The sequence below is a fragment of the Hippopotamus amphibius genome, chromosome 3 (genome assembly GCF_030028045.1).
Source record: "Hippopotamus amphibius kiboko isolate mHipAmp2 chromosome 3, mHipAmp2.hap2, whole genome shotgun sequence".
NCBI lineage: Eukaryota > Metazoa > Chordata > Mammalia > Artiodactyla > Hippopotamidae > Hippopotamus > Hippopotamus amphibius.
The window spans coordinates 75254922-75389811 of NC_080188.1; the positions used below are offsets into that span (position 1 = coordinate 75254922).

Below are 134890 nucleotides of genomic sequence, written 5' to 3' on the forward strand. Positions count from 1 at the left end.
CCCAGTTCACAACTGAGGAATAGGAAACCTTAAACAGGTGGAATGAATGGTCCCTGAAGCCAGGCTACAAGAGGCTTGGTGTTTACATAGGTGACTAGGGTCACAGTCAATTGTTATTCAGAATATTTCATTTAATAGAGTAAGGCTCTCTATATTATTTTGTTGGGAAGATTATATTCGATTGGGGAAATATCCAGGTAAAACTAATTTATACATCCAGTCTGTCTCAAGATGAGGTGTCTTTCCTGGTGCTTCTGCACACAGCCTGCTGAGTTGAGTCTGCTCCATCATTTTGCGTCAGGAACACTGTTCTGAGGTGTGGGGTGCGGGGCCTCTGCGTGGGCACCCTGTGAGCCCGTGAAACTACACTAAATACAAAGGAAAAGAAAACAAAAAGGAAATGCATCATTAAGAACCATTTCATGGCCTGGAAGAAAGATGGTGGCGAAGTAGAAGGACGTGGAAAGCATCCCTCTCCACAGATGCATCAGCAATACACCAAAAGATGCAATAATTCCCACAGAGAACCAGCTGAACACCAGCAAACAACCTTGGATACCAGAAAGGACTGCAAAGATCCCAATATAACTGGGTAGGATGGGAAAAAAAAAAGAAGAAATGAAAGGGACAGGTCCCACACCCTGGGGCAGGGGAATCTGAAACAGAGGGGAGATTGCTGAATTTGGGGAAACATCCCTTATCTGACAGGGAAACCTCTTCAATGGGGAATTTCCCTGGGTCAGAAGGGAGGCATTTGGGACTGTTCAAAGAGGGTGAAGCGGCTGAGCTATGGCAGATGGGAAAGAGAAACACACGGAGGTTCTGCACCACGGCTCAGCATGTCTGGACTGAGATATCAGTTCAAAGCTGAACAGGGAGTCTGGGAGCTGGAACATGGGAACCAGAGAACTGGTTCAGGGTGAGAAACGTTGTTGGCAGTGGGGTGACGGACTAAGAGGACAGGAGGGAAGAAATCTGCAGCTGAGAGTGCCTACCGTGGAAAGCTGGGTGGCCGTAGTGGCAGCAGCTTGATACTGCTGACTCCACAAGCAGGGGAGAGGAGCCGCAGGTGTAGCCCCTCTTGGCACCTGCGACGGACAAAGGAAGGACCCCTCTGGGCCTGGCTAATGCACTCAGGGATAAACAAGGCCCCCTAGAAGGGCTGGCCTAGAGTGCCTGCAGCCGAGAGCCAAAAACCCGCAGAGTGGCCCAGCTCTGGAGACATTCTGTTTACACCTGAGCCACCAGTGTGCCTCTGCAACCGGCATCTCCACAGCCAACTGAGCCACTGTGACCCAAGCAGGGTGCCTCGGCCGAGTCATAGCAGGGTGGAGGAGCCATGGTTGAAGTCACTCTCTCGGCCTGAGCCACTGGTGTCCCTCTGCAACAGGCACCACCTGAGCCGCTGCGACCCAGGCAGGGTGCCACTGTTCACTCACCCCCAGGGGAAAGAGCCATTATTGTACCCTCTCTCTCCCCACACACCAGCGCTTACAGATGAACAATAAAGGAAGCTCTGCTGGTTGCAGGGTAATACAAAAAACCCAAGGCGGGTAGAAGGTCACTTACAGCTGAGACCCCAAGGAAACAGAAATATTATTATTAATTCTATTGATCTGGTCCATTCTGTGGTCAGTTCTAGTTTTTTATTATTATTTTATTTTATTTTATTTTATTAGTTACAATCTTAGTGCTAAGGGATCTACATGTTTTATAACATTTTTTATTCTATTTTTTATTCTATTTTTATTTTTAGCCTTTTTATATATTTCTATTTCTAGCTAAGTTTTTTGTAGTGCTGACTGTATCTCTCCTAGCTTTTCATCTCTATCTTTTATACATTTCTATTTTTTCTTTTTCTTTTCATATTTCCAGTCACACTACGCTATTCTGTTGCCCTGTCTTCTATCCTTTTTTAGTTTATTTTATCTTAATATACTTATAAGCAATATTATCACTCTGCTCTGTTTCATTGATTTATTCTCCAGATGACACACTGCTTTGGTTTTTATTATTAGGTTTTGTCCTTATCTTAGTTCTGATTATAATTGTCTGATTTTGTTTTGGAAATCTTCAGTCTGTCATTGTACTCTTGCTCTTTATTATATTTGATCCTAGCTTTCAAAATTTCCCTGGATATGTGTTTGTGTGTGTGTAGTTTTTTCTTTTTTTTTTAAATTATGATCTTAGTCCTAAAGGATCTACACATATTATAACATATTTTTTTATTCTTTTCTATTTTTATTTTTAGACTTTATACATATTTCTGTTTTTGTAGTGCTAACTTTATCTCTTCTAACCCTCTTTCCTTCTCTTTTATACATTTCTATTTTTTCTCTTTTCTTTTTCTTTTCATGTTTCCAGTCACACTACACTCTTCTATTGCCCTGTCTTCTATCCTTTTTTAGTTTATTTTATCTTAATATACTTATAAGCAATATTATCACTCAGCTCTGTTTCATTGCTTTATTCTCCAGATGACACACTGCTTTGGTTTTTATTATTAGGTTTGGTCTTTATCTTAGTTCTAAGTATAATTGTCTGATTTCGTTCTGAGAATCTTCAGTCTGTCTGGTGGTACTCTTGCTCTTTATTATATTTGATCCTAGCTTTCAGAATCTCCCTGGATTTGTGTTTGTCTGTGTGTTGTTTTTTTTCCTTTTTTTTGGTTTTGAATTTCTGTTGGTTTTCTCTTTGATTGATTGCATACTGGGGTTCTTCTGTCAGGTCTTTCTAGTGCCTTATGTTCTGTTGGATTCAGTATTTGTGTGTCTTATACATGTATGTGTTTCCTTGACTTAGTATTTGTTTGACTCAACACTCTGCCATTACTCTGGGGCTTGAACAGTTTTCTTTAAACCCCTTTATTGCCAGGACAAGCAACCTCTGAAGTCTGGACTACTCCATCAGAAGTCAAGTAGGAGGCTCTGGGGAGGGAGCACCGAATCCAGGATGCTAGACTACTGGGGAGTCCTCAGACACAGGGAAGATTAACTGCAGAGAACTCTCACAGAGCCTTGTATCAGAGTCTAAGACTCGGCTTCATCTGACTGTCTGCAACTGCCAGTGCTGGACACCTCACACCAAACTACAAACAAGACAGGAACACAAACCCACCCAGCAGCACACAGACTATCTAAAGCCATATTAACCTCACAGATACCCCAAAACAAACCACCTGACACAGCCCTGCTCATCAGAGAGAAAAGACACAGAGCCACACACTGGAAAGCAGACACCAGAACCCCCCCACCCAGGAAACCTACTCAAGACCCTGGACAAACACCACCACAGGGGGCAAAGGGCAGAAACAAGAGGAATTACTACTAGGCAGCATAGGGAAAGGAGACAGCAAATCCTATAAATTTGACAAAATGAGAAAACAAACACCATTCAGACAAAGGAGCAGGAAAAAAACCCACAAGACCAAATCAATGAAAAGGAAATAGGAAAAATGCCTGAAAAAGAATTCAGAGGAATGATAGCAAATATGATCCAAAATCTCAATAAGAAAATACAGAAAATACAAGAAACAGTTAATAAGGACTGAGAAGAACTAAAGAGCAAACAAACAGTAATGGACAAGATAACCAAAATTTAAAATACTCTAGATGGTATAAACAGCAGAATAACTGAGGCAGAAGAATGAATAAGTGAGTTGGAAGATAGAATGGGGGAAATAACTGCCACAGAGCAGGAAAGAAAAAAAGAATAAAAAGAATGGAAGAGAGTCTCAGAGACACTGGTGACAACATTAAGTGCACTAACATTTGAATCATAGGCATTCCAGAAGAAGAAGAAGAAAAGAAAGGGTCTGAGAAAATATTTGAAGAGGTTATAGTGGAAAACTTCCCCAACATGGGAAAGGAAATAAAGTCCAAGAAGCGCAGAGAGTCCAATACAGAATAAACCCAGGGAGAAATACACTAAGGCACATATTAATCAAGCAAATGAAAATTAAACAAAAGAAAAAATATTAAAAGCAGCAAGAGAAAAGCAACAAATAACATATAAGGGAAAACCCATAAGGATAACAGCTGATCTTTCTGCAGAAACTCTGCAGGCCAGAAGGGAATGGCAGGATATACTGAACGTCCTCAAAGAGAAAAACCTACAGCCAAGATTACTCTACCCAGCAAGAATCTCATTCAGATTTGATGTAGAAATCAAAAGCTTTCCAGACAAGCAAAAGTTAAGAGAATTCAGCACCACCAAACCAGCCTTACAACAATTGCTAAAGGAACTTTTCTAAGCAGGAAACACAAGAGAAGGAAAAGACCTACCAAAACAAACCCAAAGCAATTAAGAAAATGGTAATCGGAACACACATGTCAATAATCACCTCATATGTAAATGGATTAAGTGCTCCAACCAAAAGATACAGACTGGCTGAATGGATACAAAAACAAGACCCTTCTATATGCTGCCTACAAGAAACCCACTTCAGCCCAAGGGACACATATAGACTGAAAGTAAAGGGATGGAAAAAGATATTCCATGCAAGTGGAAGTCAAAAGAAAGCTGGAGTAGCAATACTCATATCAGACAAATTAGACTTGAAAGTAAAGACTATTAAAAGAGACAAGGAAGGACACCACATAATGATCAAGGGATCAATCCAAGAAGAACATATCACAACGGTAAATATCTATGCCCCCAACATAGGAGCACCTCAACACATGAGGCAAATGCTAACAGCCATAAAAGGGGACATCGACAGGAACACAATAATAGTGGGAGACATGAACACCCCACTTACATCAATGGACAGATCATCCAAACAGAAAATAAATAAGGGCACACAAGCTTTAAATGACACATTAGACAATCTCGACTTAATTGATATTTATGGGACATTCCATCCAAAAATGACAGAATAGACTTTCTTCTCAAGTGCACATGGAACATTTTCCAGGATAGATCACATCTTGGGTCACAAATCAATCCTCGGTAAATTCAAGAAAATTGAAATCATATCAAGCATCTTCTCAGACCACAACGCCATGAGACTAGATATCAATTACAGGAAAAAAACTGCAAAAAATACAAACACCTGGAGGCTAAACATTTCACTATTAAACAACCAAGAAATCACTAAAGAAATCAAAGAGGAAATCAAAAAATATGTAGAAACAAATGACAATGAAAACACAACAACCCAAAACCTATAGGACACAGCAAAAGCAGTTCTAAGAGAGAAGTTTATAGCAATACAGTCCTACCTTAAGAAACAAGAAAAACATCAAACAACTTAACCTTACACCTAAAACAATTAGGAAAAGAAGAACAAAGAAACCCCAAAGTGAGCAGGAGGAAAGAAATCATAAATATCAGATCAGAAATAAATGAAAAAGAAATCAAGGAAACAACAGCAAAGATGAATGAAACTAAAAGCTGGTTCATTGAGAAGATAAACAAAATTGATAAACCATTAGCCAGACTCATCAGGAAAAAAGGGAGAAGATGCAAATCAACAGAATTAGAAATGAAAAAGAAGTAACAATGGACCACCACAGAAATACAAAAGATCATGAGAGACTACTACAAGCAACTATATGCCAATCAATTGGATAACCTGGAAGAAATGGATACATTCTTAGAAAAATACAATCTTCCAAGACTAAATCAGGAAGAAATAGAAAATATAAACGGACCAATCACAAGTACGGAAATTGAGACTATGATTAAAAATCTCCCAACACACAAAAGCCCAGGGCCAGATGGATTCACAGGCAAATTTTGTCAAACATTTATAGAAAAGCTAACACCTATCCTTCTCAAACTCTTCCAAAATATAGCAGAAGGAGGAACACTCCCAAACTCATTCTATGAGGCCACCATCACCTGATACCAAAACCAGGCAAAGATGTCACAAAAAAAGAAAATTACAGACCAATATCACTGATGAATATAGATGCAAAAATCCTCAACAAAATACTAGCTAACAGAATCCAATAGCACATTCAAAAGATCATACACCATGATCAAGTGCAGTTTATCCCTGGGATGCAAGGATTCTTTAATATATGCAAATCAATCAATGTGAAACATCATATCAAAAAATTGAAGGATAAAAACCATCTGATAATCTCAATAGATGCAGAAAAAGCTTTTGACAAAATTCAACATCCATTTATGATACTCTCCGGAAAATGGGCATAGAAGGAAATTACCTCAACATAATAAAAGCCATACATGAGAAACCAAAAGCCAACATCATTCTAAATGGTGAAAAACTGAAAGAACTCCCTCTAAGAACAGGAACAGGACAAGGGTGCCAACTCTCACCATTATCATTCAACACAGTTTTGGAAGATTTAGCCACAGCAATCAGAGAAGAAAAAGAAATAAAAGGGATCCAAATTGGAAAGGAAGAAGTAAAGTTGTCACTCTTTGCAGATGACATGCATAGAAAACCCTAAAGACTCTACCAGAAAACTGCTAGCACTAATTGATGAGTTTAGTAAAGTAGCAGGATATAAAATTAATGCACAGAAATCTCTTTCATGCCTATACACTAACAACGGAAGAGCAGAAAGAGAAATTAAGGAAACTCTCCCATTCACCACTGCAACAAAAAGAATAAAATACCTAGGAATAAACCTGCCTAAGGAGGCAAAAGATCTGTATACAGAAAACTTTAAGACACTGATGAAAGAAATCAAAGATGATACAAACAGATGGAGGGACATACCATGTTCTTGGATTGGAAGAATCAACACTGTGAAAATGACTGTACTACCCAAAGCAATTTACAGATTCAACACAATCCCTATGAAATTACCATGGGCATTTTCCACAGAACTAGAACAAGAAATCTTACGATTTGTATGGAAACGCAAAAGACCCCGAATTGCCAAAGAAATCTTGAGAGGGAAAGACAGAGCTGGTGGAATCAGGCTCCCTGACTTCAAACTATACTACAAGGCCATAGTGATCAAGACAGTATGGTACTGGCACAAAAATAGAAAGGAAGATCAATGGAACAGAATAGAGATCTCAGAGGTAAGCCCAAACACATATGGGCACCTTATCTTTGGAAAAGCAGGCAAGAATATACAATGGAAAAAAGACAGCCTCTTCAATAAGTGGTGCTGGGAAAATTGGACAGCTACATGTAAAAGAATGAAATTAGAACACTTCTTAGCACCATACACAAAAATAAACTCCAAATGGATTAAAGACCTACATGTAAGGCCAGACACTATAAAACTCCTAGAGGAAAACATAGGCAGAACACTCTTTGAAATAAATCAAAGCAAGTTCCTTTTTGAACCACCTCCTAGAATAATGGAAATAAAATCAAGAATAAACAAATGGGACCTAATGAAACCTAAAGGCTTTTGTTTGCACAGTGAAAGAAACCTTAAACAAGAGAAGAAGACAACCCTCAGAATGGGAGAAAATACTTGCCAACGAAGCAACAAAGGATTAATCTCCAAAATATACAAGCAGCTCATGCAGCTCAATATCAAAAAAGCAAATAACCCAATCCACAGATGGATGGAAGAACTAAATAGACATTTCTCCAAAGAAGACATACAGATGGCTAACAAACACATGAAGAGATGCTCAACATCACTAATCATTAGAGAAATGCAAGTCAAAGCCGCAATGAGGTATCACCTCACACCAGTCAGAATAGCCATTATCAAAAAATCTGGAGACAATAAATTTTGGAGAGGGTGTGGAGAAAAGGGAACTCTTTTGCACTGTTGGTGGGAATGTAAGTTGGTACAGCCACTATGGAAAACAGTATGGAGATTCCTTCAAAAACTAAAAATAGAAGTACCATGTGATCCAGTAATCCCACTCCTGGGCATATACCCAGAGAAAACCATAATCCAAAAAGAAACATGTACCATAATGTTCATTGCAGCACTATTTACAATAGCCAGGACATGGAAGCAACCTAAATGCCTATCAACAAATGAATGAATAAAGAAGATGTGGCATATATACACAATGGAATATTACTCAGCTATGAAAAGCAATGAAATGGAGCTATGTGTAATGAGGTGGATAAGACCTAGAGTCTGTCATACAGAGGGAAGTAAGCCAGAAAGAGAAAAACAAATACTCTATGCTAACTCTTATATATGGAATCTTAAAAAAAAAAAAAAAAAAAATGGTACTGAGGAATCCAGGGACAGGGCAAGAATCAGGATGCAGATGCAGAGAATGGACTGGAGGACACGGGGTTGAGGGGGCAGGGGGCAAAGGGGAAGCTGGGAGAAGTGAGAGAGTAGCATAGATATATTTACACTACCAACTGTAAAATAGATAGCTGGGGGAAGTTGCTGTATAACAAAGGGAGATCAACTTGATGATGGGTAATGCCTTAGAGGGCCTGGACAGGGAGAGCGGGAGGGAGTCGCGGGAGGGAGGGGATATGGGGATATATGTATAAATACAGCTGATTCACTTTGGTGTACCTCAAAAGCTGCTACAAGAGTGTAAAGCAATTATATTCCAAGAAAGAGCTTAAAAAAGAAATAAATCCAGTTATGAGACTTAAAAAGGAAGCAGACTGAGTGCCTGGGTCATTAAACGAATCATGTCAGAGTCATCTCATTTTTATAGTGAAGGCAAAGCATTCATTGGTACAGCTATATAAGCCACTTCTCCTTACAGGGATGATGTGCAAATGGTGGTTAAAGAGCCAGACTTGGTGACAATGATTTTGAGTGATTGTGTCATTTCTTTCACAGGAAGGTCCATTTTTAAAGTTTATTTTATATTGGAATATAGCCGATTAAGAATGTTGTGATAGTTCAGATGCACAGCAAAAGGACTCAGCCATACATATACATGTATCCATTCTCCCCCAGACTCCCTTCCCATCCAGGCTGCCACATAACATGGGGCACAGTTCCCTGTGCTATACAGTAGGTCCTTGTTTCTTATCCATTTTAATCATAGCAGTGTGCACATGTTGATCTCAAACTCCCTAATTATCCCTTCCCCCCACATTTCCCCCTTGTCCCCCGTAACCATAAGTTCATTCTCTAGGTCTGTGAGTCTGTTTCTGTTTTTAAATAATTTCATTTGTATTTTTTCTTTTTGGATAGGAAGGATCATTTTTAACATCAAAAGTTATTCTCAGCACATTTGTCCTGCTGTATATTGTCACTTTCGAGGCATGGTTGATCTGGTTTGAAGTCAGAAACTTATGTCCCCCTGTTGATGCAGGCGACAATATCTGCTGCTAGGGATGGTCAAGGTCAACTTGAAGAGAAGGCCCTTCACACTGCGTCATAGTGTAGACTTCTGAGGACTCACCATATAACTACCGAGTAGAGTAACTGTCTGGTTGCTGTTAAAGTAGCTTACAGATTGGTCATTTTTCTCACCTGCGGCAGCAACCTTATGTCTAAGTGGAAGGGAAGTCAGTAACGTGAGGCCGCTCAGGAACAGGAAGCCAGTGCGCCCCCCAGATGCTGCTTGGAGGATCCACACCTACAGTTTCTAGTCCCATCTGCATATGAGCCGGGCCACCTGGGAACAAGTCGGAAAGGAAGCTGGCTTTTTTAAACGGTACATGGCGATATCCGAATATGAGTGCCCTTGTTTTTATTAGCACCTATATCTGGAGAGAAAGTCGGGAACTTGCGGTTGACTCTTCTGCGTTTGAAGGCTTTGCCCCCAGCAAAGGAGAGTACAGACTGATATTCCAGACTCTTCTTTCCAAACGCTCTGTTGGCACTCTTCTTGTTTGGACGGTATAAATTATATGTATATACCACTCTCTTTCATTTGTCACCTTGGGAAAAAGAAATCTGCTTTGAGGAAGTTTACACAGTACAAGAGATGATATGCGGGGGTGGGGGAGTGGGGGGGGGGTGGTTTGGAAGCTATTGTTAAAGGTGTTGGTGGGGCTGCACTCCTTCCAGAGGCTCTAGAGGAGAATTCATTGCTTGCTTCTGCCAACTGTCTGTAGCTTGTCACTCCAGTCTCTGCCTTTACGGTCCCATCACCTTCTCTTCTATGTGTCATCTCCACCAAATCCCTCATGTAAGGGATAGTTTTAGGTGCACAACAAACTTGCCAATACAGTTAGGGCTCGCCAGGGATGGTCTTCCCACCTCAGAATCCTTAACTTAATCCTATCTACAAAGATGCTTTTCCCATATAAGGTAGAGCTCACAGGTTCCATGGATTAGGACCTGAACTCTTCGGGGGCCGTTATTCAGCCTACTACACCTGTCAAATTCTGTTTGTTTCGTTTCCTTTGTTTTACCTCCTGATGTTTAGAGACACATTCAGTGAAGCCCCGTTACTGAACTCCATTTACCTTTTCTTTTTCTTTTCACTTCTATTGCACTTAGTTTTGGTGTCTGGCTCATTTTTCTCAAGTCAGAGCTAATGTTCCCAAAGGGACCCCATGAGACTCTGTCCCAAGTTGTAATAATACAGTAGAGGGAGGTCATTACAACCTGTTTAATTTCCTTAATTTCATAAATAGCAACAACTTGCTATTGATTTACTAATATAACTATAGAGTAAGTTTGGAAAAAAATGACTGATAATCTCATTACCCTAACACAAAGTTCTTATTTCTTCAAGGTATGTCCTTTTGGTCTTTTCCATATTTTTTAAGGCTTGCAATAACAACATGATCACCAATAGCCTAGAATTCATTATGCTATCAAGTAGATATCTCATGATTCAATGAACTGCTTCCCACGTATTGGACATTTAGGTTGTTTATCATTATTTATTATTATAAATAAAGTTAGCAGGAGCAATATTGGGGTGACTAGTGGCAAATCAAATTTAGAATACTTACCTGGCAGAAAACTAATTGTGGGGTCATCCTCCATCATCACCTGAGCCCTGGTGGGTGTAGTAGCACATTGAGGACCTGTGGCTGGTGTCTCCAGTAAGTGACTGCCCTTAGCTGCCTATCTTTTTCATTCACCCTATACATGGGCTCCTTACATTGGGCCCTGGGTACTGGAATGAAATGTACAACATCTTTCCATTCAGAGTTTACACAGTAACAGCGACCTCATGGGGCATCTGGTATATTTCCATTATGCCTTTCAAGTCCCTAAGAAAACTTAAATATTAAATGAGGAAAAATGTATATGCTTTTTTCTCCATAAAACTGTTATCACTGGGGAAGAATATGTGAAGAATGAAGACGAGCCTAATTTCCCATAGTGTGTAGTTCCATTCTTGGTAGGAAATGAGGCATTTTTCACTTTTGTAAGCCATTAGATCGCTTTCACTACCAAATACACCATAGATTGTATTTACAATATACCAGGTTTTATGTGAGAAGCCTAAAAAACTTAGTTTTGCTTCCCTGGTGTGTCTTACTGGGAGGAAACTGGGAATGGAACAGACTGACTTCATGGAAAACACCGTGGGTAATATCACCCAGAAAAAAAGATGTGTATATAAATACTGCATTCACCTGAATGTAATTCCTTAACAAAAGATAGAATAAGAAAGAGAAAGAGAGTGATTTTCTGCAAAACCTTGAAAGACTAGGATTAATTTCAGGTGAAAAATAGAATCCTCCATGGCTTTTTTTTTTTTTTTAATTTTTAACAAGTCTGACAATGTGAATTTCTCCTGGGCACAGAAGGACTCAGTGGGAAGGTCAAGATGTTTGCTTCATTTGGGGACTAAGTCAGGGTATCATTAGGACCTGCCGGGTGTATCTGAGTTATCCTGGCCAAGATGTAGTTTTCTCATTGGTGTTTTAAAAAACATTTATGAAGGATCCATATCTCTCTGACATGTTGGAGAAGCCCAATAAATGTTTATTGAATTTAATTGAGTTTAAAAGATTTTTGATTGTGGTGGTTGGGCAAATTGCAAGATGAGGGAGGGTGACTTTCTGTTGGTAGATATTTACTCAGAAAGGAATTAGAACTGGAAGGCATCTTAACAGAAACAGAGTGCAAACTTCTCGTTTTACAGAGGGAGAAGTGAGGTGAAGAGCTGTGAAGTAATTTGGAAAAATCTTCTTTCTGGTTGGGTAAGTTGATGTTGTCTAGCAATGAAGCAAAACCTGGGCTGATGGGAGAGCAGGATTTCTCTACCTGTATGTGCAGACCCCAGGGCAGTCAAGAGCCTTCATATCCCTTGCTTAATATTTTGGAAGATGGCTTCTGCTGCTGCTTCTTTTCTTGCATGCAGTTTTTTAAATTCATTTTTTATTGAATATTACAATGTTGTATTAGTTTCCAGTGTACAGTGAAGTGATTCACTTATACATATACACGTATGTGTATATATATATATATATACACATACACACATATACATATATATATTCTTTTTCAAATTCTTTTCCATTATGGTTTATTACAACATATTGAATATAGTTCCCTGGGCTATACAGTAGGACTTTGTTGTTTATCCACTCTATGTATAATAGTTTGCACCTGCTAATCCAAAACTCCCAATCTACCCTTCCCCCTCCAACCCTCCCCCTTGGTAACCACAGGTCTGTTCTCTATGTCTGTGAGTTTGTTTCTGTTTCACAAATAAGTTCATTTGTGTCGCATTTTAGATTCCACATATGAGATATCATATGGTATTTGTCTTTTTCTTACTTCACTTAGCATAATAATCTCTAGGTCCACCTATGTTGCTGCAAGTGGCATTATTTCATTCTTTTTTATGGCTGAGTAATATTCCATTATATATACCTGGAATATATATGGATATATATAGATAAAGAATCCATTCATCTGTCAAGGGACATTTAGGTTGTTTCCATTTCTGGCTATTGTATCTAGTGCTGTTATGAACACAGGGTTGCATGTATCTTTTCGAATTATAGTTTTGTCTGGGTATATGCCCAGGAGTGGGATTACTGGATCATATGGCAACTCTGTTTTTAGTTTTTTGAGGAACCTCCATACTGTTTTCCATAGTGGCTGCACCAATTTACATTCCCACCAACAGTGTAGGAGGGTTCTCTTTTCTCCACACCCTCTCCAGCATTTGTTATTTCTACACTTTTTAATGATGACCATTCTGACTGGTGTGAGGTGGTACCAGGAGATGGTTTCTTGAAATGGCTTCTATCATGTGCCATGTTGGCTTGAGAATAGGTTAAGTCATGTCTGAAATACAAATTTTAAAAAAGTTTTTACAAGAAATACCCAAAAGATAAAGATGTGGTTTTCAAAATACTTTGGGAACTCTATCTAATTTATGTAATATTAGCTGAGGCACAATAATGGTGATTTATATTGTCAGCTTAAAATGAGTGAAGAACTAATTGGACCGTTTGGGGATTATGCACCTCTTCTTCTCTCTTGTGACACTTTCATTTTTACTTTACTGTTTATTATCTTCTTTTATAAAGGAGTTTGCAAAAGAAGGGAGAGCTGATGAAAGGATTTTCCTTCTAAGTGGCTCTGATAAAGACTTAGGGAGGAAAACCGAGCAATCGGCAAAAAGAAAGTTTAGGCTTATCTGCAAATTTCAGTAAGGGCACCCTTAGTGCTACAACCTGAAAAACTGAAAGAGGATGAGGGTATCTCTGTAGTTGAAAAGTGCTTCCTGTCCAGAATCCATTGGCAAAGAAAGGTCGACCCTTTTGTTCTTAACTGTTGATTTAATTGATGACAATGGGTTTCACTGGCCTTGATAACAAAGTAAAAGAAAACAGAAGAAAACAAAGAGCACAGTCTAATAATCCTTTGTGGGCTCGATCCTCTTCTGCGTCATATATTCATGAAGTTACATAAACTACATTTGTACATATCACCAGAATATCTAAAACACCAGTGACAATATAATACCATTGATATCCCAGAGTTGCTGAGATCTGGAAAACTGCCTTGTTAGGAGACATGGTTTGGCTGTTTCCTCTCCCTTAAAGTCTTTCAATCAAAAGAAAGACAAGTACTCTGCTTAGAGTCAGTGATGGTGTCATTGATGAAAATGGTGGTTTTATTGGGTTCTCCAAGCACTGCACCCAGAGGCATCTGGAGAAGTAATTCAAACCTCTCTGGACCCTCGGAGATGGGCTGTCCCAGGTCATCAAGGATTGTCACTTGGAACATCTGAACATGCGCTCCTGGAGCAAAGTCCAGTTTTCGGCTGATGCCAATACAATCTATTCCAGCTAGTGGGAAAGGAAAAGCCAAGAGTGAGACTGTAGGATTCACTGCCAGAATTTCTCCTTCGGAGAAAAATGGGAGGTCTATAGCATTTTCCTATGTATACAGCACATTCAGACTCATATTTTTTTTGGCTTGATCCTCAGAAAGGGGAAATTTCCATGTTCTACCACATGCCACAATAGGCACTCACCAGTGACCATATGCCATCCTCACCAGTGCTCTCCATCACCTTCCAAGCACTCCCACAAAAATCTCACCGATAGACCGAAGGCTCTCTGAAGACAACTTCAATTCATAACCAAAGGACTTCTCTTTTCTATTTGGAAGTGTTAAGATGACGATTGTGACTTCACACTAGGCGTCACTCATTCACCTTTGCCAGACGTCTGATTTAAGCTTACAACATTCCACTCAGTTTTACTCAGCCATGAAGTTTCTGCCATTTTCTCAGTTATTAAACGTTTTTCAAGCTGGCTCACCTGATCGTATTGCTTCTTAGCTACTTATTTAAAAAGTCATCCAATGTCATGACAAATTACAATCAAGAGAATAAAATAGCAAATCCGGAGTGATATAAATACATAAATAAATGGAGGAATAGAATATTTACATTATCTCAAAGTATCTCTCCATAAAAGACTTCTTAACTGCAAAGGAAGAAAAGTCACTTTATAGTAAAGAAACCTGGCAGGGACCACCTTAACCAAGTGATCACAGTTAATACCCCCAATAGTGGGGTAAACTGAAATTGTGTGCCGTTGGGTAGAATGCAATGAGAATGCGGTACCATCTCTGTGATATTCCTGCTGGAGATGCTTAGCCTGAATCTGATCATGAGGAAACACAAGACAAGCCCAAACTGGGGGATATTTTACAAAACTGGTTTGTAATCTTTTTTTTTAATTTTAATTTTATATTGGAGTATAGTTTATGTACAATGTTGTGTTAGTTTCAGGTGTACAGCAAAGTGATTCAGTTATACATATACATATATCTATTCTTTGTCAGATTTTTTTCCCATATAGGTTACTACAGAATACTGAGTAGAGTTTCCTGTGCTATACAGTAGGTCTTTGTTGGTTATCTATTTTATATATACTGGTGTGTATATGTTAATTCCAAACTCCCAATTTATCCTTCCCCACTGGTTTGCAATCTTGAAAAATATCAAAGTCATAAAATCAAGGAAGGTTGAGGAACCGTCCAGATGGAAGAAAACTGAACGACACGATGACTAAATACAATGTGTGATTCTGCTATTTTTGCTATAAAGAATGATTTGGGGGACAACTGGTGGAACTTGAATGAGGTCTGAAGATGAGACTGTAGTAACGTATCAGTTAATTTCCTGATTTTATGTTTGTATTGTGAGTATAGAGGAGAATGTCTTTGAGGAGTTGTATTCTAAGTTTTTGAAGAGATAGGTCCAGATTTACTGGCAACCTATGGTTCAGGAAAGAAAAGTGTTTCTGTTGTACTTGTCACTTTTCTGTAAGTTTGAAATTGTATAAAAAATTTAAAGCCATTAAATATTAAGAAAAAAAATTAAGAAAAAAACAAAACAAAACAAAAGAAAAAGCTAAAGAGGTTACAGTGAAAAATACCAAGGCAGGAAAGTAAGGGAAAGGATTTGGGATCTTATACACTTTGATTCAAATCTTAATTCCACTGCTTACTTGTACAACTATTTCATTTGACTCTAAATTCCTTTAACTGCAAAATGGGGATAATTACTGCCACTTTACAAGGTTGTTGTGAAGATTAGAGATAATACAGCAAAACTACTAGCACAGAGTCTGGCAAATAGTAGGTACCCAGTACATAGAGTTTATAATTATTATTTGTGGGAAGACATTCAGAAGTCTTTCTGAAACCTTGTAAATGTTACTAAAAGTAATTAAAGTATGTGGGCCAAGTGACTGGTTGCAGAATGTCCTGCTTGAGCAGTGGAGGAGCTAAGGGTGCTGGGCTTGGAGACCATGGGGGTATAGGCTACCGTGGAAACAGAATATTGACCCTCTCTGGGGGCGCAGCCCCTTTCTCACTTGCACACCTCATATCACCCTGTTTGGCCCTGGAGGATGGCTGGTTAGCCAGAGATGGGTAAGATTCCTCAGGGGAGGAACAACCTAAGACAGGCACAGTCGCAGAGGGGCCAACAGGGGTGGGGCACAGACCCCTAATCCTTCTGAGAGAGGTCTCCTGCCCCCAGGGCTGCTTTGCTCTCCACGCCCAGCTCAGATCTGCACCCTGCTCAGATCCACACCTGCTCAAATCGAACCCAGGAGGCAAAGATCATTGCCCCAGTCATGTGAGGCCTTTGTGTGTTTATTTCAAAGATAGCCTTGTTTATGGAACTAAACTGGAAGTGTTAGACCCTTAGGCTATGCCAAGAACTCAATAAAAGCAACGTGGGATCAATCAGCAAGGCTCTTGATCCTAGAGGTCTTGAGTCCCCTGGTCCCATCTTTCTCTTAAATCTGTGTCTGTGTTTTCTTTAAGCTTGCGGCACCCGTCACTCACCTTGAGTCGCCGAGCTGGTCTCGGCAATTATTTATATAATAAATAATAATGGTATAAATATACATGCATAATTATTACTGTTAATTAAGCAACCTGAGCAGACATCAGGTATTTACTAGACTCTACAGTTTTATCAAGTCTAAACTGCTACCTCTGCATATCTCCTGTTTAAACCCATGTCACCACCTCAAGCACAGATTACTCCTATTAGTCCATCCCTACCTGAGAGCTAGCAGAAGGGTCATTATTTGTATGCAAAGAGATTCATCTAAATGAATTTTAGTTTCTTTTCCCAACCGTAAACCAAAAAGTCCAAGGAGCCAATTGGTCTACTCACTTTTGATTTCACAAGGACATACAGAGTGAGAAATAGCTCTGACTGGAAATTAAAAGGAAAGAAAGGAAAAAGAAAGGAAAGCAAAAAAAAGAAGAAAAAAGAAGCAAAACAACACCACCACCACAACAAAAGAACTTTAATGATCATCACTGGTGTCATGTACAGTATGATGTGATATATTCACTGAAGTGTTATAACGTTAATTCTTCCAAGAGCAAGCTCTGGGCTGTAAACCTAACTAGCTGTCTTTAGTTTCCTTAACTGTTTCTTGAGTACATGCTGACACTGAGTTCACATTTTCATAGATACATTTTCTCTTTATGTCTTGTCAGTTCGTGTAGGTTTTTAGATTGTTGGGTTTTATTTGCAGGATTTGTGCTTTTACTTAGTTTTTATCTTAACATATTCTCATGCACCTTGAAAGTATACGATGCAAATCCTGAACTGTGCTGCCTGTCCACATCCCAGGAGACTAAAAGGTCCCTGCTAGCAAATGAAAAAATGTGGGTATCAATGTAGGTGGAAAATTCCCTTTCTTACCTCCTAAATCCTACTGTGTTTTTTTTTTTTTTTTTTTTTTTATCCGCCTGGTAAAGTAGTGGCGGGCTCACCACAATAACTGGTGTTCAGAACCATTCAGCCTCACTGCCAGCCAGGCTTTGATTGTCCACATCAAGAAAGGCAAAAGGGAGTGGGACAGGAGGACATGCTGCTTGAAGCCAAGGAAAATGCCCGAGAATTGGAAGTGAGATTCCACCCTCCTACCCTCTCTGGGGGCTAATAGGTGCCTGGAATCTCCCAGGAGTTGGGACCCGCTCAGCCATCACAGGTATGCCTTGATTTGAAATAGTGTTTATGAGCAGCTTATAGTAGCTACAAATATTCTCAACTTTGGAAAATTAATTTGGTCCCAGGCAAGTGGTTAATGAATGAATCATAAGGCTGCCATTTAAATATTCTATTTATTCTGTAAACAGCAGATGTCATTCTACGTGCTCAGTAGGAGAAACTGTAAGTTAGAGCCCATCCACAAAGAGTGGCGTGCCACACTGACAGACGAGACCTTGCCCTATACCCATGTCATGATAACGATACATTTTAAGATGGTCCGCTCACCTTCTGCTGATTCCGGCTCTGTCTTCCTGGAGCGTATGGTGACGGAGGACGTTTGGGAAAGGTCAGTGCCTGTCCTCTGGACACAAACCTCCACGGAGCCAGCACTTTGATCAGCGTGATACTCAGCATCACCAAAGTGCAGGGCAGGCTCTAGGGAGGCAGGAAAGGAGACACTAAGAATGCTTTAGCCTCCCAGGCCTCCTGTCTCCTCTGGCCCTGCGGGAGCCTGGGTATTTGTCACAATCATCAGACTTGACAGGTCCCACAGACTCGAGGAGAAACAAACAAAGCACACAAAAGGCCACGCCAAGGAGTCGCATGACATGGCTTTGATTCTAGGAAGTGTGCAGTGAGAGAAAATCAGTTAGGATTCTACCCATTTTTCTGCTTTAAGAGGGAGCTGTCCCACAAAGCAATCTCCTGACTGGGGAAAGCTGCCCAACGAGCTTGTAACCAAGGTAAAGTCAGCTATTGTTTGGGAAAAGATGGTGGGGCATTTTGGAGGCTTTTTCTCAGAGGAGAAATGCCCTTCATGTTGAGGCGCAGTCCAGCCAGCAGTCTGAATTCGGGGGCTGCTGTTGTGCCTTTTCCCATGACATTTGCTTCTCACAAAGATAGACAGAAATTCTGGGGCTCCTGTTCGCTGAGATGTCAGATATGCTATCCCCAGAGGCAAAGAAGGGGCCCCCTAGAAAGAAAAGGCTGAAAGCAGCAGGGGTAGACATCAGACCCTGAGGGCAGGTGGAAGAGAACAGCACATCTAATGGAAGGAAAAATTTGACAATGAGAAAGTCAGGACTTGGCCAAGCAGACATAACCTTCCACCTCCAGTTCACTCAGTTCTAAAAAGCAGCCCATGAACTTAGCTGACTCTTCAAAGCTTACACAAGGTTTAGCTACACCAGATAGACTGTCACGAAAAAGTTTGGAAATGAATGTTTTTCTTTGGACTGTGAAATCCGGAGGCGAACAAATGTAAACACCAGGCAGCAGCAGCCTCACCGCAGAGGAATGACCCTTGAGTCAGTAAATGGAAAATCAACATTACAGAGGTGACACATTGGCAAACACAGTGCAACACAGAAGCATATTGGAATGAAATTTAAATTTTGGAAGGTAGAAATCCACTGTAGTAAGTTATTTGCTCAGGATGTATTTTAGTTGATCTCTTCATGCTGTGGAAAGTTTTACTATAGGTTTGATCATGGTATATAAGAGCTCTCATAATCTGACTTGAGTCAGTTCCTTTTTGGAGTCATCAGGTACCACACCTGACCCTGTGCCTTGTGTTCCAGTTACACTAAACAGCTCTCCACGCAGTCAGCAGAGCACGTGGTCGTGGCCTCTGTCTTCGCTGGTGATGTTCTCTGAGCTGAAACTCCCTTCCCAACATGTTAATTTCACACACTTCTTCTGTAAGACTTTGATTGAGTTACCTGCTCTGGGAGGCCATATATGCCCTTACCAGGTTAGTCATTCTTTACCTTGTGCTCCCCTGACACTTTGCAAAGCTCTATAACTGCAGGGATGGGTCACACTTGCTAGTTGCTGTCCTCAGGTGCACTGCAGGTCTGGGGGGGGGGGGGGGACCTGCACTCAGAGAAGGGTGGGGAGTCATCGTCTCTTTTGACCTGGAAGTTTCACTCCATCTCCCCATTGTTGCTGATCGATGTCCCTGATACTGCTGAGTTTGAGACAGGAAGGAGGGAGGAGAGGCAAGAGGAGCAGGAAAGGGTTTTCTTGATGGGTTTTATCATGATGAGCACACTCTCGGGTCTTAGAAGATGGAAGATAGCGGATTTTGTTTCTTGTGGGCCCTCTTTTTTTATCATGGGCACTTTTGTGTGTTCTTTGGAGATCTCTCACTCCCATAGTTGGGAATTTCTCATCTGCAATCCCTTTGATGAGGATGACTGCATCTCTATCCTGGCTGGTCACTTAATCCTTCCTTAACCATTAGCATTCGGCAGTGCTTCTGCTGGGGATTGTTCATCCCTCTAGATGGCGCTTTTGGACAAGACCTAAGACAGGTCCTTTCTGGCTCTCTATTGTGTGCGTGGCTCACATCTGGTCCATGGCATTTTTGCCTTGATAAACCCTAGGAACACTGCCTAATCCTAAATGCATTCCCTTTTTTTTTTGTTCATCCATCAAAGCAGCCAATCAGCTTATCACCTACATTAAGATTTTCCAGGTAAAGCCAGTTCCCAGGTCACTGTATCCTCCACACTGCAGGTGACACACATTACCTTTCCCAAGTGGTCTTGTGACTTGGCACCTCTTTGAAAAGCTGAAATGTTAAAGCCATCATTCTAACACACTGTCCTGTGTTTTTATCAGAGCCCTACAAACATCTCAAGATCAGAGCCCACATTCCACATATCTTTGAACCCTTAGAAACATCTTGGCTGATGTATTATAAGTACCCAAGAATTTGTTGAGTAGATAGTTTTAACTCACTTCTGATATACTTTGAACTTATTACAAAAGTTTTTTTTTTCAAGTTGGGACCAAGGGATCTACTTTTTTTTTAGCAGAGAAATCATTCTGTGTCATATTGGGGAAGGGAGAAAAATAAGAAAGATAAAAAAATATTTGGGTTATGTCACTGTTTAGAGAAAAAAAATGTAAGAATCAAGCCTCTCTGAATACAGTGATACACGATGTAAGAGGAGGACAGTGTCACTTAGAAGAAAAATCATGAAGCTCTTCTGAGATGCTTTACATACTGAGCATCAGGAGATTTGTTGAAATTGAGAAAAGAGCAGCATCTCCAAGTCATCTTTACCCTAGCTCTGTCTAAACAAACTGAGGTACTGGCAATAATTCTTAAGGGCAGGCAATTATGAGAGTATGATGTTTTGACCACATCATACTTATGCTAAATGGATTCCACAGCCACAGATATGTTTTTATATCTTTTAAAAGAGATTGTTCTTTAAATAGAAGTAAGGAAAAGAAATACGACAAGGTGGGAAGTAAAGCTTTCAAAAGAGATACGACCATCATTTAAAACTAAGTTCAATTCCAGATTCAGAGAAATTTCATGCCAAGGTCCAAAGAGGGCTTGCAGGTGAAGTGACAGGAATACTGTTGGTAAACTTTGACAAATTACTGGAACAGGATAGATGCCAAAAGATGGAAGACGAGAAAATGTTTTTTCAGTTGCCTCAGAAGAGAAAATAGATTCTAGAAACAAACTGGTAAGCTTAATCTTTAGAAAAATTCTAGTACAGCTTATTTAAACAGTTTCTGAAATTTTGAAGAAGAAAGAGGTAATGCCTATGAGTTAATATCAGTTCTTTAACATCTGGTTTCATGAAGTCAAATTTAATTTTTCTTTAGTTTAGTTAAACAGACATCTATTGGGCATCCTCTATGTATTCAAACTGTGCTAGTTACTGGGGATGTAAAGAGGTGTGTGTTCTGCTGTTGAGGTATTTCTGGTATAATAGGGCAGCCACACCTATGCCTGAGTGCTTTGACAAAAGAAGAAGCCAACCTCAAGGCTCAGGAGAAGGAGTCTTGGGAGAAATAGCACTGCACTAGACTCAAAGAATGAATGACAACTGATCCATAAGAAAGGTGGGAAGAATGTTCCCACCAAAGTGGCTAATATGAAAAAAGGCACAGAAGCATGACAAAGCCTAGTGTTTGGGGAGGAATACAAGAGTGTGTTTCTTAGAAATGTGTGAAGAGAGAGTAGATGAACGAGGGAATGAGTTGAGAGAGGAAGGGAGAAACCATATCCTGCAGAAACTTGGATTCCATTTTAAATAGATGGGACTTCACTGTCTAGACTCTCCATAGACCGCGGGGACCAATTTTAAGCAGTGGAAAAGTTGGTTGGATTTTTTTGTTTTCTGTACATCTGTCCAACTTTGGTGTGGGCCACAGATTGAAGGAAGAGTTAGGGCTACTGATTAGAAAGCTAGTGCAATTATCCAGGTGAGGCATGAGGACTGTTTAAACTATGCACTGATACTAGGGACGGAGTGGAAGAAATGGATGTAATAAGTGCCCAGTGATTGGATGTAGGTGGCTTCTAGGATGCCCTGCAGGTGTAGGGGTGGGACCGTCATTAACTCATTTGGGAAGATACCCCCAGTCTTGGCTGGGGGTGGAAAGGCTTTGATGTGTGAATCTGGAGTTCAAGAACCAGGTTAGGGCTGGAGATAAGACTCAGGAGTCCTGAGCACACAAGCTGAGGACCATCCCATATTAAGGGTATGATCATCCAATGTGAACGAGTACCGAGAACTGCTATAGGCGGCACCAACCTTCAGGGAGACTGGAAGAGGGGAAGGAGCTCAAAAAAGAAATAGAAAAAGATGGATGGAGAGAGGAGTGGATCCAGGAAAATCAAGAGAGTGGAGAAAATTGAGAAATATAAGTGACCACAAAGTCAAATACAGCAAGCATGTGCAGGAAGCTGATACATGCAAGCCAACAGCAGCAGCCAGTGGCAAAACAACCAAAATACATCTGATAAAACTTTCAATTGTATAAGGTGAACTATATAATGCCCAAGTTTAAAAATAAGAAATGAGATAAAAATTTTTCTAGGTTTAAAGCCTGTGACAATTGCATGACTAGCCTTTGAAAGCATGGGGATACACTTTCTTCTGAATGGTTTCCTGGGTTTTACAGTACAGCAGCATGTCTTTCAAGTTTTAAAAACATTTATGTGTTGAAGTTTATCTTGGTTCACAGCAACAGGATTAACCGCATTGAAAAAAAGTTGGATGTGATTTCACCAAAATAACACTTAGTTTCTGTGCAATTTTTCCATACAGTGTTTTCTTAAATCCATCATCATTCTGTTAAATGCCCCTTTAATGATAAAGATACTAATCTAGCTGGCAATCTTTATAGGCAAATTTTATGCATGTTATGCAAATCTTACTGCCTCAGGACAAAACTAACAGCCCTCCGAAACTGGACATCAATTGTTTTCTGTGGTAGATTGTAAGAGTTTTCAAATCACATAGTAAAAATGCAAAGAAATGTCTTCAGCAGAAAAGAAGAGCCCTGCTGTAAATTGTTCATATATAGAAGAGACACACTGTGCTAATTAACAAGTTTCCTTAGTTTCATCTTGCCCCTGGTACAGGGCAAGTGGAAGCTAGGGTCTTAAGCCAGACGAATGCATATGAAGCTCGTTATGCATTCATTCAGTTAACATTTACTGGCCATATTCTGTGGTCTCTGCCTGCATGGAGTTGATGTGTTTTATAATGGTTTTCGTGGCAGTGCAGGGCCAGGGTCTTGGGTTGTTAGGTTACCTCTGCCCTTGTACAATTTCTTTTCTTAGCATCGCCCCATGGTAGTTGCCTTTACAAAGACATTCCTTCAGGTGACCTATTTGACAAGGGGATAGTTGATCTCTATTTAAGGAAGCAAAACATTGCACAGAGGCTAGCTAAATAGAATAAAAACATTTCATCTCAATGCTAACTCTTGAGCTACTTGGCTACAACTTTAAATTGCTAGATATAGTGTCATCACTTGGCCTAAAGGAAAACATGATTTGCAACAAGATTTAATACTTTGAACAAAGGAAACATTATTGGTATTTAACAAGTGCTCAGACTGTGGCAAATTGCACATAAAATCCTAACCCTGGAAAATGAGTGTGTATTTTCCCCAATTTTTTTTCAAGTAGTCAATTTCATAGGACACATGTTTTTATTCCTGGCTGAAAGGGCAATAGAACTACTTCCTGATATACACCATGCCTTAGCATTTGACCAACGTTTAAGTCTTAAAAACTGAATTAAGGGAATTGTCATTTCACATCGGTCAGTATTCCAAAAGATTATAATCATATAGTAGGTGTGCTAATAATCACTGTGGTTGTTTCCTCAAAGCCAAAATATAATGGCACCATTCAAAGGAACCATTAGCATCATGAATGGCAAAATCTGTGACTATCTTTAGAGACTAATGTAGCAGTGGCACCCATAGAAGTCATTCAAGGACAGCAGCTAAATGAGCGCCCCTGTGGGGTACTTGAACCAGAGGATGTCACACCTTCGTAGTTTACATAGCTAATACCTGGTCCGAAATAGCATGACTTCTGACCATGGAGACTGAGACGTTATAGGACAGTAACTCAGTAGAGTCATGCTGGGCTTAATGGGATGTGACCTCGCTGCTTCAGGAGAGTGGGGCTAGGTTAGTATGGTCACATCTATAGCATAACCAACTGTTTCAGCTCAAGTTCACTCTGCATGGAACTGAGGGAAGATAAAGCAGCCAAAAGAATTTAAAAAAAGGGCTGCCTGTTTTCAGCCATGTTAAAGGAAAGAATATTTTAACCATGGACCCTTGAGGGTCTAGGACCCTCGGCAATTATTTTTGGCCAAGCTGGAGGTGGTTCTGCTGTCTTGATGGCGTTGCTAGGATCCCATGCTCATCAGACAATATCCTGGTTGTGAAGTCACCATCCATATGAAGTCTCCTTTATGGAGAGGATGCTGGTTTTTCCTAAGCTCAGCAAAGTGCTCTATCCTCAATAAATGTTACTGAATCTGAATGCAAGCTGCCTGGATCCAATAATTATTAACAGTGACTTGCTCAGAAAAGTATGTAGCAATTAAGATTGTTTACACTGAACAAAGATTCTTTCATCACTACTTTTGTACATGACTTTTTTTTTTTCTCTCACTCAAAAGCCTCCATGAGTTTGAAAATAATCTAATTAAGGATCAAGTCAGATGTAATAGAGGCAGGGAAAAGAGCTTATTTGACTTTGGGGTCCTATACTAAGCCCACAGTAGGACACTATGAATGTTTTTTGAATTGCATGTTAAAAACCTACTGATTCCATTTCAAACAATATTGGAAGTAAACAATTGTGTTGTACACTGAATTTTGTGTTAATTTTCTTCCTTTATTTTCTATATTTTTTTCATTTTCTATCTGGCATTGGAAATGTTTACAATTTCTGAACGTAGGAAGATTTAAAACAACTATGGTTTTAAATAAAAAAGTAAGTGGCGACATGGCAGGGCTCAAGGAGAAAATATGTCCTCAAGAGATAGATATTCAGACTTCTACTTATCTTGTACATTCCTGCATTTAGCTATTCCTACAGGTTAGTTCAGTTTAGCTCATCTTATTTTGTTTTTCACATAATGACTTAGCAATTCATATGATGCTGTGGCACTAACAGAATGCATTTCAGGTGTTTCTGGCTTTAGGTTTTTTAAAAAAATTTATTTTATTCAAGTATAGTTGATTTACAACATTGTGTTAATTTTGGCTGTACAGCAAAGTGACTCAGTCATACATATATGTATTCTTTTTCATATTCTTTTCCATTATGGTTTATTACAGGATACTGAATGTAGTTCCTTGTGCTATACAGTAGGACCTTGTTGTTTATCCACACTATTTGTAGTAGTTTGCATCTGCTAATCCCAAACTCCTAATCCATCTCTCTGCTACTCCCTCCTCCAGCAACCACAAGTCTGTTCTCTCTTTTTTTTTTTTAATTAATTTTTATTGGAGTATAGTTGATTTACAATCTTGTGTTAGCCTTGTTTTATGGACTGGGAAACTGAGTCCCAATAGCGCCACCTGCCTGAGGTTACCCTGGGAAGGTAGTGGTACCCTAGGGTCAGAGGCCAAGTCTTCAAGCCCCCAGTCCAAGCTTTTCTCACTCTATCATTTCACTTCCCCATTCTTGTCTTTTTTTCCCTCCCATTTCTTTCCTTGGGTACTTTGATCGATAACTAGGTCCAGCAGAGAAGGAGTGCAGATATTGTACTGGCATCATTCTTTGGTTTCAGGAAAAGGTATGACCAGGAAGGAAAAGGAATTTGAAGCTATATAGATAACCGATTTCAACTTTTTCATGTTAATTCCTCATCACCCTAGAGAACTGAGAACTGGTTATAAAAGGAAAGAGCTACTATGAAGAAGAGTATATAGAACAATGTAAAAAAAGTCGCTACCTCCCTAACTTTGCTTCTTTCTCCTCTCAGTTTGCTTGGCAAACAATTTCTGGGTCTCTAGAACTTGGTTCAGTGAAACCTGTCCCAACCTCTCAGTTAAGATGTAGGGGCTCTAGCTAACATCCTAATTAGAACCCTGATATTAACAAAAAACTAATTTTTCAATTAGGCTTTAAGAACGACATAACTCCAGAGTCATTCTTTTCTTTCAGAGTGTTTCTAGTCCTCTGTTTGCTCCTCGTATTTATCAAGCAGACTTGACTAGGCAGTGATTTTTCAGAATCTCAAACAGTTAAATTTACTCAGATTCTCCTTTTCTTCTGTGGAGAAAACAGCACATAATTTACATGCAAGACTTGAGTAACCTTTCTCTTTCCCAAAAAACTAGATAATCAAGATTAGTATTCTTAGTAGATACTCCCTAATATCTCTTTGGTTTCACAGAGAATATAATACAAATTCTAAATTTCTATGTAGTATACTGAAAATTCATACACATTATTATTTTTGAATTGAACTCTTATGGGTTATTACAAAATATTGAGTAGAGTTCCCTGTGCTATACAGTAGGTCCCTGTTGGTTATCTACTTTACATATAGTAGTGTGTATATGTTAATCCCAAACTCCTAACTTATCCCTCCTCCTGCTCCTTTTGCCTCTGAGAGCCATAAATTTGTTATCTATGTCTGTGGGTCTATTTCTGTTTTGGAAATAAGTTCATTTGTGTCATTTTTCTAGATTCCACATATAAGTGATATCATATGATATTTGTCTTTCTCTATCTTACTTCACTCAGTATGATAATCTCTAGGTCCATCCATGTTGTTGCAAATGGCATTATTTCATTTTTCTTATGACTGAGTAGTATTCCACTGTGTATATATATATATACCATATCTTTTTAAACTATTCATCTGTTGATGGACATTTAGGTTGCTTCCATGTCTTGGCTGTAGTAAATAGCGCTGCAATGAACGTTGGGGTGTTATGTATCTTTTCAAATTATAGTTTTATCCTGAATATATGCCCAGGAGTGGGATTGCTGGACCATATGGCAACTGTATTTTTAGTTTTTTAAGGAATCTCCATATTGTTCTCCACAGAGGCTGTACCAACTTACATACCACCAACAGTGTAGGAGGGTTCCTTTTTCTCCACACCCTCTCCAGCATTTATTAACTGTAGACCTTTTAATGATGGTCATTCTGACCAGAGTGAGGTGACACTTCATTGTAGTTTTGATTTGCATTTCTCTAATAATTAACAATGTTGAGCATTTTTTCACCTGCCTGTTGGTCATCTGGATGTCTTCTTTGGAGGAATATCTATTTAGGTCTTCTGCCTGTTTTTTGATTGGGTTGTTTGTTTTTTTAATATTGAGGTATCATACACATTAAGAAAAACAAGAGTTATCTTAATTCTAACGGGGCAATTTTCGAAAAAAAGTACACAATGAAGAACATACAAACATACAGACTTTAGGATCTATACTTATTCTGAGCCCTTGAGACTTGTAAAAATATATTTTGGAACTGAACTTAGTCCTTGACAATTTTTTTTTTTGTGGAGCAAAACTGGCCTATTGTACCATTCTCAGATCTTGTCCACAGGATGGGATATCAACAAACAAACCCATTTAGGAGACCAAACAAACTAACAAAAACCAAACCAACTTTAATTTCATTCATATTTTCCTTTGTTCTAGAACAGTATAATACGTGATAAATTTGCCATTCCCAACTAAAGAGCATGTACACTCTTCAACCTCTGTTCCATCTGGTTTATCACTTGACATAGCTCACAGTTTCATGGAAGCTCTGTGCTGTTTCTATAAATCCACACAAATTTTGGGTCTGTAATAGCAGTCCAGTCTAATCTTGTCTAGATCTGAACACAGCAACTCACAGTCCCTCAAATCCTGACAGAGGTGTATTTGAGAGATGAAGTGGTCAACCTAATTTGAGACTGGTAATAAAATAGTCTGATCCTGTCCCTGTTTTTATCAACATTTCCTCTTAAAAGTGCCTCATGTAGAAAGGGCAATTGAGACCTAAGAAAGTCATACTGGGCTTGATGCTTATTGAGTCTGGGGGTGGAAGGAGTTGGTTTTGAGGGGTGAGGAGTCCAGTATTCTTTTCTGGCTCTGAGTTTCAGCTGGCACTAGAGCCAAACTCCCTGCCAGATGGGGCTAGAAGGAGAGACCTGGATCACTGGATCACTACACATGGGAGATCCTTGTACCCTTGTATCATTTGTAGACTCATGTACTTGTTGTTGGGAGAGAGGCTCCTTGGGATGCTAAGATGAGTGTCCTTGTGGGGCAGTCCTGGTTGGGTGATCAGACATTTAACCTAGGTCCTCTTCTCAGCTTCCTTATAAATCTTAGGTCACTTCCTTGGGATATGCTTTAAAAACTTTTTTTAAAAATAAACTCATACACAAATAGTTAATCTTCCTGCATTGCTGCCTTGTCCTTGGTGCTGGTGATACCTACGTATTTGAAAAGCCACTCAGATCCTTTGGAGAAGAAGCAACATCAACAATTCCTTTAATAGATCATTTCAGCCTGATTTGTCTTTCAACTGTTGAGGGAAAATACAAGAAGAAGGCAGTTATTTCGAAGAGTGGAAAGCAGGAAATGGACTTACCATCATCACGATCAGCCAAGATAATCACCTTGGCGGTGGGGAATTTGGCCCCGAGTTGCCCTCCCATTGGCAGGCTCAGTGAAACGCTGAAGGATTCCTCCTCTTCGTAAAGAGAGTCACTGATGATGAGGACCCGGCAGGTGTTCTCAGCCTCATCCTTATCAAAGCGGAGGATGCTGGTGTGGTCTTTTGGACGTGAGATGTAGTCAGAGAAAGATAATGCTGTGGAAGAAATGGTGCCTGTGGCAGAACCTACAGAAATAGGAGATGGAACAGAGGTGAGAAGAAATGGAATTCTAAACAGGAAACCTGTTCCCCACTGGGTCTTCTTCAAATTATTTTTGGATAATAGCTATCAGAATTATAAGGCTTATCACTTATCTCATAGTCACAAATACTATTATTGTAATTAGAAGGCTTTTAGAACAAACCCTGGTATTTTTTTTAAGCTCTTTATTGGAATATAATTGCTTTACACTCTTGTACCAGCTTTTGAGGTACACCAAAGTGAATCAGCTGTATACATATACATATATACGTATACATATATCCCCATCTCCCCTCCCTCCCGCGACTCCCTCCCACCGTCCCTCTCCTGGCCCTCTAAGTCATCACTCATCATCAAGTTGATCTCCCTTTGTCATACAGCAACTTCCCACTAGATATCTATTTTATAGTTGGTAGTGTAAATATGTCTATGCTACTCTCTCACTTTGTTCCAGCTTCCCCTTCGCCCCCCCGGCCCCCAACCCCGTGTCCTCCAGTCCATTCTCTGCATCTGCATCCTTATTCTTGCCCTGTCACTGGATTCATGAGTACCATTTTTTTTTTAATTCCATATATATGAGTTAGCATACAGTATTTGTTTTTCTCTTTCTGGCTTACTTCACTCTGTGTGACAGACTCTAGGTCTATCCACCTCATGACATATAGCTCCATTTCATTCCTTTTTATAGCTGAGGAATATTCCATTGTATATATGTGCCACATCTTCTTTATCCATTCATCTGTTGATGGACATTTAGGTTGCTTCCATGTCCTGGCTATTTTAAATAATGCTGCAATAAACATTTGGTACATGTTTCTTTTTGGATTATGGTTTTCTCTGGGTATATGCCCAGGAATGGGGTTACTGGGTCATATGGTAGTTCTATTTGTAGTTTTTTAAGGAACCTCCGAACTGTTTTCCATAGCAGCTGTACCAGCTTACATTCCCACCAACAGTGCAAAAGAGTTCCCTTTTCTCCACACCCCCTCCAATGTTAATTGGTCCTAGATTTTTTGATGATGGCCATTCTGACTGGTGTGAGGTGATACCTCATTGTGGCTTTGACTTGCATTTCTCTAATGATTAGTGATCAAACCCTGGTAATTTTGACATGTTCCACAGTTAATGGAAATAGGGACTATAGTGAATAAGATTTGTTTAGGTTAGGGGCTAAATGAACTGAAAAATCCATCATAGGATGGTGGGTCTGATTTAGCTTAATTTGTTCATATTATAGATTGGAAAACTGAGGTATGGATAAATTATGACCAAACATAATCATGGTCTGGATTTGCTCCTGCCCCTGCCCTTCCTGTAGCGGCAGAGTTGTAAGTAGCATCTTGGTAGTCTGGCCCTCCCACCGTGACTAGAGTTCTTTGCATGACACCAAAATACAGCCACGAAATTACTTGTTATTTTAAAAGGAGTACAGGATTGATTGCAAGATTTCAGTTTAGAGGCAGTGTCTTTAAAATTGTATTATAATAATTTACATACATGAAGATTCCCCAATTTAAAAGCACTATTTGATATGTTTTGACAAATACATACAATCATGTAACCATTACCATAAGCATAACACAGAACATTTTTATCCACCCACACATATACCCCTTGTAATCCATCTCCTTCCCTGTCTCCCAGCCCTGGAAATCACTCATCCATTTTCTGTCACTATAGATTTATTTGTCGCTGTAGATTTATTTGCCTTTATGAGAATTTCATGTAAATGAAATCATGCAGTTTTTAGTCTTTTGCATCTGATTTGTTTCACTTAGCACAAATCGTTTAAGATTCATTGATATATCAGGATTTTATTCCTTTTTATTCCTCAGTAGTGTTCCCATTGTGTGGCTACACCACGATTTGTTTTTCCATTTACCAGTTGATAATTTAGGTTGTTCCCAGTTTTTAGCTATGCTGAATAATGCTGCCATGCATATTCAAGTTCAGGTCTTTGAGTTCGTATGTAATTTTATTTCTCTTGAGTAAATACTTAGGAGGGGGTTTCTGGGATCTAGTGCATGGTTTTTAGTGTGTAAAATAAACATAACCTAAAATTTACCATCTTAACTATTTTTAAATGTACAGTTCAGTAGGATTATCTACTCACATTATGAAGCAGATCTTCAGGACTTTTCCATCTTGCAAAACTGAATCTCTGTACCCATTAAACAACTCCCCACTTCTTCCTTCCCTCAGTCTCTGGCAACCACCATCTTACTTTCTGTCTTTATGAATCTGTTCACTCTGGGTACTTCAGGTAAGTGGAATCATACAGTATTCATCTTTTTGTGACTGGCTTATTTCACTTAGAGTAATGTCCTCAAGATTTATCCATGTGTCAGAATTTCCTTCTTTTTTAAGGCTGAATAATACTTCATTGTATGGACATACCACTTTTTTTTTTTTTTTTTGCCATTCCTCACGGCATGTGGGATCTTCGTTCCCTGACCAGGGATCGAACCCGGGTCCCCTGCAGTAGAAGTGCAGAGTCTTAACCACTGGACCACCAGGGAAGTCCCTGGACAAACCACATTTTGTTTATCCATTCAACCAGACATGGATACTTGGGTTGTTTCCCCTCTTGGCTATAATAGAATAATGTTGCTATGAACATGGGTGTCCAAATATCTCTTTGAGACCTTGCTTTCAATTCTTTTAGAGATATACACAGATGTGGGATTGCTGGACCATATGGTGGTTCTATTTTTAATTTTTTGAGGACCCTCTATACTGTTTTTCCACAGCGGTTGTACCATCTTACAATCCCACTGACAATGCAATTCAGTACATTTTTTTTTCAGTGTTAAAAACATAGCAACACACAGGTTTAGAGCTGAAAGAGTAAAGACTAGTCACGGTAATTGAAATGATTTAGACAGACCAGGTTTAGGAGACAAAGACTGTATAAAATAACTCAATACACCAAATAAGTAATTTTTGTAAAGCATGAACATTTCCTACCATGCTTCTCCTTAGTAAGAAGCAATGGGGCAGGGTGGGGGTGGGTGGGGGGTGGGGTGGGTGGGGCGGGGAATTCCCTAGTGGCCTAGTAGTGGTTGGGATTCCAGACTTTCACTGCTGTGGCCTGCATTCAATTCCCGGTTGTGCGGCAAAAAAAAAAAAAAAAAAAAAATGAGGATATGACAGTGAGCTTCTGGATGGGACACTCTAGGTCCAGCAAGGGTCTCTCTTGCTTATAGTTAAGGTATACGCACATATGCATGCTGACACCAATGTCCACCTTCTTCTTGCTAATGTGAATCAACAGAAATACAAATTGACGTCTATGAGTGTGTGCTGTACATATAAATATAGCTTGTTAAAAAATGAGAATTGTTTCCAAATTGACTTCAGAGGATTTGCTCAGAAGGGCACCAACTCACAAAGTGTTTCAGAATAATTTTTCAATAGAACAAGTTTTAGAATTATTAGGAAACAATAAGTTGACTGTTTTGTCATTCCAAGAACCTAAAAAAAAGTTAGAGCTGGAGAAACTGATGCGCATAAAACATGTTGACTAGGGTAGAGAGAGAAACTGCTAGAAATGGATGGCTTAGACGGGGGATTATCACTTGGTGGGGAAGCCAGCCAAGTTCCAGTGCCAGCCTGTGCTTTGAAACTTTATTCCTCCATGACGTTCCCTCCCTGTTAAGTCCTGGGAAATCTACTCATGAAAGAGCTCTCTGAGCTCAAGTCAGGAAGGAGAGGCTGGTTCTTAGGATGTCAGAGGCAAGAGCTATCAAGTGCTAGAGTCAGGCAGTCCTGAAGTAGATGAGGAGAGAAGTGGTTAGCAATCTAGGAAGCCCACAGGAAGAGATAAGAAACTCTGTCAAGGAGACTTTTTATGCTGCAAGAGACACACACAAAAAGGAAAAATGGTCATAAATTCTTAAGACAATCTGATTAAGTAATAAGCAATCATTGGGAAGTTTTGTTTGTTTGTTTGTTTGTTTTTAAGAGCCTGAGGTTTAAAAAGAATTATACAGTGGAGAATACACTTTTTTATTTTCCCCTAGTCATCTAGAATGCAGAAAGTTGGTAACACAGGTGGTGTAAAAAAAAAAAGAAACCCTTGTCAGAAACTACACATTTAACCCCTCTGAATAAATATCAAAAGCAGATAAACACTAGACTTGCAGAATAAGTACATAATACTATCTTTCTAAATCTTTATTAAATATCTTTCTCAACATATTTCACCTAATGAACAGTCAAATATTGATTTATCACAGTCCATGAAACAAAAGTGATTGGTATTTTCCGCTTTTCTATTTTTTTTTTTCAACTAACTTCTCCACTGGTTGAAATAGACATGCATTTGAATACATAGATTTTGGTTAAATAAAAGACTGAAAGAAACTCTTATTGAAAATCATTTGGCTGTGGAACTCTACTAGAACAGAAAGGAAAACAATACATTTTAGCAAGCTTTTATTAACAATGAGAGTTGATGGGGGAAAAAAAAGATGGTTTAATTACATCTCACATAATCAAAAAATTCAGTGTACCTAAATGGCCTCTTCCTCCTAGGAGTCTGGAAATTTTACTTTGGGAAACCATTTGATTAGTTATATGCAACAGTCAAGACCACGGAATACTGGTATTTATTTTAGTTTAAGAAGCTCTATTTTATTAAAAGCAAGTTAAGAATCCCCAAGAGTTAGAGGGAAGGGTCTGTTCCGAAAACATCAAATATAACTTGAGATATAAGCTGAGGTCTCTGGTGATGGTCTGGACAAACCCCTTATTTAATAGTGAAGAGTCTCCAAGGAGTACTGATGTGTGGTTTCCAGGAAGCTTTCATAAAGATGTTTTAGCAGTTGGGCGTCAAGCCTTATTAGGACAGCTTACCCAGAAATTGTGCTAGATCATCTTTATGAGGAACATAAGAGGTAGATTATGGGGCAGGATGGACTGTCTTACTGAGTATGGGTATAATTCTCCAAAATTAAGGTTAGAACCAAAGGATTCATTTCAGACTAACCAAGCATGATGTTGTGTTGGTAAAGGCTTAACAAACAAAACAAAACACCCAAAAGCCCTGATTTGTAGCCTTGGCTGATTTTTGTCACGTAAATATTCCCACCACGGCCAGTTTCGCTATCAATGTGAAGTCACTGAACCTAAAGTTGAGAAGAGACGCACCCAGTTGGTTCTCAGGAGCAGTTATTGGCTGGATCCAGCAAGCCACTCCATCCACACTGTCAGTGGCATAGATTTCCCCTTGCCCATGCCCATCTCAGACATCACTGAATCCTGAGAATCTCTGAAGTTATTTTAAAAATTAATTGTTTCTTGGACTTTCCTGGTGGTACAGTGGTTAAGAATCCACCTGACAATGCAGGGGACATGGGTTCAACCCCTGGTCCAGGAAGATCCCACATGCCGCGGAGCAACTAAGCTCGTGCACTACAACTACTGAGCCTGTGCTCTAGAGCCTGTGAGCCACAACTGTTGAGCCCATGCACCACAATTACTGGAGCCGTGCACCTAAAGCCTGTGCTCTGCAACAATAGAAGCCACCACAATGAGAAGCCCATGCACTGCAACAAAGAGTAGCCCCCACTTGCCACAACTAAAGTCCACGCAGCAACGAAGACCCAATGCAGCCAATAAATAAATAAATAATAAATTTATTTAAAAATTTGTTTCTTTACAAAGGGTATATATATGGCTCAGTTTCTGTGGCTATATAGTACATTTGCTTTATAAAAATCATAAAATGATGCTTAAAGTCAGAAAGTTCTATCAAGAAACTACATTAAAGGATAATTGAATTAGTATGTTATGGTAGTTGATAACTTTATGAGGTGGCTAGGGTACTTTATCAATGAGGAAATTGAGGCAGAGAATACCCCATTGTCTTGCCCAGGAGTCAAAGTCCCATCTCCTGATAGAGCATTTTTTAACTTCTCCACTTTGTTTTTAGTTATTATATCACTTGATTATATATTCTTTTTAGCATATAAATATCCTTTAATATATATTTTTAATAGGGCAGCAAGACAAGAAATCGCCTTTCTTTAAAAGTACAGCATCTAATTCCTGATTGAAGCAGATGGAGTTAGAAGACCCAGGTCCAGTTCATTTCATGCCCAAGAGGGTTCATGACCGGGGGGTAGATGGGCTAGCAAGTGGAGAGAAGGGGAGAAGGGGACAGGGCTGGAGCAGCATGGGAGCATCTGTTTAGAGGAGTCTTTGGGACTTCTGTTCCCAGCAATTTGGCTGGCTAGATATTCTGGGATACTCTCCTACTACAAAATATCTAGAAGAAATAATTATTCTGCCTTTTCTGTGCTGACAGGAAGTAAGGGAAATCATCAAGGGGCAAAACAAAACAAAAACAATACCCTAAAACCCCCGAACACCAACCCCCCTACAGCTAGTGAAGAGAGTCCCACTCAAGCTGGGATTCAGAGTCAGCACTGCAGGGGAGACTGGACTGTGGGCCTGTGGCACCATCAGTGAGCTGAGTCTGAAACTCTGGGACTTGGCCTGAGATGCAGGGGAGCAGGAGTGTTTCTGGGTCAGCATTGCTCTCTGATCCCAGAAGAAGCAACGCAAATCCTCCTTGCAGGAAAACATCTTCAAGTAAAGCCCCCAGATCTTTCACAGATTCAGATCAAATAAATGTGAGATCTTAAATGCACAGAGAAGATAGATCATCAAAAAGACAACTTTTAGACTAAGAGCAGATTTTTAAACAAGACAGTGGAAGCTGGAAGACAATGGAATAATAACTTCAAAATGCTGGGAGATAGTAACTGTCAATCTAGAGTTTCAAGACTGAGGTTGAAATAAAAACATGTTCTGATATTCAAGAGCATTTACCCCCAGCAGACCTACAGTCAAGAAACTTCTAAATCATCCAAAGAACCCCTCTGAGATGCAAGGTATAAGTTCTATAACTTACATACACACCTTTAACCAAACAAATAGATTTTTTTTTTTAAAAGGAAAGAAAGGAGAAAGTCTTTTGCTGAATGTGCTTGGAAACAGCTTTTCACCTCCTTCTTAACTTGACCCAGAGAAACAGTTCAATCAGAGAAGGGGGGTGGCCCATGGCTGTGGTTTACCACACAATCCCTTTCAACTGGATAAAGTTGATTATTTGGAAACCTCAGTATATTTGACTTGGGGTTGACCACAACCACAGGATGATTCAGTACTGTTCCTGTTCTCTTGGTGTTAGGCTCTGTGGTTTGCTCTTCATTGGCTGTTTTTCCAATAGGAGCAATTTCCTAAAAAATAAGTGACTAATGAGAAGAAAAAGACAGATGACATTTATCTTGAGAATAAAACAGGGTCAAGAAGTATCTAATTTGCAGTGTCTGCACTGCGCAGCATGTGGGATCTTAGTTCCCTGACTAGGGATGGAACATGAGATCCCTGCATTGGAAGTGTGGAGTCTTTTTTTTTCTAAGAACTTTTATTGAGATACAGTTAACAGACAATAAACTGCATATATTCAGAGTATACAATTTGGTTTTTTTTCTTATTAGTAATGTATGTATGGCAATCCCAATCTCCCAATTCATTCCCCTGCAACCCTCCCTGCTTTCCCCACTTGGTGCCCATATGTTGGTTCTCTACATCTGTGTCTCTATTTCTGCCTTGCAAACTGGTTGATTTGTACCATTTTTCTATATTCTGCACATATAATATATGATATTTGTTTTTCTCTTTCTGACTCAATGCACTCTGTATGACAGTCTCTAGGTCCATCCATGTCTCTACAAATGTCTCAGTTTCATTCCTTTTTATAGCTGAGTAACATTCCACTGTATATATGTACCACATCTTTTTTATTCATTCATCTGTTGATGGACATTTAGGTTGCTTCCATGTCCTGGCTATTGTAAATAGTGCTGCCATGAACATTGGAGTGCATGTGTCTTTTTGAATTATAGTTTTCTCTGGGTATATGCCCAGTAGTGGGATTGCTGGGTCATATGGTAACTCTATTTCTAGTTTTGCAAGGAACCTCCATACTGTTCTCCATAGTGGCTGTATCAATTTACATTCCCACCAACAGTGCAAGAGCATTCCCTTTTCTCCACATCCTCTCTAGCATTTACTGTTTGCAGATGGACGCATGGAGTCTTAACCACTGGATTGCCATGGATGTCCCTAACAATGCTATTTATTTATTTATTTATTTATTTATTTATTATTTATTTATTTATTGGCTGCATTGGGTCTTCATTGCTGCACGTGGACTTTTCTCTAGTTGTGGAGAATGGGGGCTACTCTTCATTGCAGTGCATGGGCTTCTCATTCCAGTGGCTTCTCTTGTTGCGGAGCACAGGCTCTAGGTGCACAGGTTTCAGTAGTCGCCTCACGCGGGCTCAGTAGCTGCTGCTTGAGAACTCTAGAGCGCAGGCTCAGTAGTTGCGGCACATGGGCTTAGTTGCTCTGAGGCATGTGGGATCTTCCTGGACCAGGGATTGAACCCATATCGCCTGCATTGTCAGGTGGATTCTTAACCACTGTGCCACCAGGGAAGCCCAACAATGCTTTTTAAATGCAACACCCCAAAGTCACTGTCTGAGAACACTGATGAGTGACATTTTGGGACCTTGAGGCCCCTGTGAAAGTACAGCATAAAACCAGTCGCCTCTTTCACCTGGTGCAAGTATAATATGTGTTTAGCATCTATGCATTACTATTAGAGTATAGAGCGTGAGTCTGATTTCCATTCAACTGTTTATACATCAGCTCATGCTTATTTTATTCATGAAAATAAGTAACCGGTAAACATTTATTTTAACAAGACTTCCAGAAAAGTTCAAGTAACCAAATTGAACTTTTATCCACTGAGATCTTTAAGTATCTGTGGGGAGTAGGTAACAACAAACACCACAATGACACTGGAATGTGCATAAAAATTGTGCAAGTTCTTGTTGTCCTATCATTCCACAGAGGTGTGCAAGAATCAGGGTGTGACTGTGCATGTCCTGGCTTCGTGCTCCAGGGAAGGACCCTCACCTGTAATACTCTCTCTCTTTTTTATTTTTACTGCAAGCCTGAGAACAGTCCTCTGTGAGAGGAATCAAAGGTTAAAGCTCAGGTGAACAAGCAGTCTGAGCTGTGAGTCAGCTATGCAGGGAGTTTTCTGGGAACACCAGCTCTCTTGAACCTGAAGACCTTGTGGGGAGGTCAATGTGGGTGTAGCTTTTCCCACTTGAGGCAGAGGCATCCCCGTAGCCTGGCTGCCTCACAGCCAGACACTTTGAACTTTCTGGTTCCTTTCCAGAGGCAGAGGGATGGTCCCTTCCAACTTAGCAATTAGACATAATCTTTCAAATTGGGCTGTTTACCACTTCATTTCTCCCATTCACAGAATCACTGTCTTCCAGACACTCTGCTTGTGGATGGGGAATATGCCACTGATACCGGAAGTAGCCCAGCTGGAATCCCAGAGCAGAGGATGAGGGCAATTTCTCCATCAGCTGCTCCACCCACCTGAGGCCACTGCCCGGCGTTCCCAGACCCTCGTTACTTGTAAGACTCCAACTGGAGCCCTATGTGGACTTGGAAGAGAGGGCTGGCACATCCTCCCAGGGATCAACTGGCAAAGAAGACCTCAAGGACTACTTCACCTTGTTATTTCTTCTTGTTGCTTTTCCTGCATGAGGTAACACTACGGTAAATCTTAAGAGTTGAAGTTAGATGTAGCTGGCAGTATCTGGTGCCTTCAAGAAGGGAGTCTTAGTTAACAAACAGGCTATAAGGCTGCTCAACTCTAAACATACAGCCAAACACAAACATGAAAATCTTGAAGATGTGCTATAAGGCCTTGTCCTTGTATTTGGTTTTGAGCATCTCAAAATAAATTATTCGCTTACTGCCAAATCCCCTATCCTCTGGGGCAGAGATTCTCATTCTTATTTCTCTTCTCAGTCTTGGCACTACTGATATTTTGGATAGACAATGCTTTATTGTGGGGGCTACACTGTGCATTGTCGGATGTTTAGCAAGTGTGAGCATAGATTTTGACAGACTGGATATATGGAAGGAGAATGGTGAGATGATGTATAAAAATAGAACTCTGACCCACAATCTGCAGCAGCTAGTGTAGAAAGTCAAACAACAACCTCTGTTAACAATCTAGCCCAAATGGTCAGAACTTAATAACTCCCAGCTTCTCTGATTTTTGCCCTGGCTTCCAATTTAGGAGCAACCAGAGAAAGCCATATGCTCCCTAATCAGTTACACAGGCTGCCTCCAGCTTCCCCAAATCAGCAGCCTCCAATTAGGGCATATCCTGAAGCCTTCTCTCTTTTTCACTATAAAGCTTTCCACTCTTCTGCTTGACTTTAAGTCTCTGCCAAATGCAAGTGATGGTGGCTGATCCTCTTGCTATAGTGAGCTCTGAGTACATTAGCCTGTGACATCATAAACAATACACTTTGAGTTTTTGTCCCTGTTTCCTGGCACCCAGCTCCTAAAACCCTTGGAGTCTTTGAAGCGATGTGTCTTTTTGTGTGCTAATGAGATGGCTAGTGGCTGGGGCTCCCAGAGAGCCTCTGGATGGGGACTGGTTGCCAGGGAAACCAATCAGGTGATCAGAGGATTGGAACTTTCAGTCCCACTCCCTAATCTCCAGGGAGGGGAGAGGGGTTAGAGGTTGAGTTTAATCACCAATGGCCAATTAGTTAATCAATCAAGCCTACGTAATGAAGCCTCTATAAAATAATCCTAGCCAAAGGAGTTTAGAGAGCTTCCAGGTTGCTGGGAGGGCATGGAAGTTCTGTGTCCCTTCCCACATACCTTAGCCTATGCATTTCTCCCATCTGGCTGTTCCTGAATCAGCATCCTTTCTAATAATCTGTAATCTATTAAGTAATCTGTTTTCCCCAGTTATGTTAGCTGTTCTAGGAAAGTATCGAACCCAAAGAGGGGGTGATGGGAACCTCCGATTTATACTCTGTCCATCAAAAGCACAGGTGAAAACCTGGACTTGTGATTGGCATCTAAAGTGGAGGCTGTTTTGTGGGACAAAGCCCTTAACCTGTGGAAACTGTGTTATCTCCAGGGAAATAGTGTCAGAATTGAATAGAATTTTAGGACACCCTGTTGATATCTGCAGAAATTGGAGAATTGCTTGGTGTGGGAAAAACCTGCACACGGCTGGTGTCAAAAGTGAAAGGTTGGTGTGAGTGTAGAAAAATGTAGTTTGCTTTTATAGCCTATTCTTGTTCTCATTTGGATGGTTTTCATGTATTTCCATCATTTTTGTCTAGTATATAGTTCTGAGTTAGAAAATAGAACCTTTAGGGAGTGGACACAGAATAGCTAAATTTTGACTGGCAAGGCCAGAAAGAATGGGATGTTGTTTTGAGGTGTGAGGACACCTGGGCCCATGATTGGGGAGCATTTAATTGTTGGGGAGGTATGGAGAAGAAGCGAGACTGAGTCCTATATACAGACTATTTCACATTATTTTCTAGATGCCATGATGACTATTAAAATTAAGAATCTGTGTTTATATTTTCCACCTGTCTATATAAACTATTTTACATAGAATGTCTCATTTGCCCTTCATAAAATTTTGTGGGTAGTCACAGCAGAGGTTTTTAATCTGAATTTTGAGTACAATTTTATCCCTGGTTGAGGAGATCAGCTCAAAGAAGTTAGAGCACCTGCACCGGGTTGCATGGGAGTCACCATGAATGGTCCAGGCTTCCCTGTCCTCCCCAGCATTTGACTCACCACCCGGCCACCCCCAGCATCACCATGGTCCTGTTCCAAGGACCCTATTCCTGGATATCAGTACCGGCAAAGCCTCATACCTTGATGTGTAGAGCAAATGACCGTGAGCTCCTGGCTTGTATCTCCAGACCTTCTTACAGGAATCAAAAGCTCCCCAATGTCCTCCTCTATTTTGTATTCTGCCTCTGGAATATAAACCGTTGATTCTAGAAAAGATGATAGAAGACTTTTCAGCAAGACTTAAGTTTGATTGGTGATACTGGTGATATTTTAACCTGAGTGGAAATAAGCATAATCTTTGACTCCTATATATTCCAACATGATTCACTGCATGAAATATAGTAAGAATAGGAAATATTTATCATAAGTAGAGCTGGAGAGGCTGTGAAATTGAGTTTAGGAGACCCCTTTTGAAAGGTTAAAAAGGTTTATCTAGCATTAAAATGGAAAGGAATATCACAGCAATTTTGTCTTTTTTTTTTTTTTTTTTGAGGTCACATTTTAGGCCTTTTAAATAAAGATCTCAGATTTCTGTGTTTTACTTTTAGTGTTCATTTTTAAAAATGGTTTTAACAATCAGATAGTCTAATTCATTAGTGCAAAAAATCTTTTCCTGTTTTATTCAACAAACTTTGATTCAACATTTATTGAGCAGACACCATATGTAAGACACAGGGCTGGCCACTTAACATGCTGGGAAAAATAAGCTACTCATCCTGCATTTAATTCTTAAAACAACAGCCCCACTGAAATGGGTGTGTGGGTGTGTGTGCGTGCACTTCTGTTACATTACTGTTCTCTATCATGCAGTTTAGGACACAAAAGTGTACACATACACATCAGTAGAACGGTCACTAAAATACAAGTAAAATACTGGTCATCTCTTGTTGATGGAATTATGTGTACTAGTTTTCTTTGGGCTTTTCAATGTTTTCCAAAGCTTTTCATTAAGCATGCATTGTGTAGTTAATATTCATGCGTTTGTTTAAAAAAAAAAATTTGAAGAGCGTTGTTCCTACTCACAGAGTCAAGTGGAGAACTGAAGTAACTCTCTGGATCAAACCACATTTAATAGACTCACATCTCTCCTCTGTACCATATATATATATACACACACAAAGATTATTCCTCTTGGTGATGAAAGCAAGAAGGAAAAATATTGTAGTTAACCATCCTTTATTCTTTTGGAACTATTACTAAGTGATTACCCGGAATTCAATGCTGAAGTATATAGTTATCATATGTTAATTATTTTCTTTTTTATTTTTTTAACTAAATCTCAACAGGTACTGGTATGAGCCTTTAGAAAAACAGCGGTTCTAAGTTACAGAGGAAAAAGGCCAGTGATAATTTTCCTTCTGCCATTTTTACCCCCTTGTGGTAGTCTACTGTCTGGACATCTCTTGATTCAAAAGATTGTCATCATGGAAGAAGCTAAAAGTAAAGTTATTAATGTTAAGTGAAAAAAACTGATATATTAGGACTGAGTTATTAAGTCACATTCTCTATTTTCCCATTCTGAAAAGCCTGCCTCTATCCATCTATGAATCCAAATCCCATTTTATTCTTCAAGACAGTGCAAATCCTGCTTCCTCCAAAAAACTTAATTGTTTGGAATGATGGTGACCTTTCCACCTTCTTAGCTCAGAACTCTGTTTTGACCTTGTACTCTCACATTTGGCTCTCCTAATTGATTCATGTGTTTAAGTGTTGTTATCAACGAAATGGATCAGATACCTCGTTCACTGGATGATGAGGGCAGTGTTTTCTACTTTTGTCTGCCAGAGTGCAAAGCATGTAGAACAGCATTTATCAAATTGTGTTTCCAGAAAACTATAACTCAGAGATTTTAAAGGACATTCCTTGGGCACAAGAAGTTAAAAAATAAAAAAAGGTCTACAGTCTAATTTGAGAAAACCAGTTAAACAAACTTAGATTTCTTTTTCTTTTTCTTTTTCTTTATTTTTGTTTAGATACAGTTGATTCACAGTGTTGTGTTAGTTTAAAAAGGTTTCTTTATAGGAGAGTTTTTCAAAAACCTTAATAAGTTAATGTGAATTATGATGCTTCAAAGGAGGGGAGGTATTTGAAAAGTTTCCTAGACTTATTTGGTCCATGGAAACCTTACTGACCCTGTTGTAGAGATTCTATTATATTTTCTGTTATGCAGTTTGGGACATGCTGATATGGGGCTTCTCCATAGATTCTTGTGGCATTTAACTAAGACTTTCCTCCTGTTAGTTAAGTCATGCACTTCTGGGGGATACCTGAATTATTTCAACTCTTATGATAATTGATGTGTCTAATTCACATTCAAAAATGAATACTAATAGCATAATTACTGGTTAATTATTTTTTCTTTTTAATTTCTCTGGGAAGATATTTGCTGAATGAATGAACCCATAAATGAGCAGAATGAACGGATGGGTTTAAGACTGTGATGCACAGCTCTAACAGAACCTTGTGGAACATGTGCTAAAAGGAATCAGTCGGCTGGTTCCCGGCAGCCACATCTAGGGCAAGGGATGTATAAAGTCCCCACCTGATTTGCTGGGGAACTCCTAGAACATTGTGAGAAGAGGGCTTCCTAGGTGGAACAGTGGTTAAGAATCTGCCTGCCAATGCAGGGGACACGGGTTCGAGCCCTGCTCCAGGAAGATACCACATGCCGTGGAGCTACTAAGCCCGTGCGCCACAACTATTGAGCCTGAACTCTAGAGCCCATGAGCCACAACTATTGAGCCCATGTGCTGCAACTACTGAAGCCCAAGTGCCTAGAGTCTGTGCTCCGCAACAAGAGAAGCCACGGCAATGAGGAACCCGTGCACCACAACGAAGAGTAGCCCCTGCACAGCAAAAAAAGACCCAACACAGCCAATAAAATAAACAAACAAACAAACAAACAAATAAATAAATTTATTTAAAAAAAAAAGAAAATTGTGAGAAGATGGTGGCCTGGAATGAGTCCTACGGATTAGCCATCTGCGGGCGAAGCTGCACCATACTGAGTGTGCAGAGAACCAAGAATGAGGACTTTGGCATTTGTTACAGGTAGGTTGGCAAAGTCCTGTTTATTTCACTCTCCTATGTCCCTTTTCAAAAAATTCTAAGAACAAAGGAAAAATTACTGCCTTGGGGTGATTTGCTTAATTTTAAACCCTGAATAGTATGAACATGTCCAGCGGCTTATGGAGCTTGGGAGAGGTATAAATGCCTGAATTGCACCCAGGAACCCATACTGGTTAATAGAGTATACCAATAGGAAACATGTACCATCTTCAGGGTCCACAATTTCAACAGTTGCCTTTTCTGGAAACTCCAGTGTAGCCCTTACAGGGTTCGTCAGAATGATCTGGAAGGTCTCTGAAGCCTCGTATTCATTGTCTGGTAGAATTCTCACTCTCCACGTGGCTGTAGTCTGTCCAGGATTGAACTGGACCTGTTTCTGGACATTTCCTTTAAAATCTTTATCTTTTTTTGCAGTTTTATCTTTGGTTACAATGCCTAAACAAAAATCAGGAAACTATAAATATAAAAATAAGTGACTGATGGGATATTCTTTCACATCTATTGTTTTCTTATTGTTGATGAAAAGCAAATAACACAGAAATTGCTTCTTTTAATGTTCCCAGAAGACACAGAAACTACACTTTTGTGTTTTTTTAAATTGAAGTATAGTTGATTTACAATATTGTGTTAGTTTCACGTCTACAGCAAAGTGATTCAGTTATAAATATATATATATTTTTTTCAGATTATTTTCCATTATGGGTTATTACAAAAATATTGAATATAGTTCCTTGTGTTATACAGTAAATCCTTGTTGCTTATCTATTTTATGTATAGAATTGTATCTGTTAATCCCATACTCCTAATTCATTCCTCCCTGCTCTCTTTCCCTTTTGGTAACCATAAATTTGTTTTCTATGTCTATGAGTCTGTTTTTGTTTTGTATATAGATTCGTTAGTATTATTTTTTATTCCACACATAAGTGATATATAATATTTGTCTTTCTCTGTCTGACTTACTTCACTAAGTATAATACTCTTTAGGTCCATCCATGTTGTTGCAAATGGCATTATTTCATTCTTTTTTATGGCTGAGTAATATTCTATTGTGTGTGTGTGAGGGTACACACACACACACACACACACATATATATCACATGGTATATATACACCACATCTTCTTAATCCAGTTGTCTGTTGATAGGCAATTGAGTTATCTCCATGTCTTGGCTATTGCACATGGTGCCGCTATGAACACTGGGGTGGATATATCTTTTTGAATCAGAGTTATAAACTTTACTTTTGGCTAAGAGAGTGTGTCTAAGCAGAGGGGCATGACAGTGAGAGGAAAGCAGGGAAGGAGGAGTGACAGAGAACAGGCATTCACCTCGTTATTTTAGCAAATGTCTACTGAGGGCATCTGATGTGCCAAACTCTGCCAGGTGCTTGGGATTCAGAGACAAGTAAGAAACTGTCCTAGCCCCAGAAAGCTGAGTCTAAAAAAGAAGACTCTAGAATGTGAACCCCATGGAGGTAGCACCCTTTGGCTGTTTGGCTCACTGATGAGCTTCTGGTGACTACAACAGTGCCAGGCATGGAGTAAGCAGGCAATAAATGATTTTGAGTGAATATTTTGTATCTGGTCATTTCAATGTCTGCAGTCCCTGGGAGAATAACTATAGATTATTTTCTCAGGCAGATCTTTAGTTATGGTGGCTTGTTTTTTTTTGTTTTTTTGTTTTTTTTTGTATTCACTGATTTTTTGGTCTTTATCTACTGATGTGTTTATTTCTTTTTTTGGTGATTTTTTAAACCATTTAAAAAATTGAAGCATAATTAATTTACAACGTTGTGTGTTTACTGATTTTTGATAGTGAGAGAATTGTTAGTAATTTTCCAGACAATTAAGGCACCATAGGTGGAAATGGAGAGGCGGGGATAGATTTGAGCACTGTTAGGAAATAGGAATTAGCAACTTACTGAAGAAACTGAGCAACCACAAAACAGTGTCAAAAATACACACTGTGAGATACAAAGGTAACAGGTGCTAGCCCACCAAGACTGAACTGATCCTTCCCTCCCCACAGAATGTTCAAGAAACATGCTAGTATCGTTTGGTTTTGATTTAACATCCCAATGAACGCCAAATGGAGCACGAATACCCATGTATCAGCACTTTAGGTCTCATTATAAGGCTTAGACTCTGCAGTTGTTTGAATGTGTGAAATCAAATATCCTGACCTGACACCAGCTATAGTGAAAAGCTTTACATAAAATGAGATTCATAGCCCCTTGTGCCACTTGCTCTGTCTCATTCTCAGAGAATCTGGTATCATGTAAAAGACGCCCAAAGCTCTAAAGTGTGCAAATAATTTCCGGGATAGAAGAGCTGGTGTTGACTTTTCAAAACTGTTGAAGAAAGCCTGCATTAATACTAGTTTGGTAACTGAGAATGGATGGCCAATTTTGAAGAGCCTCCTTTGGTCACATGTTGAAGTGGAGAAGATAAGGAAGAGGGGGGTGTGTCCTCAGCCACAGTTTATTTTTATTCATTTTTAAAAACTGAAGTATAGTTGCTGTACAATATCATGTAAGTTACAGGTGTACAATATAGTGATTCACAATGTTTAAAGGTTCTACTCCGTTTATAGTTATTATAAAATATTGGCTATATTCCCTGTGTTATGCAATATATCCTCGTAGCTTATTTTTACACCTAATAGTTTGTACCTCTTATACCCCTACCCCTATCTTGCCCCTCCCTGCACTGGTAACTACTACTTTATTGTCTATATCTGTGAGTCTGTTTCTCTTTTTGTTATATTCACTAGTTTGCTGTATTTGGTAGATTCCACATATAAGTGACATTATACATTATCTGTCTTTCTCTGTCTGACTTATTTCACTTAGCATAATGCCCTCCAAGTCCAACCATGTTGCTGTAAATAGGAAAATTTCATTCTTTTTTATGGCCGAGTAGTATTCCATTGTGATAGATATATATATATATCATACCACATTTATTTATTTATTTATTTATTGGCTGTGTTAGGTCTTCTTTGCTGTGCACAAGCTTTCCGTAGTTGCAGAGAGCTGGGGCTACTCTTTGTTGTGGTGGGTGGGTTTCTCATTGTGGTGGCTTCTCTTGTTGCAGAGCACAGGCTCTAGACACACGAGCTTCAGTAGTTGCGGGGCATGGATTCATCATTAGCTGTGACTCGTAGGCTTTAGAGCGCAGGCACTGTTGCTGTGGCCCGCAGGCTTAGCTGCTTTGCGGCATGTGGGCTTTTCCTGGACCAGGGATAGAACCCGTGTCCCCTACACTGGCAGGTGGATTCTTAACCACTGTGCTTAACCACCAGGGAATCCCCAGTCATACCACATCTTTATCCATTCATCTTTTGATGGACACTTCGGTCGCTTCCATGCCTTGGCAATTGTAAATGACGCTGCTATGAACATTGGTGTGTATGTATGTTTTTGAATTTGTGTTTTTGTTTTTTCTAGATATATACTCAGGAGTGGAAATCCTGGGTTATGTGGTAGTTATATTGTTAGTTTTTTGAGAAACCTCCATACTGTTTTCCACAGTGCTCAGCCACAATTTAAATAGAGCTAGGTGGCACTGCTGTATAAATTGTGCGGGCAGGTGGCTATTTACTTAATTTTTGGTGGGTATTGGCTCTGTATGAGGTGCTGAGGATGTAATGTTGAGTTAGGTCCAGCTGTCACTACCTTTGATGGGTTTACAAGTCTGTGGGGGAAATAAAAAGGTGATTTCAATTCTGTTGGATGAGAGGCATGAAAGAATAATGGAAGTTAACATTATTGAGTATTTCATGTGTGCTAGGGACTATGACAGATTGATTTATATCATTATCACATTTAATCCACAAACAAATCTTGAGATGGATACTTTACAGATAATGAAATTGAAGGTCATTAGGGTATCACCAAAAAAGAGTACCTATCTGAGCAGGAGGTCACATCCCACAGTTGTTTTGTTTTGTCTTGTTTTCTTCTAGACTCTGTGCTTAGACTACTAACCCCAGCATGGGATGGGGTGAGGGGATTGAAGAGAGCTTCCTAGAGCCCCGAGTAAGGTATTCTGTAGATTGTGTTCTGTGGTCTGATGTGGTTTTAGGTGGTATTTTATAGAACAAAAGAGCTGACTGTACTTCACCTAACAACCAATACTGGGTGACTACCATATGCCCCAGGTTGCTTTGGGGGTCGGCCATAACCCAGGATGTAGTTCCTGCCCTTATGGAGCTGGAACTCTGCTGAGGAAGACAGACAGGGGACAGATGGACAGAAGATGCATGTCAGGGATGGTTATTGCTATGAAGAAACAATGAAGCAGGTCAGGGGGATAGTGCATATGGAAGGGCTGGCTCAGATGGGCAGGCCGGGGCCACGTCCCTGAGGAGTTTACTCTAATACACAAATGGTTCTGAGCAGATAGACGGGTTTTTCCCCTGAGCCAGGCAGCATATGAAAATACACCTTGACATAATAACCCGAATCTTTGCCCACGAGAAATCCCAAAGATAAAGAATTGTAGAGGGACTTCCCTGGTGACGCAGTGGTTTAGAGTCTGTCTGCCAATGCAGGGGACAGGGGTTCGACCCCTGGTCTGGGAAGATCCCACATGTCGTGGAGCAACTAAGCCTGTGCACCACAACTACTGAGCCCATGTGCTGCAACTACTGAAGTGCATGAACCTAAAGCCTGTGCTCTGCATCAAGAGAAGGCACCACAATGAGAAGCCTGTGCACCGCAACGAAGAGTATCCCTGCTCACTGCAGTTAGAGAAAAGCCCGAGTGCAGCAATGAAAACCAGCACAGCCAAAAGAAAAAAAAAGAAAAAAAGAATTGTGGAGACAGAACCCTACAAGGAGGCATGTTTCAGCTAAAGTTCTTGCAGCAAGCTTCACTGTGTGTTGACAAAGTAACCTGGGGGTAGACTGAAGCTGAGAGCCATACAGAAATCAGGGTGCTCTTTGGCTGACCTCTTCTCCCAGGAGAACAGTCCTAGCTCAGAAGCCCTGAGCCTGGAGAGGAGACCAGGGAAAAGCCTGCCTTTCCTTGATTGCCTGTTTCTAGCTGTCTCCTTCCTGGCTTCTCTCCAACAGTTTTGATATGTTGGCAGGACTCTGATTGGACCTCAAATGTCTGGGAAACTCAAAATGCCCATTTGTAAAATGAAGACAAAACACCTCTGTCTTCACAATAGAATATTGAAAGGCAATATGATCTCTGAAAGTTCTAGCAGCTAAAGATGTTATCAAAATGTAATGCATCATTAGAGCAATTATTACTGATTATTAATGATGATAATGAGATGTATTATGTAGGCATTACATATCCGTTTACCCCAAAGAGGCATAGATCTTTGTAGAACACAGAAAAATTTCACACTAAGAAGAATTTATATACCTTGGAAGAATTTATAACCTAATAGGGTGAAAACAATTATACATAATCAAAAGAAGTAGCTACAACTAAACACAATAATGTATCATGTACTCATAGATAATTTTTCAAAAGAAATAGCTAGAACTAAGGATAATAATGTATTCTATGCTTAAAAACAACTTTGAAAGAAACGGAGTGACTTGAGAATTGTGGTATATGGCTATGAAATGCCTTAATTTTCCTGGAGTCCTTTGAATTGAAAAAGAAAAAGAAAGGGGGGAAATAAAAGGAGGAGAAAAAATTGCTGTATATAAGCCTGTAACTTACATGGAGTGAAAGACCATGGAATAATTTCAGATGCATTTTTTTTTTAGCAAATCTGTTATTGATTCTCTTTCAATCCATTCTCTTATAATTATTTTTAAGCCTAAATTTCATGTTTCTGTTACCTTTTGCCAGCAACCAATCCAAAGTTACTTACTGATAAAGGATGTTTCTCCAAGGTATCCTCTGCGTGTCAGGGTCACTTCTAAGAATGTGGCATCCTCCTCCACAATGTAATACTGTTTCTCTAAAGCAATCCAAGCCCAGGATAGATGGAAAGGTTGATTTGTTAGCTTATTTACTCCTGTAATTGACAGGGGTAAAAGAGACGTTAGATGGACTATCAGATGAAAAAAATGATCGGCGTTTGCATTTTTCTTCTGAAGTCAAGGGTTTAATTTTATTTTATTTTTTGATGAAAAGTGGATTTTATTAGAAGTATGTACACACTTAGGCAAATATTTTTCCTTCTGGAAGGGAATAGATGCTATGCCTGGAATTAGCCGTTTTCCATTCCAACTCGCTTTGAATCTGTATCTTCCCAGGACCAACTTAGATCAACAGCAGACACCCTCAGCCAGAAACTGTACCAAACACCTGGCACAGACATCAACTGATTCTTAGGTAACTCTGAGCTGAAACCTTTGTTCTGAAGTCAAGGGTTTTAAAAATAAGTGTTCCTTTTTTATATAGAGAGGAAAAGTGCTTTGCTTTACTTGAGTGCCATGAGCACCACCTAAAGCTCTGTTCCCTCTGCTTAATGGGGGATTATTTATGTGGGCCTGTTCCTGAAAGGCCTAATGCACCAGAATTCCAAAGCGCCCAAAGCTTGGTAGTTTCAAATTCAACTCATTCAACACCTCCATCCTTCCCTCACTGCCTCCTTGTTTGCTTCCTTTCTCCCTGCCTCCTTCACCTGCTTTCTTTCTTTGCTATGATTTACTCCTTTGTATTATTTGTATATCCGTTTGCTCTCACATTAGTCGAGAAGTTCCTTGAAGACAGTGCCCACATTACTTTTTCTTATTGTATCACTAAGAATACCTAGTACGGTGTCTTCAACTCAGATGCTTTCATGTTTAAAAATTATCCAAGTAGAGGGCAGCAGACAAGGCTATGAGGTCTCTATCTGATTTCCTCTCATCCATACTAGGTCATAGGCCTCTACCGATGGTCAATCTTATTGGGGATGTGTAATGTGTACAGATTGGAAGAAAAAGCAGGTCTCCCTCAATTGGGGAGTGGGTGCTGCTGCAAAGAACCACTTGTAAAAGGATGTTAAAATAGGGCTTTCTGACTCAGTGTCCACTGATGGGCCAATATAATAGATATCAGATACCACAGTGAGTTCAGGACAGACCACCATATGCAAAGTTTACAACAGAAAGTTTTACTAACCAGTTCCACAACGCTTACATCAGATCAAGCATATCAAAAGGGGGCACCATGTGGGCAAGAAAGGAGGATTTGTGAAGGGAGTACTTTAGAAAAAGCTGGGGCACTGGGGGAAATCTCTACCACCACCTAGAAGGGTGTGGGCATGGGGTGGGGCCTCAGTCTTCACCTCCAGCCTGGAGGGAGTGGACTCCAATGAAACTCTTGAAGCGTTGACATGTCCTTCTGCAGTCAGAGACCCACGTCAATGCATGTAATGCATTCCTGAAACAGCTTAAACAAGCTCGGCAGGTTAGAGAGAGTGGAGAGGGCTGATTTCAGGAAGTAATTGAAAAAAGTATCCCAAAGGGTGGGACGAAGAAAGCATGTATGTGGATCACAGGTGTAGGAAAGTGTGGGCAAGGGTCCTTTTAATAGCTTAAGCTATTATCATTATTAAGTTCCTTTACTTTCCTTCAAGCAACAGGAGAATAATTGTTTAAAAAAAAAAACAAAAACCCTGTAGAACAAAACTGATGTTCTCATTTTCTAAAAAGAGAATGTAAGCCCTTAATAGGGGATGGGGGTAAAGAGGGACCAACACGCACCAAGTACCTGTATGTTCCAGGCACTGGGCCAGGCAGTACAATCTGCAAACAAAAAAGGAAAAAGGAGACAAACAAGAGGGAGGAGACAGGAGTCAGTGAACAGGCACTGACAGGACCAGCTAGGATGAGGAAAGGGTCTCAGTGCACAAAAAGGTGAATTTTGACAAAGGAATGGCTTAGAAAGCAACTATTAAAGTAAAAAGGGAGAAAAACACCCAATTGAAGAATTTAGAGGGTATAATGCATTTATGTTTCACAATTATATCCCATTAGATTAAAAGAAAAAAAGGAAAAATACAACAAGTACTTTATCCAAATACTGTATTCAGGAAGGTTTCATTTGGATGTAAGTGATTTATTAATTCTAGTTTCTGTATCATCTCTTCTTTAAAAATGCAGTAATTTAAAAATTAAATTAAAAATAAAACTTTAAAACAAAAGAGATTATACACTGCTAAAGAAAATTTTGAAAACATACCTAATGAAAGCTGTTGCTCAAATAGGTAAAATCAAATACTGAAAGCTAAAGTAGCAGCCACTGTCAAATGTTAATGGTTTATGATCCTGAACTTGGAAAAAGATTTAATTGAATAGGATATTTGATCTTAAATGTTTAATAATTACCCAATTAAAATGTAATAATATATATACTTATGTTTCTACTACTCCATGCCATTTTCAAATAGCTTCATTGTCGTGAGCATTTAGCTTCTAAAGCTACCAATATAACTTGATAACGTATTTGAATTCCACAAGCACCTATTCATCATGCATTTGGAAATAATACCTATAACTAACAATTGTCACAAAGTGTCAGTTACTGTCATTAGTCATTTTGAAAATGCTTCGCAGTGCCTCATTGTGAGGAAATGTGCTACTCTGAATTGTGGCTTGATGTGTACAGCTTCAGCTGCATGTCTACAGATTCCAAATATAATGGATTTTTAAAATCAGAGTAGAAATTCAGGGAGAAGTAAGTAACTTGAGATAGAAGAATTAGAAAACTGGGTAAGAGAAAAAGTCAAGTTGCATATTGGACAGATCTCCATTTTCTTCCCCTAGCTGTCTCCCTTTGATCTTGGAGCTGTAGGTAGCAATTTAAAAAATGAGCTTTGTAAGGTGAAATATGCCACATCCCCTTCCTGCACAGGGATATTTGTTATTCCACTCTCATTTCTTTTGTGTAACTCACTTCTATTCAGTGATTCCTTGGCCGGTCGGGTTTTCTCCCTTTAGTAGCTGCAAACACCAATGTCCCAGGGCTGGGAAGGAGAACTGTCTCCTCTTGGAGTCTCCAACCCCAAAGGTTCATGTCCAGAGTCTTTTTTAAGAAGTGATAGGCTGTTTTGTGTAAGCTCACATCAGGTTTTTCAGAAAAGGGGAGGAAAAACCCAGAGCAAACAGATAAGCTATCTGCAGTCATTTCTCTCTGTGTGTGCTCCTAAGCTACAGCAAGCTTCCTCCCAAGCAATGCTTCTAAGTCCCCTTCTGCATCTTTGGAAATGTGAGGGCAGGTGGTGGAGGGAGAGACCTTTGTGTTCACCTGGTGGGTAGGTGAGGGCAGCAGAGGTTGGCAGTTTTAATGTGTTTTAAAAAGAGGTGTTTGGTATATTCTTTTTGGAGATGTCCCCAAACTGTCTTGATGATATATTTGGCTCTCCATTTTGAAGGCTATAAACTCAACGTGTTACTGCTATGGATAACAATACAAGTTTTCTGTGTCCTTTCCCTCCGTTTAGAGTTTTTCAATATAAACTCAGTGGAAGTGGTGTGAAAAAATACAGACCACAAGCTTGTCTTACATTCTTCTATAAGACTCAATAGGGGCACCATATGCTGCTTTTGACGCAAAATAAAATTACCCAAAAAAACTCTGAAAGCAAGACTTTAGAGAACAATAATAATAATTAAAAAAAGATTCTATATGTTGATTATGTGATTACACAAATCTATACATGTGATAAAATGACACAGAACCAGGCAAACCCAGTATATCAATGTCAATTTCCTAGTTTCCAACTAGTAGGAAAGTAGGAATACACTGAATGCATGACCATTTGCAATGGCTATTTCTGTCTGGGAGTTGGGACTCCATATGGGTTAACTGGAAGGGAGAAAACATCATGCCTTCATCCTTCTCCAGAGTGTATAGGATTCAAGGAAGATGTGAAACACACTCTTCCTTCCAGACTGTAATGCATAATGTAATGCGTAATGTAATGTAATGTAATGTAATGTAATGTAATGTAATGTAATATAGCAACCTCCTGTTTGGAGATCAGAATAATCTTTCTCACTTTTGAATACAATCTAGATAGATCCAAAGTGACAGGGTAATTTCATGTATTGAACTAGAGAATCTTTTTATCTAATTTTATCTCACTCTATTTTCTTTGCCCTTCCCCTTGGAAGTGAAGACTATAATTGATTACTATGCTTTAGGGCCACAGATGCTAGTGGTCTCTGTTCCCTAAGCAATTTAAATAAATTGTCCATGACAGAGTCCTGATTTATCATTATTGAGAAGACATAGATGCAGTGAATTCCAGCTCCACCCACCAGACTAATGGGAGTGTTGAGACAGCAATAGGGGTCGTGGCCCTCAGTATCCCGCCCGGAAAGCCAGTCCGTGACTGACTAGGTAAGTACCACATCCAGGCGCATCCTCTGTGCCTAGCATCACTTATTTCATAGTCATGCTTCAGGTTACTGACTGTGTGAAACAACACTCATTTCCAAAAATATTTATTTGGCAATATCTTAATACAACTTTTCTTTCAGAGATTCTTTCCTCTGTGTTGAGATGGTTATAAGGATCAAATGTGATAATGGATGTGGAAGTTTTAGAAAAGTTTGAATTTCCATGAACCCACCTTTGCAGGGATCTGAGTGGGAAGAGAGCCTTTTCCATCAGCTGAGGTCATGGAGGGAGAGGGATCTGGGCAGCAAGCTGGCCAGCTGGGCAAGCCTCTGTATTAGATCAAACCACTGGAAGTGGTTGTTTTCTTCAGATCAAAAATGTCAGCAATATTGTGTAGTTCAACTTGCATAGAAAAGAGGCAGGAAAGCAGCGGGAAGAGAACCGGACTCAGAGTGAGGAGACCTGAGCTGTGGTCTTAGGGGCACCACTAACTAGAGGTGTAGCCCTTGAGGAAATGCTTTCTTCTCAGGACCTCATTTCTTCTCTCAATTGAGGGAGTGGCATTAGAAACTTTCCAAGTTCCTCTGCAGGTTGAACATGTCATGATTCACAGAGATAGAGAAAATATATTAACTTATTTATGTCCTATGTTAGACAAACAATAGTATTACTTAGTTTAAGTTGATGTAACTTGACAAATTAAATGTGAGTGGTAAGCTCTCTGGAGCCCTAAGCACAGGCTAAGACAATGAGTTCCCTGGAAAGCACATAAACTATCTGGGTACTGAGATACATGGGCTCATCTAGAAGTGTGATCGTCATTCACCCCGGCTGCATATTATAACCAATTCCTTTCATATCCATTATCTCATGTGAAAATCCAATCAGCACAACAGCCTTGAAGAGAAGCAAGCACACTTCACATTACATAAATGAGGTACCTGCTTGACAAATGAAGTATCTGCGGTTCAGTAACTGTGCCTCACTCGAGGTCACAAAGCCAGTCAATAAACTAAAAAATAGGCAAAGCCCTCCATGATCTGGATCCTCTCCACCTCTCCATCACCTCCTACTCTCTCTCTGCCCTGGAGTCTACAAGCTCAGTACACTAAGCTATGTGCAGTTTGCCAAGCTCGTGGTGCTGTTCCTGAAATCAGCTCTGAAAACTCTTCTGTATCCTTCAAAGCCCTGATTGGGCATTGCTTCTTCTTCTTCTTTTTTAAATAAATAAATAAATTTATTTATTTATTTGTTTATTTTATTGGCTGTGTTGGGTCTTTTTTGCTGTGCATGGGCTTTCTCTTAGTTGCGGTGAGTGGGGGCTACTTTTCATTGTGGTGCACAAGCTCCTCATTGCCGTGGTTTCTCGTTGCAGAGCACGGGCTCTAGAAGTGTGGGCTTCAGTAGTTGCAGCACATGGGCTCAACAGTTGTGACTCACGGGCTCTAAAGTGTAGGCTCAGTAGTTGTGGTGCATGGGCTTAGTTGCTCTGCGGCATGTGGGATCTTCCTGGAGCAGGGATCGAATCCATGTCCCCTGCATTGGCAGGTGGATTCTTAACCACTGCACCACCTAGGAAGCGCTGGGCATTGCTTCTTAATGAAACTTCCCTGGGTGGTGGTTCATCTCTGCCCTTTCATACATGGTTCCTTGGTAGTGCCTCTCACAGTACTGTAGTTAATGGTCTCTGTTTCTGGCTCTCTTTCTATATTTGGAGTCGATTGCTTGTGGCTTTTCATCATGGAGTCCCTAGCATATAGCATAGTTCCTGGTGATTAATCAGGATTCAATAAATATCTGCTGAATGACTAAATGCCTCCTGGAGAGAAACTGACCTAAACGTAGATTTAAAGAATAGAATGAGAACTGCTAATAATATAACCTATTTACAATCTGTAAATATATTACTTCTATTACCTTTCTTCATAAGAATATAGATAATGGTTTAAAAAATCTAGTAATATCATAATATAAAGCTGTAGTTATATTCTAGTTAGAGCCAGGACCTGCATGCCAGGCTTTTAGATTCTTAGCTTAGAGCCTGTTCTTCTAAAAAATATTGTGTGTACAGAGTGTGAAACAATCTTTAAGTTTAAGGGTCTTGTTCTAGAGAAATTTTTAAAAAAATGATAAAAACAATGCTTTGCATTTCCGGAGTACCTATTATTTAACCTTTTCCCCATGGTCCAGCATTATTCTCATGTTCTAGAAGTTGATACCATAATGCTGGTCATATAAGTTTGTGCTTGATTGGCATTAGAGATGAGATAGTATAAGAAAGAAAGGGTGACTTCCCTGGTGGTGCAGTGGTTAAGAATCCACCTGCCAATGCAGGGAACATGGGTTTGATCCCTGGTCTGGGAAGATCCCACATGCCGAGGAGCAACTAAGCCTGTGTGCCACAACCATTGAGCCTATACGCAACAACTATTGAAGCCCATGCGCCTAGAGTCCATGCTGTGAAACAAGAGAAGCCACTACAATAAGGAACCCACGTAGCACAATGAAGAGTAGCCCCTGCTCACAGCAACTAGAGAAAGCCCATGTGCAGCAACGAAGACCCAATGCAGCCAACAAATACATAAAATAAATTTATAAAAGATAAAGAAAAGAAAAGAAAGGAAGGAAGGAAAGAAAAAAGGGAGGGGCGAGAGAGAGAGGGAGAGAGAAAGAAAAAGAAAGAAAGAAAGAAAGAAAGAAAGAAAGAAAGAAAGAAAGAAAAGAAAGAAAGAAAAAGAAAGAAAGAAAGGACAAACGAACAAACGAAAGAAAGGAAAAGGACCATTTCCTGAAAAGCCCTAATGCACTGTACACCTTAGGAAGACGTGATCCCTTACCAAACCAAGCCCCTGTAGTTCCTTATAAGTGTCCAACAACAGGGCACAGTCCCCAGTGTGGTTATGCTAATGTCAGTGACAAGTGACTCTGAAATAGTGGGCATAACATTCAGATCACCTATTCTCCTAAGAAGAAAGAGATCAACGTCACATCCCATCCCAGGTTATGTACATAGTAGAAAGGATATATAAGACAGTTCCAAGAGCAATTTGATTAGTAAATATTAGGAAAGGAAGAGCCACATGAAGGTCTACGTGAAAAAGAAGGAAATCGAAAGGAAGCTTCGTGCAGGCATAAAAATAAAGTTCTACTTATCACAGGCCAGATTTTAGAGCCAAGTGTATCAACATGCTGTTGTAAGTGGGTTTGGCCAAATCTTGGAACCATCCAACAAACCTCTAAATGAATGGAGGATGACCTCTGGTTGAGTTCTTGAGGTTTGACAGAACAATAATTAGGGAGGAAAGGCTAGGAGTTCAAGTAAACCACAGCCCAGCTCTGTAGTAATCGTCTCCATTGTTAGTCAGCACTTTCCAAAAACAGGCAAGCCAGAGAGCCCAACAGATGTCATCAGCCTAGTTCTTGGCAAGCACTTATCGGGCCAAGAATATAAGCTGAGCTTTTCTTTCCAGGGGAAGCATTCCATTTATCAGCCATTCCTTTCTGCCAGACCACAAATCAACAATTGCTAGATAAATGAAAAGCTTCCACTCAACTATACACCCTTGTGTAGAATATTCATTTTCTAGAAAGTAAAATGCCTTTTTAAAAATAGCACAAGCTATAAATGATCCCAGGGGTTTCCAGTAAAGTGATCAAATGTCAAATCCATAAATCTTACGGACTCTTAAGGAAAATGGAAATTGAATGATGCTATCAATTGGCAAGAATTAAGAAATGGCAGAATAGGTCTTAGCTCATTGGTCTGTGACAGTCTGGACTGAACCCCAGATACTGCCTGAGTTAATGGTAAAGAAAAATCTGTTTAAAAATCACTTAAGATATATTTTATTAAAACAAAAATTATTTTGATGATTTTGGATTCTATGTATTATTTTGTGAATTACGTTGCTGCATAATTTGACATTAGATACTATTATATAATGATCAGCGGACATTTAAAGTGGAAAGAAGTATTCTAACTGGGGCCAAAAACACGGAATAGTCTACGCTTCCTGTCTTTCTGCGTCTTTCCTTCTCTCTTATTCCCTTCCTGGTGTGTGTGTGTGATTGTGTGTGTGTGTGTGTGTGTGTGTGGGTGGGTGGGTGGGTGGTGTTTCCTTTGCCAAAGCCCCTTCTCCTCTGTTTCTTTTATCTTCCCCTCCTCCCATCTACCTGCCTCTCCTTCTGTATTTTTATTTCTTTGTGTAAACATGAGTTCTTTCCAGCTTCCAGAAGACTGCTTGGTATTTGTATACACTCTCTTTTTAAAGTTTAACCATAAGAAATGATTATTTAATGAGCAGGGTCTACAAAGAGGTTTCTTAATTTATACTTTGCCTTTATCCTACCGTTGGAATCAAACCTAGTAGTTCCCTTGAAGTTTGTGATAAAATCTCAAGGTAAATCTCCCACATCTTTCTTTGAACAAAGAAACAAAAATGGGTATGATCTCTGAAGACATTTCTAGTCTTAGGTCTCTGATTCTAAGTGAGTATAATAATAACAATAATAGTTTCTATAATTTTGCTCTTTTTTAAATAAAAAAATGAAAGCTCAATCTGAAAAGCATACAATTTCTTTAAAAAAGTGTTTCTTGGAATCTGTAAAGAAAAGAAACATTTCCCCACTAAAAGCATATGAACTGTATGGTCCAAGATATAGAACAAAAATATGATGGCCCCTTAAGCCAAGGTCCTTTCTTTGCCCAGCATGAAGTTTCCACAGTTATAGCAGAGTAGTTCTATAGTTATATAGAGTAGGCAGCTTTTTGGTTTCTCCAGGCAGGCCCAGACTGTCATGAATCAAGAATTAAAATATACTATCTCTCTCAAAACTACTCTTCTACAATTATCATTTTCATAATTTCCCAGAGACTAGCCTTCACTCTACATATCAATAATGGGTGACATGACAAACTGGGAATAAGTATCACTGGGGAAAAGAGGAGAAATACTTCTTGAGACATATGGGGCTGCTTTTCTCAAGCATCCTGTATGCATGAGATTTCAGAAGGGCTGATGGTGGATTGCAGTCTGCCTCAAGAGCAGGGAAACTCAGCGCTTTGGGAGGATGGTGAGATGATCAGTGAAAGCACTGGGCTTTTGCCAGGATGAGTGAAGAGTTCAGTGGTCTCTGGAACTGCTTATCAGCTCTTCTAAACGCCCCTAGTAGTGAAGCTTGAGAAAAAGGGATACTGACTTACTGATTGTCTTTTCCTCAAGTGAAGTTACTTCTATTTGCTTCAGGAATGGTTAAAACTTTTCGATAGAAACATCACTGTGATAGTTAATTTGTGTCAACTTGGCGAGTCTATGGTGCCCAGCTGTTTGGTTAAACACTAGCCTAGATGTTGCTGTGATTCTGTAGATGTAATTAACGCTTACATCAGTTGATTTTTTTCCAATTTTATTTATTTATTTATTTATTTATTTATTTATTTATTTATTGAAGTATATTTGATTTATAATGTTTTAGGTGTACAGCAAAGTGATTCAGATATATATGTATATACAGATACATAGACACACACACTTTTTCAGATTCTTTTCCATTATAGGTTATTTCAAGAAATTGAATACAGTTCCCTGTGCTATACAGTAGGTCCTTGTTGTTTATCTATTTTATATACAGTAGTGTACATCTGTTAATCCCAAATTCCTAATTTATACCCCCCCTTCCCTTTTGGTAATGATAATTTTGTTTTCTATGTCTGTGAGTCTGTTTCTGTTTGTCAAATAAGTTCATTTCTATCACTTTTTTTTAGATTCCATATATAAGTGATATCATGTGGTATTTGTCTTTGTCTGACTTACTTTATGTAGTATGATAATCTCTAGGTCCATCCATGTTGCTGCAAATGGTATTATTTCATTCTTTTTTTGTGGCTGGGTAATATTCCATATATATATACCACATCCGCCTTATCCATTCATCTGTTGATGGACACTTAGGTTGCTTCCGTGTCTTGTCTATTGTAAATAGTACTGCTATTCGCTATTCAGTTGTCTTTAAGTAAAACATAATGCGGGTGGATTTCCTCCAATCAGTTGAAGGCCGAAAGAACACATTCTGAGGTCTCCTCAATAAGAAGTAATTCTGCCTCAAGACTGCAACTCAAAAACCCTACCTGAGTTTCCTGCATGCTGGCCTGCCCTACAAATTTCAGATTCACCAGTCCCACAACTGTGGGAGCCAATAAACCTCTGTCTCTGTCTCTGTCTTTGTCTCTGCCTCTCTCTAACGCATGCCCTTCCCCCCACCCCCCGACTGTTCTGTTTCTCTGGAGAACCCTGACTAATACAGTCACCACAATATTCCCCTCCACCTCTTTACTCTCTGATATGTTAAACTTTACTGAAATTTTTCTAGATGCAGACATCTCCCAACACGTCCTGCCCTAGTTACTTTTCATACACGTTTGGACCCTGTCTTCCTGTTTCATTTGCTTGTTTTAATCCAGTCAGAAGTATTTAGCTCATAGACTTTGCAGCAGAAACTCTCTGTAGGGAGAATTCTTCCCCTTTCCCAGTGAGAGAGAGAAAACACTTTAATGCTACTTAATTTGCCAGAGAGCTATCAGGATGCTTTAAATCCAAATCAACCATAAAAGAAAACATAAAGGATGGAAAAGAAAAATAAATCTATGTTTCTAAAACCTACAGAACACTTAGAACTACTTGAAAATGCTAGGAAAGATTAGAAATATAATACAAAGGCTTACGAGTGTTTTTATATAAAGTACACTTAATACCCATTCAAAGGTCCTACAAAGGAAAACTTGAGCTGTAAAAGTGATGCGTTAGCAAGCATTACTTAAAGTGTTGTGTTGGGATATAGCCTGGTATATTTTCTGGAGTTAAGGATTAGCTTTTTTTAATTTAAATTCCGTGGCTTATGAATTTTAGTTTTGCAAAACAAAGTCATTTTTACATTCTAATAAGGATAGTTAAATTAGGTTCCTGGACCCAATTGTAACATGTGTGTGCGGGCTTCCCACACCATACAAAGAAATTCTCAGACACAAGCAGGGTGTGCAAAAATCCAACTCAGTTCTGACACTATCTACCCAGAGATGGCATCAGACTCCACATGTTAAGGGTTCAGTCCTACAACACTGTCCCCTCCTCTCGCCCCCAGGTCAGAGGCCAGTCTGTTACCTGTGCTGCTGACCAACTGGCTATAGATTGGAAATTCCAATGACCATCTCCTTGGTAACTCAATTCAGATGCTGGTCAAAGGCCCAGTTTGTTGCCTGTATTTCTGACCAACAGGCTATAAATCAGAGGTTCCCAAGACCCTAGCCTCAGGTCTGATTAATTTGCTAGAGCAGCTCAAGGAACACGAAGAAACATTTTATTTACTAGACTACCAGTTATTACGAAAGGATATAACTCAAGAACAGCCAGATGCAAGACATGGAGCAAAGTATGGGGAAAGGCCACCACGAGCATCCATGCTTTCCCCAGGCATACCACTCTCCCCAAATCTCCTAGTGTTCACTAACCTGGAAGCTCTCTGAAGCCTGTCTTTCTGGGTTTTTAAGGAAGCTTCATTACATGGGCATGATTAATTCAATCATTGGTCATTGGTGATTGATTTAACCTCTGGTCTGTCTACCCTCCACAGAGATGGTGGAGGGAGGGCAGGTAGGACTGAAAGTTCCAACCCTCTAATCACCTGGCTGGTTCTCCTGGCAACCAGCCCCCATCATTCGGTGTTTTCCAAAAGTCACCTCATTCACATAACAAAAGACACCATTATCATTCTCAACACTTAGGAAAATTTTTGAGAGCTGTGAGCCAGGATTTGTGGATGAAGACCAAATATATATGAGAAATATATTTTGGTCATCTGAATGACCAAATGTATACTTTTTGTAAATCATAATATTGCAAAAGTAAAACGAGATTATCATTTATAAAAACAAAAATTGTAAGACTGAGATTCCATACCTGTTAAATTTCATTGGAGAATTCTAAATGGGGTCTATTGCAGTGGTAGATTCTGCCTCACCAGTGTGAAAATTCCAGCGGTCATACCTAAGCAGCAGGGGCAACTTTCAGCTCCTCTTCGTAACTAAATTATCTTTAGTCACACTCATGTTCCACATCCTACGATCCTCTGCTCATCTCGTTCATCAAGCAACCTTCTGATCAGCACTTCAGCTTTCTGGAAACTGCTACATTCCTCCTGATACCATACATGGGTGTAGAGACACTTGTCTATTTTTCCTTTGTGAAAATTAAATACAGTTGATCCTTGATATGGGGGTTAGGGGTGCTGACCCCTGTGCAGTTGAAAATCCATGTATAGCTTTTGACTCCCCCAAAACTTAATCACTAATAGCCTCCTATTGACCAAAAACCTTACTGATAACGTAGACAGTTGATCAACACATATTTTGTATGTCATATATATTATATATTGTATTCTTACAATGAACCAAGCTAAAGAAAAAAATGTAACTAAGAAAATCATAAGGAAGAGAAACATGTATGTACTGAACTGTATCGATATCATCACTTTATGTCATATAGGTTCCTATATCCATATTGCCTTATATAATACAAAACTGTAGATGTTATACATATTATTAATACCAGATATCAAAATAAAAAGATAATGTGAAAAAGAAGTTCACATTTATTTACAGGTATAATGATTCATGCATTCATAATAAAGAAGCAATAATATGATAGCTTTATGGCAGCCCAGTGTAATCGATATAATTGCCTCATGGTACCCTAGCCTGTACACTAATGAACGAATCGTTATAAAATTTTTATGACCTACATTATTACAGCCATATTCATGATGCAGTATTGGAAACATTGTTACATTAAAAAAAATCCCACTTACCTGTGATGATGAGTTGATATACAGTTTCTTCAATTACCAGAGAGGGGCATACAGTACCGGAATACCTACATAAGGATAGACTAGGGCATATAGTACCGGAATACCTATATAAGGAGAAGCTAGTATCTACATGTATTTTATGCATTCATGACATACCTAATTCTTTCTTAATTTATTTGATATTTCTAGGCTGCATGGTTCCTCTGTTTTTATCATTGTCACAAATCTCTAAAAAATTTTCCAATATATTAATTGAAAAAAAAAAAACCTGCATACAAGTGGATCTGCACATTTCAAACAATCCATGTTGTTCAAGGATCAACTGTATATTCATGACAACTCAGAAAAAGGGAATGTCAACCTGGGAGTGTTAATAAGCCCCTTCACAAGATTTAAATTTTCCATTGTCTCAAGGCATCAACAATACATGCTGACCACACTTTAGACAATAGGTACGCCTTCCTGGAAGAGCTGGAGACACTCAACACTTCCCATGAGTCTTTCTTCCTTGGCTCTGAGTACTTGAGTTAGAAAGCTGTGTACACACTGTTGTCTCACCTTGCCTGTCATGGCAGATGAAACTGTGTCTGCAGGACAGGCTTGATGAAGGAGCTTTCGCCTTTGCTACAGTGGTACTAGGCAACAGAATTGCTCCACACAATTTACCAGCAAATCAAGGCTCTGCTTTCACACTGGTTAGTAAATTCTGTTGCTTCTGGATGAATGTTTTAAGACCAATTGAGGGGACTTTGCATAGAAATTAAGAACAAACCAATTGATTATTGAAATTGAGCAAACGGTCGATGAAAACATGTTACCTGCCATATCAATAAATAAAGGATGTTGCAGCCATCCAGCCATCACACTTCAGCCTCCCCTAATGCTGCATCCTGAGAAGACTCAGGATGAGAAAGCACAGGATACTGGCCCCCAATAGCTGAGGTGCCGATCAAGAGCGATTTCAGTGAGCCCAGACTCCTGTGTCTTCTTATACACAGAAAAGTGCTAATTTCCTTAACTTAAGATATCTGGTTTTCTTTAATTAATAGTAATCTTCTGATGTTCTGACTACCTGATTTTTGCTGCAAAAACTACTATATATCCTGGCTCCTCCCTTACCTCCTTGGAGCAGTCCCTTAGAGCTATCTGAGCGAATGCGTCCTGGGCTTAAGTCCTCAGTTTTGTCTACTGAATAAAACATAACTGTCAACTTTTAGGTTGTGTAGGTTGTGAATTTCTTTCGGTCGATAAAATCAATCCATGACATTTACGTTCATGGCTTGGGCTTAGCAAAACAGGAAGCTAGTTGGGGGTGCTCTATCCAGATGAGTCATGCTGTTTCTATTCTTGTTCCTAATCATTACTGTGGTCATGTCAATTGCTAACAAAGTCAAAAATGCTACTGCACAGTCACTATTCCATCAGTTCATACGTCTGATGATTGTACAACAAAAGGAGTCTGGAGTGACTCTGATAAAGACAATGATGTTGTGTGAAATTAGTACCCCCCCCCCCCCATGGAAATAGTGGCACAGATTTGAAAATTTGGTAATTTGCCTATCCTGCAGTCACCTTGTTTTGTCAGGGATGAAAAGCAAGAGGAGGGACTGCAAAAGAATTTTTCGCTTGCAGCGGCTCTTGCCTGAGAGATATCAAAATTGGATGCTGTACCACCCACAGTTGTTTCTACCCAAGCCAGAGTGGATAAACAACTATGAACTTAAAGCTCCAGGGAGGGAGGGGATACAGGAATATGTGTATAAATACAGATGATTGAATTTGGTGTACCTCAAAAAAAATAAATAAACAAAAGATCTAAAAAAATAAAATAAAATAAAATAAAATATTCAAAGACTAGCCATTTAAAAAAAAAAAAAAGCTCCTAGCAGATGAAGACAACCAGTGACTTTGGTATACTAGACCCTCATCACACCCAAATGGTCACTGAACAATGAGCCTTGTTTTATCTGCTATATCAGTTTTATGGAATCATTCCACCTGCTTCTGTGTGCAGTCCTTAAATAGAGTAATTACAATGAACTTCCTCACTTTGGGATATAGTGGTCTCTGACTCCTGCTGTCAGTGAACTTCTCTGAATTTCTTCACTAGTGTGTATTTCCTTTCCTGGCAAGTCAGCCAATTCAGTGTTCATTTTTCTTTGGATCACTGCAGTGGTCTAAGCATTTCTTTTAATAATGTTTATATGTTTCCATATTACTCACTATTTAAACAGGAGATAATCCTATCTGGTTTTTGCCAGAAGCACAGATAAGTAAGTCCACAGTGTTAAACCAGGACTTAAGAAACAATAGATTCCTTGAGTGGTTTTAAAAACACACCCCCTTTCCCTTTTTTAAACTGTTGTTAGTTTTATTCTGTCATAGACTCTACAAGCAAATAGTTAATGTTCATCTATTAGATGGTTTCTGTAATTACTGTTTGCTAACTCTCTTCAAGCATTTGGCTTGCTGTACATGAATTAAGCAAGATACAGACTTTTGATTTCCTATGAATTCAATAAGAGCTCAGAGGATGGAGGGAAATACATGACAAAAGACCAACATCCTAATTCTCAAAAACTCAGTGACTTCAGATAAGATGGTCCAGAGTTTCATCGGTAAGCAACCCCAATGTCCTTGATGGGGATGTGGAAACTCAGAGGCACAGAACAGGGTGCTGCAGTGGGGTGGGGAGTGGGAAGAGCAGGGGGTGGTTAGAATTCATTTGCTACCAGAGGGTAATATGGCTTTCATTTCAGTGGTTATTGATTAGTAAAGTAGTCAAGTAAAATGCTATAATTCTGTTTATTCTATTAATGAGATGATCAGACCCTAGAAAGGATTTAGCGTCTACAATAATTGGAACTGTATGCACCCAAGGAGAACATCAGAAAATATTTTGACCTGTGAGAAAGTACTTTCTCTCTATACCTCTTAGAGGATGAAGGGGGAGAGGAAAGTTAAGATGACATAGGTTGCTTTCATACAGAAGAATCAGTTGAGTGCTGAATGAAATTGTGTACTTTAATAGTTTTAATATTTTCATTTCAATGCACCAGTTCTTGGAGCTACAATTCTTTTTTTTTTTAGTCTCTGAGAAACAAACAATTTAAATTTTTTTCCATGTTTTATATTTCTGTGTAAGTCTCCAGCTGTGTATAGCATTTTACCATTTTGTGCTTAATTTTAAATGTTGCCAGTTTCCTCCCTGTTTATTTAGTTTTTCTGGGGTGTCCTAAAGACATAATTTTAAAAATAACTAAGCTATTCATTCAAATGTGCTTTTTTCTGCCTTTAGAAGAAAATAATAAAACATAAGAGGTCTAAAGGCCATAATGAATAATAGAAAATGAAGCTGAAAGATGAAATGGAATATAGAAATAAAGCCCATTCAGTCTCTTTGGCTCTTGTGAGTTGGAAAGATTGAGGTAAAGACCATGCATGTTTGTTATGATTCTGACACCAGCTCCCATGTGTGTTTTTCCTAGCACCACCACGCAATTCTTCGACCCTAGCTGGGTGTCCAACCATTCAACTCAGTTCTGACAGTATCTACCCAGAAGTAGCATCAGGTCCCTCAGGTTAACAGCTCAGTCTTACAAGACTGCTCCCCCACTCTACCTCTGCCACCTTTAGAAGCCAATCACAAGTCCATGTTGTCACCTGTGCTTCTGATCAACTGGCTATAGATTGAAGGTTCCAGCGAACTCCTTCCTTAGGTTTGATTAATTGCTAGAGAGGCCCACAGAACTCAGAGAAACATTTTACTACGTCATCAGTTTATTACAAAAGGATGTAATTCAGCACAGCCAGATGGAAGAGCTGCGTAGGGCAACGTATATGGGAAAGGGCAGGAGTGTCCATGCTCTCTGGGTGCACCACTCCTCCCAAATCTCTACATGTTCACCACCCTGGAAGCTCTTCAAACCCAGTCCTTTTGGGTTTTCATGGAAGCTTCATTATATAGGCATGATTGATTCCATCACTGGCCATTAGTGACTGATTCAGCCCCTCTCCATTCTGTGGAAGGCGGGAGAGTAGTACTGTCAGTTCCAACCCTCTAATCATATGGTTGACTCTCTACCATCATGTAAAACTTGCCACGAACCTAGGAGCTGAATCAAACAAACATTTATTATCTCATAGCTTCAGTGGGTCAGGAGTCCAGACATGGCTGAGTTGGGTCCCCTGCTCGGGATCTCACAAAACAGCAACTAAAATGTTATCCGGACTGCATTCTTATCCAAATTCTTTCTAGGAAGACTCTGCTTTCAAGCTCTCTCAAATTATTGGCAGAATTCACTTTCTTCTGGCTGTAAGACTGAGAGTCCCAGCTTCTTACTGGCTCTTGGTTGGAGGCTGCCCTCAGTTCCTAGAGGCCTCCAAAAGTTCCCCACTATGTGGATCTTTCAGCAGGTAGCTTGCTTGCAACATGGCGGTTTGCTCTTTCAAGCCCAGTGGGGAATCTCTCTAGCATGTGCTACCAAGATGGAGATTGTATATAAACACAGGGCTGACATCCCATCACCTCTGATATATTCTATTGATTAGAAGCAAGTCACAGGTCTCACCTACACTCAAGGGAGAAAAGTTATACAGTGTACATGAGGGCTATTTTGGAATTTTGCCTACCACAGTTTCCAACTTGACTGCACATTAGATTTGCCTGGGGAGTTACGAAAAACACTGATGTGCAGAATTTACCCCAGAGAAATTAAATCAGAGTATTTGGAGGGTTGGGAACAGACTTGAGTTTTTATAAAACTTCCCAGGTAATTTAATTATACAAAAAATATTGTCATGAGGATTATGTGTGCCTATTAAGTAGTTCTGGAAGACCCTCTTCTTTTGCTTGCCAGAATGATTGAAACGACAAAAAATTTTAAAAAAAATTATCTCTTTTCAGTAGGAGGTACATAAAATAAGAATTTTTAAACAAGCTAAACAATGTCTAGCAGTTGGGCTAATATCTTTAGGAGGACCACTGGTTTAAATAGATTCAGTACAACACATTTTTGTCTGCAAATTAATGTTAGTAACTTGGAGTGTAATGGAAAAAGTAATAAAATGATTGTTGGTAAAGATAAAAGGAAGAGATAAGTTTGAATAAATCTAATTCCTTCCAATCTTCTAGCTATACTTGCTTCCCTCTAAATGCGGTTTATGGATTTTGCCATGTGATGTATACACCAGGTTCTTCCTAAACAGTTGTACATAAAGCGATGCCATCCACTAATCTGGACTGGCCCCATTTTCCTTGATATTTGGAATTCCTGCTCAAAGAAAAGACTCAACCTTCTTGAATGTGCCAAACAATAACTCTTGAAACAGTATTTCCAAACCTGTCTTCTTTCTATTATGTCATGCTACTTTGCAGTAAACTGTGCAGAGAGTACGTTGGGCCAGGGAAGGAAACAGGTTGGAGTTAAAGAGAGATTACAAGGAGCAAATGGCTGGTGGGAATAGCCATAGTGGAGTTGTTCTCTCCATTTCCACATCAGGTGGTTTAGGCAGGTAAGTGAGTTCTAGGGGTGTAAGGCTGTGGCTAGGACCTACAGTCTCTGTAGAAATCTGACTGTCAAAGATCCCTTTCCAGATATTCCCATCATACCATGCACCAGCACTCTCCTACTTAGGACTTTTTTTCCTAACAAATGAATTCATGGGAGAGAAAAATTGAAGCTACAAAGAAAAATCAATTTGAAGCATGAAAGGTGAAATTATGTAGAAAAATATCACCCTTTCATGCTTAATGAATCAAAGAAAATGTGTCTGCCAGCATGAAGCTATTTTATCAGAAAATAATCCAGATGAAGCAGTTAAAGGAAAGGGCACTACCAAGTCCAACTCTGTCACACATGACAAAATGAGAGAAGAGAAACATTGCAGACAAACAAAACTGTACTCAGAGGTTCATAAAATTGGAGTGTTTTACATCTGGACAGTACTTTTTCATGAATCTCTTCTCAGTGCACCAAAATTAACATTTGGGATGATTTCTAATTAATTGCTTCAGTCAATTTAACTTTTGAAATAAAAGGCAAAGGTGTAAGTTAAGAAAACAAAGAAAAGAAAATACCTAGGTATAAATTTATCCAAGAGGTGAATAGACCTGTACACTGAAAACTGTAAGACATTGTCGAAATTGAAGATAACACAAAGAAAGGGAAAGATATTCTGTGATTGTGGAATGGAAGAATTAACATTGTTAAAATGTCCATGTTACCTAGAGCAATCTACAGATTCAATGCAATCTCCATCAAAATCTCAATGACATTTTTCACAGAAATAGGACAAAAAATCCTAAAATTTATATGGAACCACAAAACACCCTGAATAGTCAAAATAATCCTGAGAAAAAAAGATTAGAGGTATCACAATGTAATATATTGACATTATATTACAAAGCTATAGTAATCAAAACAGCATGGTATTTGGCAGAAAAACAGACACATAGACCAATGGAACAGAACTGAGAGCCCAGAAATGAATCCACACATATATGGACAATTAATTTACAACAAAACAGAAAAGAATATACAATGGATAAAGGCTAGTCTCTTCAATAGGTGGTGTTGGGAAAACTGGACAGCCACACGCAAAAACATGAAACTAGACCACTATCTCACATCATACACAAAAGCCAACTCAAAATAGATTAAAGACTTGAATGTAAGACCTGAAAGCATAAAACTCCTAGAAGAAAACCTAGGCAGTACATTCTTTGACGTTGATCTTATATCTTTCTGGATGTCTCCTTAGGCAGGGGAAACAAAAGCAAAAATAAACAAATGGGACTACATCATAATAAAAAGCTTCTGAACACCAAAGGAAACCATCAATAAAAAGAAAAAGACAACTTACTGAATGGGAGAAGAGATTTGCAAATTATATATGCAATAAGGGGTTAATATCCAAAATATATAGGAATTCATAAAACTCAACAAGAAAAAAACAACCTGATTAAAAAAGGGGCAGAGGAGCTGAACAGACATTTTCCTAAAGAAAACATACAGAGGAAATAAATAAATAAGTCAGGTAAAGAAATACAAATACTGGGACTTCCCTGGCAGTCCAATGGTTAGGACTCTGTGCTTCCACTGCAGGGGGCGCAGGCTGGGTCCCTGGTCTGGGAACTAAGATCGCTCACCACACACAGCACGGCAAAAAAAAAACCCAAAATCCCAAAACGAAAAAACAAATACTGTATGATTTTACTCATATATGAAATATAAGAAAATAAATTCTTTAAAAAATGAACAAATTACACCAAACAAAAACAAATACATACATACAGAGAACGCAGTAGTAATTACCAGAGGAGTGGGCAGGTCAGGGTGGGGGTGAGGGTGAAGTTGGCAAAGGGGATCAACTATATGGTGATGCATGGAAACAGCTTTTAGTGGTGAGCACACTAGTGTATACAGAAGTAGAAATATAATATTGTACACATAAGACATATAATGTTAACCTTCCCCTCAAAAAAAAAAAAAAAAAAAAGGCAAAGGTGTAACTTTGGCAAAATGTTCTACAGGCTTGTGGGCCACTGACAGTGGTCACAGTTTAAAGACTGTACGAGGTAGTTCTAGCTTTTTCATTTTGAGCAAGAGCTAGGAGAACTCTCTCTGCCATCTGAGAGGTTTTAAATTAGAGAAACTATACCTTTGATAAACCCATTATTTCTTAAATACATTTAAACACAGGATTTTTTTTTTCTTTTAATGCAACCCCTTTTAACAACTAGTTCTACAGGACTCCATTCAGGAAATAACATTTAAATTATTTTGAAGTCATGTCAAAACTACCTGAAGACAACAGATTTATTCTATCAGAGCTTCTCAAAACCAGAATAACCCCCAGGGCACATGAAAGGGAATCCGTCCTGAGGAGGGGCAAGGAATAGGACCTGGGGCACAGCTACAGGCTGTGAGCTTTGAAGTCTCAGAGATACATTTCAAAATTCCCTATGAATTTTGTATTCTGCTTCATAATATAAGCACTTGTAGTCAAAGAAAAGTAAAACTCTGCTCGGTGGATTTATGCCACATTTACTGTCTTCCCACACCTCCTCGCTCATGGACACGACCCTTATATTAATGACTAATAACACTTGCAGCAAGTTTTATTGAAGCTTTGAAACCTCTTAAAAGATCATAATCTTAGGCAGCTGAACTTCTCTAATGTATTGCACTACAATTTTCTACCCCATTATAATTATAAAATAACTGATTAGTGCATACCTGGAAAATGCACAGGTCTAGATGTGTTTTCAAAAGAAATTCAATTGCATTCCTATCAGTTGACAATCTTTATTATTCTTCCTACTGAATAAGAAGGGTTCCCCAAGACATGAATGAGAGCAGATATGAAGAATCTCTGAGTTCTCAAAGCTGGGGGGAAGGCTTCCACTCCTAGGTGTATACCCAAGAGAAATGAAAACATATGACCACATGATAACTTGTTAATGATGTTCCTGACAGGATCATACACAGTAGCCCCAAAGTGGAAGCAATCCAAATGTCCATCAGCTAATGAACAGAGTAGTAAGAAGTGGTATACCCATATAACGGAATATTTTTCGTCCATCAAGGCAATGAAATACTGATACGTACCACAATGATGACGAACCTTGAAAACACTACGCTGACAGAAGCCCGACAAAAGGCCACATATTACATGATTCCACGTATATGAAAGGTCCTTAATAGGCAAATTTATAGAGACAGAAAGTAGGTTAGTGGTTGCCTGGGCTGAGAGTGGGGAGGTAGGGTGGTGGGAAATGAAAGTGACTGCTAATAGGTATAAGTTTCTCTCTTGGCCGATGAAATGTTCTAAAATTAGATTGTGGTGATGGTTGCATATACTGTGGCTATACTAAAACCCACTGAATTGTACACTTTAATTATATAAATCATATTAATTTATTAATAAAGTATATCATTAAAATATATTAAAAATTAGTACTATATGTTAATGTAATGTACAAAGCTATTAATAATTTAATATACCTTTTAACCCCCTACTCCTACACTGTCGCTCCCTTCTTCCCTCCCATCACTGGTAACCACTAGTTTGTTCTCCATATCTCTAAGTCTGCTTCTTTTTTGTTACATTCACTGGTTTGTTGTACTTTTCAGATTCCACATGTGAGTGATATCATACAGTATTTATCTTTCTCTGTCTGACTTAATGGACATCACTCTTGACTTCCTCTTTTTATTCCCTCGAATTCAAGAACTGTTCATTCTAGCTCCTACAAATTTAAAAAAGTCTATCCACTTCTCTCCACCCTTATTGTCACCACGTAAGTTTAGACCAAAATCATTTCTCCCTTATTTACCTGCAATCTTCCCCTTTCCAATTTTGCCTTTACCTGCAATTTAGTCTCTATACTGCAAAGGTAGGTGTGCAGAGCACATGGTGATCATGTCACCACCCTCTCTGCACCTTTACCTTTTCTTCATCGCCCCCAGGATGAAGTCCATGGACACATTTAGAGCCTCCTTCACGGTCTGCAATCTGCTCACTGCTTCAGCTCCTGCCGCAACCTCTGTATCTGGTCTCTGTGGTCAGAGTGAACTCAGCAGTTCCCCAGATTTCCTCTGCTCTTTCTTCCTTTCTGCGTCTCCACTGTTCTTTTTCTTATTCCTTCACCTGGCTAACTTCTATTCAGGGCTCAGCTGGGATGTCAGTTTCTTGGGAAGCCTTCCTTGAGTCCTCAGACTGGACAAGATGCCTCATCACTTGTCAACCTAAGCTGACTCTTTTTAAAAAAAATTATCTTTTTTAAATTAAAAATTTTTTTCAGCTACATATACACACAGTATATATATATATATATGTATATGTATTTCAGATTCTTTTTGTTATGTTATTACAAGATATTGAATATTGTTCCCTGTGCTATACAGTTAATCCTTGTTGCATATCTATTTTATGTATAGTAGTTTTTATCTGTTAATCTCATACTCCTAACTTATCCCCCCTGCCTTTTCCCCCTTGGTAACCACAAGCTTGTTTTCTGTATCTGTGAATCTGTTTCTGTTTCATATATAGAGTCATTTGCATTATTTTTTAGATTCCACATATAAGTGATATATAACATTTGTCTTTGTCTGACTTACTTCACTTAGTATGATAATCTCTAGGTCCACCCACGTTGCTGCAAATGGCAATATTTCATTCTTTTTCATGGCTGGGTAATTTTCCTTTATATATATATATATATATATCATATCATTAAATCAATCATCTGTTGATGGACATTTGGGTTTTTTCCATGTCTTGGTTATTGTAAATAATCTAAGCTCACCCTTAATTAGCATTTACCCAGCCTTTTTTTTTTTTTTAATTTATTTGTTATTTTTTGGGGGGTACACCAAGTTCAATCATCTGTTTTTATATACATATCCCCATATTTCCTCCCTCCCTCAACTCCCCCCCAACCCTCTCTTGAGTCCCCCCCACCCTCCCTGTCCCAGTCCTCTAAGGCATCTTCCATCCTCGAGTTGGACTCCCTTTGTTATACAACAACTTCCACTGGCTATCTATTTAACAGTTGGTACTATATATATGTCTGTGCTACTCTCTCACTTCATCCTCCATTAGATTGTAGGTTCCTTGAACAGGGACTATGTCTTTTTTTTTTTTTTTTTTTTGGTCATATCCCATATACCTGGAATAGAGCAGATGTTCAATAAATTTTTGTTAATTGAATGAAATGCTATAGTCAAGTCAGAATAGGACCATACCTATTCTGAAATTTGAGTCCAAGTTCTGGCTGTGTGTTTCTTTCCATACTTGATGACAAATATACCCTGAATCCTGAACACTGAAACTGAGTAAGTGGTGAAAGAAGTTTTCTCATTTAAAACACAGAAGTTAGATGAAACCTACAGAGATGACACACAGCAATGCTGACAGTAAGATGTTGTTTGATGGTCACAGCCTGATGGTTGCACACTGCAAATGAATGTGTTTCACAGTGTTGTACATTGACTACAGTTCTACACAAGAGATGCAAATTGTTGAAACACTCCATATTTTTCACTCTCTTATTAGAACTCCAATAGAACCGATTGATTAAATCAACCACATTTCAGGAACTTTCTGGCTTTGCAAAGTGTATTCATCTAACTGGCCCTTATGCTCTGGTATATTTAAAGGCCCGAACTTATATTTAGCCACTGAATTGCATGTTATGTTTTCTCAGCATATGTTTGTTGGTAAAGATGCCTCTTATGTTTCCAACCAGGAACATTTAGTTCTGAAAGCATTTTTTAATGTTATTAGTCTAGATCATCTGCACTGAACTTTCAAGATAATGCAAAATCACTATGTTTGTAATGATTATTCATTTTAGTTCCTGACACCAAACACCTGCCAGGATTTTATAGATTTAAATTATTTTGCCTTAGAGGAAAGAGAAAGCAGTGTGCAGAGGTTCTGGACATTTTGCGGCCACAGAAGCCCTTTGGCAGTCTGGGGAAACCTCTGGTCCCCTCCTTAGAACAATGTTTCTAAATGCGTGTAAGAAAATGCATAGGATTATGTAAAACCAATTATATTGTAACACCATTATCAGAATATTAAAAGAGAAATTTCTGCAGCTGCTATGAAAGACAGTTTGGCAGTTGTTAAAAAAAGGTAAACATAAAATAAGCATATGAGACCCAGCAATTTCACTCTTAAGTATATACCCAAAGGAATTGAAAGCAGGGACTTGAACAGACATGTGTACACCAGTGTTCATTACAGCATTATTCACAATAGCTAAAAGGTGGAAACCAGCCAAGTATCCATCAACAGGCAATGGATAAACAAAGCATAGGATATACACAGGCAATGGAATATTAATGGTAATCTATTACAAGTCTTCCCCCAAACAATCATTTAACTCCAGTAGTTATATCCAATCATTTAAAAAAACTACAAAGTCATTGTCTCAAGAAACCCATTTTCTTTCCCCCCAATTCCTTGCCAACTGGTGTGTATTCCACTTTTCTCTCATCACAGGAAGCAGAGACTAAAGGCCATTTTCAGTTCTGTCGTAACTTTTTTGATTAACTCATTTGGCTCTCCCGAGCAGAGAAGCTTCCAGCTGTAACACTGCCAGCTCTCCCAAGGGCCTGCCCTGAGTACGGCTTAGCGTCTTCCCTGATTCCTAAATAGAGGATGTTCAGCTCCTTGAAGAACACTGTGCAAGTGAAACATTTTACATGCCAATCTCAAAGGGAGTTCAATTTTCCTCTCTTTCCTAGGACTTTATTTTCTAGTAGAGTTTTCTAATGTTCTTGGCTTTTTTTTTTTAATTAATTTATTATTTTTTTGGTGGGGTACACCAAGTTCAATCATCTGTTTTGTTTTTTTTTTTTTTTTTGGGGGGTACACCAAGTTCAATCATCTGTTTTTATACACATATCCCCGTATTCCCTCCCTCCCTCGACTCCCCCCCCACCCTCCTGTTCTTGGCTTTTTAAAACATCATGACAATGCATTCTGTTTCAGAGAATTTTCACTTCTAAAAATAATAAATCACACACTTTCCTCAGCATGTTTATTACATATGGTTAAGGTCAGTTGTTTATTATAGGATGTAAGGATTACTTTAATAATAGAATTGTTAGTTTTATATAAACACTTCTTAATATATACACCAGTGTTCTATTTCCTAAAAACTATTTTGCTGAATGGAAAAGCAGGCATAAGTAGGATTGAGTAACGTAAACAAAGTCACAGGTGGAGCATACATGGGGCTAGAGAGAGAACCAAGAACCAGGGAACAGGGTGAAGAAAATGCACATCCAGAGCTCATTCTACCAGCTGGGCTCAAGAAAGGAATATACATTACTGATAAGAAAAAAACATCAAATTGTACACTTTAAATATATGCAGTTTATTGTATACCAATTATATCTCAATAATAGTTCATAAAAAAGAAAAAGCAAATGAGGGAGAAAATGAGGATAGAGAATAGAAGGAGAGGTAGAAAAAAGAAGACACAGTAAAAGCCAAGAACTGGAAACTGACGGCATCAGTGATCTGGAGCCCCAAACTTCCCTCTGCTTATGCCACGCTGCGTAACAATACCTTCCTGTATTCACTTTCTCAAATGATTGTCAAGAAACAAAAGCAAAAGCAGAATACTCTACCTGCATGTCATACTTCTAATAACACAGCTAATGACAAAACACTGTGATGCTTGATCACTTAATCAGTTACCCCTTACCTTTAATGCTGGCTTGAGCTTTTATCAATGGGCTGAAATCACGTTGCTACTGACTTTCTAGTTTTGTGCTATTGCTAGGGCTCTGGCCTCCGGAAACCCCACCAAGTTAAAGCACCAGGTCTCTTTTGCATATTTTCCTATACGGTCTCCTGTTAATGAAGCCAGGCTTTGATATCCATTCTATGCTTCTTATATACATTTTATTTCTCTGCCAGTTTCTCATCAACTTAGGCTGAGAGAAACTGAGCAGATGGATATACACATACTCACTCGTACTTTTTATAAATCACTTTAGAAGAGCCTGAGTCATTGTCATACATGGAGACGACCTAGTGTGTCTGGGTCCTGATGAAGAATGACAAGTAAAATGCCCAGCAGCTTGATTAATTTGAAGCTCAGTCAGAATGCAATCTGTAGATAATTTTTCTATTAAAAATATTGTCTTCAGTGGCTCCAGTTATTCAAGACTATGAATGGGTCGTCCAACCCACTGTGATTTCTGCTTCCTGAAAGTGCAATGGCATCATTCAAGGTTCGTGCTCCTCGCTGTCTTCTTACTAAAGGATCCGTTTTATGCCTGTGTTGTATATAAACATCAGCCTCCAGATGTCAGCCTATAATTTTTCTTATAAATTAAATGTCTTCTGTATTCCAGAGAAACATGCAATTTTTGAGCAAAGAATCAATCAATACATTCAAGGATAATTTTAATAGTGACTTAATTTCGGAAGGATTAGGATTTTGTGATGTTCTCATCTTTCCACATGACTCCCTAGACTGTTCAAGTGCTAATAACTTTAGTAAAAATAACCATTTTACTCAGTGTCATCAAGGTTTACCTTCTTTATCCATAAAATGGAGAATAATCTCTGCAATTCTCATGATTGTGGAGATTAAATGAGAAGTAAGGTGTTTAAATGTCTAGCATGATACCTGGGACAAGAGAGAGTTCAATAAATGCCAAACCTGGATTTGAAACTTAAGTATTTTATCTCATCATCAAGAACATAGATACATTGTGACCAGCCATTCCAAATGAGTCAAAATATTTTTCTCTTTTTATAGAATTCTATGTATACATATATACATCATAAACTAATACACACATACATATGTGTATAGACACACAAAGTATTTGTTTATTTATAATTACCTATTTATTATATATATATAGGTTCATGGAATTGAAGACTTAATCCTGAGGTTGTAAAGTTTTATTTTAAATTTATCCCTGAAGTGATTATTTAAGAGCCTGCTTACATAATGCAAGACAAGAACAGCCTTGACTCTTTCAAGCAATGAAATTTTCTTAAATTGATGTGTGTGGAAATCAGGATATTTAGCAACTGGAAAATGAAAAGCAAGAGATACACAACCATATGATCTAAATGACACACTTCCCAAGTATAGCAAGTAATGATTTACTAGTATAGAATATTAAAAGACCATCGTTCATAGTATTTCTTTTCTTTCAAAAATGTTTTCTCCTTTCAGTAATCATCTTTGTGAATTGTGATTATTTTCTTGTACCAGAACTTTCTTAGGTTATTGCATGCTCAAACTGGCTATTTTTATGCATGAAATTGCATGGTTTAAAAAAATAAACAATGGTAAAAAAATAAACTCATGTTTTATTTTACAGGGAGAAATTTTGAACAAAAATGTTTTCATGCAACACTGAAAGATAAAGAGACCAAAGCTATTTTTCTTTGAGGCTCTTTGTTGTAGATCATAAAGTACACAGCGCATTTATTTATTTATAAAATGTCTCCTTCCAAATGGTCTGCAATTGTGATCAATATTATTTAAAAATTTTTTTAAAAATTAAAAAGTTGTTAATTGAGGTATAGTTGATATACAGTATTATGTAAGTTTCAGGTGTACAACAGTGATTCACAATTTTTAAAGGGTCAATATTCTTTTCTAAATCACAATGACAAACATTCAGCCTCTATCAGTCACAAAATGAATTTGTGTTTGGTAATTTTTTCATGAATTTTTGTTTATCCTTTTATCAACCAACATGTTTGAGCACCGATTAAGCATCAGGTACTGTCAGGGAGGCATTTCAGTTCTAACACAGGATTATATGATTTCATTGTCCAGATCAATTTAATTAGCCAGATTATCTCCCTTTCCTCTTTTCCTGGTGTAGACAGGCCACGCTACGATTCTAAACAGCTTCCTCTTACAGAAAGATTAAAACTTCAACAATAAGTAAATAATGTCTAAGTTTATCTACTATCTTCCAGGCTTCCAGGACTTTAAAAATTAATGGAACACATAATTATACCTAGAGCTATGTATGTGTGCTAACACACACACACACACACACACACACACATACACGCCCGCGCACGCGGACACACACACAGAGTTTTTGGTTCCCCTGGAATAGGACTATGAATAGGAACAGGAGAGAAAACTTTTGCTTTTCATTTTATACTCTTCTGTATTATTTGAATTTATTTTATTTGAGCACATATTTTTATTTTTTTAAAATATGGCAAAACCCAGAGGGTTTAGCATGAACAAAATAAAATAGAGAACCGAGACAGTTCTCTGGAAATCATCTCACATTTACTTCAATGTCTGAAGAACTTTTATCTTGAATCCCTGCTTAATTTTCTATGTGGAAACTAAGTCTAAAGAACTCTGTTATAAGGACATGGGAAAAGCAGCTATTTTTTTCAAGCATTGGCAAGCTGCATCATAAAATACAGCATGGGCATTAACTAGAATTAGAAGATTTAACAGCCATTTGTTCTTACATTATGAATAAGGTACAAGAGTCAAGCACCCAGGATTGATGTATAATGTGTATTATGTTGTTGTTACACCCAACTCTGCCACGTAACATGTAGATGGACAAGGTTCCCCTGTCTCTCTCATTGTCACTGCAGAGTGGTGGCCAGACCCGACTGCCTAATGAGCTAGAAATTAGCAAAACTTGTTTTGACTCAGAGGAGCAGTCTATCTTGGGGCAGTTCACTGTAACCGCAGACTTGATTCTAAACTGCAGAGTCAAATCCTTAGGAGTTCAACACGACAGACCCTGAAAACACCAAAGGTAGATACTCCTCCAGAGTGAGCCCTGGCAGAGGCAGACAAAAAGAACCACCACCTCCAGGGGTTTCTTGGAGTCTCTAACAGCAAAAAAGCCTTTGCTTATTTTTTTTCCTTTGCTCATATTTTTTTACTTCTAAGGATTAATAGTTAATTTTGGAATAAACTGCCCTCCTATTTTCTGCCCCAGCCTCACATCTGTCTTGGCATCCTTGTATGAAAAAGCCTTCTATGTCTGAAGCAAGTCTAACATTTAAGAAAATGCTAGAATGTTTTAGACATTCAAATATCCAGGTTAAATCAGCATTTCCACTGCTAAGTAAAAGTATGCATTTATATTCAAATGTAGGCCAAAGTTAAGTTTATAGTAGCATTGAAAATAAAAGAGGGGAAAAAGCCTTTTACTAGATAACCAGTTAATTAAGCTACAATATAGCTACAAAATAAAATATTATATAGCTGTTTAAAAGGAATAAGGCAGATAAGGCAGATCTGTTTGTGCTAATTCATAATTGATAGATACCATATACATATATTTTAAGTTAAAACAGGCAAGGCTTAGAGCCGAGTGTAGAAAATAATCTCTTTTGTGTAAATAAAAACGATATTCTGCTATGTGAATAATTTTCATTTTGTAAGGAAACATAAGGAACAATTCCTCTTTGGGGAAAGGGATTAGGTATAAATGCAGTTTAATTATTATTATTCTTTAACTACGTACGTGCATTTATTTTTAAACAGTGTTTATAGGAATTATCCAGTGGCAGAATTATAGGCCACTTAAAACTTTTTAGACTATGTATGCTAAAAAAATGTCTGTGCATTCAGGTATTTTTATGCAAAATTTTAGACAAAGCTTTCAGTTGTAAGTATAATCAACGATGCTAAAGACAAGGCTGTGATACTATATCATTAAGGTTGGAATCAATACTGTTCTTTGCCATCTCCCATTCATTCAATGGTCTCCCCAAAATGACTCAGTTCTGGATATTGTGAAAAGGTGTTGCCATTTCTAAAATAATTAATTTGTAGCAAGAAAAAAAAAAAATGCCAGCAACAGTTGGACTCCAGCCCTGACCTTCATAACAGAAACAGGAAGTGAGGCTGAGGTGAGTCTCTGGATAGCTTGTAAAGTGATCAAGAGATAAACAGGAAGTAGCTTTTCCATCTTTCTACAAAGAATCAATGGTTTCTAACCTATAAGGGAAAAGAATCTGAAAAAAAAATGTGTATAACTGAATCACTTTACTGTACACCTGAAACTAACACAACATTGTAAATCAACTATACTTCAATTAAAAAAAATCAATTGTTTCAGTATAAAACAAAAATGAACAAAATCTGATTAGATCACAAATAACACAAAGGGAAGATTATCTAGCATATGGATAGTGTGATAGTTGATATAAAATTGTGCTTAGCACAGGATCAGCAAACCCAGCCCTCTGTAACTATTTCCTACATTTCACAGCTCTGAACTAATTCTTGCAGAGACTGGCTCTACTGAATGTGGGAACACTGGTAGTGATCCTTGTCTGTCCCTCTAGATGTCTGCTCCGTTACCCCTGCTCCTGCCTTGCTTGTAGCTTGTCCAAGGGCTAACAATTCATTTTTGGTCACCATTTGCAAAGGAATTAAAGATACAACCAGGAAGGACTCATGAAGGAAAGATTCAGCAAGTCTGATTGTTGGTTCCTTCCTGGTGGAGAAGGATCTGCCCTGATTCTCCTTCGTTTGGATGCTTGAATTCATTGCATTATTAAGGGGGGCATTTTTGAATCATTTATAAGCCATTATAACATGGTTAGCCATTTAAATCCATATTATTGAACCAGCTGATTGTGATATATTGAAGAGTTCATTTTTCTTAAAAGGAAATTGCATCTTTCGGATAATAATCATGGTCATTGAAAAGCATTTACCCAAGAAAATGTAAGGAAAAGTCAAAAGAAATAAAAACAACTTAAAATCCATCATTGTCCTTGTAAACCATTTTAATAACTTGCTATATATGTTTTAGACTTTTTATATTTATATGTTATAGAAACATATTTTATATGAAAATGCAACATCCTTTACATCTTTACAATATTTTCCACTGGGCTTTCTTCATTTAATGATACATTGTGAACCTCTTTTCACATTTACAAATACAGATTTATTATGACATCATTTTGAAGATTTTGCCTGCAAAACGTTTTTTAGTCTTACTACGGTTATGCCTTCTGCTATATGTATTATAAGTAGCTATAGACATTTATTGAGATTAGTCCCATCACTTCATTGCCTCTTGGATACTCATGAATTTGAATTCTTTATCTGTTTATTTTAATGTCTGTCTTCTGCATTCTGTAACTCTCTTTGCTTTTAACTCTTACTATTTTTTTCCCACTGTTTTTATTTAAAATAAAATTAGACTTTGGGAAATAAGAGTAAATAGACTCTACGTAAAGGCTTTTTTGGGTCAGTTATGAAAATTTCGGGCCATGGATTTTGATGATTTGACTACTCAGAGACATTTTTGCCTTGCTTTTGAATTCTTCAATGGTTTTTATTTTATTTCTATTTATTTATTTATTTTTTGGCTGCATTGGGTCTTTGTTGTTGCACACTGCAGGCTTTCTCTAGTTGTGGCGAGCAGAGGCTGCTCTTCATTGCGGTGCAAGGGTTTCTCATTGCAGTGGCTTGTCTTGTTGCGGAGCACGGGCTCTAGGTATGCGGGCTCAGTAGTTGTGGCGCTCGGGTTTAGTTGCTCAGTAGCATGTGGGATCTTCCCACATCAGGGCTTGAACCATGTCTCCTGCATTGGCAGGAGGATTCTTAACCACTACACCACCAAGGAAGCCCGATCCAATGGATTTTAGAGAGATTAATTTTCTAAATAAATGTGATATTATCTGTTAAGGCAGATTCACTGGATTTATGGTTAGTTCTATTACTGTTCCAGAAAAAACCTTTTTATCTCTTATTATGGATTTTATTTTCACACCTTGCTTGAAAAAGTCAGCTCATCAAAACAGAAAATTGGTACTCACATGGACCATGAGACAAGTATCAGCTCAAATTCAAATATTAAAATGCATAGTGTTGATCAAATTGGCTTTAAACACTGAATGATTTAAGAGGAAATGAAACAATCTGTTTTTGGTCTTACAAAGAGAATTAAATATCCATAGTACATCCCCAAACTCAAACTGCCTCACTCCCATATAGCTATTCAGTTTGGGTTATTAGAAAGAATTGACTTAGTTCCTCTGATGGTTTCTTCCTATGAATCCTTTAATTCTTCAAGCTCATTTCCTCATCTTAAAATTTGAAATAATAATTCCCATCTCAGGGACCTCCCTGGCGACGCAGTGGTTAAGAATCCGCATGCCAATGCAGGGGACACAGGTTCGAACCCTGGTCCAGGAAGATCCCACATGCTGAGAAGCAACTAAGCCCATGCGCCACAACTACTGAGCCTGCCCTCTAGAGCCCATGAGCCACAACTATTGAGCCTGCATGCCACAACTACTGAAGCCCGTGCACCTAGAGCCTGTGCTCCTCAACAAGAGAAGCCACCGCAATGAGAAGCCAGTACACTACAACGAAGCGCAACTAGAGAAAACCCATGAGCAGCAATGAAGACCCAATGCAGCCAATAAATAAATAAATAATAAATTTATTAAAGAAAAAAATAATTCCCATCTCACAGGTTGTGGTGAGGATCAAATGGAATAACATCTGAGAAACACTTTGCAGAAATATTAAGTCCCACATAAATTTAAGATAATATTATTCTATGGTAAGTGGAAAACACCATTCATTATTATATAGAGTAGAGTTATGCAAAACTTCCACATAAATCTGTGAGTACAATAACTTCAGGATAGGATGATAAATGAACTTGACACTTTGCTTAATTGGCACAGTTCAGAACTTTAGAAATCTAAAATGTATTCCCTATTTTACCAGTGGCTTTTGCAATAACCTTGAACGTAATGAAATTTGCCATCAGTGTTATAAAGCAGACCGAGATTTTATACTGAAATAACTTTAGGCTGGATTACTCAAAACTGCAGAAATTGAGGGAATCTACAAACCAGGCACATTGTAAAAAATTTTCGTTTGAATTCCCAGTTAATCTGTGTACACAAGTATAGTTATGTTCATAAGCACATGAGAGGAAAGAAGAGAAGAAAATTCAAATTTATTGGGGAATAATAACGCTAGGCATCATAGTATATTTTTGGTATATGTTACTTCATTTGACTATAGCAGAGCAAAAGGAAAAGGCACAACTGAGATAGAAAACAGGATGTGAGCAGGCAAGATATTCCCATGTAAAGCAGGTTAGCATGTAGTGGAAAAGACTAGAACAGTGGATTTAAGTTACTCCCTCTTCTTCCTTTGCCCCTTAGTGGACTTCTAATAAATCTGAAATCAGTTTAGAAGTGGGAAAAGAAAAAGAGATAAGAAATCAAGTTTTCTAGGCAGCACCCCAATAAAATAATTCATCGTGATAGTTTAAAAGTTGACCTTAGAAAATCAAGTGATCTAATTACAGATTTCCAGGAATAAATTATTAAACTTCTTTTCACCTAGGAGAAGAAAAATACAAAATTTGGTATCCCAGCTGATAATTCTAAAGATTATAATATTCATTGAATGCTTGCTATGTGCCAGGAACTCTTCTAAGTGTCTTATGTGTGTTGATTCCCTTAATGCTTGTGGTAGGCAGAATGGTCCTCTATAGATGTCCACATCTTAATCCCCGGAACCTGTGAATATGTTATATTACATGGCAAAAAGGACTTTGAGGATGTAAGAATTTTGAGATGGGGAAAGCATCCTGGATTACTCAGGTGAACCAAACGTAATCACAAGGGTTCCTGTGGCAGGAAAGTGAGTGTTGGTGTGAAGCAGCATGAAAAAGACTGAGCTACTTCTGGCTTCGAAGATGGAGGAAGGAGACAGCCTCTAGAAACTAGAAAGGGCAAGGAAATGGATTCTCCCCTAGAGTCTCCATAAAGAAATACAACCTTGCCCAAACCTTGATTTTAGCCCAGTAAAGACCACTTTGGACTTCTGACCTGCAGAACTATAAGATGATAAATTTGTGCTATTTTAAGCCACTAAGTTTGATTTGTTACAGGAGCAATGGGAAACTAATAACATTCTCTTAATAATCCTATGAGATACATGCTATAATTATCTCCATTTCACACATAAGCAAACCGAAGCAGTTTCTCAAAGATACACAGCTACTAAGAAGTGAAGCTGGGATGTGAATGCAGGTAGCCTGGTTTCAGAGCCTGCGAATGGGAAGCCTTCCTGCTGTCAATCTTGGGGTTTCAATAAATTGCAGCTCTAGAGTCATCTTGCCAGTACTTCCACCTGTAAGATCCTAGAGCTTGCCTGTAGCACATGTCTAGTGCACAGTCCTGGAGGTAAGGCACAATTCTCTACGGGCAGCAACAAAATCTACTTCAGCCCAGTGGTAAAAAATGTATTCCTAGAAGTGTATCCATCCCAAATAGCTTAAATAACTGGAAGCAGTACTTTCTACCAGTGCTATATGCTATCAGGAAAGACAATTATTAATAGATCACATTGTGTTCATAGCAGCACTATTTACAATAGTCAAGACATGGAAGCAACCTAAATGTCCGTTGACAGAGGAATAGATAAAGAACGTGTGGTACATCTATGCAATGTAATATTACTCAGCCATAAAAAGGGATGAAATCATGCCATTTGCAACAACATGGATGGACCTAGATATTATCATTCTAAGTGAAGTAAGTCAGACAGAAAAAGACAAATACCATATGATATCACTTATATGTGGAATCTAAAATATGACACAAATGAATTTATTTACAAAACATGAACAGACTCACGAATATAGAGGACAGACCTTTGGTTACCAAGGGTGGGGGGGTTGGAGGCGGGGATGGATTGGGAGTTTGGGATTAGCAGATGCAAGCTATTATATATTGAATGGATAAACAATAAGGTCCTACTGTATAGCACAGGGAACTATATTCAATATTCTATGATAAACCATAATGGAAAAGGATATGGAAAAGAATGTATGTATATGTATAACTGAATTACTTTGTTGTGCAGTACAAATAACAAAACATTATAAATCAACTATACTTCAATAAAATAAATTAGTACAAGCAAACAAAAAAACAGATCTCATTGCAAGTTTCATTAAACATTCCATTTGGGAACTATTTTAAAAATGGAGATACTTTAAAGAGAATGAAAGATGAATTTGGCTATTGTAAAGATAAAGATTCATAAAATTTGAAAATATCAGATACAAAAATGTTTAAAATGAGTCTTTCATCAACAGTTGTAAGCTACTCCAAGAATGCTCATCATAGGTAGACATGGATCTTAGCTCTGTGCATTAGTACTTAGAAGACAATAAAAAAAATCTACTGAATAAATGAAAGCATAAATATTTAATTGGCTTATGGACATGCATATGTTTCAAGATCCAACTCTGAAATGTTCTGGAGTCTGTGTTTGACCATTCTGACCACATTAATTTACAAGGTGCTTCTTTGCCAGGTTAGGCAGTGCTCTCTTTGCCCTGTTCTTTAACTTCTGCCCGCTATTTCAGCTTCCCATAACAGAGGTAGCATGGCATTAGTGGTTAAGAGCCCTGGTTTTGGAATCTGCAGGACCTGGGTTTAACTCCGGCTCACCTGTTTACTATCCATATGACTTCAGGCAGGTTATTCAACCTTAGTATCTTCACTTAAAAATGGGCCTTGTAACATTTACCTTTTATTTTCCAGTGACTGGCCTACAGAAAGCACTCAAAAATGGCAGATATAAAATTCACATTAACATCACAGACTGACTCCTGTTTCTGATGTTGCCCCCAAAACACAGTGTCCAAGATATACATCTTTTTAGGGTATCATCCTCTCAAAAACAGAAAGGAAAACTAGTCACTATAAACCATTTGAGTCTTACATGTGTTTTACTTTAGAAAATCAGTTTAGAAGGCTTAAATTAACCTTTATCTTTCTAGTAACTTTGATGCTTGAGAACTTGGGGAAAGAAGGAAAGCTCTGTTAAACTTTGAGAAGATGGAGAGGAGGGATCAGGGGTTTCCCCTGCGGTGAGTCTCATCAGAAAGGGAAAAGGTAACTAACTCTTACTGAGCGTGAGCTTATTGCTATGAGCGTAGCGCTTTACATATATTATCTCATTTAATTTTCTTAGTGACCCTTTGAAAGAAGTATGAAGATTACCATTTTATAGATGGGGGAAATGAATCACAGGGAGGACAAGGTAACATGTTCAAGGTCATGCTGGGATTCAAACTCAGCATACCATGTTGCCTCTCTTATAGGACTGTTTTCTAATAAATACAGTCCTGACTGATTACACACAACTTAGGCAGAAAACGCATGTTCCTTACTGGGAATGAGTAATGATTTATACTGAAAGAGGTTATGGAGTGGCAAGCAGTATATGGACATAATTTCTGCAATTATCCTGTCATACTGCAAAATGATTTTTCTTTGACCACATAATCAGCATAACCCCGGCTGTGTAAAGAAAGTGCCTTCTGTTAACTAGTTGCTGCCCAGTATGCTACTTGAAGACACAATAAACACACAGAGGTGTAGCATAAATAGGCCTATTTTTAAAGCAAGTTTTCCTCTGTGCCAGTCAATATATTTTTCACCTCATGTAGGAAGATTACAATTCTAAGATCAGGCAGCCACTAAGATTCAGTTCTGGAGCTAAAAATCCTAACAAAATCTAATGGTAGATTTTTAGATTTGTTTCAGAGTGATAGAAATTACCAGCTAGAGTCTCAGATCCTTCCGAAGAGGAGATTTATTTGCTTATAGGATGTCATACATTATCCTGGTCAGGTAAAATACTTCATATTAGTTACTGAAATTCCTCATTGCTTTCCCTTCCTAAAAAGTGATTTTTCAAGGATCATTTGGCATAAGACCACAAATAAAACCAAAAGAATTCATTTGTTGGTATTATGACATTACTGACTGTGATTACTATATCAATGATTTAATTCTTTTCAATTTTATATTGATTTAAATTAATCAAGACTCCCTTGTATGGTTTCAATATTGACTTACCATTGCCTTCAACAGAGAAGTAGAAGATGTCCTTGGTTGCCTTGCTGCCTTCTTTCAAGACATAGTAGATCCTCATCTCATCAACATCAGCTAGTAAAAGAGCATGCATCACATATTGTATTGGCACAATAGAACATGAGTTTGTTAAGAACCTCAATGTTTCCATAGGGTGGGAAAATAGTACAATATGCAAATTAAAAAGTGATTAAAGAACATGAATCTAACTTTTTAAAAATAATGAGGTAAATAAGAATCTAACTTTTTCTTAAAGTTACAATAACCAAAAAATAGAACTTTATAGTTTTAAAATTCTGTTACTGTGCTGCTTAAGTGTATGATCTTTGGGATGATGCCCAAGAAGAATGCCCAGGTTCTAGCTATGCACACTTCACAATACCCTGGCCATCTACAGACAGCTGAGTCCATCTGGTTTTAGGTCTTCTGTACAAGTGAGGAGCTTGGAGTAACGGTGGATATTCATTAACTACTTGTTGAAATACATTTAAACAAGAGTAACTATTGCATCCTAAGAAAAAAGGAAATGAGAATAAAATCATGATGTTTTTCTACTGCCCATTCTCTTGGATATTTGAGAATTTGTCACTGGGGTCTTTAATCATGTATTGGTAATTACTAGTATTGTCAAGACAATTTGCATTTTTGGGTATTTATTTATAAGAATAATTCTTATAGAACCTCATATAGATTTCACTTGCTTTAGAAGCAATTCTGAAAATGTAAATAAACTTTTTAAAACAACCTTCATAAGTGTTACTCTAAGAGCACATCTAGCTTTGAGTGTATTGGATGTGTAAAATTCCATGTATCTCTTCACATCTCATGCATAGAGCTACATGAAAAAGTTTTATGACTATCTGAAGAGCAGCCCAAGGCACCAGGTGTCACATCAACTGGGAAAGCAGAGGGACCTGCCTCAGCAAAGGGGATATATGTTTTAATGATCATTTTTCTTTTATGTTTGTGAGGAAACCATAAAAAAAAAAACAAAAAACAACCCACAGAATGGGACATAATGTTTGCAAACGAAACAACTGACCAGGGATTAATCTCCAAAATACATAAATAGCTCCTGCAGCTCAGTATCAAAAAAACCAAACAACCCAATCAAAAAATGGGTGGAAGATCTAAATAGACATTTCTCCAAAGAAAATATACAGATGATTTAAAAGCATGTGAAAAGATGCTCAAATCACTAATTATTAGAGAAATGCAAATCAAAACAACAGTGAGGCATCACCTCATACTGGTCAGAATGGTCATGATAAAAAAATCTACAAGCAATAAATGCTGGAGAGGGTGTGGAGAAAAGGGAACCCTCCCCCACTGTTGGTGGGGATGTAAACTGGTGCAGCTACTATGGAGAATAGTACAGCTATTACTTAAAAAACTAAAAATAGAACTACCATGTGATCCAGTAATCCCACTCCTGGGCATATATCTGGAGAAAACCATAATTTAAAAAGATACCTGAACCTCAGTGTTCATTGCAGCACTATTTACAATATCCAGGACATGGAAGTAACCTAAATGTTCATCAACAGAGGAATGATAAAGAAGATGTGGTACATATATACAATAGAATATTACTCAGCCATAAAAAGGAACAAAATAATGCCATTTGTAGCAACATGGATGGACCTAGAGAATGTCATACTGAGTGAAGTAAGACAGAAAGACAAATATCATATGATATCGCTTATAGCTGGAATCTAAAAAAGGGTACAAATGAACTTATCTATAAAACAGAAATAGAGTTACAGATGTATAGAAAATAAACTTATGGTTACCAGGGGGTAAGAGGGGGGAGGGATAAATTGGAAGATTGGGATTGACATATACACACTACTATATATAGAGTAGACAATGAATAAGGACCTACTGTATAGCACAGGGAAATCTACTCAATACTTTTCCCTATATGGGAATAGAAGCTAATAATAATGGATATATGTATATGTATAACTGATTCATTTCGCTGTACATCTGAAACTAACACAACATTGTAAATCAACAATAGCCCAGTAAAATTTTTTTAAAAATGTAACCCCAACACTTAAGCAAACTTAGTTCTATGCATTTTTTAGATGCAGAAATTGCATTTGAATAGTACTACAATAAAATATGCAGTGTAATTTTTATACCTAAAATCTAGATACAAAACACTATCTTCAGAAATCTAGACATCCTGATAAACTATGCAAGTGACTCCTAGATATGTCATTCTTTACTTAAAATTCAAACTTAAACTGATATTTTCAAAATAGTATAACTTTATACTATTTCAGAAGCAGAAGCTCTCCACTTGTGTTTTGCAGTTTTAAGGCATAACTACAAGCCTGACTGAATGTCTGAGGATTCCTGTTAAAAGAGCATGCTAATGAAACAGCTGATAGTGGACTCACTGCCTTTTTTTGTTTTTTAATTTTGTATTCCATTGTATTTCATTAAAATTAGAAACTTTCTAATGGACTGAGGTCAGAACAATTTCATATAGACCTGGGAGATCTGATCGACTCAAGGAGAGGGTCAAAGGCATCAGGGGACATTGTGTACTAACCTTGGGTAAACACTCGAGTGCTCTCATTTCCAAGGCCAGTGTTGATAATGAAGCCATGAGCCGGTCCTCTGGTCACTTCATACTTCAGGAGCCTGTGGGATCTGTTCTGATACTCTGCCTTCAGTGACCTGCTGGTGATCAGGAAGCCCATGTGTCCAGTGTGAAGGTGCTTCAAGACCAGGGCACCCCTGTTAAAGACAATCTGGGGGAGCCTGTTGTCTTGGGAGCTTATGTGGATTCTCACTACCTGAGGTGTGCGTGTCTCCACGGCAATGTCTGGGAAGACAGAGAAGTCAGCATGAGTGCCATCTGTCACCATCAAAGAGAACCTGTCTTCAGTTGTCTCACTGCCATCGTGCCAGTAGCTAATGAGGTTCTTGTTCAGGTCTCGCTTGGTGAAGGTGGTCACAGGGCGGCTGTCATTATATAAAATCCTACCGTGGACAGGGACCTGGGTGATGGTAAAGAGGAGAAGATCATCTGGGGTATCCTCGTCTTCTGCCGTCAGCTCAAAGGGAGTGATCCGTCTGCTTTCCCCTTCCTGCAGTATGAGTTTATGGATGGTCATGATAGGTATCTTATCATCCACATCTGTGACGAAGATCCTGAAGGTTCGGAACACAGGATTATGTCCATCAGTCACTTGAAACTCAAAGCTGTCCATCTTTATCTTATCATTTGGAGTGCAAACATAGAATATCTTGTTGGCAGCCAACTGAAGTTGAGTGAAAGAGGCAACGGGCTCCCCAGGGTGGTCAGAGATTTCCAAGTGCCCCAGGCTAGGAGCCCGTGTGACGCTAAAGTGAAGGTGTTCATCAGGGCTGTTGATGTCACTGGTGCTAAGCAGATCTGTGGTGAGGGTTACTCTGCCGCCTTCTGTCAAGGTGACCCCTTTGCTAACCACCTCAGGGAAGAAGACCCCGTCTAAGCTTTCCATGGTGACGTAGAAGTAGCGGTCTAGCAAAAGGTTAATCCCATCAGTCACATCAAACTTGACAAAGTCACGAAGTCCTTGGCCTGTATGGGTGTAACAGATGAGACCTCTGTCAATGTCATCCTGGGTGAAGTTCATTCCCAAGGTGAGGTTTTTCCTCCTCTCCCCTCTGGGTTTTCTCAGTTGCTGTAGAAGTCCTTGTTGAGGCTCAGAACGGAGGACAAAACTGAGGCTCTTATCACGTGAGTCAAGATCTGTGGCCTTGAGGACTCGATTTGTGATGACCTCAGTATGTCCAGTCTCTACTTCCAGCCCACTGTTGATGATCAGCTGAGGGGCTTCATCGTCCACCAGGATCACCACAATGGGTACCTTCCTGTGGGTGGTGTGCTTGCCATCACTCAGCCAGACCTCAAAACTGTCCTCTGTGGTCTCTGAGTCATCATGCTCATACACAATGGTGGAGGCCTCCTGGATCTCCTGCAAGGTGAAGCTGTGGATGGGCTGGCTTCCTGTGGCCAGCTGCTGTATAATCCGCCCATGCTGAGGGAGGGCTGTGAGCTGAAAGTGAAGCTCATTTGGTGGCAGGTCAGCATCGGCTCCACTGAGCAGTGGGGTGTCTATGACCAGGCTCATCCCCTCTAATACCACAAACTCGCGGGCAAAAAGTTCAGGCTGCTCATCATTGGTGGGTAAGATCATTATAGGGAAGAAGACCTTTGGGGAGAAGTTGATGCCATCAGAGCAATAAAAGGTGAATTGATCTTTTTGTGGCTCTACCCCCTTGTGGATACTCTGTACGTAATTGATATGTCCTGCCCGGACATCTCTGATGGAGAAAGCACTGATGGGGTTACCAGCCCGTGACTCTTTTGAGCCAGGAGCTGGTGCCACGTTTTCCAGGTAGCCAAAGGCTGGCTGACCAGTTACTGTGCATAGAATTTCATCTTGGGGAGTGTCCACGTCTTCAATTCTGAGATGTTGTAAGATCAAGGGGCTCTTCTCACCTTCATGAACAATGTAGGGCTCCCCCACCAAGACCTTGGGAGCCACATTGTCCACAGGCAGCACAACCACTTGCACCTGCACTCCCTCCACTATGCTGTCCTCCACCACCCACTGATAAGAATCCTTGGAGAGGGCAAGGCTGAAGGTATCATGCTGCTTCTGGAATCCAACTTCACCTCCCGTGTGGACATAGACTACTGCCCCACTGATGAGGTCCTCTTGGGTGAACTGTTCTGTTGGTAAACCGCTCACCAGAATAGTGCCCAATTTGGGGCTGTCCTCCACAATGAAAGAGAGCATCAAGTCACCTGTGTCCTTTTGGCCATGGATGATGCCCATGGTGATCTCAGTGGCTCTATTCTCTAGCACATCTATGGACACTTCTAAAAGCGGACTACCTATGATGGCGATCCTAGGACTTTTGTCAGCTGCCACGGGCTGCACAGAAATCTGGACAGTGATGGGTATGTGATGCACGCTATCACTTACCTCCAGATGGAAGGTGTCACTGGTGGTCTGGTCTCTGTGGTGCTGGTAAGAGATACTCCCATTAACAATATCAGCTTGCATGAAAAATTCCCCTGGGACCATACGTTTTTTTAAATACTGCAAATGTCCCTGTTGGGGACCCCAAACTAATATGAAGACAATCTGGTCAGTGTCTGTGTCAGGGTCTGAAACATCCAGCTCATTTCTCCTGAGGATAAAACTTTCTCCTTCTAAGACAGTAAAGCCTCTGTTGGTGACTCGGGGAGGTTGGCTGTCCATAGGCTTCAGGAATAATGTGAACGTGCCAGGTATGCTATTGCCTGCAGCATCCTCCACCTGGTAGGTGAACTGCACAACCCGAGGTACAATACCCTGCTTCTTCTGAGGGGGCTGGTAGGCAACTCTGTGGTGATTTACCTGGGCCTGGGTGAAGTGCACAATGGGTGTGTCTGGCGAATCAGTGAGCACAATTTCTCCAGCCCGGACTTGGTGGTTGCCATCTGTGTCAGTCGGGGGCATCAGTAGTGTGTACCACAGGTGCTGGTCACCCGAGTCCCGGTCAACATATCGGAGGAATTTTTTCTGGAAGTGAGTGAGTTGGTATCGCTGCACAGTCATTTCCAGGGTAGTTCCTGGAAACAGCTCTGGACTCTGCAGATCCACTCGTTGGACTCTGACGGTGAAGAAATGCTGGTTGGATAGATTGGGTGGCTCATGGTCATCCTGCACGTGGAAAGTCATCTGGGCCATTACAGATTGAGGGCCAAGGGGTCCAAGATGGCGGTAGAAGAGCCTCCCTTCCACTATGTCTTGCTGAAGGCACTCAGTCACCACCTTCTCATAAAGTCCTTCCTTTCCCACGTAATACCAGCCTTCATCTTCAGGGGACAGAGGTGGTTCAGACTGCCGCAGCAGCATCTCCCCCAGATGCTGACTTGAGTGGGAGGAAGTGGGGGCCATATTCCACCCTCTCTTTTCCTCTTCTCCTTCCAGAGGCTGGTCCTCCATCACAAAGTGGATGGTTGAGTCCTCAGAGTCAATATCTGTAGCACTCAGGACAAAGGGGGAGATCTGGACCACCTGCCCTTCAGTCACTGAGAGCCCAGTGTTGGCAGTGACCATTGGTGGTTCATTGTCAACAGAGATGATGGTGAGAGGGAAGAGGAATTCCACCTGGTGGTGCCCATCCTCCATCTGGAAGATGATGTTGTCACTGTAGGTGTTGCTGCCGTCATGCTGGTACACCACTCGCCCTGCGGCCAAGTCCACTGGTGTGAAATGCTTGCACCCAGCAGGTTCCCCAAGAACCACCAGCTGCCCATGTCTCAAGCCCCTGACTGCAGCCACTTTCACATCTCCCAGGTTATCACTGTCACTGATCTGAAGGCTGTGGGCGCTGGACAGGGGCCTTGTCTGACCTTCAAAAAGCAGTAGTCCCCCGTTATAGCTAGCCACTGGGGCCAGGGTGTTTGCGGGCTTCACCACCACCATGAAGGCAAAGGGGTCTGAGGTGGCGCCATCTCCGTCGATCACCTCCAGCTCCAGTTGGAAGAGGCGCTCTCCATCCAATTTCTCTTTAGGGGGCTGATAGGCAATTTTCAGTTCCCGCAGCTCCCGCTGGGTGAAGAAGGAGACTGGAAGGCCCAAGGGGTCGTCAGTGCTGACCACGTAGCCCTGGTGCCTCGGCACGGTGATGGGGGCATTGAGAATGTTGAAGACCAGCTCATCAACGTCAGACTCCCAGTCCTCCGCAGCCAGTGCTTCGGGCGTCAGGGCTGTCAGCATGAACTGAGGGGCCTCCATCATCATCCGGGCCCCGAAGCTGGGCCTGGGCGCTGTGTTCTCTGCTCCCTCGCGGATCCTCACCAGCAGCTGGAAGTGTTCGCGGAGCACCAACTTCCCTGACCCAGCGCCTGGGTCCCCTGGCCCTAGCAGCTCCACCACCATGGGCACGTAGTCCCGGTCGGGCGAGGGGGTGGTGGCGGTGTGCTGGTAGCGCACGCCAGCCCGGACAAAAGCCCCACAGTCTATGCCCTTGGCCCTGGGGAGAGGGTCCCCCACGGCATCCACCAAACGCCCATACTTGGGCAGGGGGCCGCCCTCGGGCGGAAGAGGGATGAGACGGCACCTGCGGGTGGCGGCGGCCCCGCGCTCCGGGGAGGCGAAGTTCAGCACTCTCCTGTCGATGGCGCGGCTGCAGCCGCGCAGCTTCTCCACCGCCAAAGGCCGGTTGCGCGTCACCAGCTGCAGCTGCGGGAAGGCCACGTCCACCGCCAGCGTGAAGGGCAGCGCCAGCGTGGAAGTCCGGGCGTCGTAGCGCAGCTGCAGCCGTACCCGGGCGCGGCCGGGGCTGCGGGCGCCGAAGTGAGTGTACCGGATCTGGCGCGGCCCAAAGGCGCAGGGGAAGCGGCGCGGGGAGAGCGCGCCGTGGCGCGGCGGCAGGACGTCCAGCACCGTCACCTCGCACCGGTCCCCCGGCTGCACTCGAATCACCAGGTCCCGGAGAGGGTCGAGCCAAAGCGATCGGCCCACGGGCACCCGGAGCCCGGGGTTGGCGATCAGGACGCTGGGTCCGTCGGGACTGTTGCGGTCGAGGGCGCCCCAGGTGGGCAGGTAGAGCGCCCGATGGGGCTTAGCCTCAGGCGAGGGTACCTGTCCCTGTAGGGCAGCGCAGTTGAGGAGCAGGTAGGCGAGCGCGGCGACAAGCTGCCGGGGCCTCTCCGCAGGGCGCGGAGAAATCCCAGCCATGGGACCTTGGCGCTAGGATGCCTGGAGGGTACCCTGTCTTCAGACTGGCCCGCTCAGCGGCAGGTGCAGGCGGCGGCGGCGGTGGCTGCTGTCCGCTCTGGAGTGGATGAACGGACCCAACAAGAGCCAGTGGCTGCGCTTCAGCTGCGGCAGGTGAAAGCAGCGGGCGGTGGGAGGGTGGGAGGAAGGGTCTCAGCCACCTTCTGCTCCTCCCCCTCCCAAGTCTCTCCTCTGCAGGCGCCAGGGGCCGCCCAGATGTGCCCCAGCTCTTGGAGACCTAGGCGGGTGCAGGAGCTCTCCCCCACCCCTCCCTCCTTGGTGCCTTTACCCCGGCTGTCTTACTGACCTTCGCGCCCGGAGGGGCGGCCGGCCACCGTGCAGCCCTGGGCTGCCTGCCTTGGACCAGTTGGTCTGGATACTCTCCTCCCTGGGAGGCTCAATGGGATTGTGCCTCAGGGCTGGGAGTCAGTGACTGCACCGGACCAGTTCCGCGCGCGCGAGACACTGCGCTCCCGAGGTCCACTCCCCCAGGCAATGGGCTTTCTGATAGTGGGGAGAGACATCACACCTCTTCCTTACAGCTGACAAGAGTGCATTTTCTAGCCAAAATTGAGTCTCACTTCGGACATAAAATAAGCTAGTGAGAGCTATTTTGCAAACAGGATTTTCTAGCTGTCTGCCTGATAAAGCAGCTTATTCTGGATCCTGTAATTCCGTGCTTCCAAAATACCCCTGACATTTCTCTTGTGCTCAGTTTTTTGGGGAAAAGCACTAGCATCCAGACTGGTGAACTTCAATAGCTTTTTATTTGTTTCTAGTCACATACCACACAAGGGGGTGGGCAGGTTGGCTTCCCTTTTATTTTCTTAGAACGTGATTTCCATATCTGATCAATAGTGACTGCCTGTGAGTTTATTAGTTATGCTATTTCCTAATTACTTTCTTTGCAGGAAAATATATCGTAGCCAAAGGGGAAGATATCAAGAGAAACAGTAGCAGAGAAAATATTTACCACAGATACTTGGATCAATTTCTGTGAATTAATATATTTAACACTTGGAATGGAATTTGGCTTTCAGATAAGGACGGCTGCCCTCCATGGTGTGGGGTTAGGTTCTTAGCCTCATATTCATGTTTTAAGTATTAGACGTGTCCAGTTAACCACAGGGCAGAGAGTGCAGAGTAATCTTATCCTATGAATAATATGGTAGTTAATGTGCTTTCTTATGTAATTAATGTGAATGTGATAGAGATGTACTGATGACAGTAGAAATAGATGCATCCAAAACTGTACTGATAAAAATGGCTTCAAGGGGAAGATAAATCTGTAGAATGTCATCCTTAAATTATTCTTTTGGTTTTTTACAGTGTTGCAGATGTCTGTTTTATTCACTTGAGCAGCAGCAGCAGCAACTGACTGACTCCCAGAGTGGGAATAATCTGCTAGGGGCTTGAAAGAGTTAATTTTCTCCCTAAGTCTTTAATTTAACCAGCCAGTGAAATGCTATGGGTCTATATAATCCATGAAAGTAGACTGCTAGTTCACCTCATTAATGCACAGATTTGTTCATATAATAAAATATTAAGAAAGAGTAAATTTGAAACAATACATGTTTAGCCTAATTATGCAATGCTATCCAGGTGTGTCTGGAAAATATTATTAAAAATATTTTAAATTGAAACAAAGGTAAAATTCCACTGTTAATGAAAGAAGCATTATATTTTATAAAGCTCCTGCCTTGCCCAAAGGAATTTTTTTTTTTTTTGGCTGCTCCTCGAGGCATGGGGGATCTTAGTCCCCTGACCAGGGATCCAATCTGTGCCCCCTGCAGTGGAAGCGCGGAGTCTTAACCACTGGACCGCCAGGGAAGCCCCCAAAGGATTTTTTTTTAAATAATAAAACTCTCATTGGTCTCCATATATTAAATTTTACTAAGTGAATATTCCTGTGTGAGTGTAATTTTGATTCCCACCCAAGCACCACGCACTCTGGGCAACTGTCTTGTTCATGTGCTATAATATTTTCATTGTGGGCAGAGATGGGGTGGGCAGCTGAGCTGAAAGCTAAACTATGCTGATATTTTTGTCCTCTGGTCTGCTCCCTCCAGCTAACATTCCTTTTCCTCTTCTTCACCATGAAGCTTCTTGAAAATGGTGTTTTTTGTTCTTGTGTTTGTTGGTTGGTTTTTGCTTACTATCTCCATTTCTTAACTTCCCACCAACTCCCTCTTACAACACTCCAGTCTGTCTCCCATTTCAGACACTTAACAAAACTCTTGCTAAGCTCATGAGGAACCTCCAGGTGGAAAAATCCAATGACTATGCTTGGTATTGTCCATTTGTCACACCCTCTGGTATTCCTCTTTCCTCTCAGTTCAAGTCCTAACTTCTTCAGAAAACCTTATGGTCCCCAAGCCATATTAAATCTCTGTTTGCAATTATACGTTCATGGACCACTTGGTTAATATTGGTTTTCTCCACGAGACTTTAAGCTCCATGAGAGTAGGGAGTGTGTGATGTTCACTCCTGAAACCTAGTGCTTATGGCCCCCGTAGCAGTTACATGATAACTATTTGTTGATTGGACAAATGAATAAAAGAATGAAAGAGTCTCAGAATTAGTAATTGACATACTATAAAGTCGAGGTGCTAGGCGGGAAAAACCAGTGCCAATGTAGGATCACTTCTTTCTTCCTCCTTCAGATTATGACAGTTTATTAGAGGCTGGTGACGACTCTGTTTAGAGAACACAAATTTGATTTCTAACCAAATATTTATTTTATTAGAGTTTTCTTTCCACAGGGCAATTTCACTCACCCATATTGTATTTATTTTATCTCTCATCATCCCAAATTTCTCTTTTAAACCTGAGCTGCACTTCAAGTCCATCCTTAAGTGGCAAAGAAAAGAACTACAGACTTACGTCACTGGATCCTTGCAGAACCCTGCAAGGAGGCTGTGTGTCTTATTTCTAATGAACATGTAATAATAGATCCCATCTCATATAGCTATTATGAGAACTAAATAGATTACTGCACATAAAAGGTTTTCAACAGTACCTGGCACACAGTAAACGTTCAATAAATATGTTATTATTACAATTACAGATGGAAAATGGAGATTTACAGGAGTTAAGTAGAAAAATTTTACCTCGTAAATTAATTCAACTATCACTAAAAGTGTGTCCCTACAGAGAAGGAGTCCTCATATGCCCCTGTCACCCCAGGGGACTTGCCATTATGCCCAATCCATAAATAACTGACTCTGCCCTGAAGTACATAAATGGCATTTAATAGGTCATAGAAAGGAGACTATGTGTCCAAATATTGTGCTTGTGCTTTGGCAGAGAGACAGTCCATTTTCAGTAAAGTCACATCCAACTTCAAGGGAACTGACTGAGAAACAGGTGGAAGGTTTTGCCTCTAGAACTAGGAAGCTCTACACCAATATCTCTGCTCCCCATCAAGGCTAATGGAGCCCAGCTATTCAACCTGATCTTTGCTGAAGCTACTTTTTTTCTTTACTAACTGGAGAAACAAAAGGATCTAAAACCTAAATTTTGCAAGATGAATGCCTTGTCACAGTAAAACCTACCCAGAGGCTTTCCTCTAGTTCACCATGCGGTCAACAATGGACTCTTGAACATTAAAGAATATGTTTCAGAAAGGCCATAGGTTAAAAAAATACCTGTCCCCCCCCCCAAAAAAAAACCCATTAAAATGACATCCACTGACTGTGTAAGTCCTATGTCATCTGTCGAGACAGCAGCTTCAAGAGCAGTTAAGCACACAGTCCATAATTGGCCATGCCAGGTTTGCCCCCATTACACACAGAGTCAGTGGGCACCTGTGTTTCTTATCGGTCCCTCCCAGCCTGTGGCAGTGGCTACAGCTTCACCTCAATGACTGTATCCCAGGACCACATCTTCCTTTGCGTAGACCTGAACAAGGATCTCTATGCTCTGCAGGATGGGCACCACCGTCTCCTGTGCCCCCACATACTATGGGGTGTTGTTAAAGGCAGGATCCACTCAGGTGGGCAAGGAGAAGACCATCATACCCAACGGGAGTAGCCACACAGCTTGTATCAAAGATACGCTGCTGCATTCATTAACTTCTTAAATTCTCCCAACAAATACTTCTAGTTATCCTATTAATGTAAAGTACAATGTTACTGTCAGTGCATTTGGGAACTGGATGGTGTGGGGAAGGAGAAAGAAGAGAGGAATCAGAGTATATTCTCCTGCTCTTCTGAGATTCCAACTAACATCTAGAAGACAGCAGGTGGCCCTGGCTCTCTCACCACAGAGAGAACCACCCTTTAGGCAGTTGGGTGAGTGATCCCCTACTGGAAGGACTCCTGTGCAGGTGGTAGCTGCTCAGGTAAAATGCTGGGAGGCAAGGAGTCAAGGGCAGGGGAGCCCATGGAGGTAAGTGAGGAATGGTCTCCTCTGCGCTGCACAGAACAAAGAGCTGATTCAAATGCCCTAATTCCTGGTTGAAGAGAAGACCCTGGGAGACCAAAAGGGATTGTTCGGCACTAATCTGCAACATGATAACTGATTATCTTACTTCAAATCATACAACATAGAAAGTAATTATTTTTTATTTCAAAGGAAGGCATTAAGAACACATGTTAAAAAAAAAAGAATCAGAGCTAAAAGATTGAATGTTTTTCTAATCTAATTGGTATTGTTTGCTCCTCGATAGTATATGTAGGTACCATGTTGTTTAGCAGTGATTTCCTTTAAAGTAGTTTCAAATTTTAGGAGCCAAAGCTCACATGATGATGAATAATGATACTATTTAATTGGTAGTATTTTTTGGGGGAAATCTTAGTTCAATCTGATGTCAGAATGACTTAAAGATGACACTATTTTGTTCTTTATTCTGGTTTTCCATTAATCTAATTTGAATGAGTTAATAGGAAGTCTGGCTTTGAGGCACAGTCCTGTTCATTTGTCTACAAGTTTTACCTGATGGGGAATTATGTGTTTTTAATAAATCAGCCTCTCTCTCTTAGGAACTGATCTGTTGCATATTATAATCATGGTTTCAGCTCCGAAATTTAGAGTTCAACCAAATTCTAAAAATGACTTGTTAGTATATGTATCAATTCAATATAATTACTATTACCTCTCAGCTAGTTTTTCTTCTGCTTATGCTTTCAGAGTGTTCTATTTTGACTTTTTTTTAATCAATAAGAAGTGCAGAATATTCACAGGAAATACAGAATATTATGATTCTTCCTTTATTATAAGGAATATATAAAAATATATATAATTATAAAATTATAATTCTCTCTATAAATATAATTTATATATAATTTTAATATATAATATATACTATATACAATATATAGTATGTATAATATATATAATTATATATATTTAATATATATAATTTTAAATATGTATAAAATATATAAAGTTATATATTTTATAAGGAAATTAAAGCTTTAGCAATATCTTACTGCAAACTATGATCAACAGCTGTTGAATAGATGTTCAAATGTCACATAAACACTATGATTTAAATATCAACATGTTTTCCATGTTAAATTGTTATAATTAAATGGTGTTGTTTGTTAGGGCTGCCATAACAAAGTACCACAGACCGGGTGGCTTAAACAACAGAAATTTATAGTCTTACAACTCTGGAGGCTAGAAATTCAAATCAAGGTTAAGCAGCCTCTGTTAATTCCTAGGATTGTGAGGGAAGGCTCTTTTCCAGGTCTCTCTCCTTGGCTTGTAGACAGCATCTCTTCCCCTGTATATTTTTATATCATCTTCCCTTTATGAATGTCTCTGTGCCCAGATTCCTCCTTTTCTAAGAACACCAGTCATATTGGATTAGGGTCTGACTTCACTTTAACTTGATTACCTCTGTAAAGATCCTATCTCCAAATGAGATCACATTCTGAGTTATAGGGGTTAGGACTTCAATATAGGAATTTTGGACATGATTTACCCACAGCATTCTTGCTTTGGCCCTTCAAAATTCATACCCTTTTCACAGGCAAAATACATTCACCCCATACCAACATCTCCAAAAGTCTTTAACTCATTCCATTATCAACTTTAAGTCCAAAATATCCAAATATCATCTAAAACAGTTATGGGTGAGACTTGGGGTATGATTCATCCTGGGAAAAATTCCCCTCCATCTGTGAACTTGTGAAACTGAAATTGAAACTGAGCAGGACTCTGCCTTCCAGGGAACAGACACCCCGTGTCCTCCATCTCTTGTTTGTAGAAAACTTTAGCCCCCTAGGCTTTCCCCAAGTTCCAAAGAGCAAATTTAATCAGAGAAGTGAGAGGATGCAGAAACAAAGGAAGAAAAATCAAGCAAGACAAAATAACAGTTTAGCAATGAAACAAAGTCAAGGACCATTAGTTCCTCCTCAAGGTCTATAGATAATATCCTGAGCAATCTCCTTGGGTTGTTTTGCAGATACTAAAATCCCCACCAGAGGGAGAGGAAGTTAACTGCATGCTGACCACCAGCACATAGACCCCAGACCAACTGGAACCAGAAGGCTGATGACTGAGATTCCAGAAACATCTAGTACATTCCGGAAACCCTGTTGCCTCACTGTCAACCAATCAGAGAATTGAGCACAAGCTGATCACACATCCCATAACCCTCTCCTTCATACTATCTTTAAAAATCCTTCCTTGAAAGCCATTGGAGAGTTTGGGTCTTTGGAACATGAGCTGCCCATTCTCCTTCTTTGGTTCCTTCCAATAAACACCATGCTTTCATTCACCACAACCTAGAGTCAGTAGATTGGCTTTGTTGCCAGTCGAGTGACTGGATCCAAGTTTGGTGTGGTAACAAAACCAGGAAACAGGCTATCTGTTTCCACATACAATGGTGGACAGGCACAGGATAGACATTTCTATTCCAAAGGGGTAAAATTAGAAGGGAAATCAGAGTTATGAGTCTCAAGCAAGTCTGACACTTAGCAGGGCAAATTCCATTAGATTTTAAGGTTTGAAAATAACCTTCTTTGGCTGGATACTCTGTCTGCTCTGTCCTTCAGATTCAACTGAGTAGTGGTCCCATCTCCTCAGTCCAGGGTAGGTATGTAACAATATTTTGAACTAGTTGTGACCTATAAAGAATGCTTACATTGTAGGAAAACATTTTCCAGGGATATTGAAGGAGAGGAAAAAAATCTAATTTGAATTCTTCTTGATTAATGAGATAACTTGTCCATCTTTTAGAATTAAGGCAATGCTCAATGAAAATTAACATGTGGGTGATGAGGAAGAAAATCAATTCCAGAAGCCCTTATATATGAGGTCAAATCACCGTCTTACTATTAGGTTCTTTCCAGAAATAATGACAGTAAAAATTATCAATAATATAGCATGTAGCCAAACAGATTCTCACCATGATTTTTTTTCCTACCGAGCCAAATTTTTAAGCAACAGCAAACTGACATATGGAAAATCCTCAGGTTATAGCAATATGTATTTTCCTCAGATTGGACTAAAAACTGGTGCAACTTTCCCATTTAAACTGACCCAGGGATGAAAATGGAGAGGGTTTCATATAAATGTTGCCTTGCTAATTGACCTGTTGGTTTTGAAATGTCAATCAGAATAATTGCAAGGATGTCTTAATTATAATGTTCAGAATATTTTAAGGTGGTGAATTTATTTAATTTTGACTTTCAAGGGCACTTCTAATTCATTCAGTAAGCTTGAACAATGTTTATTAAACATTTACTATTAGAGATTCCAAAGGAAATCAACTTAGTCATTTGTTAAAAATTAATTTATAATCGCCATATCAAAGCTATTTTTAGTCTAATAAAAAATTTTTATTGAAGTATAGTTGATTTACAATGTTGTGTTAGTTTTTGGTATATAGCAAAGTGATTCAATTATATACATATATATATATATACACACACACATATATATAACTATATACATACATATTCTTTTTCATATATTCTTTTCCATTATGGTTTATTACAGGATATTGAATATAGTTCCCTACGCTATACAGTAGGACTTTGTTGTTTATCTGTTTTATATATAGCAGTGTGTATGTGCTAATCCCAAACTTTTAATTTGTACCTTCCCCCACCCTTTGCCCTTGGTAACCATAAGTTTGTTTTCTATGTCTGTGAGTCTATTTCTGTTTTGTAAATAAGTTCATTTGTATCATATTTTAGATTCCTCATATAAGTGACATCATTTTTTATTTGTCTTTCTCTTTCTGACTTACTTCACTTAGTATAATCATCTCTAGGTCCATCCATGTCGCTGCAAATGGCATTATTTCATTCTTTTTTACAGCTGAGTAGTATTCCATTGTGTATATACACCACATCTTCACTACCCATTCATCTGGGATGTACATTTACGTTGTTAAAGCTATTTTTAAAAGAAGATTCCAAGAGTATCAGGATGATCAAATGAGATTAAACTTGCATGTGTGGATGTGCATGCATGCTCTTCTTCAGCGAGGGAGACACACATTGGACTTGCCTAAGGTGGCCTTGCTTAGACTAGTAGAAAGGGCTTCCTGAGGTCACAGCAGGTAGCACACCATTTCATTCTTCCTTTTCCCCCTAAAGGATAGGCATGCGCACTTTGGAGTTACTTTAGAAATTTTGCTTAAGAGAAAAACTCGTTTTTGAATCATTAAAGTCAAATGTTACTATAATTTGAGGTGGGGGTTGACAAGGCTGACAGGTGTGATCAGACTGTGTTTGTTGTTTCGCAAAGTATCTTTTCGTCTGCTAAGACATAAGACATCCATCTTTTAGGCACTGTGGGTATATTTAGCACACCAGAGTATATAGTGTAGTATGAGTCATGGAGAAAGGACCTTCTTATACATTCACTTTCATTTTATAAGAAAAAAGTGACCATTGGTATAGAGCTGTGCCCTTTGACCCCATAATAGGGATGACAAGGGAGCTCCTCCAAGTACCTAGTTCTCAACCTTGGTGGGCTCAGATGCGGCAGGGATGCTGAAGCCAGGAGTGGGGTCCATAGTGGTGGTACACTGTGGGATGATCTTTAATTCTGTATGCCGGCCATCTGTTTAAACCAATAATCGCCCACTGCCTCATTATTCTATTCTGGAGGATATAGAGGGAAAAATTAGGATGTTTTAGGGGAAGAAAAATAGAGAAGAAAAGGAAGCAGAGATGGACAATTGTGGGGGAAGACATAACAGAAGAGTAGAGAGGAATCACGGGGAGAGAGAGACTGAAGGCATCAGGACAGACCACCAAAAGTGAGAATTAAATGAAATTGTATGGAAAGTGCCTGGCATCTAGGCATCCAGGACTCCCAACATCTTGGTTGCCTTGCTCATTCCTCCCATTTGGGAGCAAGAAGTGGCTTCTCATTTATGTCTATTTCCCAGGACCTGATATGTAGTAGAAGTTGAATAAGATTTTTTTTAATTTTATTTTAAAAATTGAAGTATAGTTGATGTACAATATTAGATCAGTTATAGGTGTACAACATACTGATTCCAATAAGATTTTTTAAAATTGAATCATTCCAAAGTTTATGTTCAGCTGTCATAGTTCACATAATTATACGGTATTTTATGTATGGATTTTTCTGGGCTTGGCCTTATTCTCTGCATAATATGCATAAGAATAAAAATGGTTTATATTTTGAAGATGGTGTCTAGTCTCCACTTCAGGACTTCTTAAAACAAAAGTCTTGTAAACAGATGAAAATACATAGTATATGAAATTTATTAAGTTTTAACCACACATTTCACATATTTGAACGCACAGATTTGCAATACAAATATTACAATACAGTGATTACAATTTATGCTTTCAAGTTTAAAAAGTTATATTTTTGAGTTCTGAGGGAAAATTGTTAAAGTAGTTTGAATGAATATAGCATTTTGAAAAGTCTAGATTGCTTTCGTGTCAGTTGCAAAATGCAAAATTTTAATAATATGAAGCAGCTGCAGTGGGAGAGGAGTGTACCACACCAGCTGCTTTTTTTCCCTTTTGTTATTGTTGTTGAATGGGTTTATTTTTAGTAATGTGACATGTTTATTATTCATTTAAAGTGATTGTAAAAGCAAATTTTGAATAGATGCTTCAAGCATCTATATAAATTCTCTACGAGTTTTTGTATTGCACACATTATCTTGACTAATGTTTTTATTGGAGTATTTGTTCTCAAGACATTTATGGTGCTCGATACCATTACTTTCACTTGTGTGCCTTACAGTGTCAGAGGCTCTAAGTTAAAGATGTGGTTGGTAATTACATAGTTATTTGAATTTGCAAGCTAAGTTTGCAAACTGTGGGCTTTATGAGAAAGAGCTGGATAACATTTTCAGGCTTGGCAGAAATAGAGAATGTCCTTTTATATAAAAAGGCCCACAGAAGCATTAATAGAAAATGATGACAAACTGAGAGAATAATTCCAACTAAATAATCTGTTTTTTGGAATATAAAATCTTGTTTTGGTTTTAAAATGGCTAAATCCATGGGTAGGACTCATTGAGTAAAAGTTTAACCACTTCTCTGTACTTGTGATGCAGTCCAAGGCATGCCAGATACATTTCATGTTTGGCATAACTACAGGTCCTTGAAATCTGAGGTATGTAGAATCATTGCCAAGGTCACCTCTTAACTCCTTAGATGTTTAGCATGGCCACACGGTATTCTCACCTTTTGGGCCTTTTTAGTGCTGCAGTTTCAGGCAAAGCGCGATCAGTTCTTTTGCTTCCTTCATCACCTTAATTACTTTATCGAGTCACAGAAGTTTTTAAAGGGTGCTAGGAACTTAGTAAAGAAGAGAGTGATCTCAAAGAAAGGAATAACTCATATCACTGCATAAATGCTAGCAGGATCTAAAAATAATTTTGTAGGTCACTTACAGATTATGTGTTTTTAAGGGGAATAGGACAGCAGAAATACTCCAAGTTTACATCATCACCAAATTTCTTTATAGGTTTTTTTTAATCAGAATTTTCTCACTACCGATTTTCCCATTTTAATGAACAGTATCAGTTTTCTTCTAAGTGGCCCACATTCAAAAGTGCAATCATTAAAATCTTTCCCTTCCCTTGCCTTCTGTATGCACTCTGCAGATATCCAGAGCTTGCTAAGTGTCAGGCAGTGGTGAATATAGTCTCAGTTCTTTAGGGGGCATAAAGTCTACTGAGAGTTTGGGCTAGTTAGCGTCTATATAGAGTTCTGGCTAGTTATTACTTCATTTTTCTCATAGCTTTGCTAGCCTTTTCCTTTCCCCTGTACCTATCCTCTTTCAGATTTTGTCACTTTATGCCTGGAGTATTAGAGTATTTTCCAAGTCTCTAGTCATCGTGCACATCTGCCACTCTGACCATGGTTCTCTCTTCCCTCAAAGCTTCCTGTGGCTCCCTCTTACCTCTCAGATAAAGTTCAAACTCTGTTAGTCTTTGAAATATCAACTCCCACAGAAGGCCACACCCCGCCTTTAAAAAAATTATTAATTTTTTTTCCCTATGAAATGGTTTGGGATATCTCCTTTGGCTGCAAGTTTCTTCTTCCACTTTTCCTGTGAGTCCAATTTCAATCCAATTGTCTATCAAAGACCAGCTGAACCCCCACTACAGCAAAGCTTTTCCTGAGCCCCAGGATGCAAGCAATTTCTCCCTCTTCCAAACCCCTTGGCTACTTATGGTTCAGACTACTCTCAAGGTGCGAATCATTCACTTCTCTGTAAGGTGGCTTATCTGCTCCTGTTGATACTTCACCCTCACCTTCTATTTAGATTGTATCTTCATATCCCCTAGAGTTCATAGCACTGTGCTTTTTGCAAGCAAAAGTTACTCAGTAAATATTTATGGACTCATTGCTTCAAATAAAGATGAATTAACTCATTTGTTTACTTATTCATTCATAAAGCACGGATTCAGGAATATAATTATCGAAGGCCAATGCTACAGCATTGTTAGCTTCTGTTATGATCTTTTTGTACAATCTGATTGATTCCTGATGATAAAGTCATCTGGTTATTCCCTTTTCTGTTTCTTCAAAGACTCAGAACAAACTTGGGCTGGCACGGACGTAGCATAATACCTTGTTTTCCAAATACTTGATTCTAATCTCATCATTTTATATGTATGTGTATCTCTATATACGTGTATATATACATGGGTGAGTGTGTGTGTGTGTGTACACACAGACACTATTTAAACTGTGTTATAAAAACAATAGGTATATTCAATTGAATTCTGTACCTTCACTGCTGGAGACAATCAAGGCTATAATCTGTGCTGCTAGCTTATCTCATTTTTGTCTATTTATTGGAAAAATGCTTTTCCTGTGATTTTTAATTGGCGTTTTCCTGAAATTTCAAGGGGAGCTATTCAAAAACTGTTATCATTTACAACTGTCTATCTGTTCGAGTCAGATTTCCTTCCAAGCAGAATAAAGAAAAAAACAGGATCCTAGGCTGATGAAACATCTAGAATTTAGTATATGGTAAGTAAGAGAAGTTGACGTAGTTGCCAACAGGAAAGTGTAGTGCCTCGGGTTATGACAGTGGAGTCCAGACCTGAGCTACTGGAAAGAGCCCTGGGCTTGTGGTGGGAAGATTTAGACTCTGCTTATGTTCCCTTAGGCAAGTGCCACAGCTCACAGTCCCCTTCTGAGTCTCTGTCCTACCAATTGCAACATGTAGTTAATAAAGCCTGCCTCCCCGCAATGAGGTCTGGATAAAGTCATCTATGTGAAAGCTCTTTGTAATACGTGAAACCCTCTATAATGTAAATATCAACCAGAGCTGGAACCCTGTTTTCTGCATCCCTTCCCATGTTCTCCATCGCACACTGACCTCTGTCCTCTGGTGCTGTCCTCTGTCCTCTGACTTGACCTGGCTGTTGGGAATTTCTCTGTTACTCTTGGTGCTCTTGGCTTCCCTCAACAAACAGACTCCTCCTACAGCCTGCCCCACCCCCACCCTTCTCCCTGACAGATAACATCTGTGGTGGGTTTTTAATGTTGAGCTGTGGATTTCTGGTATGAGATGTGTTTTATTCCTGAAATGAGACATTTGGTAAACGGCTATGAAAGACTGCCCTTACCATACGCCTTCTTTATCCTTTCACAGGTAACAAAAGATCCAGCTTACACATTGGCGTTTGAATGATGAATTATAGGGAGAATGTACTTGCCTCTAGGTCACCAATGTCTGGCACTGAAATTTTACGAAGCTCCACAAAGCCTACTGGCAATAGTCCATCCTTTCTGATTTTTAAATTCATAAACAATTCTTTTTTTAAGCAATTCAAAATTTCTGAGTTTTTGGTGACGCTAAAGAATTTCAGTTCATCCAAAGTTAACGATAGTGCTAGTAGTTAAGAAGGTCATGGGGTCTTTGTCTTTGCCTCAGTTTCTATATTTGAAAAAATTGAAATTAGTTAAAAATTTCACTGTATGTTGGGAGGAGACTTGTACTTACTGCTTAAAAACAACAAAAACTAAGTTTTTCAGAATCTGAAGCAAGCAAGAGAAATTATATATTGTGTCTGCTGGAGGAGAAACTGTGTCATAACTATCTCCTCAGTGTGCTATGGCAAAATATTTAAAATCTTTGGGAACAGACAGAAAGAGCATGTTTGATCTTTCTGTAAGAAGACTTGGAACTATGGAATAAAATGAAGATATTTGTAGTTGGGAGTAGTCCTTTTATGTGGTATCTGATAGTGTTACATTTGTAAGTAATGTAATCTTCAATGCATTTATGAAGCATTATTATTATTTTTTAATAAACATTTATTTTTATTTATTGGCTGCATTGCGTCTTTGTTGCTGTGTGTCGGTTTTCTGCAGTTGTGGCGAGCGGGGGCTACTCCTTGTTGCTGTGCACAGGCTTCTCATTATGGTGGCTTCTCTTGTTGCGGAGCACAGGATCTAGGTGCTCGGGCTTCAGTAGTTACAGCGCATGGGCTCATTAGTTGTGGCTTGTGGGCTCTAGAGCGCAGGTTCGGTAGTTGTGGCGCATGGGCTTAGTTGCTCCGCGGCATGTGGGATCTTCCCGGACCAGGGCTCGAACCCATGTCCCCTGCATTGGCAGGCGGATTCTAACCCACTGCGCCACCAGGGAAGCCCTGGTTCTTTCATCTTTTAAAGCATTTCCCCTTGGCTTTAATACTCTAATACTCTATATTTTGCAAAAAACACTCAATTTCCTTTTTCTTTCCAACCGTGTTTGACTTTCCTGTATTACTGACTTTGAGGATGCCACAAAGATACTATCATCTCTCTATTTTACAATCCAGGAGGTTCCCTGTTTCTTGGTGTGCTCTTTTAGAACACTTTACAACACTATAATGATTTAATTAATTATTTGCAGGTCTGGTTTAATCTTTATCTTCTCTGCATTTATAAGCTTCCTGAGGACAGGGACCTGCTGTGCTTTGTGAACATGAGACCTCTGGTATCTAGTACAGGGTCTGGCTGCACATGGTGAGTGCACAGCAGAATTTTATTCACTGACTGAAATGGTGGGTACAACTCGGGCTCTTAACACTTCACTGAGATAACAAATGACTAAATCCCACTTCCTAAAGAGCTGGCAAGTATGCTTAAATGGGCTTCTTCTCTTTGAGATGAAAAATGATTGAGAATGTAGAATATTCACATGGATGCTTAATTGTTACAAGATGAAGATGTTAAGCATGCAGCACATCAGACAACACCACTCAGTGTTTTAGGAATTCTGTGAGGTTATGAGTTAAGCCCCTGGAAATCTACTTATGGTAATTAAGGTGCAGTTAGGAGTCGAATCTGAGTTGCAAGAAGTTTCAAGTTCAAAGAAAGAGGTAATTTGTGGAAGGAAAGATAATTTACCTAATTGATTACATCTGACTAACAAACTAAGTTCCTTTTCTCCCCTTCAGCTTTATTAAGATGTAATTGACAAATAAAATGGTAATATATTGAAAGTGTACAACTTGATGATTTGGTATATGTACACACTGTGAAAGGATTTCCACCATCGAGTTAACACATTCAACACTCACATATTTATTTATTTATTTTTTTTGGCAGGAACATTTAAGTTCTACCATCTTAACAAATTTCAATTACACAATACAGGATTATCCACTACAGCTACCATATTACACATCAGATCTTCAAACCTTATTCATCTTTTACCTGAAAGTTTGTACCCTCTTATCAGCCCTCCCTACTTTGCCCCCTACCCCAAGCCCCTGGTAGCCACTCTTCCACTCTCTGTTTCTATGAGTTCAACTTTTTCCTTTGCTTTCTTTCTTTTCTTTTTTTTTTTAGATTCCACATATAAGTGATAACATACAGTATTTGTCTTTCTCTGTCTGGCTTACTTCACTTAGCCTAATGCCTCCAGGTTATGCCATGTATTGCAAATGGCAGGATTTCCTTCTTCCTTTAAAGGCTGAAAAATATTTCATTATATATATATATATATATATATATATATATATATATATATATCTCACCATATATATTTTATATACATATATAACACTTTCTTCATCCATTCATCTGTCAATGGACACTTAGGTTGTTTCCGTACCTTGGCTATTGTGAATACTGCTGCAGTGAACACTGGAGTACAGAAATCTCTTTAAAATAATGATTTTGTTTCCTTTGGATATATACTCAGACGTGGGTTGCTGGAACAAATTGTGTTTCTTAAGAGCAGTGTGAGCAATACTTTCTTCTCTGTACAGCAGAATCGCAATTCGAAAACTGAGTATAGTATAAAGTGATTCTGTTTTGGACTTCAATCCAAGGATTAAAGATATTCTAAGAACTGAGGAAAGATTACAGAAAGAGTTTGTGTGGTATTTTTATAGTTTTTAGAGTAAATGGCTCAATTAAAATGAAATATTTTGGGGGGAGGAGAGAGCAAGTTTTATACTTTAGAAGCAGATACTATTTTTTTTTTTTGCTTGATTACCTTTTGAAACAGAATTTCAGAGCATTGACTCTTATCAAGTAGGGAATCTTTTCTCCCTCTGCAGATAAATGGAGTAATCCCTTTGCAGGCTGCCCAGTATTTCATTCTCCAAGAACCTGAGAGAGAGTTTTAGCATCATTTAGCCTCCCTGGAGTACTTCATAGATGGAATATTCCATCTTAAAGGTGTCTACTGTGAGATTCCTGTTTGTTTCCTCATCTTGAACCACCATACCTGTCTAAAGCTTTCCTCCCTCTATAAATACCTTTTATTATTTATTATGAAAAATTTCAAAGAGTCAAAAAGTGGAGAGAATACTGTAATGAACACTCACATGTACAACACTCGCATAAACAATTATCAATATTCTGCCATACCTGCTTCATTACTTTTTTTGCTGAAGTATTCTGAAGAAAACCACATACATCACCACACTCTCTCTCTAAATATCACAGCCTGCATCTTCAAAAACAAAGACTCCTTTTTACACAATCAGACCACCACTGACATCACCACACCAAACAAAAAACCCCCAAGAAACTCATAACGTGTACTGTTTAACACATAGTCCTTACTTACATTTTTCTAATTTTTCCAAATGTCTTTTACAACTGTTTTCTTCATAATCCAGTCAAGAACTATTCACTGCATTTGGTCCTCATGTCTCTTGTAAACCCTGGTCTAGGACCTAAATAACAGAAGGGAAGAACTGAATTTGTAGCCTTGACATGTCTCCTAAGCCAAAGCCAGACCCTGATGGGGAAGCGATGGGACTCTGAGACGTGGGTGAGAAACATCAGGGTTGATGTGCTGGAGAACAGTAATCCCCAGGCAAGTGTGTGGAAATGGATATTCAGGGGGCTTGACTAGGGTGTGGAGGCAGAACATAAGGCTGGGTAAGGATGAGTTTATTGATATATGTCATTCTCCAATGACTTAGATTATAATGCTCTGGCAAGGGCTCCTGGAGCCATTCCTATAATGCTGACGTGGCTCTTAAGTTTGGAAGAAACAACAGCCCACATGAAATGAGGTGGAGATGCCACAGCTGCCTTGGCAGAGTGTTGAGGAAGGACTCAAAGGTTCAGAGAAATAGGAATTGAATGGATCTATTCTACTCGTTTAAGATCCCATCTGAGAGTCTTCAGACAGTGATGTTCTTTAGGAGGGTCCAGAGGACGCTCCCTTCACTAAGCTGTTAAGAACTTTGCTGGTATCATTTAGAAACTCAATAACGGTGTCTTGTGCTCATGGCTTTTAGTAAGATTTTCTGTGATGGAATGTGACTTGCTAGTGTAATGGAAATGATAGGATTTCAGAACAGAAGAGGTCAGATGATAGCACTGAATCATCAGAGGCAAAATGGAGATAAGTAATGGGCACCAGGGTCAGAATGGCAGCCAGGGACCTGGAGAGATGCAGGTTGATGACTAACAGACCATTATATTCATAGGGACATCAGAGAAGGATATGTCTTTCTGTATACAATCAAAAGACATCAGAACGGATGAGCATAAGTCAGATGTTGGCCACCCCAGGGGTTTTCCATAAATGAACCAGTTCTTAGACACAAAACTTATGGAATGAGTGGCTGCATCCTCTTGAGGAAGTACTCTAATACCACAGCAAATGTGTACAGTAGCAATTCCCTGAGTCTCTCCCCAAAGGGATCTATGGCCACTTACCCAATAACTAGGCTGTTTTGAGGGTGGCTAGATTCTGAGCAGACAACGATACCAAGGGACCCGAGCCATCATCATGACCCCCTTGTTAGAGGACAGGCATGTGGAGGTCAGCTGATAAACGCATTCCTGGCCCTGGTGATTAGACATGGGACGGACATATTTAACAGCTGGAAGAATTCTCATTTTGATTCATCAACTTATGAAATAAAAACTATCATTATAGGAAAAGGCTGAGTGGAAGCTCCTAAAATGGATCCTTCCCCTCATAGCCCTGAAACTGCCAAGATAAGAAAACAAGTCACCGAATGGTGGCAGTATGAGTGGTTTCACTCACCATCTTTCACTGTGACGCCCTTGGGGGACGTTTGGCTTCTGGCTCTGGTTTGCTTTAGGTTCTACGGGTGAAGAGGTCCGCTTCCAAGAGAGGGGACTCAATAAGAATCCTACTAAAGCTAAAACTCCAGTGGTTGCCTGGGCATTTGGGGGCCCTCGTGCTGTCAGATCAGCAGGCAATTGATGCAGTCCAACATGAGGAGGTACAATTGCTCTTACCTGATGGTGGGCAGACAGGAGTGTGTTTGAAATTTATGAGATCCACAGGGGCAACTCTTGGTACTCTTATGCCTAAACTTAACTGTGAATGGACCATTACTCAACCACCTCCCCAAAAGATCATCCCCCAGGGAAGAAGGCCATGATGAAGGTCGCCCCATTACCATGTCTAAGGTGAGCAACTCGGACAACAGAAGAACTAAGCAAGGGTGAGGAAATAGAGTGGCTGGGATAATTAGTGTCTGCCTCCAAATCAATTGTAGCAGTGGGAATTGTCACCTGTGCCAATGATCTTCTCTTGTAATTTTTTTTCACTAGAAATTTTGACCAAGCACCATTTTGAAGACCATAACAGAATGAACTCAAATATGAGTGCATCTGAGCAGGCATGCAGTGGACCATGTACTAGAGTCGATGCTCTGCTCCAATGTCCCTGGTTGCCACTGTACCATTTCCGTGGACATCCCAGCTTTGATGTACTTTTTCATCCCCCAGAAGACTGACCTTGAGCTATGTAGTCTAATTACCCCCACATCCTTCAGAGAGCCAGAAATGCCTGGAAATTAGTCTCCCCACCCCTACTGGCAGTTCTTAATAAAGAGCTCATAGGCACAAGATTAGGAAGACTCAACTTTCTCGCCTGAGAGCTCTGAGGCATAAGTTACACTCTAGGGTGGGGTTTCTCAGCCTGGGCACTATTGACATTTTGGACGTGATAGTTCCTTGCTGTGAGGGACTGCCGTGTGCACTGTAGGATGGTGAGCCACATCCCTGTCTTCTACTCACTAGATGCTGGTAGTAACCCCCAATTGTGACAACCAACAATCAAAAGACATCTTCAGACATTGTCAAATGTCCCTTAGGGCCAAAAATCACGCCCTGTTGAGAACCACTGCTCTACAGGACCAGACTGCAGCTACTTTCTATAGGATTTGCTTGAGATTGAACTCTTGGCTGGCTTTCTCCCCTCTCTTGCTTCCAGCTCCTTTACCAGCTTTCCCTAGAAACCTGGCCTTAATGAATTACCCTTACAAGGATTCTCATCATAGGAACTACTTTCGAAGCATCCATTTTTAAAGCAGTCCTGGTGGTTTAAGTCCTAAATGTAAATGGCAAAACCATAGAGCTTTTTGAAAAAATTTTAAGAATGTATTTTTGTGACCTCGCGGTAGGTAAGGTTTTCTCGGACAAGATATAAAATCATTACCCATGAAGGAAATGACTGATATATTCTAGTAAACTAATAATGTTAACAACTTCTGTACAAATAAGAAATTTCTATAAAGAGAAAAAACAAGCCATAGAATAGATGAAGATACCCACAACACATATAGCCCACAGGAACTAGTATCCAGAATATATAAAAAATACTCATCAGCTGACAGAAAAAAAATCCTGGTAGAAAAGTGGGCAAAGGACTTGAGTATGTACTTTATGAAAACCTAACTCCAAACAAGCAATAACATATAAAAAAGATGTTTCATCTTTCTCACTAGTAATAAGGAAATTGAAAATTCACGTGTATTTTGATACATTAAACATCTACCAGATTAACAATGAAAAACTCTGGCAACAATAGGTTTGGAGCTACAGGAATTCTTAAACATTGCAGGTGCGAGCATAAATTGGTAAAACCAGTTTGGAAAATCATATTGCATAATCTGCTAAAATTCACGCATCCTACAGTGCTTCAATTCCTCTCTTAGTTATGTATCCTAGAAAAATCATCCATGGGGACTTCCCTGGTGGTCCAGTAGGTAAGACTCCATGCTCCCAATGCAGGGGGCCCAGGTTCAAACTCTGGTTGGGGAACTAGATCCTGCATGCATGCTGCAACTAAGAGTCCACATGCCTCAAGGAGGATCCTGCAGTCCATAACTAAGACCTGGCAGGGTCAAAATAAATAGATAAATAATTAAATACATACATATATACATCAAAGAAAAATCATGAACAAATGAACCGGGATGTTTACACAAATATGTGCATAGCAGTATTCTGATAACATCCCAAACTGGAAATGACCCAATGTCCATTGACAGTGAAATAGATAGACTGTGGTATATCATACAAGAGAATATTGTATAGCATTAAAAATTTAAAGAACTATAGCTATATGCAAAAATATGGCTGCATATTACAAACATAAGGAAAGAAAAAAAGAATACGTTACAAAAGAATACATTCAAAATGATTCCACTTAAATACAGTTTAAAGATAGGCAAAACCAAATTATATTGTTCAGGGAGAATACCTAGGACGTAAAACTGCAGAAAAGCCAGGGAATTATTTTCACAAAAGTAAAAGTGGTTGCCTCCAGAAGAAAGGAAGGGGTATTTGATCAAAAGTGGGCACACTGGAGGCTTCTAAGATGCTGGAAATTTTCTACTTTTTGACTTGGTGGTTCATTTTATAATTATTTGAAAAATCTTAATCTTTATGTATATTTTTTCTCACAATAAAAGAGTTTAAAGAAAATCTAATATTCTTCCCTTTGACCATTGTCTTACTCCATTCGGGCTGCTGTAACAAGTTACCATATAAACAACAGACATTTATTTCTCACAGTTCTGAAGACTGGGAAGCCCAAGGTCAAGGCTCAGGTAGATTTCGTGTCTGGTGAGAACCATCTTTCTGGTTCACAGATGTTGCCTTCTTCTTGTGTCCTCACGCGGTGGAGGGGATGAGCTAGCTCTCTGGGATCTTTGGGCTCCATCCTCATGACCCAATAGCCTCTCAAAGCCTCCACCTCCAAATTAAAACCTTGGGGGTTTTGATTTCAGGGGACATAAATATTCAGACCATAGCAACCACGGTCCTTTACACGTCCAGCATTCTCATCTCCTTCCCCAGTGTCTGATTTCAATGTCACATCGGTCCTTTGATGCCTTCATTTTTTCCCTAAAGCCATCAACCTTGTCCTGACTAGTTCCTCCCCCATGGCACCCCCCTGGCATGTCACATTGGTCATTCATGTTGTGTGAGCACTTTTAGCTCCCTTAGCTCCTAGACTTCTTCCACATCTGCTCAGGAGGCAGTTTCAATCACCTACCTCCTCACAGACACTGCATTCTGGGGTGATACACGGGTAATCAAACATGGAAACAGATCTATAACTTGACTCACTTATGTTATGCATGACTTGATCTGCTTGGAAATCATTTTTATGGTCCCAATTTGCTTTTTATTCCATTCTCTCAAGTCTCTGTGCTATAACTTTGTCACTTGCCTCAAATTCCTCATCATGCTTTTGCTGAGTTTCAGGCCCTTTTTACATATGTATCACTGAACTTCTCCACTTGAAAATCTTATAGACACCTCAAACTCAACATAGCCATGCTGAGTTCATCACAGCCCTTCTTCTCCTTGGAAGATATACTATCTGCTCCCTTTATGATATTCCCTGCAGTACACATAAGAATCTAAGCCTGACATCTAGGGCTCAACATAGAAGTCCTCTTTCTTAATACTTATCACTAATTTTTTACCATGTCTCATACTTAACACACTCAGTATAGCTCATATTTCTTCCTCTCTGGCACTGTTTTAATGCAATCCACCATGATCCCTCAGACAGCTGGAGAAATTTCTGGATAGTCTTCCTGTCTCCAGTCTCAGACTCTCCAGCCTAGCCACTACATGCCAACCACTTACGCAATTACACATCTTAGTATCCCTTGAGGGGCCTCAAACTTACAAGGAAAAAACACAACTCTTCAGCCTATGCATACAGTTTTCATAATCTGAATATGACCTCCTGACTATCTCTTCTACTGTACCGTCTCCCATTTACTCTTTGGTCCAGCCAAACTGACCTTGTTGCTATTATCTGATTGTGCCTCTGTACCTTCACACAATATTTCTCACTTTCTTAGTGAGCTCTGTTCAGCCTTTGAAGCTTAGCTAAGGCTCTTTTCTCATCTGTGAATTCTTCTCACTTCTCTGTGTCTGATTTAGGAGTTCCTCCTTCTACCTTACTGTTTCACCTTGCACATAATTCTATTGTAGCATTTATCACACTGTACAATGTGTTTATATGTCTATCTCATGCCCTGCACTAGGACAAAGTCTTTTAAATTTTCTGGAATTATCACAAAACTTGGCAACCTTTACTAAGCTTCATGGATAGCACTGTATCCTTAAATTTTGAGGGTGATGAAACCGGTTTGGGATGACTGGTGACATGGAATAGGAAAGGACTTGGGCTTGAGAGACTATATGACAAAATGATCACAACATTTTTATAAATATATTATAAGAAAATTTAAAGCCCTGTACATAAAAATAGTTCTTCTCATCTGCTTTTTTATGTCTGTCACTTTATTAACTATTGTGCTGCAATAGTGAATAAAAGATCTGAATTCCAAGAGACAGATACAAGTCTACTGGGTTTCAGCAAAGTTTCTTTACTTTATGCTCAATTGTAGAAGAGATGGCCAAGCTTGTTCTTTTCCCCTCCCTGCCCAGGCATCTCGAATGGCCATCTTCCCAGGTTTCCTTGCCGTTAGATATGGCCCTATGACTCAGTTCTTCCAATGGAAGGAGATAGGCTGTGTCCTGGTTGAGTGCCCGAGACTTCTGAAACACAAACTTCCTTGCGTTTTCCACTTCCAGTGGCAGAAACAGAAATGATCCCCACAGTGACCTTGGAAACCAGGTGTGGAAGAAGAGAACACAAGATGGAAAGGACATTATGTCACTGACACTGCAGGGAGGAAAGTGACCTGACCAGAAATACCCAGAAATCAGACTGTTACGTGAACAGGAAATAAACTTTTATTGTGTAAAGCACTGAATGTTGGGGTCTGTTTGTTACAGGAGTACGTCTAACCCTAACGTATATGAAAAATATTTCCTTTCTCAGCTATTTGTTCATGAGTTTGTTCCTTTGAGTTTTTAAAAATGTCCAAGTATAACTGAACCATGTCTTCCACCTACAACCATCTTAGTAAGAAAAACAAAACAGTTTCATCCACAGCCAGCTCTCTGGATATAATAGCTCACCTCATTACATTCATGCACTATAGTGTGTCCTTGTCTTTAGGCTGATTCACCTCTCTGAAGGGGAAAGAGAGGATCCACAGCAAGAAGCTTTTTAGTTAAAGAGGCGACTTAGAAGGTGCACACAGCATTTCCTCTCACCTCTCATTAATTTGAACCTGGTTATATGGAAAGAGAAGAGAGAAAAGTAGTATCTAGATGGTAGAACTATTACCAGCTTCTATTACTAACAGGATGAAGAAGAAATGGATACAGCTCTTCAGAGTACCTAAGTACTCATCCACACACCTATCTATTTTCACTCCTAGAACACCTGCACCCTCTTCCCAAGGGAGATAATCTAAGTTCCCATCGTTTCCTCATCCACCTCAGAGTCTAGGAACTTTTAGGTGGTACACAGTTCAAGTGTGGGTCTTTGTGCTCTGGTGATCTAAAGCGTAATACATAAGTTATTTACATCCCACCTCCCCTGTGTAACAATCGTCTACCACTGTGCAACAAATTACTCTAAAACTTAGTAGCTTAAAACAACAAACATCTATTATCTCACAGTTTCCATGGTTCAGGAATCTGGGAGTGGCTTTGATGGAAGGTTCTGGGTCAGAGTCTCTCATGAGTTGCAGTCAAGACATTGGTCAGGGCTGCAGTGATCTGAAGGCTTGACTGGGGCTGCGGGATCCACTTCCAAGATGACTGGCTCATTTGGCTCTTGGCAGGAGGCCTGAGTTGTCACATGTGCATCCCCAAAAGGTTGTTTGAGTGTCTTTATGATCTGGCAGCTGCTCCCCCCATGTGAGTGGTCCAAGAGAGAGCAAGGAGGAAGCACCACATCTTCAGTGACCTAGTCTTGGATGTCACACACCATCATGTCCACCATGTTACATTTATTAAAACCAAGTTACTAAGTCAAATGAAGGGGAATTTACACACTCAAGGGAAGAGGAACTTGGCTCCACCTTTTAAAGAGAGAATTGTCAATAAATCTGTGATCATATTTTAAAACTACCATAGTCTGCTCTTTAGCCGTGTGTGTGTATATGTGTGTGTGTGTGCGTGCATGTTTGTTGTTTTACTGTAAAATATATGCAGCATAAAATTTACCATTTAAACCATTTTTTGAGTGTCCAATTCAGTGACACTAAGTACACTCACATTTCGGTATGGTCATGTATTTTTTTTCATTCTGCCCACATTCAAAATACGCTCACCTCTTCCCACATCCCCCTATGATCTCACTACATAGCTGCCAGCTCTGGAATTTGATTCTACCCTCCTGAAAAGACTATAAGTTAGCCTATTGCTGCTTCATGGATGCTGGATGTGAAATCAGGAATTTTAGAACTCACAGAACAGCAAGAGCAGGAACATCATGTGTGCCTCGGTTCCCTGGCTCTCTAAGTCCCAAAGAGTGACACAGAGGGGTCCAGGTGGGCCCCCAGAGTGCCAGAAGGCAAATGCAGTGGATTTCTGTCACAGTTGAGGAATCCCGAGCTTGGGGAATCCACATTGTTTACAGCAAGCTGCTCCTTATCTGGAGGGAGAGATTACTTCATCCCTTCAGGCTGCTTCCTGAAAATACAAGAAATGGCCTGGAAGGACCAACCAAGGACTTTGCTTTCCTGGTACAGCTTGCAGGACAGGCAGGGATGTTTGGGGTTATCTCCTCCAACATCCCTCTTTTCCCATTAAGAGAAAAACCATGGTAAAAACAACCATTTAGAAAAGCAAGAAGAGAAAACACACAGTAGTTAATGATCCACAGTAAGATGAAATCATTATGAAGAGTGCTTGACCTAGTTGTGGGGCAAATTCTCTGGTTAGAGGGACTGGTTCTTTCCTCTGGATGGACACCAATATCTATTGCCTCCATACCCCAGCTTTCCTCTCTGTGTGTATCTTCCTTTCCTATTGTCCTCTCTGCATATATTTGATGAAGGTGCTGGAGAATATGCCCTATAAAAGGGCTACATAGCTTTTGCAGCCTGTTTTTTTGCCTTGTGCAGACTTAGGGGTGTGTGTAGCTTTCATATTCGATGGCCAAATAATTCCAGGTTTTTCTTTAGCCAAGCTTATTGTTTTCTTGACAATACAATTACAGCAGAGACTTAACAACTTCTGGGCTATTTGCTTCCAGTCATTTCCATGTCAAAGTAACAGCATGTAAAATTCCCTTTTGTTCACAGTTTTTATATATTCCAAATCTCACCTTTATGTATTTACTTCTGTAAAGAACTGGCTGATGTTCTGACCACGTCCCTTTCCTTCAAATTAAAGGTGACCACATTGAGGGCATCTGAATCAATAAGCTTGGGTGTAAAGGCAAGGATGTGATCTTTGCAGCAGGGTGGGCTCTCCTTGACCGTGTGGTGATATTACCTCCTGTTATTTGGGGACCAGATGCAAATGGATTTTCCAACTCTGCAAGACACTAAACTGACTATACTATCTGGCCACCTGGAAAGACCATTCCCTAGGATAGTGACATTCCCTTCCATGTCTGCCTGTAAACTGGTTAGTTCTTGCCATAGCTCTCCTCCCTTTCACAGGGTCTTTCTAAAAGCAACAAAACCCACACACTGACCTGTTGGCGTTTCCTAACTTCCTTTCATAGAGCACACAGTTTCCATGGGTATGGTTGGCATGCCATCTAAAATCCTGTAGGTGACAGTTTCACCAATTGCTTGCACAGATTAACAAATGTCACTAACTTTCTAGCCTGCAATGTTTTTTTACCTGATCACCTGTGGTCTGATATTAACGGCTCTGCAATTCTGTTTCCTCTTTTGTAAAGTGGGAATAACTTAGTACTTAACTATTAGTGTTGTGAAGATTAAATGAGCTAATATCTAAAAATCCCTAAGTTTGTAGTAGGTACATGATAGACATTAATTTGTTTTTTCCTCCAAGTAGGGTAGATATTTTATTGTTGGTGGTGTTGAGGTAACTTTTAAAACTGCTTGCTCTCAAAGTCTCTCATGTTTTTTATGTAGCTTCGATGATATCTTCTGATTCTACAGAGCTGGCATTTCCAACTTCAACCACTCTTTTCAGTTTTGCAATCCTCGTTCCTTCTACTCTCAACAGAGAAAACTAAGGCCACCAAGCTGGAACTCTCCCAATCAACATTTCTCCCTATTATAAATCAGAAACCTTCACTTAAAACTTCCTGACCTCCCTCATCTCCTTTCCTCTCATCTCGTAGGATGAGATAATTCTCCTGTATAAGATCTAAAATCCAAACTCTCTCTTCTCTGAAGCTTTCCTCCCCAAAACCATCACCTCTCTCTTCTATCTCCTGCATCACTGATGCTCCCTCAGTGCTGTTCTCTCCTTCCTACCAGCAAAGATTCTACAGTCTCTTTTATATTAAAAATGTATATCAATCCTGCATCCCTCTTGAGCTAAGCTCCATCTGTAGCTTTCTTTTCCCTCCCAGATTTTTAAAAAGAATTAGTACATTTCACTTCTCTTCCCTGATTCTCTCCTTAATCCACTGAAATCTTAGCCTCCACTCTGCCTCTCTCTAGCTCCATATTGACAATTTTTGTGACTTTGACAATCTTGATCTTACTTCTTTGACAATGTGAATCATTCTGGAAACGCTCTTTTGTCCTCTAGGACATTGCTTTCTAACCTCTTCTCCCCTTACCCTGTGACGATCCATAATTAGTTCTTTTTCATAGTTTCATCTTTATTTGCATGCCATTAAAAGTTGGTGTCTTCTTGTCTACTCTTGGTTGTCTTTTCTTCTCATTTTATATCTTCTTTCCTGTCTACCTTACCCTATTCCATGGCTTCAGTTCTCAGCTATATAAGAATGAGTCCCAAACCTGTATTTCCATCCTAACCCTCTTTCCTGAGCCCAATTCATCTAACTGCCATTAGGGATACATCAAAGTCAAGAAGGACATCACGCCCCCCCTTTGGTGTTCTTTCTCAGTAAGTGGCACCACCATCCACTGTCTTAACCAAGAGAAAGTTTGGACTCATCAATAAGTCCTCTTCCCTTTTCTTCATTTCCATATCCAGTCAGTCATCAACTCCTATTGATTCAGTTCTCTGAACACTTCTTAATTCTTTTAACTTGTCCATTTATTTCCATCCTATAGCTACTACCCTAGCTAGGGCCACCACCATCTCACATAAACTACTGCAGTAGCTGTCAAACTGGCCTCTTCTCTTGCAGTCTTGCTCCCATCGAGTCCATTCTTCATGCTGTAGCTGGAGTGTTTTATTAAATCAAATATGATTCCTAAGGATACTGCTTCTCTACTCAAATATTTTCAATGATTTTCCATCGTCTTCAGAATAGAGTGAACATTCATTAAAACGTCATTCAGAGCCTTCCCCGACTTGGATCCAGTGCGTAATTCCAGACTTATCTGCCCATCCTTCCAGTCACCCTTGGCCATCAGCCATGTTGAACTTTTTCAACTGTTTAATGAGATCTTGCTTTTTTTGGCTTCAGGCCTTTCCATACACCTCCTCTTCTTTCCTAGTAGATTCTTACTCAACCTTCAGATTTTAGCTTAAATACAAATTCTTTGGGAGTTTTTTTTTTAAGGACTTTTTTTATTGAGATACAGTTAACAGACAATAAACAGATATATTTAGAGTGTACAATTTGGTATCCCAATCTCCCAGTTCATCTCCCCCAACCCTCCCTGCTTTCCCCACTTGGTGTCCATGCGTTTGTTCTCTACACCTGTGTCTCTATTTCTGCCTTGCATTTCCTCTTTCACAGTTGTTAGCATTTGCCTTATGTATTGAGGTGCTCCTATATTAGGTGCGTATATATTTACAATTGTTATCTCCTCTTCTTGGATGGATCCCTGGATCTTTATATAATGTCCTTTAACATTTTTTATTTTAAAGTCTATTTTATCTGATGTGACTATTGCTACTCCAGCTTTCTGATTTTCATTTACATGGAATATCTTTTTCCATCCCCTCACTTTCCATCTGTATGTGTCCCTAGGTCTGAAGTGGGTCTCTTGTAGACAGCATATATATGGGTCTTGTTTTTGTATCCATTCAGCCAGTCTGTGTCTTTTGGTTGGAGCATTTAGTCCATTTACATTCAAGGTAATTATTGATATGTATGTTCCTATTACCATTTTCTTAATTGTTTTGTTTTTGTTTTTATAGGTCCTCTTCTTCTCTTATGTTTCCCACCTAGAGAAGTACCTTTAGCATTTGTTGTAAGGCTGGTTTGGTGGTGCTGAATTCTCTTAGCTGGTGCTTGTCTGGAAAGCTTTTGATTCCTCCCTCGAATCTGAATGAGATCCTTGCTGGGTAGAGTATTCTTGGTTGTAGGTTCTTCCCTTTCATCACTTGAAATATATCATGCCACTCCCTTCTGGCTTGAAGAGTTTCTGCTGAGAAATCAGCTGTTAACCTTATGGGAGTTCCCTTATGTTGTCGTTTTTCCCTTGTTGCTTTTAATAACATTTCTCTGTCTTTAATTTTTGTCAGTTTGACTACATACGTCTTGGCATGTTTCTCCTTGGATATATCCTGCCTGGGACTCTCTGCGCTTCCTGGACTTGGGTAGCTATTTCCTTTCCCATGGTAGGGAAGTTTTCAACTATACTCTCTTCCAGTATTTTCTCAGGTCCTTTCTCTCTCTCTTCTCCTTCTGGGACCCCTATAATGTGAATGTCGGTGCATTTAACATTGTCCCAGATGTCTCTTAGGCTGTCTTCAGTTCTTTTCATTCTTTTTTCTTTATTCTTTTCTGCATCAGTGATTATCACCATTCTGTCTTCCAGGTCACTTATTCTCTCTTCTGCCTCAGTTAATCTGCTATTGCTTCCTTCTAGTGTATTTTTCATTTCAGTTATTGTGTTGCTTATCTCTGTTTGTTTGCTCTTTAATTCTTCTAGGTCTTTGGTAAACTTTTCGATCTTTGCATCCAGTCTTTTTTCAAAGTCCTGGATCATCTTCACCATCGTTATTCTGAATTCTTTTTCTGTAAGGGTGCCTATCTCTTCATTTAGTTATTTTTCTGGGTTTTTATCCTGTCCCTTCATCTGGTACAAAGTCCTCTGCTTTTTCATTTTCTCTATCTTTCTGTGGCTGTGGTTCTCAGTTTCACAAGATGAAATACTGCTGATACTGCTTGATTCTGCTGTCTGCCCTCTTGTGGAGGAAGCTATCTAGGAGGCTCATGGGTGCTTCCTGATGGGAGGGACTGATGGTGGGTAGGGCTGGGTGGGTGGAGCTCAGTAAGACTTTAATCTGCTTGTCTGCCAATGGGTGGGGCTGTGTTCACTCCTTGTTGGTTGTTTGGCCTGAGGCTACTTAGCACTGGAGCTTACAGGCTCTTTGGTGAGGCTAATGGTGGACTCTGGGAGAGTTCACACCAATGAGCACTTCTCAGAACCCCTGCTGCCAGTGCCCCTATCTCCTCAGTGAGCTACAGCTGCCCCCCACCTCTGCAGGCAACCCTCCAACACTAGCAAGTAGGTCTGGTTCAGTCTCCTGTGGGGGTCACTTCTCCTTCCCCCGGGTCCTGGTGAGCACACTGCTTTGTGTGCCCTCCAAGAGTGGAGTCTCTGTTTCCTCCAGTCCTGTGGAGGTCCTGCAATCAAATTCCACTGGCTTTCAAAGTCTGCTTCTCTGGGGATTCCTCCTCCCATTGCTGAACTCTCAGGTTGGGAAGCCTAATGTGGGGCTCAGAACCCTTACTTTAGTGGGTGGACTTCTGCAGTATAACTGTTTTCCAGTTCGTGAGTCACCCACCCAGCATTTATGGGATTTGATTTTAACGTGATTGCACCCCTCCTACAGTCTCATTGAGGCGTCTCCTCTGTCTCTGGATGTGGGGTGTCTTTTTTGGTGAGTTCCAGTGTCTTTGTGTCAATGATTGTTCAGCATTTAGTTGTAATTCTGGTGCGCTTGTAAGAGAGAGTCTTTGGGAGTCTTGCCTGAATTTCAGATTAGACTCACCCCCCAATGCTCTATGCTCCTGTAACCCCCTGTACCAGTTTCCTAGAGCTGCCGTAACAACATAAGACAAACTGGGGGACTTAAAACAACAGAAATTTATTTTCTCACAGTTCTGGAGACTAGAAGTCCAAAATCAAGGTGTCAGCAGGGCCACACTCTCTCTGAGACTCTAGACAGAATCCTTCCTTGCTTCTTCCTAGCTTCTCGCCAGCATGGCTGGCATTCCTTGGCTTGCAGCTGCATCACTACAATCTCTGCCTCTGTCAACACATGGCCTTCTTGCTGTGTCTCTGTGTCTCTCTGTTCTATGGCGTTTTCCTTTTCTTATAAGGATACCAATCATATTGGATTAGGGCCCACCTTAATGACCTCAACATAATTTGATTGCGTCTGCAAAGACTCTATTTCCAGATACAGTGGCAGGTACTGGGGGTTAGAACTTTAATATTATCTTTTTGGGGGGTATAGTTCCACCCAGAAGACCCCCATAATTTCCTTTTCACAATACTCATCACCCCATATTGTAATTATTCAATGTTCACCTTCTCGGGTAGACCATTCTTCCCTTTTTCATCAGACCCCTGTTGTTTGAGATAATAGAGCACTTCCTGAAAGAATGACCATGAGCTAAGAGGCAAAGTTGTGGGCTGAATACTGGAGAAGCAGGTCAACGAAGAAATCGATGCTGGAAATTTCCAAGCTAAAATAAACAGCAGGATGCAATCACAAGCTGGGGTTAGACACGGAGTGGGCAGAGATATGGGGGCTGTCTGGAGCAGGCTCAAGTCCAGCACAAATTCTACAAAAGCAGAATTACTTTTTGCAATTTGCTGCCTCTCTTTTGTGTGAGGTTTGTCAGCCTTTGGGCAGGGTACAGAGCCCTAAAATTTTGGATTTTCTTCTCCAGAGCTGCTGAAATATTTTTCTATGTCCTCACACATCTCTTAGTCTAAAGGGTGTGATTATGTTCACACAATCTGGGTTTCTGAAAACAAATTTTATGGTTCACAAGGAAGAGAACAAAACACAGAGAATAAACACAATATTTATGAATGTATTGTTGTGCTTCTCTAGCTTTTATTTATTGACTTTTCCTGGAAAGAGAAACTTGTATGTATGATTTAGTGGCTGATTATTCATGCCCTTGGGTCCCCACATCCCAGCTCACAAATACTTTAGCTTTCGCTTTACTACCTGAAACAAATCACAATCAAAGTTTTATAGTACATGATGTGAAATCTTTCAACCTAGTAATTTTAAAAACGCTTTTATTAACATGCTGGTAGAAACTGATGTTATTGACTAAAACTAGTTAAAATATTGTGTGCTTACTTTATACACGATTTCTTTTATTTTCACATTAGAATTGATCAAAACAATAGTCATGGTGATAGTCCAGCTGTTTATTAGTTGTAATGGAGTCTCTTTTTATGATTTACTATGGGACACAGGGATTTGAGGATCTAATTGTGGAAGGGAGAGATGGGAATATAAACAAATAAACAAATAAATAACATATAATTTGAGGGAAAATTTTGAGAACTACTGGTTTAGGTAATTAAGATCTAGTGGCCTAGTGTTCTCTGAGATAATTCTAATGCATACATGCATGCTTATATATATACATATATACGGTTATATTTAAATTATTTACAATTTATTTAAAAGTGCTATTAGGGTATGTTTAGAGCAGTGGTTCTTAAGCAGGGACAAGTTTCCTCCAATGGGACATTTGGTAGTGTTTGGAGACAGTTTTGGTTGCCACATGGGTGGGGAGGAAGGGATGAGTGAAGATGCTACTGGCATCCAGTGTAAAGCTCCAGGATGCTGGTAAACATCCTGCAATGCACAGGACAGCTCCCATAACACAGGATTACTGAGCTCAAAGTGTCAATGGTGCTGAGGTTGAGAAACCCTGGTTTAGGGGATAAACATTTAGCTGATACAAAAAGGAATTTTCTATTTATTTTTCTCAATTCCCCTCCTTTTTTCCCCTTTTCATTCTACCACCCTGCAACAACAAAAGAGAGGAAACAAATAACCTCATTTACTGACTTTCAGTCCCTGGTTCCAGTTCTTTTTGAGACCGGACTGTGTTTCCTACCATTGAGTTTTATGAAACACTCTTGCATCTTTTTCTTTTGCTTAAACTTAATGCACTGAGTTCTGCTGATAGTAACCAAACAGTCCCTAACCAGGAAAAAGAAAGTAATGTTAATATCAGAGAATTTGAAAGTAGAGAAATACAATGCAATGTCAAGTGTGTGTACGTGTGTGTGTGTGTGTGTGTGTGTGTGTGTATACACCTCAAAATAGTATATTAAAATTTGTCCTACATTCAGTGGTACACCTTGAAATATGTTTATGCATGATTAGAATTGAAAGAGGTGATAATGTAAGCTAAATTGAAATGGTGAATATTATATAATCATAAAACTATAAGGCTAAAAAGAGAACTGAGAAAATCAAGTCATCTTGGCTTTCCCACCTATTCCTAGTGGTGGGGGGGACTATGCCATTATTGTACAGTACAGCACCTGGATAAGAAATATTATTAAATATTAAACATTTAAAATTTACTATAGGATTTGGTTTCTTCTTTGCTTTCAAAAATTTCCTAGCAGCAGTTACTTCTCAAGTGTTAGAATCTCCATCGGGGTAAGAAGTTGGAACTTCTAAGATAATTTGTTGAATACGCTGTATTCAGCAAATATTTATTGAATGCCTCTTTTGATTGAAGCACATAGTCCTGAGTCCATCTGGTGTCTAATAGGTTAGGCCAAGGGAGTTGTTTCTAGATAAACAGAAAACTCAGGAGAATGGAAGGTCAGGGAGAACAAGCATAAATTGCCAGCAGGTGAGGAGTAAATTCGGGTCAGACTCTATCTGGGTGGAGACAATCTCCTCACTTCCTGTTCAGCCAGTGGGGTAAATCTCTGACCTTGAAATCCAAGGCTCCCAGAAGAGCTAAGACTTTCATGAGCTCTAGAAAAGAACCACAATTTGCAGGATGAGGGAATGGAAGCAATGGTTCAGAAAACTCCAAAGGGTAGCTGTGGTTTCTCCCAGTAAGAAATCAGCTGGAAAAGTGCCTCACGTAAACAGGGCCAAAATACAGAGTACGAAATACAACACCATGAACAGTAAAACAAAAGAACCATGTGATGCATGTGTGGTAAGATAGATGTAAACATTCTATTCAGAATACTAAGGAAAATTATGAAGTGCAATTTATTAAGATCTTTAGTGTAGCATATCTTATCTCCTATAGAGTAGAATTCTATTCGCAGGTTTGGTTGTAACAGTGTAGGTAAATGAGGATTGGCAATAGATATCAGAAGGCCTCTTCTTGAAGTGTACTTTCAAAACTCTAAAGAAAAAAAAATACTGTAAATATTTCTGAGAGGTGGCATCAGACTATGTCTCTGCATTAAGCAACTGCTGTCTGGGCCCCACCTACCTTATCTCTACCAATTTTCCTTACCTGTCCATTTACTTCATAACTCAAGCCTAATTAATAATGTGTTACTGTTCATATGAGAATAACTGTTCATATGTGAATAGGATGTGAATTTGAATATAATAACCACCTAAGAATAAGGCTTGGGGCTTGATACAAACACTTCAACATAAAATTGATACCACTTTATGCAGATACAGAACATTTTTGCTGATTTTTGCAAATTAACCTTATTTCTTGGGCTGTGCTAGGATTTGTTAATTCTAGATTATTTTTATATTCTTTATCATTTTTTTATGCAAGCAATTAAGTAATCTGAAAATAGAGACAGTTTTAGCTTTTTCTTTCTCATTTTTATGAATTTATGTCTCTTTCTTGCCTTACTGGAAGGGTGAGGACAATTGGTATAATGTTGAGTGGAGGCAGAAAGAGTGGGCATTCTTGCCCTGTTTCTTTCTCAGGGAGAAGCTACTCAGTACTTCACTATTAAGTGTGATGTTAGCAGTAGATTTTCTACAGATGACCCGGAAATGAAAATTTTTCCTATAAAAAAAAATCTGTTCAGAAAAATCTAATTCATCTTATATGTTATTAATTTCAGTTTTCAAGTATTTAAGTAATGAAAACCCAAGCAATTTCTTTTTGAATGACACATTTATAGACTGAGCTTCAGAGATAAGAAAAAACTGATTTAAAATAATGGATATATTTTCTGTCCAAAGATATCAAAACCAAAAAATAACACTATAATCACAGAAGTGGTATGCAACAGAAAATTAAAAAAGAAAAAAATGGCTCAATATAATGAATGTTTTCTTTAAAAAAACAAAAAACAAAACAAATGAAACATATTGTCTTAATATGTCCCCAGCCAAAGAACATTCTAAAATCTAATGGGTTAAAGAAGAAAAATCAGAGAAAATCTATGTGGTAATAAAGATAAAGCTGCTTTACCATATATTTCTAATTCTTTTTTCTCTGTGCGTAATAATTACTAGCAGTTGCCTTCCTTTCTGTCAAGTGGTGCAAGTTGCTACTGATAACAAAACTTTCCTCCTAGCATAAAACTTTGTTAACTTTCTCTATCAACTGAATGACTGATTAATATTAAAAGCTAAGTCTGTATTACTTTGGAATGCAATATAAAATGCTTACTAAAAGCAATTTAAAGCAGAAAATCAAACTATTAGACAGTATTCTTGTTTACATTATAAAGTAAGGAATTCATAAAATGGTACAGAAGCCTTGTGTGTAATCTAAAAGAAATGTGTGTAATTTTAAAAGTGGAGGTTTCCAGCTTTTAATTGAGACTATTTGGGGAAACTTTCTTTTCTTTAAATCTGGAAGGCTTATTAACACATATTTATGAAGTAGAAATAAAGTTAAGATAAATATTTTAGTAGAGCAAAAATAGAAATAGCTGTAATTAAAAGATTACTTATGTCTTTTCTATCTTTTACAACCCTATAGTGAACAACTTTATTTAGAGAAGCCAACTAAGATATGCTTAAATTGGACTAAGCGCTATTATTTATCATATCTCATATACATGGGGTTTAGAGTTACATTGAAATATATACAATTTCAGGGCTTTTTCTTCTTTTTTGAGGAAAAGGTTAGTAATAACCTTGAAAATGGGAAAGGGCAATATTTCAGTTTGCAATCAGTCAATTATATTTTTAATTTTTTTTGGCTTAGAATCAAAGAATGGAGTTCTACAACAACGTGAATGTACTCAGTGCCACTGAACTGTACAGTTAAATACTGTTAAAACAGTATGTTTTATATTATGTGATTTTTACCACAATAAAAAATTTAATAGTTCAAAAAATATTACAGTGTATTAACTGACTGCTTCCAAGAATCTAACCTCACAAAACCTGATGGCCAACTAAAGAATAAAAGTCAGGGGCTTCCTAGGTGGCACAGTGGTTGAGAATCCGCCTGCCAATGCAGGGGACACGGGTTCGAGCCCTGCTCCAGGAAGATCCCACATGCCGCTGAGCAACTCAGCCCATGCGCCACAACTATTGAGCCTGCGCTTTAGAGCCCGTGAGCCACAACTATTGAGCCCATGTGCTGCAACTACTGAAGCCCACGCGCCTAGAGCCCATGCTCCTCAACAAGAGAAGCCACGGCAAACAGAAGCCACGGCAACGAGGAGCCCGTGCACCACAATGAAGAGTAGCCCCCACTCACCGCAACTAAAAGAAAGCCCACACACAGCAAAAAAGACCCAACACAGCCAATAAAATAAATAAATAAATTTATATATAAAAAAAGTCATATCAGGCACTGAAAGTCTATATAATTAAGGACTGACATTAACATAACCGATAAACCCTATTTCCAGTTCCTCTGTTATCCCACTGTGCAGTCAGCACTGCTGGCTATTTTCAATCCCAAGCCAAAGAGCTAGATCATTTCCTGGCATAAAAATTTCTACCAGAGGAAAGAGAATGAGAAACAAAACACTCCTATCACAGCCTCCTATGCAAGATAAAATTCACACTAATTTACAAATTTTTATTTACACTTTTATATACACTCCAGGCACATCTAGTTGATAAGTTTTGTACTTATACTGACAAAAGATGATCATTTACTACCACATCTCTTTGCTTTTCTACCAGAAAATGGTGGAAGCCTGGGATTAGGAGAAAAAAAATATCACCAATCAGGTAAGACCAGACGAGTGTATAAGGCAAAAAGAGAAAAAAAAATGTTGAATTTTGTTTGTTAAAGTACCCGCTACAATCTATGGACTACCCCTGAAAATACATGAATACTATTTCTAACAGCCATTTTCATATTTACAAATTGGGCATCCTGCCAGTTGAATTATTAGCGAAACCATTCAATTTCCTTCATTTAACCTAAAAAGGCAATAGATATCTCAGTAAGCCAGAAGACAAACCAGAAGGATATTTAAAAAACACCGTTGAGAGTTACCTCTGTTTAGACTCTCTTCAATGGTCAGAATAAAAAGAAGCAGTTTTGAATCCCATTACTGAATTGCACCATGATCCCAAAACCTGCATGGGAAGTAAGAGCATCTCAACACCCAAAACACCCCAAGTCTCACCAAAGAGCGGGGCAACATCATAAACAACTCACTTTGTTCCTAACACCCACTGTATATGCCTATGGCTACAGTGACAGCTCTTATTCCCCGCTGCATTCACTCCTACACAAATCTCTCTAAAAGTCTGCAATAGTGTCACAGCAAGCAGCTGTGCACAGTCTTCCAGCAATGGCTCAGTGAATCTCCATGCAAAATGCTTGGGAGTAAGAATATGGGGTAAGATTCAAAAATGATCTTCTTTTCTCCCATTGTTCTCCAAGATATATTGTACTTTAAGAGGCTGGTAAGCTAAAAAATCTAGAGGATTACGTATCCTTGATGGTTCTATAAAAATGTTCCAAATGTAGATGAAAATTCCACAAAAACACATTTTTGAGTTCAGCCTAACAGTTTAAAAATTGTTTAATTGGTTCCATTCATCTAACCAACTAGGCAAAATTCTATTGATTTTAGAGTAATACAGTTTATAAAAGCAAAAGTGAATGTTTGTAACATTGGGGAGGAAGAAAACAAATCTTGGTCTAATACTGTTATAGATACAAACAGACTTTAAGATTCTATGTATGTAACTGGAATATACTATTTCAAATGGCCTTCAGCTGTTTTTACTTACATTAGCTTTAAACATCTTGAAATAATTCAAGTATTTTATTTTGTTATTATTTCTTTAAATAAATTATTTATTTATTTATTTATTGGCTGCTTTGGGTCTTTGTTGCTGTGCGTGGGCTTTCCCTGGTTGCAGAGAGTGGGGGCTACTCTTCATGGTGGTGCATGGGCTTCTCATTGCGGTGGCTTCTCTTGTTGCTGAGCATAGGCTCTAGGTACTCGGGCTTCAGTAGTTGTGGCACGTGGGCTCAACAGTTGTGGTTCGTGGGCTCAACAGTTGTGGTTCTTGGGCTCTAGAGTATAGGCTCAGTAGCTGTGGTACACAGGCTTAGTTGCTCTGCAGCATGTGGGATCTTCCCAGACCAGGGCTCAAACCCATGTCCCCTGCATTGGCAGGTGGATTCTTAACCACTGCGCAACCAGGGAAGCCCAATTCAAGTATTTTAAAAGGATGTAAGTCATCTGGAATAACATAGGTAACTCCTCGTAAGATTTTTCAGAGAATAAATTTGTGGCTGCATGTTTTGAATACACAGCCCCATCAAGCCAACTTTGTTTGTGTGCACTTATACAACCAAAGAGCAAGGCTTGTCAGACTAATTTTCAAAGCAAAGTTAACTAATAGTACTAAACTCTACACAACAATTTTTAAAAAAAATCCTTTGGTAATTTAATGGTAATATTTTTGAGGGGAAACTTTTATTTTTATTTTTGGCTGTGCCACGTGGCTTTGGGATCTTAGTTCCCTGACCAGGCACTGAACTTGTGCCCTCAGCAATGAAAGCACAGAGTCCTAACCACTGGACAGTCAGGGAACTCCCTCTACACAGCACTTTTTGAAACTTGATATCTACTTATCTATCCCAAAGGTCTAACTTTCTCCCATATAAATAATCGCCTCCCTTTCATCCCCAAACAAAATAAAAAATACACTTAAAAACAAGGCAAGACAAAAATAAAACAACAGAAGCCCTTCTGTCAAGAGCATTTCTGCTTAATTCACATTTTGTCCTAAATGTTCCTTATTGAATCCTTGTAATCACTTCCACATATTTCTCTGAACTTACATGCATCACCTATCATTCTAAAGGCACAGAATCAAACTAAAATATGAAACCAAAATGTAAAGTATGAAGTTAAAGGTAAAAAAGAATTAACCTAAATGATATTTCTTTGGCCCCAAGTATGATAAATTTGCTACATTTGTTTAAAAAACTGGTAATAAAAATCACTATTCAATAACAAACGGAGGCCTAGAACATCACAATAAGTTAAAAAATATTTGCTGAGAGGCGCAGGAGCGGGCAGGTGCGCACCACCTGATTTCGGTCATGACCTATTCCTGAAATATGCCAAGAAAAGATGACTCACCTAGGAAATTCTTTGATGAATTTAACAGGTCTAAAATCTGTAGCTCTCTCACGAAACTGCCTGGTTAGTCTAGAGGCCATCAAGGACCTGACCCTCTGGAACGCCTCAACCTCTACTACCAACGCACCTCCTCGTTGGTGGAAGTGTTCCGGCTCCGCTCCTTGACTTCTGGTGGAACCTGGCAGCGAAGAGCAAGTCTGACTCCCGCCTCCGTCGTGCGCAGGCTCCCGGGAATGGTTGGGGGTCGGCGGGCGGGGTGTAAATGACCACCGTGTGTGTGTGTGGTGGGGGAGCGAGCAAAAAGTATCCCGGCTGCATTTTGTTTCGAGGAGGAATCGCTGGCCTCAAAGCAGAGTTTCCCAGCCATTTTCAGAGTCGAAAGACCGCGCCACTCGAGAGCCAAGTGCACTGACCCATCCGCCAAGAAGTGCTGGGTCACGGACGCGGATGACGAGGTGGTCCTGAACCTCATTGCAGAGTGCACATGGGACTTAAGCAGCCCTCCTGGGCACACGAGTTCCAGCCGGAAGTAGCAAGAGGCTGGCTTCCAGAACTCCCAAGAATTGCAGCTCCTGTTGAGTCCTCAAGCAGGGCAGCCCCAGTGCGGGGACTCCCCGAGGAAGGGCTCTGAGAAGAGGAGGAGCAGCTCCAGGTGTGTGCGTGTGTGTGTCCAGAGTCGAGGCTGCAGGATCAGCCCGGCAGCACGTTGCCTCTCCCCCAGACTTAATAGACATTGAGGACTCAGTGCCGTCTTAGGAGTCGAGTTTGTCGACCCGAAAGGTGTTAAATTCCTTGCTTGCTACCAAAAAGTACAGTAAGTGAAGGATGCCTGGCGGGATGTTCTCGGCGCCTGCAGACCAGAAGTGTCCAGGATGCCTGCAGGAGAGGGTTTGCACAGGAGGAATGGTTCGGAGGGCTGGAGCTAGGGGACCTGGCTCCCGCAGGAGCTTGTTGGAGCCCGAGAGCAGAGGCCCCCCGGTGTGAGCAAGGTGTGCCCCAACCTGCACCCGGCTGCACCACTTGTGAAGCAGGCCGCCGTGGAGGTGGTGCTCCTGGCAGCTTGCCTCAACCTGGTAGGCAGGTACTGGAGTGGTTGCACAGAGACGAAGTGTTCCTCGCCCAGGCAAGATACATTTTGTCATGTGTTCAGGAATTT

The 134890-nt window shown here is 39.6% G+C and overlaps 1 protein-coding gene, 1 non-coding gene and 1 pseudogene across 2 annotated transcripts; 1 reads left to right on the forward strand and 2 right to left on the reverse strand.

The window, feature by feature from the left end:
- Positions 1–13836: 13836 nt before the first annotated feature.
- Positions 13837–95078, reverse strand: FREM3 (FRAS1 related extracellular matrix 3). The gene is made up of 8 exons (XM_057728197.1): positions 89900–95078; positions 87322–87411; positions 49580–49726; positions 43945–44175; positions 40752–40877; positions 28683–28934; positions 18073–18222; positions 13837–14098 (listed from the first exon to the last, which is right to left on the reverse strand). The coding sequence occupies exons 1-8, from the start codon at positions 95076–95078 to the stop codon at positions 13857–13859; spliced, it is 6417 nt and encodes a 2138-aa protein (XP_057584180.1). The 3' UTR covers positions 13837–13856.
- TRNAR-UCU (transfer RNA arginine (anticodon UCU)) lies at positions 31397–31469 on the reverse strand. The gene has a single exon. It is a non-coding gene; the product is annotated as a tRNA-Arg (tRNA).
- A 31924-nt stretch (positions 95079–127002) lies between the features above and the next one.
- On the forward strand, positions 127003–134471 carry LOC130848469 (centrosomal protein of 72 kDa-like; annotated as a pseudogene).
- The last annotated feature ends 419 nt before the right edge of the window (positions 134472–134890 follow it).

What these genes read in the sequence shown, in the direction of transcription:
- FREM3 (XM_057728197.1), bottom strand. Translation starts at nt 95,078, where the DNA reads ATGGCTGGGATTTCTCCGCGCCCTGCGGAGAGGCCCCGGCAGCTTGTC. An exon ending in CACTCGAGTGTTTACCCAAG is followed by an intron (nt 87,412 to 89,899) that starts GTTAGTACACAA and finishes CTCTTTTACTAG; the next exon opens with CTGATGTTGATGAGATGAGG. An exon ending in CTTCTCTGTTGAAGGCAATG is followed by an intron (nt 49,727 to 87,321) that starts GTAAGTCAATAT and finishes TGTCAATTACAG; the next exon opens with GAGTAAATAAGCTAACAAAT.